The sequence below is a fragment of the Alnus glutinosa genome, chromosome 9 (genome assembly GCF_958979055.1).
Source record: "Alnus glutinosa chromosome 9, dhAlnGlut1.1, whole genome shotgun sequence".
In the NCBI taxonomy this organism is placed as follows: Eukaryota; Viridiplantae; Streptophyta; class Magnoliopsida; order Fagales; family Betulaceae; genus Alnus; species Alnus glutinosa.
The window spans coordinates 4,321,940-4,466,118 of NC_084894.1; the positions used below are offsets into that span (position 1 = coordinate 4,321,940).

At 34.8% G+C, this 144,179-nt stretch overlaps 11 protein-coding genes across 14 annotated transcripts; 8 read left to right on the plus strand and 3 right to left on the minus strand.

The window, feature by feature from the left end:
• Window positions 1–562: 562 nt before the first annotated feature.
• LOC133878014 (uncharacterized) lies at window positions 563–1,503 on the plus strand. Its single transcript, XM_062316493.1, has one exon. It carries the CDS (start codon window positions 693–695, stop codon window positions 1,296–1,298), a length of 606 nt encoding a protein of 201 aa, XP_062172477.1. The 5' UTR covers window positions 563–692; the 3' UTR covers window positions 1,299–1,503.
• A 41,547-nt stretch (window positions 1,504–43,050) lies between these two features.
• On the plus strand, window positions 43,051–45,471 carry LOC133877813 (protein LATERAL ROOT PRIMORDIUM 1). 2 transcript variants are annotated; one of them, XM_062316233.1, is made up of 3 exons: window positions 43,051–43,360; window positions 43,494–44,805; window positions 44,939–45,471. In XM_062316233.1, exons 2-3 carry the CDS (start codon window positions 44,007–44,009, stop codon window positions 45,289–45,291), a joined length of 1,152 nt encoding a protein of 383 aa, XP_062172217.1. In that variant the 5' UTR covers window positions 43,051–43,360; window positions 43,494–44,006; the 3' UTR covers window positions 45,292–45,471. The 2 variants fall into 2 exon arrangements, with proteins under 2 accessions (XP_062172217.1, XP_062172216.1); XM_062316232.1 differs by having other exon boundaries at window positions 43,051–44,805.
• Window positions 45,472–53,752: 8,281 nt separating this feature from the next.
• LOC133878046 (V-type proton ATPase subunit e1) lies at window positions 53,753–56,159 on the plus strand. The gene is made up of 4 exons (XM_062316531.1): window positions 53,753–53,849; window positions 53,938–54,073; window positions 55,506–55,553; window positions 55,892–56,159. The coding sequence occupies exons 2-4, from the start codon at window positions 53,976–53,978 to the stop codon at window positions 55,953–55,955; spliced, it is 210 nt and encodes a 69-aa protein (XP_062172515.1). The 5' UTR covers window positions 53,753–53,849; window positions 53,938–53,975; the 3' UTR covers window positions 55,956–56,159.
• A 4,073-nt stretch (window positions 56,160–60,232) lies between these two features.
• LOC133878128 (ankyrin repeat-containing protein P16F5.05c) lies at window positions 60,233–66,014 on the minus strand. Its single transcript, XM_062316636.1, has 6 exons — window positions 65,836–66,014; window positions 65,664–65,751; window positions 62,019–62,083; window positions 60,828–60,896; window positions 60,703–60,752; window positions 60,233–60,578 (listed from the first exon to the last, which is right to left on the minus strand). The coding sequence occupies exons 1-6, from the start codon at window positions 65,908–65,910 to the stop codon at window positions 60,467–60,469; spliced, it is 459 nt and encodes a 152-aa protein (XP_062172620.1). The 5' UTR covers window positions 65,911–66,014; the 3' UTR covers window positions 60,233–60,466.
• A 4,075-nt stretch (window positions 66,015–70,089) lies between these two features.
• LOC133878358 (2-oxoglutarate-dependent dioxygenase DAO-like) lies at window positions 70,090–74,852 on the minus strand. The gene is made up of 4 exons (XM_062316881.1): window positions 74,692–74,852; window positions 71,910–72,270; window positions 70,588–70,903; window positions 70,090–70,492 (listed from the first exon to the last, which is right to left on the minus strand). Exons 2-4 carry the CDS (start codon window positions 72,257–72,259, stop codon window positions 70,241–70,243), a joined length of 918 nt encoding a protein of 305 aa, XP_062172865.1. The 5' UTR covers window positions 72,260–72,270; window positions 74,692–74,852; the 3' UTR covers window positions 70,090–70,240.
• A 1,725-nt stretch (window positions 74,853–76,577) lies between these two features.
• LOC133877727 (uncharacterized) lies at window positions 76,578–77,189 on the plus strand. The gene has a single exon (XM_062316109.1). The coding sequence runs from the start codon at window positions 76,578–76,580 to the stop codon at window positions 77,187–77,189; it is 612 nt and encodes a 203-aa protein (XP_062172093.1).
• A 1,812-nt stretch (window positions 77,190–79,001) lies between these two features.
• LOC133877728 (uncharacterized) lies at window positions 79,002–80,179 on the plus strand. Its single transcript, XM_062316110.1, has 3 exons — window positions 79,002–79,291; window positions 79,342–79,540; window positions 79,970–80,179. The coding sequence occupies exons 1-3, from the start codon at window positions 79,002–79,004 to the stop codon at window positions 80,177–80,179; spliced, it is 699 nt and encodes a 232-aa protein (XP_062172094.1).
• Window positions 80,180–83,870: 3,691 nt separating this feature from the next.
• On the plus strand, window positions 83,871–90,115 carry LOC133877957 (uncharacterized). Its single transcript, XM_062316422.1, has 4 exons — window positions 83,871–84,236; window positions 84,748–84,878; window positions 88,860–88,964; window positions 89,454–90,115. Exons 1-4 carry the CDS (start codon window positions 84,162–84,164, stop codon window positions 89,863–89,865), a joined length of 723 nt encoding a protein of 240 aa, XP_062172406.1. The 5' UTR covers window positions 83,871–84,161; the 3' UTR covers window positions 89,866–90,115.
• Window positions 90,116–92,481: 2,366 nt separating this feature from the next.
• Window positions 92,482–95,400, plus strand: LOC133877624 (uncharacterized). 3 transcript variants are annotated; one of them, XM_062316013.1, is made up of 3 exons: window positions 92,482–93,038; window positions 93,117–93,180; window positions 93,391–95,400. In XM_062316013.1, the coding sequence occupies exon 3, from the start codon at window positions 93,464–93,466 to the stop codon at window positions 94,826–94,828; it is 1,365 nt and encodes a 454-aa protein (XP_062171997.1). In that variant the 5' UTR covers window positions 92,482–93,038; window positions 93,117–93,180; window positions 93,391–93,463; the 3' UTR covers window positions 94,829–95,400. The 3 variants fall into 3 exon arrangements, with proteins under 3 accessions (XP_062171997.1, XP_062171995.1, XP_062171994.1); XM_062316011.1 differs by having other exon boundaries at window positions 93,117–93,177; XM_062316010.1 differs by lacking the exon at window positions 93,117–93,180.
• Window positions 95,401–99,737: 4,337 nt separating this feature from the next.
• Window positions 99,738–100,779, plus strand: LOC133877035 (AT-hook motif nuclear-localized protein 28-like). Its single transcript, XM_062315265.1, has one exon. The coding sequence runs from the start codon at window positions 99,772–99,774 to the stop codon at window positions 100,633–100,635; it is 864 nt and encodes a 287-aa protein (XP_062171249.1). The 5' UTR covers window positions 99,738–99,771; the 3' UTR covers window positions 100,636–100,779.
• A 1,952-nt stretch (window positions 100,780–102,731) lies between these two features.
• On the minus strand, window positions 102,732–105,177 carry LOC133877730 (secreted RxLR effector protein 161-like). Its single transcript, XM_062316111.1, has 3 exons — window positions 104,947–105,177; window positions 103,656–103,974; window positions 102,732–102,742 (listed from the first exon to the last, which is right to left on the minus strand). Exons 1-3 carry the CDS (start codon window positions 105,175–105,177, stop codon window positions 102,732–102,734), a joined length of 561 nt encoding a protein of 186 aa, XP_062172095.1.
• Between the last annotated feature and the right edge of the window lie 39,002 nt (window positions 105,178–144,179).

Consider the following 144,179-nt stretch of genomic DNA (forward strand, 5'->3'; position numbering starts at 1 on the left):
AGGATCAAATAGATGATTTTTATTGCCACATCATCCAACTGCATGCCTATTCTTAAAATATATGAAAAATATATTATATTTTATGTAGGGTACATAAAATATAATTTTCTATTTATTCTAACAATAATCATATTGTACGTAGTCTATAAAATAGGATTACTCCCGTGATGGAAAATAATGTTATTTGGTAGACTTATTGTCATATAATTAAAATAACTTGACAGTAACAATAAAAATCAGTCATTAATTTATTATTATTATTATTTTTAAAAGTATTGATCAAAAAAATAAATTTTTCTTTCAAATCATCAGTTGTACGACAATCGTATTGGGATACAGCATTACCCTGTGTAATACGCCGGCGTGTATATATATATATATACACAAAATAAGCAATGCAGGTTGGGTGAAGATGACTTTCCATTAATTGTAGTTTAAAAAGGTAATACCGACTAAAGCCGGCATGGCTGACCAGACCACCGACCAGTAAAACCTACTAAAAGAAACAAAACGTACCTAGACTTTCTCAAAGTCAATCCCTTCCCCTTTTATATATAAAAACCCCCACTTTTCTTCCATCTTCCCTACCCAACACCCAACGATAATCCCATCGATCTCTGCTCTGAACACCCAACGATAATCCCATCGATCTCTGCACTGATATATCTTCCTCGATCTCCCTCCTCTCTCTAATGGGAAACGCAGTTTCTCCATGTTTCCATCGAAACCCTAACTCGTCCGTGAAGCTAATCTTCTGGGAAGGAACCACAAGAACCCTCACCGGAAAACATATTGCCGGGGAGATCATGTTCGAGTGCCCGGACAAAATGGTCTGCCATGCCGACTCCTTCTTCATCGGCCACCCGGTCCCCGCCTTAGGCATCGACGATCGGCTCTTGGGGGGCCAAACCTACTTTGTTCTTCCCATTGATCGCTTTGCATGCCACGTCCTCTCCACCTCTTCTCTTGCCGCCTTGGGGTCGAGCCCCAAAAATGCACCCATCAGTTTTGGCGACTGCCCGTTTCAGTACATAAAGGGTTCGAACGGAAGAGTTTTAATTAAGGTTGTCCCGGAGTTCATCACAAGGCTTGTGACAAAAGGTAAGGAAAATATTGGATCTACTAGCCCGACCAGTAGTATTCTTTGCAGCACGCCGGAGTTGCAAAAACACTATGAACAGCTTGTCGGATCTAAAGAGCAAGTATGGTCGCCTAAGCTTGAAACCATTTCGGAGTATAAGGTCAGGTTCTCACCTTGCAGATTTGTAGGGTTAGAGTGGAAACAGAAAGAGAAGTAACGGTAATTTTATATGTTATGCCGTTATGGTGTCTTTAGAGAGACGAAGAAGATATATAGATTTGTATAAAACATAGTGACAGATTTAATTTCTTAATTGCTTTGCTAAAGAAATTGTACAATTTTTTTTCATGGTTATTGTTGAGATGTTAATTCCTTTGGTCAGCATGTTTTCTGAAATGAATTTTGATTTCTTTACCATATAACATGAATCTTGAATCACTTGGTATATAACAATGAAGTTTTTCTGTGGATGCATAATTTTGCTGTCCCCGTAGAACAGTATATTATCATATATATATTTTTAGAGTATATATATATATATATATATATATATATATATATATATATACTGTTGATTAGGGTTTTTTACTGAGCTTCATCTAAGGATATTCAAGATATGATAAACACAAACGTACCTTGCAGCTAGACGTTGTGGCCGGGTGGGACGGTTGGGTTGACCATGACACGGTTTGGGTCGGTGAGGAAGAGGGGGTGACTTTGATTTCATCCTCCTCCATTGCCTTTGCCTTAATGATACTGTCTCACTCGATCTGCAATGCATCTGCTTTTCCAACGTTTCTTTTCATGATTTGATGGCTCTGATACCAATTGATAGAGTATTAGAGCTGAGTTGTGACGGACAAGGCATGAGATTCGAGTAGCTTCTTTTAGGTAGAAAGAACCACAAATTAAAACTCTAGTTAGGGTGGGAGAATACCACAATTCATCGATATCTTTCTAATCCAATCCTAACTTCATGACCCCTATCAGTACAAAGTAAAGATGCACAAATTCCCGTCATTTTTTTTTCCTTATTTTTTTTCTTTATTTTTTATAATTTGCCAAACCGAAGCCTGGAGAACAATCTCTCTCTCTCTCTCTCTCTCTCTCTCTCTCTCTCTCTCTCTCTCTCTCTCTCTCTCTAATTTTTTTGTGTTTTTTTAGTGCCTTAAAAGGGATGAAATGGAAAAATTAAATAAAAAAGATTTGTCCTGATAAATCCGTTCAACGAATTGCTAATTATTATTATGACTATTTTTTTTGGCTTGATTAATCTCACCCATGATATGTCTCTCTCTTACACCTTTAGTAAGAGAGACGCCTCATCATCTATTATGGCAGGGGGCCGGCCGGGCTCTAGAGCCTTTGAATTGAACCGCGCCTCTCTTCTGACTAAGGACAAATGCAATTAAAAATATTCTCTATTAAAGGTCGATCAAAGTTTTTCCAATATATTTATATCTATATATACATATTTCCACGAATATATAATGGGTATAACTTCCAATTAAATTCAATGAATTGCTTCATATTTTCTTATATTTTCATGGATATGGTATATATCTGGGTTCATAGTAACTAAAGTAATATTGTGAAGTTCACAGATTCTTGCAATAACCAACAAAGTACAAGCCTCACTCTTGGTTTATATTTTCAATTTTCTTCCTTATATATAAATATCTATATCTATATGTATATCTCCCATCTTGCCGGGTGTGCCGGTGAGACCTTACTTCGATGCCTAAGTCAGATTCTTGTAAAATAAATACAAGGAATGTAAAAAGCATAAATTCAGAGTCTTGGCAAGAAGTCATGTTTAGCCTGGACTATCCCTATTGGAATTCAAGTAGAATTCTTATCCCAAATCATGAGGGATAAAAGCTTAATTATCCCGAAAAGAGTCATGTTCAGCCAGGACTATTCCCTAGTTGAATTCAAGTAGAACTCTTCACCCAAATCGTGTGGAATAAGAGCTTGAGTAATGTTTCTTACACACTTTGTAAAGTGTGTAGCAGAATTTATCTATTTATTTTTTTTAGAAAAAAAAAAATGAAAACTAACACACTTTGTGTACAAATAAAAAGTGTGCAAGAAACATTTCCCTAAGAGTTTATTCCGGAGGGAATACTGTTCAGTTAGGATTGTTTCCTAGTTGAATTCAGATAGATCACTTATCCCAAATTGTGTGGGATAAAAGTTTATCCTAGAGAATTCGGGATTGAGACCTCGTTGCACCCTTCCCGGAGATTACGTTATAGATTCTTCCCGCAAATCCTTCCTAGAATATCGAGATAAGGATCCCGCATATCCTTTGTCTCGGTCACCTCATGGCAATCCCAGGAAACTCCGATTACGAGACCATTTTGATTGGGGCGTACTGTATGAGTTATTTTCGTTGTCTCGAGGTGTTGCTATCCCGAGACTGGCTTGCCATATACTCACAGGTCATGCATGGTCTCCTGGGGCGTATCTACCTTTGGGTTACCTAATACAAGTATTCTTTGTGGTGTTCCCGAGATACGGTAATCCCGAGACATCTTCTATCCAAGGTTGGTCAGGACCGAGCCAAAAATGTTCGTGAATAACCGTGTCTTCATGAGCTTCAAGTGAGGAAGAAGTATTCTTCGGCCTATGTAGACCTGACCAACCCACAATTTCGAAATGGGCTGGTCTCGGTAAGATTATTTTCCAACAAACATCATGATAATTTTATAAACTGAATTATGTTGGACGAACAAAAGAAATCTCTATAATTTCCTTCCAAAAGAATCACAAATTAGGTTAAGATTTTGCAATTTAGCAAATGATATCATATATGTAACGACTCAGGGTAAAAGTGTTTATCACATCTGGGCTATCACCTCAAAAAGACTAGTCAATTTAGAATTTTCCGACAATTCCTTATAAAACTCAGTTTCATTTAATAACTAGGTAATGTGGGACTTAGCATTCATAATTATCTATATAAACCACCCACTCTATGTGGATTACTCATCTTTCCAATATGGGACTAGGGTGTTACAATATAAGCTATTAAGATACACATCATGATTACACTACACCTGTCTCTTTCTAAAGATGGCTAGATTATACATGCCATTTCGTATAATTAATCTTTTATCATCGTTAACATGCAGACAAGCAGGAAAAATACACTTGATTACGTGTATATTAATTTATAAAGAGTAATGTTTCTTACACAATAAATGGTCACACTTCGTACAACAACGCTGACATGGTAATAATTTTCAATTTTTTTTTTGTGCAAGAAACATTACTCATTTTTATTTTATTATGTGAAAATCATTTCAACGTCGGCGTTGTTGTACAAAGTGTGTACATTTGTTGTGCAGGAAACATTTCTCAATTTAATATATAGCTTACCTCTCTTTAGCAAATATCTATATACATGTATATATATGAATACAATACATTCACATAAATCTATTAATGCAAATATATGTTCTCAGAACAAGGAGAAATACACCTTAGCCTCTTAAACTATCATCACTTTTCCACTTATTCCATAAAACTTTAAAAAGTGACATATGGCCCTTCAAACTATCCACTTGTGTCAAATAAGACACTCATTTAGCAATTGCCATCAAAATGGACAGAAAAGAGGTCACATGCGTCATATGTGAACTCTTTTGCATTTTGCTTCCTAAATTACCAACTGATTGTAAGGTTGAGAGCGATTGTAGCAAAACACTCACTATAGTAATTAATTGAGAAAACTTCACTTAACACTCTTAATCTTTTATCACTTTTGCAATCATACTCTTAAACTTTAAAAAATGTCAATTTAGTATATCCATCTTTTAATTTTTTTTTCAATTTCACAATTCTGTTAAGATTTTCTGTTAAATCATTTCAAAAGTCCCAAAATACCAATGCCTAAATCCTTGCAATTTTTTTTCTTTTTTTCCAAATTTTTTTTCCTACAAAAAATTAGAATGGTTATTTAATGAGTTTTGACAACCCTCTGTTAGGATTTAATGGAAAATTCTAATAGAGTGGTGAAAATTTGAAAGAAAAAAAAAAAATTGAAGATAGATACACAAACTTGACTCAATCTTTTTAAAGTTTATGAGTATGATTGTAAAAATAATGAAATATGAGATATTGTAAATGAAGCTTTTCCTAATTACTTTCATTTTGGTTGGATCCCACAAACTACCATTCGATGGAAGAGCTCTAGATTGAGCCATATTAGCTAGGTTGCTTGCTCTGTGCAAAACCATAAATCATGGTGCTCCGTGAAAAAAAAATCCCCTTTCGGCATCTCATTGACTCCTTAGCATGCCTCAAGAATCATCTCATTTTGTATATATATATATATATATATGCAATGACGGCATTCCAAGATGCAAGATGATATTCTTTGATGCCCACTTCAAACTGCAACTGAGAAAGATTCTGTTAAAATATATAGATTAAATGATTAATTTTATCTATTCTTATTAACTTAAGCTTTTAAGATAAATGATTGACTTCCTAAGTTTAACTACCCTACATTACAGTGTCTTACTTTTGATTTTTGAAGAGTTATTCAAAAGGTTTGACAATTCGTCAACAAATTCTTGTGTTTCTATTGGTGATTGATTAATTCATTTTAATTATTATTTGTGTGGTTGTTAATTGTTAAATTAATTGTGAGCTTATTTTTTTAATTAATGAAAACTTGTGTCAAACACCTATTTACCCCTTCTAGGTGTTGTTTGGGGTTTATTAATTATTATTCTGCATTTTTCAAACATAACTACATGGAATGAAAAAAAAAAATTACTCATTATCATTGCCAATTAACTCGAAGCCTTTCACTAAAGAGTACAATGCTACATGCATTTTAAGTGTACACTTTTTAACGTGGGATTGAAAATCACCATTTAATTTTAGATAAATTACCATTGAATTTTGGTTCTAGTGGTGATTTTCACTACTGAGAGAGAGAGAGAGAGAGAGAGAGAGCTGGGTGAGGAACTTACCCAATGCATATGGAGCTCACAAAATAAGTTACATGCAGAAAAACAAACCACGATCGAGTTTTAGTCCATGTAATGGGCATACAGCATTGCATCCAATCATATTAACAGAATGAAGAAAGTTGCAGAGTGCAAATGCTCGAGACAGATAGAAAGAGGAAAAATAGAGAATTGTGGGAGAACTTTTAAAATGCTTTCATTGAATAATGAGATAAACAAAGGTTCAATATATATATACAGCTCAAATGCAAGGGAAAGAAAAACAATTAACTAACAGTTGTAAACAGGAAACTTGATACACAAGAAATCGAATTGTTACATAAGAAACACGTGTTTAAATCTTCTAACAGAAAGTGTCAACTCATTTAGACACATGTTAAACATTAGAGTTAACTTGGCTTGCAACTTAGATTGTGAAACCCCCCCTCAAGATGGACTGTAGATGTTCAGGAGGTTCATCTTGGAAGTGATAGCAGAAAAATAGGCAAAGCCAAGGGGCTTAGTGAAGATACCTGCTAATTGATGGTCAGATTTGATGTGAAGTGTCCGAACAACACCCTTTTGAATTTGTTCACGAACAAGATGACAATCTATCTCGATGTGCTTAGGTTTGTCATGGAAAACGGGATTAGCAGTAATGTGGAGGGCAACCTGGGAATCACAAAATAACAAGGCAGAATTTGAAATAGAAACATGGAGATCTCTATGCAAAGAAAAGATCCACATAATTTCACAGCAAGCTGCAACCATTGTTCGATACTCAGCCTCAGCCTCAGCAGATGAACAAGACACCGTTTGCTATTTCTTGGATTTCCAAGATATAAGAGAATCACCAAGGAATAAGCAGCAAAATCCAGTAACTGATTTTATAGTATCAGGGCAACCGGCCCAATCAGCATCACAAAAAGACTTCAACTTGAAATCATAAGCAGTACGGAAAAAGAGACCTTGACTTGGAGCTGCCTTGAGATATCTCAAAACCCGAAAAGCTGCATCTAGACGAGGTTTTCTAGGAGTAGACATGAATTGACTAAGGACTTGAACAGAGTAAGCCAAATTAGGTCTAGTGATGGTGAGATACAATAATCTACCAATTAATCGTCTATAAGCCGTAGGATCAGCTAATAAATCACCCTCATACTAAGAAAGCTTAAGATTACTTTCCATAAGAAAGCTGACTGGTTTGGAAGCTAATGAGCCTGCATCTTCCAAAATTTCAAGGGTATACTTCCGCTGGCAAATTGAGAGACCAGTAGACTTAGGAGCAACTTCCAACGCCAAAAAATATTTGAGATCACCCAAATCTTTAAGCTTAAACTGTTGGTTAAGCAATTTGATGAAAGATGATAATTTTGCAGAATCATTTCCAGCCAAAACAATGTCATCTACATAGACAAGCAAAGTGAGGAATGAAAAACTATTCAAGCGAGTAAATAAACTGTAATCAACCTTTGATTGTGTGAAGCCAAGACTGATCAAAGTGGTGGAGAATTTTGAGAACCATTGCCTAGAAGCCTGTTGTAAACCATATAGAGATTTTGTGAGTTGACATACTTGAGAGCACTTATGAAATGAAAAATCGGGTGGTAACTCTATGAACACTTCTTCATGCAAATCCCCGTGAAGGAAAGCATTATTAACATCTAATTTGTGTAAATACCAATTCTTAGCCACAACTATAGCCAACAAGCATCTCACAGTAGTCAATTTAGCCACAGGGTAGAAGGTCTCATAGTAATCTAAACCTTCACTTTGATTATACCTTTCTGCAACCAATCGGGCCTTGTACCTCTCAAGAGACCCATCAGCCTTAAACTTAACTTTGTAAACTCACTTACAACCAATAGCCCGTTTGCCCGGAGGAAGAGCAACCAATTTCCAAGTATTATTGGCTTCAAGAGCATCAATTTCAGCTTTCATGGCATCACACCAATGAGGGATCTTGGCAGCTTGATGATAAAATCGGGGCTCAAAGTGTGAAGAAACAGACAAGCTAAAAGATTTTTGAGGTGAAGAAAGATGATCATAAGAAAGATAAGAGGATAAACTAAAAACAGGATTACCTGAGGAATGATGATCATCAAGAGGTTTGGATGAAGATGGAGCCAGGGAAGTGCCAGTAGCAAAATAACAAAGATAATCCTGTAGATAACTAGGTTGGCATTTAGATCTGGTGGATTTACGAAGAGGAGTAGGAGAAATATGAGTAGAAGAATAGCTGTCATTAGAAGAAGAATGAGCATGCATAGAAGATTCTGGCAAAACAAAATCAGAAAATTGAGAATTAAATGCAGATTCTGGTGAAACGGAATCTGCAGAATGAAAGTTATGAGAAGAAGAAGTATGGTAATGAGATGATGGTAAATCTGAGGTGTCTGTATGAATAACATGTGGAATGGGACAAGATAATGAAGTAGATGAAAAAAAAATGAAAAGAGTAAGGAAAAATATTTTCATGAAAGATAACATCATGAGATATGAAAAACTGTTTCAAATTGAAATCATATAGACGATATCCTTTGACATCAAGAGGATATCCAACAAAGATACAAGCAGGAGCTCTAGGATCAAATTTAGTATGATTCCGAGCAAGTGTAGATGCATAACATAAACAACCAAACACTTTTAGATGAGAATAAGAAGGAAGAGTGGAATACAGTCGTTCAAAATGTGTTTGATTATGAAGAAATGGAGTTGAAATTCGGTTGATGAGATAAGTTGTTGTTAGAACACATTCACCCTAAAAAGTAAAAGGTAAATGTGCTTGAAATCGAAGAGCATGAGCAACATTTAGAAGGTGTTGGTGTTTCTCGGCTACTACATTTTGCTAAGGGGTTTCCACACATGTGAGATGATGAAGAACCCCTTTAGATGAGAAGAAATCAGGCATATTAAATTCACTGCCATTGTCAGATCTCAAGAATTTGATTTGAGATTAAACTGAGTTTCGACCAAAGAGAAGAAAAAATGAATGAGGGGACGTGTTTGAGATTTGTTTTGCATCAAAAACACACAAGTAAAGCGGCTGAAATCATCAACTATAGTGAGGAAGAAAGTTGAATTATTCAAAGATGGAATTGAGAAGGGGCCCATATATCACAATGAACAATATCAAATATATGAGTTGAACGAGTATTGCTAATAAGAAAAGAAATTCTGTGTTGCTTAGCTAAAGGGCAAACAGAACATGTTTTATTTGAAATGGAAGCCAAACTAGGAATTACAGATTGAAGTAAATGCAGTCTTGAGTCAGACAAATGACCCAATCTAGCATGCCACACATGGGCAGAAATATGTACATATTTATTTACAATTGAAACAGAATTCAAATTGCAGACAGTTCATGATACTGATTTTATTGGAACGGAAAGCAAATTGCAGCTAGTAGGTGGTATTGGTTTTATTGAAACAGAAGCTAAAGGAGGCACACATGAAGTAGGAAGACCTTCCAAGTTATTCAGGACAAGATGATATAAGCCACCAACTTTCTTACCTAGCCCAATCCTCTTCCAGCCCGACACTTGCTGAATGAAGCAAAATTCAAACAAAAAGATGAAGCAACTTTTAACATTTTTCGACCGTATGACCGAGTAGGCCACAGTGAGTGCAAAGAGGTTGTTCCTTGCGAGGATATTGAGTCCTTAGTCCTTGTGGTTGTGATGAATACTTTGCTGGATTATATCTTGTCGTCATTGCAGCTGGAGTAGTATTTAGAGGAGCAAAGAAAGTAGAAATGATCTCTCTTTGCCGCTCTTCTTGAACAACCATTAAGAAGACTTTATTTATGGATGATAGATGATCCATAAGTAAAATCTGACCTCGAATGTGAGAGAAAGATTCGTTGAGTACCATAAAAAACTGAAAAACATACTCTCGATGTTGATATTCTTGGACAGTTTGAGAGGTACCACAAGAACATAAAGGCATGGGACGGTAATTGTTCAATTCATCCCAAAATCCTTTGAGAGTTGTATAATAGGAATTGAAAAAGTTATTATTTTGAGAAAGAGCCGAAATGGCCTTCTGTAATTGGAAAATTCGTGGACCATTGGACTGTGAGAATTGCTCTTTGATGTCATTCCACATCTCTTGAGCATATTCAATGTATATGATGCTAGCGGATATTTCTTGAGAAACGGAATTAAGAATCCATGATAGCACCATATTGTTACATCTATCCCAAGCAAAATACTCAGGAGCATCAATAGTTGGTTTCTCTAAAGAATCGTCAATGAAACCAAGCTTGTTTTTGGCAGAAAGTGTCATTACCATAGACCTCTTCTAGGTATGGTAATTGTTTCCAACCAAAGGTTGAGAAACGAGCAAAGTTCCTGGACTGTCTCCATGGCGGAGATAGTAGGGACTAGAAAATTCTACAGCCGAAGGCGTAGAATTTAGCAGAGAATTTGGTAAAGTACTATCCATAGCATCGATCACCACCATCATTGGAGGTATTAGCTAGAATGAATCGAAGACATTGTTGAATGACAATCAGATTGTTTGAAAAAAAAAATATAGATTTGACGAAAGGAAAATAAAAGCAGAGAATTATCGAAGAACGATTGAGAACTGAATGGAAAACAAGAACAATGAGGATTGAATCAGATAAGAACAGTGATGAGAAATACCTACTCTGATACCATAACAGAATGAAGAAAGTTGCAGAGTGCAAATGCTCGAGACAGAGAGAAAGAGGAAAAACAAAGAATTGTAGGAGAATTTTTAGAATGCTTTCATTGAATAATGAGATAAACAAAGGTTCAGTATATGTATATTGCTCAAATACAAGGGAAAGAAAAACAACTAACTAACAGCTGTAAACAGGAAACTTGATACACAAGAAATCGAATTGTTACATAAGAAAGAAAGTGCCAACTCATTTATCACGTGTTAAACATTGAAGTTAACTTGGCTTGCAGCTTAGATTGTGAAACATATCATGCAACTTCCATGCATGCTTTTAAAACAAAGTTTGTTTTCTTTTCAGCCAGAGAGGATTTTGGATCTAGGGATTTTAGCGACTTCAAGGAACGTACGGATTCTAGAGAACAAATTATGTCAATTTGATGTAGAAGAGAGAGGTTCAGTAGAAAGGGGAGACGACGGGAGAGAGGGAGAAATTAATGGTTGGATATCATGATTAGTCTGATCATCGGCTTGCACTAATTAAACCTACGTCAGACATATTATAAATCCCATGCATTATCATTATATATGTAGTACCATTGCAAGCCTCCTCATACCATTTCCTTCCATAACACCCCCTTAATTCTTAGTCTCTTGAAGTATTTTCGTGTCTTAATTAATTTAATTGCATGTTTCAATGAATCAATGGAGATAAGAAAGGCTTCTTTTTCCTTTTTTTCTAATCAGATAAGAAAGGCTTATTTGTAGAGTCTAAGCCCTTTAATTATTGTGTATGTATGCATGAATTGTTGGACAGTTTCCAAATATAGTACTTTAATTTAAATAAGGGTTGATTGTTACAAAAATAATTTTCAAAAAAATATACATAACTCCCTCAAACTATTACTTTATTGTCAATATCCCTCATTCCCTCCTCCCAAATTACCAATTGTACGTGTCAATGTCCTTCAAAACTACCAAAAACTGTCAATGTCCCCCCTAATGACAAAAATATCATTCATAAAATTATTAAAAAACTTAAATAACAAAAATTTATACAAAATAAAAAATAATTTATTTATTTATTTTTTTTTTAATTTTTTTCTTAATTTGTTTTTATTTTTTTTTTAAAAAAAAATGGTCTTTTTATTTTTTTTAAAAAAATTGGTCTTTTTATTTTTTTTAAAAAAATGTTTTTTAAGTTTTTATTTTTAGTTTTTTTTAGAATTTATAAGGACATTTTTTTTCTTATTGAAAAAAAAAAAAAATTAGAGTCATTTTTGAGGGGGACATTGACAATAATTAATTTGCATGAATTGGAAAGAAAATGATCAATAATTAACCAGGATATATATATATATATATATATATATCCTTTCAAAACAGTGTATTTAAGTATAGAAGTTAGTATCAAAGGAGTCAAATTAAAAAGTAGATCGAGAAAACTACACTTATCCTTTTAAACTATATATAACCCAATTTTCAATGTCTTCTTCAAACTTTAAAAAATTGCAATCGAGCCCCCAAACTACCTAGCCCTTTCATTTAGCTAGCCCCCTGGGTCTCAACCTTTCTAGTTACCTTTGTTTACTCTTGAGATATCTCGATCAGGTCCTCAAACACCATCGTCGTCAAGTTGCCTCCTCCGATGACTACAACGACAATTAATGTCCACATGAGAAATGGGACCTTCCCGGTTTGAAGGTCCACAACCATGCTATGGCTATTCTTCGAATAAAAAGGTTTTAATTTGGACATTAAGACTAGATTATAATGTTTATATATGGACAAATAATAATTTTGAGAAATTTTAGGAGACGTAGATACTGTGTACGTAATTGAATTGAGGTTGATGAATTAAATATAGTTTACAGGCTTTGGTTTTATTTTAAGGAATTTATTTCAGGCTCTTATTTTTATTTTTCCATGAATAAAATCTTTCATTGAACAACAAACAACACTCCAATAAAGATGGGAACACAATCCCAAACTATAAATATAACTAACAAAGCCTAAATCAAGCCTACACAACCACCAACAACCCCTGCTGCCTCCCCATGCACAAACAGCAAAGCAACTGGCCAAAAAAACACCAACAAGCTGCCTAAATTCTGCAGAAACCCAAAACAGACAAAATAAACACACAATAAACTAACAACAATTCAACCCACTTAATAGAGAACTACAGCAAGGCAGCAGGACCTCCCAAAATCTGCAGGAACAGAAACAAACAAATCAAACAGCAACTCTACTACTCAATCCTCTGCAATAGAGAACTACATCAACACATGCAAGTTCCAACTCTGTACAATGGACATGCTTCGTTTGAGATTCTTGAAATGCCCTTTGGCCAACTCTTATTTTTATTAGGAGTAATTTATAATATCAAATGATTTTATTTGGTGCTAAGGGAGTTATTTTAGGTTGTACGTGATAAAAGTAACCATGCTAATAGTAAAAAATAATATAAAATGATATTGTGGATGGCGAAAATAAAATGAAAGAAAAATTGGAGCAATTTTATAATTAGAAGAAATAATATTGGACTTTTAAGTAATGTGTAAAAAAAAGTAATATATATATATATATATATATATAAAAAAAACCGAAGATTTAAAGTGAAAAGGTACAGTGAATTCAAGTTGGGCTTCACTATAGCTTTTGTAAGAAAGAAGTCAAGGTTCAAAGTAAGCCACATTAATAAATAATCAGATTAATTTGCCTTATAGAATTAGGGGCCAAATCTTTTAGGTTTAATGGGTAGGGCCAAACAGGCTAACAATCAGATTATACTTATTCGGAGAGAGACCTCGGCCTATACCAGCCCAACTTGAAGGGAGTAAGACTTGGTAAAACACAAAAGAAATATCCAAAAATGAAGTCTGAACTCTTTTTTTTTTTGACAAAAAATGAAGTCTGAACTCATATCAAATACTTAGCTCCCGTAAAAATAAATAAATAAATAATTTAGAAAATACTTTCAGCTGAAATTATTTTTAAAGAAAATGATTTTAGCTAAAAAAAAAAAATTTGTAAGGGATTCAACGCTGAATTTTGATGGGGTTCAAATGGCTGGGAAGCTGTGTGGAAAAGAGAGAGACAATGAAGAGGAGTTGCAAAAGAAGGGAGTGTGTAAAAATAGAAGACTTTTCGAGCAAGTGAGATTGAGATTTAGCGTAATTACCTACTCATATTGGTTGCAATTTGGGCATGTAATTGTAAGAGGGCCCTTGTGGGGGGCCCACTTACCTGGGTAGGTGTTCGGATAGCCTGAGACTTGCTCGGGCAAGCTCGCCCGGAGGTGTGGGAGAATAGGCGGAAATAGTTTATATAGATTAGAAGCGTAAACCATTTTATGACTTATGAAAGTTATTTTCTTTGGTCAACTGAAAACATTTTCAAGTTCACTAATATCTTACGCCGCGTCTAACACTTAAAAATAAGGAAAAATCTTTTGCGTAAAAAAATTTACGTCGAAACAAACCGGGCCTTGAATAACAAAGTGTTTTTCCAAACTGAGTTTGATGAATTTTTTCTAACTTAATTCATTAAATTGATATATATCCAAAGAATAACATATTCTATTCAAAATGCATGTGAAAAGTACATGTATTTTAAATACATGTTAATTTAAAACTCTGTTAGGTATAATGATTTTAAATACATGTTAATTTAATAGACTTAATTAAAAAGGAAAATTATCTAGTAGGAGAAAAACTTTATCCATACTTAAAAAAAATCATTATACCTTATCTATATAAAAAAAAAAAAAAAAAAAAAAAAAAAAAAAAAAAAAAAAAAAAAAAAAAAAAAAATCATTATACCTAGTGTCAATTACTCAGCTGGGGCTTGGGCTGGGGTTATTTTCTTTTTCAATTTTTCGTTTGGGTTATAGGCTATTTTTTTCTTCTTCAGAAGGTACTTGTGTTAGGGTTATCCGATTATGGGCCACTAAGATTGGAAACCCTGCAATTTCTTGGGCTAGAATTGTAGCACCTTAATTTTAATGGGCCGAGCCCAATTCGTGCATGTGCTTTTTTACTTCTGGGCTTGTTAAAGACACTTTAATTACAAAATAAGCAACACCTAGAAAGTTTTAAGGTTGGGCCACATCAAGCTTCTGAGAGACTGATCATGTGGTCTTGAGCTCATCTTAACGATCTCTAATTCGGATCCTAGGGAGCCAATTTCCTTAAACGGGTGAATTTAATAATTTAATAATTTAATATTTCAAATTTATGTAGAATTTACACGTATGAAAACAAACATTGAAACATGCCAACGTTGTATCCACATAGAGGGAACAAGTTTGATTGCATTGAGGCGAAACGAATACAGTTGACCTGCTGGGTTGTGGGAAACAAACAAGCGGCTACACGTTATGTCAATAATTGTAAAAGCTTAGGGGTGTGCAGGCTAGGCAACATAGGCAGGGCCCCAACCCTGGAAGCAGCCTGGTTTGAGGCTTTGAGCTTCTTTGGCTTTGGCTGGTGCACTGCAAAGAATCCGTGATCCTTTTTTTGCTCCTTTTTCCCAACCTCGATCTCCACCAATCGCTATCAGCTATAGGAGAGGCAGGTTGCATAGGTACAGCAACAGGGGAGCCGACCTAATGGTTTAGAGTTAAGAGGGGGGGGGGGGGGGAGGGACCATTCTATAAGCAAGCAAACAAAGGGCTCTGTGTTCGCCCAAGTACACTCCAACCTGATCCCCTGCCTCACCTCAGCCTCAAGCCACATTATATCTTAGTACCTTCTTCAGAATTTGGGGGTTTTGGAATTTTTTTTATTTTTTATTTTTTTTAAGGTTAAAAATAGTTTTGGTTTGCTATAAATGTGAAAATTGTTTTGTAATTTTAAGATTGTTTTATGTTTTTGAAACGGGGTTTTCAGTAATTTTTTGATTTACATATTATGAGAGAGATCGTATAGGATTATTTGCCCAGAAAATTTTTGGGCGATCCAAGTACTTAGATAGATTTAATGTGAATTCTCTCGCATGTGTTGTTCGAATTGTTAGTAAGTTAGATAGAAAATTGCTAAAAATCTTTTATCTTGTTTTGGGTGAGAAATTTTTATTTTTATTTTTTATTTTTAAAAAAAAAACATATTTTATTTAGTGAGGTCCTAAGAAAGAATGTTGAGAATGGGAAAAATAAGACATGGAAAAAAGCCAATCTGGATCACATAGCCAAAGCCCAAAAGTTGATGTTGGCTGGGGAGTAGTGTGGCCCCCTGCCATTCCTTAGCCATAGGAAGTGTCCGGAACCGACCCTAATGGGCTTCCTTAAACCCGGTCAGTTCCCGAATTTCACATCATAGGACTATAGGAGGCTCCAAAATACTAAATTACTTTTTATCAAATTACACGTGGCAAGCCCCAATCCGCGTATTTTTACTGACTAAAAAGAAAAAATATGGAGGGAAAAACAAAAATAATCCAAGTGTGACTGTGTGAGGACTTTAAGGAGAATGTAGTGGCACTATTCCTAAAAGTGAAAAAAAAAATTCCCAGATCTGGAACGACCGTCCGTGACAAAACTCTGTTAGGAAATAACCCGTAGCGATCACGACACGTGTACATCTCTCACCCCTCCCCAAAACCTTTCCTAGCGTAATAGGCCTTTTTGTCTAGGGCCTCTCTTTTCCCAGTGTTTTAATTCCGGGTCCGAACCCCAACACCACTCCTCTCCCATCCAATGTCACTTTTCAAGCGTCGAATCATCCACGCGCCTTATATTCCGACCCTTTAATGGGTCCCCACGCGGAAGACGACACCACGCGTGGCGTTCACGAGCGCGAAGAGGACGGTGAGGCAACAAAAGAGAGTGCTGGGGAAGTGAAAAAATCGCGGGTTTTTATTATTTGAGGGCTGGGGTGGTCACGACTCACGTTTGTAGGGCTCGAGGCAGCCTCGGCATGTGCGTCACCTAGAGAGAGAGAGAGAGAGAGTAAACTATAGATCTGCGCTGTAATACAATAGCTGGTAAAAGACAAAAAAAGAAGGGAGGGTGGGAAAAAAACATCCCCACGCTTCAACTGCAGCGCGTGAAACAATATTGATATAACTGCTTTGTGCCGTGTGTCGTACGTCGTGGATAAGAAAGAGTGATAGACAGTAGGGGTTTCTGAGAGAGCGCCGCTTTTCTTTTTTGAAAAAATGAGGAGGTGGGGTTCTGTGTTGTGTTGGGTTTTGGAGGGACTGTAGTTTGTGTATCCTCTGTCTGTCTCCACTTTCTCACTCCGTTTACCTTTTACTGTTTTCTTGCCTTCTTTCCATGCCTCGGTAAAGTCATCCTCCCATCATCAATAATGCTCTGGCATTGCAGTTGCAACATGCATGTGTGCCTCTCTCACACTCGCCCTATATATGTAGGGCTGTAGCTTCTATGGTATAGGGTAGGGGGATGATAGTGAGGTCAGTTAAGTTATATATATGCAGAAAATACGTATTGTTGATGTGGGTCGAATTGGGTTCGGATCCAAAAAGCCCGTCCAGGAAACTGAATTTGAATCAAATACCATCTATCTATTTGGGCCAACCCGTCCTACTCAACGACAGGCTTCCGCCGGGTAAGCCAATCCAAACCAAAACGAAAATTATCCTTTCCATTCCATGGATACTATTCATGCTTTGACATTCAAAGTACATAATTTGATGCCTAAGTGAAGGATATTGAGATAGGAGAAAGCTCAAATCGAAGGCGTGCAGATGGAAGGTAAGAACCATACCTGAAAATGGATGTCCATGCCCCAAACACACACACAAAGAGACGAAGGGCTTCCCGCCTTGCATGGCTTAAGTTGTGTGTCGCTCAGTCACCGATTAGGACCCCGTTTTGGCATGACATTTAGTTAGCGTTCTTTAGTGGTGTACGTTCGTGGCAAGGTAGTGGTATTGCGTCCATGCTTTCTACGCTTATTATTGGGTGTCAATAATTGTTGTGAACCCCTTGGCTGCATGATGGCGGTTACCTTATTTATCGCCGGCAATTGAACATAATCATAATAGTACTTGCTCGTTAAGAACTGCACTGAAGGAGATTAGACAGTTGGAACTGCATTCAGTCTCTCAAATCTAACTGAGTTATAGCTTGACTAGTTAGCTCCATCATGGCATCAATAATAATCGAATTCTCACCCTATTATATGCTCAAACACCTAATAATAATATATATCTTAGCTTGCCATTGAATGAATTTGTGATAATGCAGACCACAAGACCCAAACAATTGCAAATTAAAACCTAATATCTTATAAACATCACTTCATGCTTTCTTATTGTTTCTACCATCCACTCCGGGAAAATCGAATTATATAAGAGCATCCACAATAACCTAAGCATTTTTTATTTCTACAAATTAAAAATAGTTAACCAAACTCCTTAAAAAACATCTCAATCCGGCTCTATAAATCAAATGTATTTTACATTTTATCCACAATGCTTAATCAAATGTAGGTATAAGCACTATGGATGAATGTATAAATTTGTTTACCATGTTTTCTATTACTCTTTCTCTTTCTCTCTCTTTCATCAAAGAGCAAGTGTGTGTTTGAAAAATAAAATAAAAGATAAAATATTTACATGATATAAAAATAGAATAAATAATAAGACGTAAGATGCATTTAAAAAGTAATTAATATGATAACAAAAAGTATTGGGTTGTTTATGGGAAGAAAACAAAAATATTGCGACGAGGAGAAGCTATCTAGCTACATTTTTTTTTTCTTATTTTTTTATTTTTTATAGATGCTACCTAGCTACATTATCATAGACTCGAAAGTGTTCGAATTAATTATGCAATGGAATAATAAATAAAATATATAGCTTCATAAGAATAAAAAATACACCTTTTTCTCGTAATATTATTCTCTTTTTTTCTTTTCCTTTCCTTCCCCCTAAAATGAAAGACTATAGTCTAGGGTCCTAGCTAGGAGAATCTAATCCACCAATCCCTAGTAAATAAGAAAATACATATTAAAGTCTTAAAATTATATTCCAGAATAACATGTAAATAATTGAGATTATAATACTTTCATCTACGTGTTGTCGTTATTATTATTTATAATAAAATGTTAATGATCATATAGTAATTGACTCCACGATCTATTTTGGCCTGTATTATGTTAATTAAGGATCCTAATCCCTATTCTGGCAGGCTTCAAAGCTATAAATTGCAGTTCTACGATCAATCTAAACATAGAATAGAGGATAACTGTAAACAAAGAGTTGAAAATGCTTTTCTTGCATGAGTTTTGTATAGAGAAGCAATTGAAAATTACATGTTTTTGATCACCTTCCATATGAATTAACACCAGTAATTTTTGACACGATAAGAACTTAGCTGGTTACGGTTCAGTGTTGCTAAGTTAATTAGCAATTCTGAATATGTCAGATAGGAAATTGTGCTAATTGGTCATACCGCAATTTTGGGTCAATTTAATCCATTTATATTAAATAGTCGAAATAGGTTATACATTCAAGTCAACCTAATACGATATATTTATTAAATAGATTATGCGTGTTAACTATTGAGTCGGTCAATTCAGATCACTTATTTATTTAAACGTGTTAGATAAAAATTAAAAAATTTATCAAATTTAATTAAATAGATGAAATGATAATTGATCGTATATATATAACTTGGAAGTTGGAACACACGAATCCAATTAACAAATCCTCCACTTTGGCCGACTTCCGACAATGGTTTGGCCTTCTTCGATGGTGTATTTTCATGGGTTATGTTTTCGTTTTTTGTGTTTGTTTGTTTATGGGTTTTTCTGCTATGTCATTTCCTTGATTTTTCCTTTTTTTTTATTATTTTATTTTATTTTGGGTCCTTGTGGCTAAAAGCAACTGTCATACCACCTTCACTAGTGGCCATAATTCTTAGCATTCGTGTCTCAAATCATTTGACCCGCATTTTCGAAAGCATTGCTATCGTAGACTTTTTTTCTTTAGTTTAATTTATGATGCCCAAATCCTATTTTGTTGTTTATCTTTTTTGTAATTCTATTGATGTATCTAAAAGAAATAAAAAGAATAAAAAAATTAATTTGTTTTTATCAAGTTAACTTTTAAGACAAACAATTAATTAAGAAATTCTCATCCACAAATGTTGTAGACAGCTCAATCAAACAAGCACGTGGAAACCAGTCATGTCAATAAAGTGATTAGGGATAAAACAGTGTATTGAAAATGTGTTTTCAACGTCGGATTTGGTTTTATTCAACTCAACCATGTGATGTCAGTCTTGCTATTAAAGCATGCTGAGGGGTTTTCTTAACAACTTTTTTTTTTTTTTAATATTCTGTTAATTTTAATAAAACTTTGCTCCATTATTGCAGATTTATTCTGAAAATATTAAATTATTTTTATTCTCTAAAAATCCCCAACAAAATATATATATGTAAACAATATCATTATGATATACATATCTGCTTAATAAGAAATAAACAATGAAGTGATGAGCTAAAGTCTATCTAATAAAAATTCAATCGATTAGAGAAAATAAAGTAAGGCCTTTATTTTCTACCTAGTCTTGGCAAAATCGTTATGCGTTTTGGGGCTGCTGTGTACCACCTTTGGAAGCAGCAAAATGATCTTTTCTTTGGTAACATTCCTCGGTCTGAAGAAGCCATTATTGCTCAGATCAAGTGGCAAGTGAGGGCTAGACTCTTGGCTAAAGGGAAAGTGAAAATTGTGGGGAGCAATATTTGGATTGTTCATTCATGGAATCTGCAGAATTTAATTCGGTTGTTGTGCTGATTGATGCAGTTGTGTCTTGTAAGGTTCTGATGTTGCTGTAGTTTTCAAGTGAGGTTCTGTTGTTGATGCAGAATTTCTAGTTGTGTTTCTGCAGATATGCAGTTTGTTCTTGTGTATGCAGCATGTTCCTACTGTGGTTTTGCAGTTGTATTTTATTTTGGTGTTCTTGTGTATGCAGTATGTTCCTACTGTGGTTTTGCAGTTGTATTTTATTTTGGTGTTTTCTTCTTGGGGGGTTTGTCCCTGGCTAGAAACTTGTATCCAGATTTTCTAGAGTGTTTTTGACTCTTTGTTTGGGTTATGAAAGTTTTAATTCATCCGAATAATAAATAAAAAAAATTCCTCAAACTTTTTTCTTGCATTTTATACTTGGCAATACTATAGTTGCATTGCAAATCTAAGCAGTAGAAATATTCAGTTTATCCTTGCAATTGGATTCAAACTGAGTTTTTTAATCATTTTAAAATTTTCTTTTATATGATAAAAAATGTGACATATTTTTCTCGCATTAATTTACTCAGTTTGAAATACAAAAGGCAAACTGAATCAGTTTAGGTTAAAATTTATGATGGTAATAACAATTTTTTTTCTTTTTTCTTTTTAAATGGAATCGAGCACATCTATTTTAAAACTAACAAATTAAGCACAACAATCAACAACGATAATATCAAAAATACAATGGAGAAGTTCCTCAATAAAACTTTCTTTACGAGCCGATAAGCTGTATCATTTAGATTTCGCCTAACATGACGAACCTTTCAATTCTACAGACCGTGCAATATTTCTCGTGTATCCTCAATTAGATTGCCATCCCTCCTCTAATTAATCATAAATATGTTGATAATTTTTTGAAAAAGAAGATGGTTTTTTAATAACTAAACATATGATGGCACAACACTAGCTTTATCAGCAACACTCTATAGACTGGATTTGAAAGGAATCTCTCAACCAAATTTGAAGGAAAATTTATTCTTTTCACATAAACAAAATTTTTCTCCTAATTTTCTTATATCCAATTTATTAAGTTGGCATATATTCAAAAAATGTATGTGATAATACTAATAACAAAAAAATGCATGTGAAAATTACATAAATTTTGAACATATAACAATTTATTATATTAAACTAAAACAAAAATTATTTTAATTCAATTTAAAAATAAAAATTTATTCTTTACGCACAAAATAGTACTTATACATTGGATTTTTTGGTACATATCATTAGTTATAAACATTTTTAAATGAAAAAATCACTAATTTTTTTTTAAAAAATAACTTTTATTTTTAGTGGATTCCCTCTCATAACATGGACCCACTACAAATTTTACAATAAGCATTAAACCGAAAGGGTGGCAGACGAAGACTTTATAATATAAAATAAATGATGTGGATATATTATAATAATAATTAAAAAAAAAACAAGATTATGGGTGCAAAAAGGTAGCCGTGGATTGATTGGGCCATTGGAGTGGAGAAATTATTGGAGGGTTGAGATAACAGCCCTACTGAACTGTACGGCTGTTTTGAGACAACACGCCACCTCCGTTTTTTTTTTTTTTTTTTTATATAGGTACGTTAAGAAGAAATTACATTAAACTAGGGCTGGGCAACCCATAACGTTAAGAAAAAAAACATTAAAACCTATGAATGAAAGTACGCGGAGGCAATGCTTCCGAAGATGCGGGCCTATTGGACCTTGACACGGATGCCAAGAACCTGGGCCACCATTAAAGGTGGTAAATGGTGGTTGCAGAATCACAAGGATCCAAACACCACTGGGGTAACCATTACAGAGATTACAGTAGAATATACAACAGAAAATTCTACATAACAAAGAAATACAAAAAACACACCTAAACAAAACTGCCCAGAAATACAAAAAGAAAAAAAACACAACAACACAGCAGCAACCGGTCAGCAGAGGGGCGTGGGCTGGGAGTCCCCTGAGACAGCGCGTGGAGTCCACGCGCCTACACCAGAGGACCTCTCGCCATCGGCTAACACCACGCACGGCGCGAGACCACCAACAGAGGCGGGGGAAGGGGGAAAACCGGTTTAGTCCCTGGCGGCGCGTGCAAATCACGCTCCGGTTCGCGGGAGGCCGGTGGAACCGCTTCTGATGTCGATGGAGTCGGATGGTGGCGGCGAAGCTGATGGAGAGGCGCGTGCCCGGTAGATGAGGAGTTGAGGAGCAGAGAAGCAAGAGCCACAACACGCCACCTCCGTTAATTTAGGTTTGGTTGTCCCTCTATTATTATGGCCTCCTTGAGCTCCGTGCCCTGTCCGTGCCGTGGTCCTTACACTCTCGCCCTTTTGTTCTCTAAATCAACATTATTTTATCATTCCACTTTTTAATTCGTCGTTTCTTTTTCTTTTTTTCTCTGGGCACTTTTTAGATTGCATTTTTTTTTTTTTTTAGTAATTTATTTTGTTCCTTCACAACAGAAAGTTCCATCTCTCCCCCTGTGTCACGTGCAAAGAGGTTCTTTATATCTTTTCCCATTAAATTATCACCGACCATTGGGATTGTCTCAGCAGATTTTTTTTTCCCCCCTGGGCACTGTCTCGACAGGTCACCTTCAGGGGAAATCAGGTCACTTGCAAATTTTGCTGTCTAACTTTACTCTTCAACAATGAGATGTGTTAAATGTTTGTTTGTTTTGGAGTTGCAAATATGATATGAACTTTGCATAGAACTAACGAATTAGGGTTAAAAGAGTTTGTTCTTTATAATTAAATGAGTCGCATAGTCTCATATACATATATCGATACATACGAACGCGATATACGAATATGAATTGCTACCCCTAATTTTCATTCATCAAATTATCTTAATAATACAAGAAAAACAAATAAGTATAATGTAATTTAGTTGTTTGAAACTTTGAACGGTATATAATTTAGGAAGTTTATAGAGGAGTTGAATGCAAGGGCGGAACTAGACATATAAGGGTGGGGGACAAAAATATAAAAATAATGGGGGTAAAAATTAATTTTGGAGGAAATATTTCATAAAAGAACATAAACTTTAGGGACAATTTTAAAATTTTGGGGAAGACATTAGTTCTCCCAAAGCTATACCTAGATCCACCTCTAGTTGTAAGACTTACTTGTTTCATATAGTTTAAAGTGTAGGGCTTGCCTACATGGAACAAGTAGATTTCATGACTCATTTCTTAATTATAAGGTTGCTCGAATTACATGCAATTTAATAAGATAATCATAAAGAATCTTAATTAAAAAGAAATAACTATGCATTATTTACTTTTTTTTTTCTTTGTACATGGTTGATATGGTTTTTTTTGGAAAAATTACAATTTTAATAACTATTTTGAAAATGCAAAACAGTTTTCAAATTAGAGAAACACAATTTGTACAAAAATTTATAGCGCTTTGTGAAGTGTGTAATTTAAAAATGATTTATAAAACAAAATGCTTTTCTAACTATTTAAAAAATTATGAGTAATTTTATAAGTTCATCATGTGTTATTTTTGCGTCTTTTTGAAAATGAAGTAATTTTTAAAATCACAATTTAATAGTGATCAATCACAAGCTAATGGTAATTTGAAAAATCACCTCATTTTTAGAGGAATACAAGAGAGATTTTTAACCTTACTAAACAAAAATTATAGGCTCTATTTGGCAAAGTATTTTAGGGGTATTTTTATTTTTAAATTTTTTTAAAAAAAACTGACATGACATAAATATACAAATTGTATTTATATTTTTAAATTATATAAAAAAATTTATTATTTTTAACAAACATGCCATATATATGCCAATGAGATACGATTTCGTGTACCCAAGTCATGTCTTTAATTAAGCGAAATGATAAACAGGATTTAATGCTTTAATCTTTGGCGAGCAAGACATGACATGACATGCATGGTTGAATAAAAACAAATGCGATGTTGAAAACACATTTTCAATACACGGTTTTATCCCTAATCACTTTCTTGACATGACTTAATGACTAACCATTCCACCATGCTTTCGACATGTTTTTTAAGAATATATATATATATATATATGATGGCTTTTTTTTTCTTTTTCTTCAGATATTAAATATGCAATAATGGCGCAGCGTTTTATCAAAATTAATAGAATATTACTAATTTTCCTAAGCATGACTTTGTTTGTTAAATTATTATTATTATTTTTTTATTTTCTATTTTCAAAACAAAAATACAAAATCATTTACAAATTGATTTGACATAACAAACAAGTACTTCAAATTCACGCCAATTGCTTGCTACTTCATAGTAAGACGACAAAAAAAATCAGATTGAAAACATCATATCATACTTCATGCTTGTTATAATGCTTGCAATATATCTCTCTCTCTCTCTCTCACTATTCAATGAAATGGGCACCATTTTATATCATTGAATTAATCCATTGTCTAGATCTAAAGCTTGTAAGAGTTTTCAAATGGGTCGTGACTTTCTTTTGCTGTACGTATTTATAAGTGACTTTTGCTTTTGTAGTTTCTTTCCGGTGTGTTAAGGTACCGGTAATCTGTCTAGATTGATTTTCTCAATTGTTAAGGTTGTATTTGTGTTTGTTTTTTACCTTTTTGTTTTTTTTATAAATTCCTTGCAATGAGAGGACTTCAATTTCTCTCTTACCTAACGACTGATGCCGACAGCATGGGACCTAATATCTTTTGCATTGCATGCCACAAATCATGTATAAACTACTTGAGCCCTTGCCCTAATTCCTCCTAAAAGGCCATAAAAAGGACAGAAACAGCATCATGAGCCCTAACACCAATATATGAATTGAATATATATCCTGTTTGAATCAAAACCGGCAGCTTTCAAATGCCAAAAGACCCTCATGAATGTTACACGTGCTGTACAAAAAATATATATATATATATCTCAAGGATGTTTCACATCTTCCATTGGCCACTAATAAAGCCCCTCTTATCACATGCCTCTTGCATTCAGCATGTTGGGGGATGAGCGAATACTATGATGCATTCAACCCCCATTCAAGGCCATTCACGAGCCAAATCCTACGATTAAATATTAGGGTTAAATATCATTTTTGATACATGTGATTTATAGTTTTATCAAATAACTAATCGAGTTTTCAAAAGCGTTAATTATGTATATACTACTTGGGTTTTTTCATATTTTTTGATTTACTAACTCCGATAATGCCTTGTAAAAAATACTAACGATTACTTTGTCTTTTATAAAATTAATAACGTCAGTTATCAATTACGTCATCGCCTATAAAATCATGAGACTGATATGACTGACCGTGGGTAATGCGGAGAATTTGACCTAGTTATTTGTACACGTGGCAAAATAGCCATTAGTGTTTTTGACCAAACATTAACAAGGGTAGAAAATCCAAAAATGTGCAAAATTCAGGTAATATATATAATTGACACTATATCTTGTTGAATTTTAATTTTTAGAATTTTGTTTGTGTCGGTAAGATACTGACGTTAGAATTTTCTCTAGGTTTAGAGAGAATGAAATCCCGTAAATGTAGCCCATATGTCTAGCTGGATAGCTTTCCATAAAAGAAAAGGGGGGAGGGGGGATGAATGCAAGGTCGCAAAAAGTCTCTAAAGACTTTGGTGATTCCTGAATCAGCGACAAGCTCCATCCCCCCAAATCTGCATCATGTGTAACGAGTTTCAGGTCTGAAAAGAAAGTACTATGTACCTATAATTGTCAGGTTATCCCTAACCCATTGCTTTGTTACTGTTCAAATATATATTTATCACCAAGATTTAGAACAATTTTATATAAATTTTTAGCCACTCTCATCTAGCAAGTCGGTTTTTAATGGAGTTATATTCCGGATTAATTTGTATCATTTTGTATTATAACTAACCACACCGTCAAGTATGAATAAAATGAGTTACGGTTTTGTGGTGAATTTACGAAGGAAGTACCTTTAGGTTGAATTTAAATGTTTTGGTAAAAAAAAATGACTATCATCATGTCAGTGTTGATAGAGTGAGACGTTGTGAACGTTGACTGCGAAGCGTGATGATATTTTACAATCTCAAACAATCTTAATCATATGTATAAAAACTCTTAAGCACCTTCTCTTTATAAGCCGATTTTTAAGAATATGTTCTACTTAACTAAGCATGTGTAAACCGCATAAGATTTTTTTTTCTTTTACTCAAATTGATATACATTTTTAATGCAAATTTTCATTACTTAGTTAGATCATTGCATTTTAGTCTTCTCAATTGAAGCATTATCCAATGATAGTACATTTTCTCACTAATAATTCGTTTGGAATCAAATTTTAGGTTTTTCATTTCAGACAGCTAATTAGTGGATTTGGTTTCCAAAAAAAATTAGCAATTCTTTTAGTCATTCCTTTATTATTCAATGTTTAATTTGTTTTTTCTTTGTTTTTACATTGGATTATATTGGCCAATAATGGAGTAATTAATTAACCTTTGCTGTAGGCTGTTGTCCTTGTAAACGTGCAACAATCTTATCACCATGACACCATCCACCCTAAACAAGTTTAGCACAATAATCACCGGCTTGACTTTCTCACTTTTGCCCTCATAATTTGACCTCTAACCAAACACGCCCGCATCTTTGTAATCATGCGCGCGCTAATTAACATGATATATATTATCGAATTACTGATGTTGAATTTATTTTCCAACCTTTTTAGCTGACAGACTAGCTAATCCAAGCTGTTCTTTCAGATAATAATAATAGCATAATAGTTGTATAATTAAAGAAAATAGGAAGTATTAATAGAAAAAAAAAAAAAAGAAAAAAAAAAGAAAAAGAAAAAAAAGAAGAAGTCAGATGAACCCTAAAGCTTAAAGTCACAGAGAGAGAGAGAGAGAGAGAGAGAGAGAGAGAAAGAGAGAGAGAGAGAGAGAGAGAGAGAGAGAGTATTTGCCTATTGTTAGGGCTTAAACAAATCAAAATTTTCATAGATGATATGGACACCGTTTAGAGACTTATGTTTTTCTTTATTTAAAATTCAAATCAAGCTCGAGGGGATCTTTGAGATTTAATTGATAAGGAGGCTCAAGAACATGAAGATTGGCTTGCATATACAATTATAGAGTTAATATCCATTTATTTAAATCCACAAATAAGATTATAACATGTGTTGGGCTTGCGGACCCGATACCCAGTCCATTAATTTATTGACCCAAGAGTAGCTGTGCAGTACAACATTGGTCCTCTCTTTTGGCACGTTAATAATTGTCTCTGTAATCCTAGCATGATGCGATCGCATACAAGAGTCATAAGATCTAGAGACGTTGAAACAGATGAGTACCCAATAAGAGCGGAACACATAGCAGATGGTTACAACAAAATCAATAATAAAATGCAACAACCATCAGGTAAAATAAAACTTTCACTTATTTTCTCTGCACTACTTTTGCTTTCCTTTGAATTATTCACTTTCAAATCATGTTGACCTAAACATAGAGTAATTTCAAACTCTTTTGTTAATGTCTTATTTCTTTGTATGTACTTTTGATTGTCACCTCGGCAGGTGGTTAACTGTTCTAAGAACATATAGTTTTATTTTTATTTTTAAAAAAATAACATATGTAAAAACTTATAGAAGTAACTTATGCACTTGGTCATATATATATATATATATATATATATATATATATATATATATATATATATATATATATCATCTAATTCATGATTAAAAGTAAATATATATACAGTTGTGACTAAAATGTTGATAAATTTTATTCGTATATATAGGTTAATGAATGAAAAAAAATCAGTATACATATCAAGGAACTAAAATGTTGATAAATTTGATACCATGTTAAAGTCCATGGGCTCAATTCACTCTAAAAAAACACCTTCAGAGAGGAGAAGACACCATGACTTATAAAGAAGCTAGGTGAATGTAAACTAAACCCTAAACCCTAAATCAATATGGGACACTTTAAGACTCCCCCTCACGTGTGGCATTATTGGTCAAATACACGTGGACAGAACAGGGGGAAAGCCCAACAATTAGAAGGAACTGCTCTGATATCATGTTGAGAGAAAAGTATTATATAGAATCACACGTAAGCTGTACATGAGAGGCCTATATATATAGGCTAGTAATGAAAGAAATATACATAACAATAACCAATGTGGGACAATATATATATATAATCTAACCGTATAGAATATTAATTATGATATTTATTTAATGCAAAAGTAAATTAATCAAACTACCAAGAAGTCAATCAATTAAATTTTAATATGTTATCAAACTTGATGATAATTAAGCTCAAGTTCCACCTGTTTAATTTAAAAACGTAATCAAACAAAACAATCTTAAACTTTTAATATAGATCATGATTACATTCGGCTTAGCTCATATTGAGCAGCTCCTTATTACTGGCTTCTTTGTGGCAGGATGCCCATAAATCATCAATTTCACTTTCTATCAATTCTTTCTTTCCCCAATTTTGACATATTCCCAATCAATTTGACAATGTGATTTAATTTTGATTAAAAATACAAAACTCGGAGTAAGATATATATACTATAGGATTAGACTAATAAAGGAATATTTACACTTACTTTTAGGCCTAAAAAATAAAAATTAGGGAAAACTTTTTCTGTGTTTTTGTCCTTACCTTTTCAAATTAAGCACATCATCACTATTACAGAATTTTATGTTCGTTAATGTGTATTTGGGGTGGTTTTTGTTTTTCGTTTTAAAAAATAAATAAATAAATAAATAAATTCTGATATCATATAAAGGTAAAATTGTTTTTAAACTGGTTTTTTTTTTTTTTGGTAGGGTACACATTTGAAACAAAGTTTATATAAAGGAAAATTGCTTAATTTGAGAAACTCAAACATATATAAAGTCCTACGGGCAAAAAAATTAAGAAAAATAAAATAAAAAAAGCTCAAACAGGGTTGCCGTGTTCACATTAATTAGAGTGGCTGCGCGGCCATCCCGACAAGCATAGGGTCCTCGCGTGACCACCCCTTCTCTACTTCAGGTGGCCGTGCGGCTGTCTTAATTTTTTTAAAATAATAATAAATCAACTATTACCTCTCCAAAATTTAAGCATATGTTTTCTTGAAGAATAATGGTATATATTATATTTTTGCTTAACATCTATCCTACAATATTGACGAAGCATTTAAATCAATCATTGAATTTTTTTAAAAAAAATGATTTATCCAAAGATTAGTCAAAACTCGCACTTCAATCTTAATTATTAAATATTTGTGACATGAAAATATGATTTATAGCATTAATCTTTCTTAAAATATTCATACAACAAGGAAAAAATATAATTTATAAAAAGTATTTTATGTTTTGAATTATTTGTTAGTGTATTTGTCTTGAAAAATAAAAATAAAAAATAAACGACAAAGACAATTAACAAATCTTTATTTTATTTACACTTACTTTGTTCCAATTACTTCCATGAAATGAATTAAGTGCATCCAATTACAGCCTAAGCTAGAGAAATATATAGAGGCATCCCTTACAGCCAAGGAAAAAATGTGCACCCAATACTTGTGATCCTTTCCTTTTTAGGCCATGAAAGGTATATAGCATCGATCCTAATTTAATTTCCACTGTATATGTTTGATCAGATATTTGAGAGGAACGAGGAAAAGAGGGGAAATGTCAATCTCTTTCTCACTCTTTTTCTTTTTTCTAAGCAAATGGTTTTCATTTAACTACAAAAAAGAGTAGGGACTACAAACAAAATGAAGGATATCGAGCAAAATAGGGCGAAAAGTCGAATGATCAGAAAGACGGGAGATCGAATGGATCAAATCAACCATTCTGCATGGCGTTTGTGAGTCACCCTTTATCATGATATGATGTGATCGAATCCCTCTGAACATGAGCCTCTGAAATATATAGATCGATAGCATGGGGGGCTTCAGTTTCACCCACCATGGGATGGGATCCACAAGAGGAGGAGGAGGTTTGGCTGTAATGGTGATCACGACAAATATACGAAGTGACGTGATCAAAGTGTTGTGTTTCTGATGGGAAGCCAGTTTTTGGAGCTTCCTGGAGTACTCGACCAAACTTAGATTAATTGGCACCAAGTATAATTAGTTAGGTGGATCGAGTTTGTTTTGTTTTTTACCATGCAGCTGGGGAGTTTTAGTCTTGCAGATGCTTATGCCTGCAAAAAGAAGGAAGGAGTTGTTAGGATGAAATGAAGGGATGGGCCCAGGGTTGACAAGGAAACCCATCCTGGCCATCCAATCTCACTGATTGAATGGTGAGATAAAATTTTGAGAACTATTTTAGGTTTTGGGTTTTGAAAATGCATGAAAATTAATTTGGTAAGGCTACATTTGAAAAGAAGTACAAGTATGCAGAGTATGCATAAATGTTTGGTATGCGAATTAATTATTTTGTTAGGAAAAATAAATAGTTTTTATTAAAAATTGAAGAAGGTAGAATATAATAATTTTGTAAGAGAATATAGCAATTCTTAAAAATAAACTCTTATCGAATAAAATAATAGTTATTTCTACAATTTTGGAGCTACCTATTTCGCGAACCATACGGCCCTTAATCTCTCATTGATTAGCAAATTAGGGAAGGAAGAGTTTGGAAGGAGGAGCTAGATTGTTAAAACACATTTATTAAAATAAGTTTGCTAAAACTAAGTTTTGTATTTAGATAGGTTAAAAGTAATTGTATATAGCAATGTCTCTATTCCTTTATTGCTTCCCTTCTACCAAACAAGGGAACAAAATATTCCCTCCATTTTTTTCCCACCCTTTCTCCCTCTTCCTTCTTTTCCTGTATTTTAGACCGAACTATCAATCTCATTCAACTTCTTGACTATGATAATAGTTAGGCATATATGCAAATCTTATAATAATTTGAAAGCAAATAGTGGGTAGTTTTATGGTGACTTGATAAGTAAATATCCTTAATTATTATTAATCAGTAAAACTAAAAGATTGAATAAACATCCTTGTTTATCAATAATAATTGTTGTTATTGAATTGTCTCCTATTTTAATAAAGTATTCCATAGAATAACTTTACTTAATATTAAGTAAAAAGATAGGAAGTCATGTTAACTTGAATAAACCTCAGTTTAATGGATCTTTCTCCAAGGTGCTTAATTTCAAATCCTAGACAGAAAAAGAGAGATTTGCAAATTCTAAACATAAGAGGAGAGAGAACCGAAGGATCAGTATTCCCTATAATTGCAATTTGATTCGGACAAAGTCGTGAAAAAAAAATTCACAATAATAAAGCTAATGTTATTGTAATTGAACTTCCAAAGATTGAAAATAAATCATAAACATTAACGTACAGTTTTTTTCCATATAGTTATTTTGTGAAATCATACGAAATCCACTTGAAGATAAGAGATAAGAGATTATTTCTAAGAAAAAAAAAATTATAAGAAGGTGAGCGTAGATAATTTGAAATCACAAGTAAAAATAAATGATTATATTTTAATTAGGTTTAAACACAGGCAAAAAGTAATCATATAACCTCAAGGGGTTGGCCTAGTGGTCAGGTTTACAACTTTGAGGAAATATCACCCCTCGATGTCTTTGGTTCAAATTTACTTATGTGCTACCCTCTTCTTGGGGCCGACCACTCGAACATATCTTGCGATTTAAAACTCATGAAGTGACGTAGGACATTAAGCCAGAGATTAGCTTATGGCTTTTGGCATAAGGCCTATGTACTCGTGCTACACTACCATTATATGTGGGTCAGTGCTGGACTGGACATGTCTCGCTGTATGACTGTAGATATCCTGTGTAAAAAATGAAAATAAAAAAAATGTAATCATATAATTAGGTTCAAGTTTTTAGTTGCTTTCACTTGCTGCATTATTGTCTATTGGCATGTGAAATGAATTAATTATTGTACATGAGATTAACGGCAGTGCACATAAAATAAAAATTTTTATTCAAAATAAAATAAAATTTTCAACACTCAACTGACGCGACCAAATGATTACAAGATTTAAACACAATTAAGAATATATATACATATAATTTATTTATTTTTTAAAAAAAAAATAATAATAAGGAAGGAAAATAGGAGTGGAAATATAATTTTTGTAACTTGGAGGAGGAAATATCTATCACGTATCTCGATGAAGTTAGGGATAATTATTGTGCGAGGGCACTGTGTGATGGTCAACGATGGGTAGCCACTGGGACGGTGATGAGAATTTTGTTGACATAATGGGAGTTAACGTGTGATGTGACGAGGATGAATGTGATGGGCAAGCTGGCCTCCTTTTCCAGGTGTCAACATCTATGGCTGTTTTCGTTTTAGTGGCAGCCCCACCCCCAAAGTAAAAAGAGTTTTGCTTTTCTCATTTTCTTCTTACCACTTTGCTTCTAATTCGGACTACCTCCCTATATGCATGTGCTTAACCAATTTCTCTTGGTTAATGTGTTTTTAGAAGAGAGCTAGGCTTGTTGAGTTGTTGTTAATGGGAATTTTTTTTAGGGTTTTTTCTTCTTTAAAAAGTGTAATGTAAAAGTTAAAATAATTTGGAGTGTTTTATTTTTAGTTTAAAATTTTTGTTAATGTTTTTGTTTTGAAAAAGAAAAACACAACAAAAAAAAAAAACAAGAAAATACTTTAATAAACTAAGTCGAATCAGATCGCCTCGAAACCCTTTTTCGGTTAAAACACAAAATTATTTTTATATTTATGTTATATTAAAATACCTTTTTATATAAAAAGTATATTTAAAATACATTAACAAATGCATACTTAAGATTCTAGCCTATGGATGGGCAAAAATTTGTGAACAATAAAATTATATGAGTAATGTTAAAAATTATATTTTTATCTTACAATCATCTCGTAATATTTATTAGGTGAACCAAAACAATCATTGAATTAGTCATTGTTACAAAAAAATAAAAAAAAATTAAGGGTAGGTTGAGACGGTCATATTAATATTGTAAGATAGTTATATAGGATAAAAAAGTGGTATATAAAATTTCTCAAAGGACATTTCACCTGTGATGATCACTATAGGAATTAAAGCAACTAAAAACAAATGATCGCCCAGTTTAATGCTAGGGACCATATTTTTATTCTCGTAATATTAATATAGCTTTTAAAATCACAATTTAATTTATTATAATGACTTTAAAAGCCACATTAACATTTAGAGGATAAAAAGATGGTCCATGTCATTACTCTTATTTCTTTTATTCTCTCCTTCTCTTTCTTTTTGTTTAGAGAATAAACCATGCATCCAAGATGTATTTCACTTATTTTAAACAAATAGTAGAAAAACTCTTAATTGTTAATTTCACAAACGTCATATATATTATTATGCTCGAAATCTAAAGTCTTTTTTTATTATTATTTTAAAAAAAAAAAAGAAGAAAAAAAGAAAAAGAAAAAGAAAGATACCATTAAACTACAACATCATTAATTACTATCTTTATTCTCTAAATTAATGTTAATTTAATGAAATGATTATTAAGCAAATAGTAAATATGTAAATAAGGTTGGTTCATACTTTAATTAAAAGAAAACATTGGCATGAAATGATGAGCTTTAAAAGAAAATATTGGCCCTGTCTCCTCCTAAACCAAACCTGAGAATTAAATAATCCCTATCACAGAAATAATATACTCATGACTTGCATTGAGCCCAACTCCTTTGAAAAATATTATTACTACTATGCAAGAACGCCTATAAATATATAATTTATTAACTGTATGTAAAAGTATAATTAAATCTGTAACTTATATGGGGAAAAAAATACTTTAAATCAGTAATCAAATTATATATATATATATACACTTTTTCAGTTTTCTCAACTGAGCGCCTGCTAGTTGTGTGTGATCCTTGGCTAAGTACTGAAGTTGAGATAATTAATTTGTATGTTGAAATTTCACCAAATAGAAAAGAAAGTAGAAAATAAAAGTAACAAAAAACCGCATTGTTTTTAAATAGTTAACATGACAATGTTTAAGTTAAAAAAAAAAGAAGAAAAGAAGAAGAAGAAGAAGATGGATTTAAACATTTAATTAATATTTTAATACCCTTCTTAATGTGTGATTATGTGTAGGAATTTGTGTTCGCATGTCGGATTCATAACGTGTCAAGGCACGGTTATAAGACTATATATGTTAATCCTAACCCGACCCATTTAATTAAACAGATCATACCCATAAATTTTAACCGGTAAGTTTGCGGGTTATGTCAAAAATTGCCAGCCTTATATATGAGCTCAAACTTTTAATACGTGAAATATTTAATTAAAACATAATATAAATTCTAGCGGCAAATATGATAAACTTAAACTTATAAAATAAATAATTTAATTATTTTATTAATGTTCTAGCTAGCATAGCCATCCACCACCGACTTAAACACAGAAAAAGGCATGAAAGTCAATATAATGCACTACAATTGGCTGTAAAATTCTAACATAATCTTCGGTGTCCATGATGTTCGAAGTGCGACCTGTCTATTTGGTGATGATGATATGATACCTTGGTTTAATATTCTATTTCTTTTTATTTTCTTGCTTAATTAACCACGCAATTAGTCTTTCCAAACTGCTTTACTTATACGTAGTCGTACGTGAATGAAGTTTTGATCTTCAGTCCAGACGGGCACGCACGTACGTTATGATCAGACAAGTTTATGCTTAATTAGGTTAATAAAGTTGACATATCTGTCAAAATTGGACAAGTTTAGTGTCTAAATTCTTTCCAGAGATCCAGTAATCACTGTGGTAGACGAAAAGCTTTTAGGAAACTCCAACAAATAGAAGCTTAAAGACAGGTTTATGATCATTAAATTTACATTCATGCTCATGATATGCAAGGTTGTGTCGAGGAGCAACCGACCAATAGATAGCATTCCACCAATCTTAGCGAGGAACTTAGCTTGTTGGCCGGTTGGCAATTGGCAATTGGCATATATGTCTATCTAGCTCCTACCACAAAAAAGGAAGAAATTAACAAATCTATCTATAGGTCAGATATATAGGCTAAGTTTTATAGACACAGGCATCTAGTGTGGCATAGAACGTACAGCTTAATCCTGTCACTGTAGTGGCCGGCCTCATCTTCAATTTGAAACGAAACTAGCTAGATAACATGCTAAAAAGGGAATATGCATGATTGCTTCTGTTTATGATCTTCTACTTCTTACTTGTTCTTTTAAATGATTAATCATTGCAAGCTTAGGAAAAAAAAAAGGTATTAATCATTACAAATCATATATATATGCTTTATCTCCTTCTAAAAGGGCTACCCTATGTAATAACCTACCGCGTGATGATCATTTGATGGAAATTAAAAAGAAACTTGGGGGGACTGGGGGAGGGGGGAAAGAGTTTCAAGGATAGGAATGAACATGATCGAGGGCATGCAGCATGGCATATTGGCATATATATATATATATATGCTTGGTGGAAGCCTCTCCTACTAGAGCTTCAGATCGACATTTATCGAAAAATATATTTATGTATATGGGTGGTAAATGTATGCTATAATATGAATCAATATACATGGAAAATAATTATGAAATAAAGTTGTTTATTTTTAACCGAAAATGACAGCACTGTGTCCTAATTAGAGTCTAGCTAGGATTCTTGTCTCTTTAGACATGGCATGAATATATACAAAAAGAAAAAGAAATTGGAAGCAGGTAGCTAGCTAACGATAAAGAAGGAAGTGGTGGGCACAGATATAATTGTACGTAGAAAACAGTGGTGGGTTTGGAAATGGCAGGGTCGTATACTATGAGAACCAGAACCCAAAACCAGCGGCTGTTTTTGTTCCTGAAAAGGCAGTTAATAATAAAAATGATTCGTAATGGGAGGGTGGAACAATAATACATGTAATTAATTAAAGAATATCTACTTGACGCTTACCAAACAGCAACAGCAACTTTAATTAGCATGTTAAGGGAATAAGGTGGGTGAGTGCTTTCCATATCCAGACACACTTAAAGAAGCTAGTGCTTTTCCAAATCCACCAATGCAAACACTTTGAGAGATGTGGGCGTGCTTTGAAAAAGAGAGATCGAACTTCCACACACGCTTACGAGGTTGCTTTCTCTTTAGGAAGAGAGGAAGGCCAGGCCAGGGAGGAATTGAAGTAAGGGAATGAACCCACCGACCAATTATAAGGAGGAGACTTGTGGCCCCGAAGGCCACGCAAAAGGACCAAAGTGATCACATTAATCCATGCCAAGACCTTTTCTTTTGCTCTCTTTCATCTTCTAAACTTCATATTTTTCCCCGAAGTTTCTAACAAAGCTATCACTTGCTGAACCCACCTTAATTAAGGACACAATTAGTCAATCACAGATCCACAGGAAGCGAAAATGATTCTACTCTTTCATCTTTTTGTTTCTGTTTTTTGTTTTTGTTTTTTTCCAAAGGCAATATTTGAATTATGTATGACATGTTGCAAACCAATATTTAGCCAGCTTTTTCGCTGCCTAAGTCAAAGGCAAAACGCAACAGGGATTTAAGATTTTTAGAGTTTGTTTGAGTGTGCGATTTTTTTTTTTTAAAAAAAAATATTCAAAGTTACGAATATTGAGAGAATTTATTTTTTAAAATTATGTTTTAGTGGTTTAGAAAACTTGAGTTAAAATTTAAAAAAAAATGGATAAAACAATTAATCTTAGTAGAATTTAAATTATAAAAAACAGTATTTAAAAAATAATTTTTACCCAAACATGCCCTTAATTATACGACACCAAAACATTAAACTAAGCATTAATTTCCATATATAACTTGATGAAACCTGTGGTTAATTTCAACTTTGCATGCATCATTTTGTAATAAACGTTCGTAAAAAGGTCGATGCATGTCACACCTTTCTCCTTTCACAAGTTAAACAATTTCTTGTGTCTCACAATATTTCATGCCGATAAATTTTATATAAAAATAGTGCCTGCATATAAACGGTCACAAGTCAATTTCATAACATGCTACCACAATATAACTTGCTTATTACCTCAAGCGGTAACAGTTTTTTTTTAACACCCTGCCAAATATAAATGCATTATTAAGCATTATGCACATGGCGGTAGGGGTGTACGTATGCGAGCCGATCCTGAGCAGTTATTGGTTTTCAAGAATCAGCTCGGTTGTTTTTGTATCAAGCTCAAGCCCAATACGAGCCTGAATTTGGTGTTCGAGCTTGGCTCGCTATGGAAGGATTACTGATTGAGTTCGAGTACTGGCTCGAGCTCGATATGAGCCTGAAGTTGGTGTTTTAGCTTGGCTCACTATGGAAGGATTACTGATTGAGCTCGAGTACTCGGCTCGAGCTCGGCCCGAGTCAAATAATTTAAATTCTTTATTTTAGCATTAAAAGAAACAAATTAAACCAATTTTATTAATACTATTTCCAAAAATAATTACAAAGAAATTTTATAACTATAATGAACTAGATATTACAAATCATATTTAAACAAATACAAATACAATAAATCACTATTTTTTTGATCAACCAGCAACTCCATTCAACACTACATCAACTCAACAACTTCTTCAATAAAACAACCTTGTTTAACTTTAAAACAAGGTTAAACCAACAACTTCAATAATCATGATCAAATGTTTGCCTTAATTAGCAACTTTAAATAATTTGAAATAAAAACCTGTAAACACTAAAAAAAAATGAAGTTAATTTTTTCTCCCTTACATTATTCACACAAATTTCTTGGTAAAAATGTTAAGGGAGGTTTGATAATAACACAATTTAATGTGTCTAAATCATTAATAACATTATCAAATCCTTAGTATATTGTTTATTAATATATTATATTATAAAAATAAGTTATATATTAACAAATTAATATATAACTTATTTTTCTTACATATATATATATATATATATATATATATATATATATATATATATATATATATATATATATACGAATCGAGCCTTAATAAACGAGTCGATCCTTATACAAGCGGGTTTCCGAGCATTAATCGAGACGAGCCGAGTTTGTATCATTTAATAATCGGGCCTAATTTCGTGTTCACGAGTAGCTCATTTAATAATCAATTCGAGCACGAGTTGAGGTTATTTGAGTAAGCTCACGAGTAGCTCAGCTCGTTTACATCCCTACGTATTGGTGTTACTATTATTTGTACATTAACGCAACGAAAAATTACCTTGCATCTTTTTTGTTTATTTTTATGTTTTATGAAATGACAAACTCATACTATAAACACCATAGCACTAAGTTCAGTAAGTAAATATTTTCAACAAATATTGTGTGTGTGACATGAGCCTCTGTGTAGTACTTCAAAGTGTTCACTCTCTAATGTGGCAGTCAAAATGACAATTGAATGAAATAATAAATTAAAGTATATGTAGCATCCGATAATGATTTTTACTGTTAGTCAAAGAGTGAGCACTTGTGAGTAAGCACTTTGGAGTATGCGTAACATTTCTTTACTTTAAAATTTATCTTTTTTTTTTTTTTTTTTATAAAGCCATTTAAAATAAAAGCTTGTTTTCTAAATCAAGATAAACTTTTCTATTGTAATAAATGCATTATTTATTTTAGAAAATCATCGCAACAACACGCATTCGTGTAAACGTCGGTGTAAAACCTTTTTTTAAAATATCGAAATGAGAGAAAGACCTTTCTTTCATATTAGATTATAAAACTAGAAATTCCTTAACATTATATTTTTCAATATTATATCGAAGCATAATATGTACATACATCTCAAATCATTTGCTAGTAAATAATGACGAGAAACATTTATTGAAATCAAAACATGGTAATGGTATGTACAATACTTATTTGAAATCTGTAATTTTGAAACATATCTTTAACTAAACTTTTGCTTTACTTTATTTCACTTTTTTTTTTCTTCAATTTATTATTTTGTTAAGTGTACTCTCTTACTTTATACTAGCTCGTTAAGCGTACCCCCCATCTAAAATTACGTCGTCAAGAGTACTTCCCCCTTGACATTGGGACGTTAAATGTACTTTCTCAATTAACATTGGGTTGTTAAACGTAGTCCACCACCTAACACTTGGTCGTTAAACGTACTCTCCCACTTAAAATTGGATTATTAGGCATACTCTATCACCTAACACCGAGTCTTTACTTAAACTTTAAAAAAAATAAAAAATAAAACTTACCCTTTGAAACTCGTCTTTTCATTTCATTTTTAATGCTTATACTTTTCTTTAAATTCCTTTTTCTTCTCAAAACATGTGATCACAATATAATCTTGGCGTACATAAAATACTTAAAATGCATGGCTCATAATCATAAGCAAGATTATGCATATACATGGTAAAAACAGTTTATGATATAATCAGATATGTTATTGGTGCCAATGGCAACAAAATTGTATTTTCAAGATCAATAGTTCTCTTGCAATGATCTACTTATTTATAAAAGATGTCAACCTTACTCATAAGTTTTTGAACAAAATAATTAAGCATAAAGAAATAACAGATTTAACTATAAATGCATGCTTGAAATTGAATTATTGAATATGAAAGTTAAGATAATAAGATTATTACCCAAATTGTAGAACTTTCCAAGCTTGGGAAGTGAAACCCTTCAAGAAAAACCTGTCTCTCTCTCTCTCTACGTTTTTAGAAGTTAGGGACAACCAAAATAAAGGTTCTTGACGAAAGATTGAATATATAATCATCTAATATATGTACGAACAAAAGGACAAAGATGTCTAATTTTATTTTCATGTAACTACTTATCGAACGTTTGTTCCTTGAGTAGAACATTCGTCACCTTGGAGTTTTCATTGAATGATCCACGGTAGCATCAAACATTCGATGCTTGAAGAACCCTACACAAAATTGAAGTCTTTTAATACTTTTTATGAATATATGAGTATTAGTGAAAAATATGTTTATATTTTTAAAAAATTCACACTTAATATCCTTAAAATGTTTAAAAATTCCCGTGAGTTATAAGTCGACAATTATTTTAAAATATTTGCCATATAATTATGCGGAGTGTTACAATAAATCACCCTAAACCTATTTGCATGCTTTACAATTGAACCAAAGTCCTATTTTTCTCCAAGAAGTCCAACACGCATGGCATTAAAATTCAAGAACATACAAGGTTTCTAGATTTGTACTTGCATGCATTCTTAATCAACTAATAAAACAAATCTTTTTCAAAGAACTTGAACTTGCAACCTAAGAAAATTTCGAAATCCAAATTGAAACTCCTATGCATATTCATGAAATACCCAAATCAATCTTCACTCTAAACCATATTTTATCCTTGCTACCACAACCAACAATTCACATTCCTTCGCTTCACATCTACTGATTATCAATCTTCACTCTAAATCATATTTTCTTTGCTACCACCACCAACAATTCACATTCCTTTGCTTCACATCTACTGATCATCTCCTCCAATACTTGTAAGAAATCTGAACCCTCGCAATAGCTTTTCTGAAACTTTTTATGACATACTCCCCAAACATTCGAGCTGATGGATAACCCCACAAAACATGTTTTACATTCTCCTCTTCTAGACCACAAATGAGGATTGAGAATCTGAAATAACTCTTCTACTAAATATGTCATTTTTGGAAAGTAGTAAATTATTCCATGCTCTCCATAAGAACATCTTATCTGCATCTGATACATTCAATTTTCAATGCATGTTGCATACTCTATTATACCCCAATTGTCTTGAACCTTCCAAATTATTCACACATTGTCTTTTCTTTTCTAAATGATAACTAGCTAACACTCGTAAAACACTCACCACTAGTGGTTTCCCTTCAAATTAACTGGGCCTCTAGATTATAAAGACTTAATGGCAATTAACATATAACCGAAGCCTCATCCTCGTGACAATATCATTTATCAATATTGTATTCCACCATCTCGTGTCATTATCAATAAGTTCATTCACTTTTGCATCTTCCGCTAATATCCTTACAGGTGATTGGACAACAAGGGTGCTGGGAATATGCAATTATCTATCTTTCCAAATTTTAACTGATTATCCTTCACCTATCCGCCAAATAAGCCTTTGATCTTTGAGGAGGTCACGTGTCGACCAAATACTTGTCTATGCAAAAGAAGGTCGTCCATCCAACCTTGCACCAACAATAATACCCATGGGAAAATACTATGTCTTAAATTATTTTAAAAATCATTTAAAATAGGCTCTAATAGAAATCTAAATAAGGTAAAAAAGGCTTATTACTTAATATGCGAATAGCGGTTAGTAAAAACATAATGCAGATATAGATGTGGACATCTAAAAGTAATTTATGCATTTTGTGGATGCAACTGCGGATATTACAAATACTTGCATCTACATCCACATTTACGCCCTTGCCCGTTATTACTCTCAAACTCTGCATGGTGAAGGAGAAAAATAAGAGCCTCAACACATAAACGTCTTAAATTATTTTAAAAATAATTTAAAATAAGCTCTAATAGAAACCCAAAGAAGGTAAAAAATGCCTATTACTTAATATACGAATAACGGTTAGTAAAAATATGATGCAGATATAGATGTGAATATCTAAAAGTGATATCTGCATTTTACGGATGCGACTGCAAATATTACAGATACCCGCATCTACATCCGTATTTACGCCCTTACCTATTATTACTCTCAGGTTCTCTGCATGGTGAAGGAGAAAAATAAGAGCCTTAGCATAGAGAAATGTGGATGAAAAGATAAGGAAACAACAAGTCCCTTTGTCTTATACCTTTAGATGGCATTTTATTCCTCGTTGGTTGGCTATCGATAATGATGGAATAGAAAACAGAGCTGATACAATCTGTAATCAACCTTATGCACCACTTTCAAAGCTCGTTTTTCTCATCACTTCGAAAAATCTTACTCTATCATGTCATATACTTTACTCATATGCAATTTAAGAGTCTTATAACCAACTCCTCACAAAAATGCATTGTATACAAAGTCTCCTCAGCAGCCAAGATATTATGAGAAAGAGACATGCTATTCCTCAATCCCACGTTCATCTATTTTGCAAAATTTATCATTAATTATGTGCTACAAATTCAATAATGAAAGAAAATAGCATTTCTAATTTATCAAAATAAGCTTGTCCAAATAAAAACACTTTGGTGGTGGGAAAATTGACCAATTTATAAGTCTTCTGTATATGTTATTTTAATTTGATTGGGCTTCAAAGATCTCTATACTAGTTATAACAGATCAACGAGATCATACCATTTACGTATACAAATCGTATAGAACAAAAGATTGTCTGACAATGTTCACCCATTTCCTCGCATGACAAATCCAATCTCCAATCGACAAAACAGATAGATATGGCGACTGTAGACTGTAGACTGTAGACTGTAGAACGAGGTCTACTTGGACTCCACGTTTAATTAGTGAAAAATATAAAATAAATAGTGCGCGTAGTCTACACGCGCATGACTCAAGCAAATCATGGGATGGGGTCTTAAAATGCAAGGTCCCACCCTAATTGAAGGTTTGATTTTTTTGGGGCACCTCCACGCGCTGTCTAAAAGGTCGGGAATACAAACACCCACAGTGAAAGATGTTCTGCTTAAATGAATGAGAAATGTCATGCGACTTTGGAGGGTCCGTAGATTTACAAAGACTAGCCAACAAAATTCTTTATTACACACACTCTCTCTACTCTACTATAGTTAGCGTTATTATTGGAGAGAGAGAGATAGAGGGAGAGGTCGAGAGGAACCCACCTCAGTTTTCGCTTTCTAGGAAACCATATATTAGAGAGAGAGAGAGAGAGAGAGAGAGCGTATGTGTGGGTTTATGTTTTAGAGAGAGATAGAGAGAAAGAAGCTCAGAGAAGAAGGGAATTGGAGAAGATGATGAAGGTGATGATGAAGAGAGAGAAAGGTCGGCAACAATAACAAAGAGCAGGAAATACAGAAGAGAGAAAGGTCGTTATTGCATTTTTTCTCTCTCACACTCACTCTTTTCACTGCTCACACTCTGCTCTTTTCTGGCCCCCCCACCTCCCAGAAACTCTGATCAGTCATCGCTCTCTCTAATAAACCAACTTTTTTTCCTCAGAAAAGCCAAAGGGACAGTGGTAGTAGTCTTACCAACAGAAGAAGCAGAAGTAGGAGCAGAAGAAGATGCTGCAGTACTCTTCTTTAAGACCAAGAAGATAGAAAGCAACCCAACAAACAAGATCTCCATCTCTCTCTCTCTCTCTCTCAAAATTAACTCTTTTTTCTGTCTCCCCATCTTAAAATCTCTCTGCGAGAATTTCAGTGACCCCACTTACATAGCACCTACATAGATATATCCATAGATTGAGTCCAAGATCACAAATTTCTCTCCCTCTCTCTCTCTCTTTCTCTCTTTGTCGCGGTATATTTAATACACAATCCAGATTGGATATTTTTAACCACAGCATCAGTTGTGGCTACTACAAGGAGGTTACCTTCAGATTCTGGAGCTTTCGCAGACTGGGTGGCTACGTCCTCCTCCGCCGCGGGCCGAGCCGCGCCGGATGAGCTCTCCCTCGGCTTCAATGCCGGACCGGCCGCAGCAGGAACCAGCACCGGACCCACCTCCGGAATGTGGTCCGCTACGCCCTCCAGGCCGGTGAACTACGGCCTCGCTCCCGCCGAGATGGGCATGGTAGGCCTGCGCGACCTCTTTGTCGTCGCGCCCGCTTCTTCCTTCCACCACAACCACAACCACAACCACCACCACCACCACCACCAGCACGACCCCATCCTCTCCGATCCTCATTCCATGAACGGCTCCAACCCCGCCACTGCACTCGGCGTCGGGGTCGGCGTTGGCGTCTTCCCTCTCCTCACCGCCGCTCCGTGTCTCGCTTCCGCCTCGAACGTCGGAGTCGAGGATGACAACAATATGCTGGGCAATAGGAGTAGGAGCGGCGGAGGAATTCAGCTCTGGCAGAACAGTAATCAGCAAACGCCCCAGCATGGCCATTATTTCAAAAAACCAGCAATTCTCGATCACGGCGCTTCGGGGAATTTGGTCCAGAGCGGCGGCGTTGGGGGTGGGATTGGCGGGTCGCCTACGACGACGTCGTCCACGGGGACGGCCACGTGTCAAGACTGTGGCAACCAGGCCAAGAAAGATTGCAGCCACAGGAGGTGTAGGACTTGTTGCAAGAGCCGCGGTTTTGATTGCGCCACTCATGTGAAGAGCACGTGGGTGCCGGCGGCTCGTCGGAGGGAACGTCAGCTCATGGGCGCGTCTGGCTCTGCAGCCGCCGGCTCTTCTGGGGCTACCTCCGGCGCCAAGAAACCTAGACTCATCGGCTCGCAAACAACAACGTCTCATACTTCCACTTCCAATACCACTCCCCCAAGAAGCTTTGACACCAGCTCTAGTCATCAAGGTTCGAACACATACACGCGCTAACGTTTTTTTTTTTTTTGTTCATATTTTTGAAGTGTAGGAGAGTTTAGGGTTGTTGATGTGTGAATTTTGAATAGGGTTTTGTTTTTTTTTGGTTTATGAATCATGGACAGATGCGAGCTTCAAAGATGGTTTGCCCGGGCAAGTACGTGCACCGGCGGTATTCAAGTGCGTGCGAGTGACAGCGGTGGAAGACGGCGAGGACGAGTATGCATATCAGGCAGTTGTAAAGATCGGTGGCCATGTCTTCAAAGGGTTTCTATATGATCAAGGGGTTGAAAATAGAGAAGGGTATCCTAATATATCTGAATTGCATTTAGGTGGTGGTGGTGGTAGTGGCAGCGGCGGTGGCGGTGCTGCCGGGAGGAATGGGGCATCGTCTTCGTCCCCAATCCTCGACCACTCCGATGTTTACGCCGGTGGAGCATTGCTTGGAGGTTCAAGCTATGGTAATCCAATAAATTGACACATCCTAATTTCCGGGTATAAGATAGTTGATCGATGGAGTACTCGGAAGGATCGGGAACGACATTGTAGGATAATTCTTCTTCTGTTTACTAAGTACGGATAAGATTATGGTAAAATTGTTCAATATTCTTGTATCTTATTATCATATGTTAAATGTCATGATCTCAACTTTCTGCTTCTTGGTTTTGAATTTTCTGTTCCTCGCCTATTTCCTGTTCTTCTTACAATGAGAGGACCATTATATGCTAATGACACAACATTTTCTAACTACTAGAGTCATTTCTGTACCAAATTACTAAAAATGGAAAATTTCACTAGTTTATTTATTATTATTATTATTATTATTTTTTACTTAGGATAATATTTACTGTTTGCTTTTTCGTAGTTGCTGCCTGTTCATTTTTTTTTTTTTTAATCTTTGAGTTATATTTTCCAAAGGTGAAATCTACAGTGTAAAGGATTACATTGTGGTGTCAACCTTACCTTTATGTCTTCCATTTTGTCTTGGTTGTATACCTTGCGAGTAAATTTTCCTGGTAATCTTGAATTTCTCCATAGATGAAGTATATTTTATGTTTCCTTTTTCCTTATATATATATACACATTATTGCAATCATATCTATTTTCATGGTTGGGAACGAACATTATATTGAACTAGTTCTTCTAATTAGTACTGTCTGGTGAGTTTGGTTCATTTCCAACTTGAAGTAAATGTGGATATGATAACTTTAGTTATGCTTTAGACTTTAGCATGAGAAGTAGTTGTAATGTCGCCATCATTTGCTGCCAAAGAAATAGCATTACATGAATGTCCTTTTCAATCCTTTATGTACTGCTTATTACATTTCTACAGCTAGTGTTTGGACAAAGTGGCAATTGCATGTATTCATGAACACAAGATGTACTTGCTTCTGCTGTTATCCTTGTATGGGTTATGTTTTCAGATTTAAATTTCATTAAAGCATTACAATTTAATCTTACAGGTTGGTGTGGATTGTTTGTATGCATTGCCTGCACTAGTTAAGTGTTTGTAATAGAGTATTTATTATTGAACTTGCTGATCGTAGGATTCATTTTGCTTTATGTTTTGAGTGGTTTTTTTTCTTTATAGTTCTTCCCCATAGCCTATGTCTTACTGTGAGAAAGAACGATAAAATTTATTGATTATTTTTACAATTGTTTAATAGTAATGTTTGATCTTTTTATTCTTTTACTCTTTTTTTTTTTCTTTTTTTTTTTTCTTGTTATTTGGCCATTATATGTCATTTTGTGCTTAACAGGAGGCGGGGATGGTTACTTGGCTTTTATTAATACTTTATTCCCTGAGATGCTGCAGGTGTCTGTGACTCTAGCCTTTTGGCATTGATCTGGCATGCAAATGTTGACTAATCTGATTAGACAAATTAGAGGTGTCTGTATTCAATGCTTGCTTGGTTTTCTTTTTGCCTCACATGCTGTCCCCCTTTAGATGTCTTCAAATTAATTATAAATAGTTGGATTTTGTCATGTGAGTTACATTATCATTCACTTCTTTTGTAATGCTTATATAATGTTATTGGAAAAGATATGCTGCAATATTCAACGTTTCTATGTTTCTGTTTTAAGGACAGGCCTATTGTTTTGCTTCTTGCTTTATTGAACGCATTGCCCACCTGTGTCTTTACATCTCTTTCGTTTTACCCTATTGGATAATTGCATTTAGGAAAATTCTCCTGTCAAGCACCGAAAAACACTGATGTGGCCTTCCTACAGAAATATATATTACTTTGCAAAAAGTTGGAAGATTAATACTAGTCATGTTATTTCTTCTGTAGTCCAGCATTATAATGGTTGTTTTTTCTTCCTTTATTATTATCTTGTTAGAGTTCATGCTGGTGGTAGGTTATAGAAACAAAACAATCCTTTTTTTTTTTTTTTCTTTTTGTATTTATTTTTAAGAAGATGAGGGAGCTGAAGATTTATCTACTTTGGTTCTCTCATTGTCTGTATTACTGTTTTATTGCTTGTTTTCATAGTTCTCCTGAGTTTTGAGGCCTTAGCAGCATGGCATGCTGTTAATCTGTGTGTTGCAAAAGGATTCCACAAAATCGTTACTTATCAAAAAAAGGTGTGATACCTATTTATAGATCTTAAGCTGAAAGTTGGTTTACTTCATGCATCTTCATGAACTCTTTGGCCTGTTATATTATCAGTTTTATTCTGAACTCAAGTTAATGAGTGAGCTGTTGCATTAACATAACTTTAGTTTATCGAGTCAATTATACAGTATTAATCTGTATGAGTAAATGATTTGCTTTTTCATAGAGAGAGAGATTCATCTAGGAAGACTCAATTATACAGTATTGATCTGTTGAAGAAAATAATTTGCTTTTTCATCTCCTTTTTCTGATACTTGAGAAGGATATGAAAAATAATTTGCTTTTTCATCTCCTTTTTCTGATACTTGAGAAGGAATATCGTGTTATAGATAGTTATCTGCAGATTTAAGTTTTTCTGCTGGGTTCTCCTCATGGTTATTTTATATCAAAAGTACAAAGCAAAATAACTGTACAAACAGAAGCTAAACTTTAGATTCAGTAAAGTATAGCTATCTTGACTTGAAGACATAGAAATGACCATAGAGATTATTTCATGGTTTGATATGCTATGCTATGATTCATCATTGAAGTTGTTTCTAAGAGCCACTACCCAGCGAAAAAGTAAATAGGTTTTCTTACACAAGTTTGCAGCATGATCTTTGCAACATTTTGCCGATGATCATAGCGTGCCTTTTCTTGTTTGCACTATAGGCAGAAACTGAGTTAGTGACTGCATGCACTTTAACCCTTCGCCTGTGTAATGCTTTGTTGTCCTCTATACATACATGAATTTGTGCAATTGGTTGTAGCTCATTTGATGTTACGAAGATGTGACTAATAAGCTAACCGTCAAAGATGGATGACCTAATTAGTTTCAGTTTACTGGTCCTGTCTTAATTATAATCTACTGAAAAGAATCTTGTGCTTCATTGACTAGAATCATTGGTTTTGATACAAGTTCTATCATGTCGGCATATCAAAGTTTTGTGAGTTTTCTGTGTCACACTTAAATTTGGCATATAACAACACAAGGTTCTTAGTCTCTGCTGGGTTGATCTATTGGGTTTTTGATCTATTGGGTTTTTGTCTTTGCTTCTTTTTTTTTTTTTTTTTTAGAATTATCAACCATGTTAGACTTGCATAAAAGAAAAGATACTGTCGTGATAGTGTTGAAGATGATAATTAGTTTTTGCATTCCTGCTTTGAGCTTATTTCATTCACTGCTCTTAGGCTCTTTGGTAATGAGATTATTCTTTCATTTATCACTATTTGAGCTCAAATTCATTTGTGGAGTGGTAATATAGGCTTTTTAGAAACAGTGTAAATAGACTTACCAATCAAAAGGAGAAAAACTAAGTACACAGTAGCAAAGGCATGTAATTAGTTTTAAATTATCCATCCTTAATTCATGTTCGAAGGTTAAATTCCCTTGCTATGTTTCCTATAGATATAAAAATTTTGCTTGTCGATCACGAAATGTGGATATGTAATTTCTTGTACAAGTACCTTGTACAAATGATTTTGAAAGCAAATGAATATATTCTTCTATGTATTTTTTTTTTTCAAATCTTTGGTGAAAGATTGCCTAGGGTCAATACAATTGCTTGATTTTGTCAACAACTTGTTTCTTCCTTGCAAAAAGTCAATAAACTTGTTTTTGTCAATATGGTGGAAATTCGGTGCATAGATTATTCAAACTTGTCAAATTAAAATTCAATGCAGTTCATGATTATATATACCTAGGATAATGAAATTGTGTAAAAATATGCAACATTTTTTTTTTTTTAATCTCTAGATATGATTCATATTGTATGTGGCATCTTGTTGGTGATGGCTTCTAATTAACTGTCTTGAATGCTATGGAAATGGAGGTACAAATGCTCCCTTAGGAAAATGTTATATAAAGCTATGGTGGATTAAAGAGGCTATGAAATGGGAGGTACAAATGCTATGAAATTGTTCTCTATAGCTCCATGGTCCATGGTTGTGTGAAGCATTCAAGAGCCAAAGACCGTTAATTGTAGATTCTGGGCTTAGTGCAGCATTTTATTTCTTTACTATTTATTTTTTGGGTTAGTGGTAAGTGAATAGCCCTTGTTCAGCCCTAAATAAATAAATGCAAAAAAAAAAAAGGGTGCACCGAGATGCAATCAACAATGTTACTCAAAATATATGATCATTTAATTTATTGACAGTTTTCTCCATTTTGGGTTGTAGGAAATCTCCAACCCTATCCATTAATCTCGGCCCTTAATTTCGAGTAACGTTAGAAGAGACTTAATCTCGTCCCTTAATTTTGAGTAACGTTAGAAGTCTTTTCCGTATCTTTTAATTAATCTCGAGCTTGAGTAATACTAGAAATTTTTTTGTATTTTTTTAAAAATTATGTAAATTTTAAAATTACCATTGTTAAATGTTATTTCATTTATTGTAGGGACACAAAGCAAATTTTTAGAATTACTCATCATTAATCCCATATTATGTGAGAATATAAAATGTATGTTATTCTATGGACGCATATTAATATAATAGTATTTATTAAAAAAAGAAAATTCTAACCTAATTTTTAATATCCCAGAAAAGCCTTGGGTCTCTAGCTAGCCCTTTTTTTCAAAAGAATTCCTTAAGGTCTTCTGAAAGCTAGCTTCTAGGGGAAGCTAAGAGGTTTGGAACCTAGCAGCATAAGGGCATACCTGCCTAATAAGTAATTAAACAGTAGCTTTATTCTCTATACTTATTCTATGAGTGCGACGTATTTGAAATGATTTTTTTTTTTTTAATTTTTTTTAAATAATTAATATAAAAAGCCATTTAAAATATTTCATGTGCAAAATGAACGAAAAACTAACAGCATTACTCATTAAGTAAACAGTAATAAAACTTGCTAAGAATATCCTCAGATTAGCAATATCCTCTCTCTCTCTCTCTCTCTCATACACACACAGAGCTGGGCTAGAATCTGCCACCTTTGTACTTGCAGTGTCCAGTTGAGGAGCTAGGCAAGGGGTTGTGGTGAGAAGCGTTTGATTGGATTGGATTTCATCATCAGCCTTTCAGGAAATTGTTCAGCTGTGACGACACTGATGGTTTCAGTCACGTTGATTGGTTAACTACTTAATCTCACATTTTCATATATAGTGACAGTTTCTATAAATGGTTTGGGAGCTTCTTTTCCCTTCCTTTTAACACGCTGCTAGCTAGCTTGTAAAAATAAAAGTCTTTGCACAGCGGGTTTCAGACCAGTACGTACCAGAAAATCCCACCATTTCCGAAGGAAAGTTTCTGTAAATGGTTAATAAGAATCTGCTTTTGTACATGCACGGAGTTCTTCACTTCCACTTCCACTTCCACTTCCACCCTAATGCTAAAATGGAATCTCATATTATTATCCTCACATATATATATAGCTAAATGAGCAGCTAAATTAGAACAAGGTTGTTGTCACTGAAATTGACCAATTTTGAGAGAAGTGGTGGAGATCAGATATACTTCATATATATATACATAAAAAAATCTGGAAAATTTTAGCTTTTGAAGATGATAATCATATATATTGTAATTTGTGAGATGGAGGCTGGAGATTTTTAGTTTGAAGTTTTATATATGCAGCATGCATGTGGATCGAGAGGTTGGAATAGGCTCGGTTTATTAAATTGCAAACGTCTGTCATTTTTACATGTGATTTTTACATGTATTTTTTATAGGATTAATTGTGCATGTAATTCTAACATGTATTCTTTTTTAAATAAAATAGGAGTAACAGATCAAGCATGTGAGAAGAATTGTGTTTTCTAATGACAAATGTGAATTTCATAAACTCAATTGGAACATTTTCCTTCTAGCCAATTGGGAGGACTGCTTTGTTCTTTGGCATTTGTGTTTTGTAATGAACATTGTGAAGTGTGCTTGATTTCCTCTACACATTCTGGACTTTCATTTTTGAGATAAGAAACACTATCAAACCATTAGAATAAAGTCTCACCTGATCTTTTAAGATTGAAAGTAATTCCGGTAAAGCTTTTGTATTAGAATTTGTACTATGAGAGAACAAGTGGCAACAATATTTGCAGTCACTCATTGACACCATTGTGATGCCAATGAACATTAATGAAGTAAAAATTTAATTTACCAATCAAAAGGTAAATGGCACTTTCCTCCCGAACTATCATCCCATTTGTACTCACTCATCTAAACTTTGACTTACTGTAATTCACTCTTATGGACTACCATTTTGTTTCGAGTGGCACACCGAGTCAGATTGAGCCGTTAAATGTGAATGAAAAACACGTCACGTGATAAAACAAGTTGCATTGAATCAAAGTTTAGGTTTGAGTGCAAATGGGGTGGTAATTTTTTTTTTTTGGGAGGGGGGGAGGGGGGGAGATAAAGTGTAATTTTGCCCTATAATATTATATGTATTGTGTATATATATATGACTATGTCACACTAGACTCACATGTGATGGATTCTATTAACTTTGACGGCCCAATTTGACCTAAGATGCATCTTGAAACAAAATAATAGTTCGTAGGAGCGAGTTGTAGTGAGTTAAAATTTGGATGTATGAGTACAAACTAGGTGCATTATTTTTGGTGGGGGGAGGGAGTGTAATTTACCTAATATTATATATCTTTCATTAGGCTTTGAATTGAATATAGTTGCTGCATGCCCAGTTTTGTTTTGGGGCTGCCCTAACAAGTTGGAGGTTTAAACCCATAATTCCAAGTGTTTAGCCCTATATGTGCGTGTTAGTAGCTATATTCTATTCTTGTTGTTTGCATTATTTTGCTTTAGCGGAGATTAGTTTAGTTGTGGCACCTATCATGATAGATTTGTTCATCTCTTGGTAGGATCTAGTTGAATTCGTTGACACACTACTTAAAGGAAGTTCTTGGGTTTTGCATGCTAGCAAGTAGCAAGGTAAATGAAATTAGTTAATTTAAGCCTTTTTTTAAAACAAATATATATAAAAAATAAAATAAAATAAAAAATCAAAGCTTTCCCAAGTTTATCGTTTTGCAAAGAAAATAATTTTTTTAGAGATTGTTATAATATTAATCAAATGAATAAGTTCATCGTCCTAAACTTTTAGGACAAGTAATTATTTAACATGGTATTAAAGTATAGGTTTTGAGTTCAAGCTATGTTTTCGTAATTTACCTCTTTGAATCCAAACATGAGAAGGGATGTGTTATATCTTTTAGGACAAGTAGTGATTTAATAAAGATATTTTATGCAATAATATGGTCTTAGAATTTAATTTGTTAAATTAATTTTAATATCTGAAAATATATATTATTTTTTTTATTCAAGGATTTGGTTGCTTTGCATTGTGTAGCCCTCACTCTTCGTATTTAATTAGGCCTATAAAGAACTCTCTCTCTCCCCACCACGTCTAAACAAAAAAAAAAAAAAAAGAAAGAAAAAGAAGTTAAAAACATCGATCATAAATAATAATGCTAGAAGTTTGTATAAAATAGAGAGGTTTGTGTTAAAATAGTAATTAAATGATTAAATTTATCAATTCCTATCGCCTAAAGCTTTTGACATAATTGTCAATTTAATGTGGTATTAGAGTTCATAAGTTCAAACTCTGAATGTTAAAAATATTAATTACATAAATAAATTCACTCATTTCAACCTAAATTTTGAAGATAATTAGTGATTTAGCAGTTTGGCATTAATTTTTTTGCTAAATTTTAAATGAATAGTGCTCGAATTTTGGGTCATAAGTTTCGGCCTAACATTAACGTGTGGAATTATCAAACTAGGCCCAACTTGACATAAAAATCTATGAGTTGTGTGGGGCTTGGGCCGGGCAAGTTTGAGCTAGGCTTAAAACATCTTCAATGGACTTCCTACGTCAAAAATTTCGCCAAATTTTGGTGAAAGTTGTTAAAACACCCCATGCATCAAACTCTTTAAAGTTTCTCTAAAATGGTGAATGGCAAAAACTCTCTCTATATTTAACTCCCCCAAATCCTTTCTTTATTCATTTTTTAATTTTTAATTTTTTTTAGTTTTCCACCAAATCCTTGCAAAAGGAATTGATCCCCTTCAATTTTTTTTATGTTTAAATAGTTAAAGTAGTTGCTCCAAAACCAATAAAAAATAATATTTAGTTAAAATAGAGAAATATTTAGAGAATTTGATGTAGGAAACTTTTTAAAAGTAATAATTAAATACAAAAAAAGTGGATTCTTACACTAAAATTTAGTGAAATTTTAAAGAGTTCATTAAAGATGGACTAAGCTAAGCTAAAGCACTTGGGCCCAATCCAATTTGGGCTTTCTGGACCCAAAAGAGTTCGGGCCAATCATTGGCCCGGCCCGATCTGTTTCCCAACTTAACGTCTATATGCTTGAGAATCTGAATAGATCGGCCAACAACGTCCCAAAAAAAAAAAAATCTTGCTTTTCTTTTTTTCTATTCCCACATTTTCTCCGCAACCAAGCAGGGTCTTAGTGTTTCCATCACGGTGAGATCTCGTATTCGGTTCGTTTCTGAGTTTAACTTTGGCTTTGATAAACCCTAAATTCAATTCAAATTCCCACTTTTCCTTGTAGGAACTGGTTTTCTCTCTCAGATCGAAGAGAAAATTGATATGGGGTTCTTGGTAACAACCCTAATTTTCGTAGTGATTGGGATCATTGCGTCTCTGTGCACTAGAATTTGCTGCAACAGAGGACCCTCTACTAATTTGTACGTTTCTCACAATCCAATTCATTTTTGTGTTATTTTGTTTTATATTAATCTTTTTTTCTTTTTTCTTTTTCTATTTATATGTCTTCAAATGTTTAGGGTTATCTGTTTGTGAAAGTTGTATTAAATTGCCGATTTTGTCAATTCACGGTGTAATATAGCATTATTGGAGCTTATTAGAATTTCCCTTTTCTCCTTTGTTGTATGATTTGTGCCCAAACTGCTTGGGGTTTTGTTTGTTTGTCCCATGAATGTGATGATTGAGTTCATAGTTTGATGGGAAGTAACAAACAACTTCATTATCTTAAATGAGAGCATTTTACTAAGTATGGGGTTCTCACTGTGACAGATGCTGTTGAGTCATTTCTTGGAGGGTTCATGAAATGCCCACTGGCGTCTATTATTTTTGAATTCCACCAGTTATAGTTGTAGAGTCGTTTATCAAGTGACATATAGAACAAAATGCCATTTGAATTTAAGGAATGTCTGTCGATCTCAATTTTGTCGGTGCTGGTCTTTTAGAAGGATCTGGGCTTGCAAAATGTCTGTGGTTTAGTTTCAATTACTGATTCAGTCTTTTGTAAGGTTTCTATGCTAAAATAGACCATCCATTTTACTGATTTCATCGGTATTTAATCAATTCAAAGAAACTGTATCCCTTGAGCTTTCTGGCGGATGATGTCCTTTTTAGATCCACTCCACCTGGGGCCATCTTTAGTTTCAATTCATTGATCATGACATTCTCTTCCAAATGAAACCATAAAGATCCTTTTGGTTGCGTGCTCCTTGTAGCTTCTTTACTTAAATCAATTTGTTTCTTTGCCATGCAGTAATTTTTCTTTGAATATATAGCCAAATATTTTTTTTCTAGATTTGTGTGATCCAGGCGTATTTGATTAGTAACTCTTTTTGAGGTCATATTTGATCGAGTAATACTACATACTACATACTACACAAGCATCCCATAAATATCCCACAAAGCTGACATGACTAGGTCAGGTCTAGTAGCCATTGAATAAATATATATTTAACAATGGCTACTAGACCTTGCTACATCAGCTTTGTTGGATATTTGTGGGATGTAGCATTACTCATTTGTATCTATTCTCTACTTTTTGTGTTTGGCTGTGTATATTATATTGCTTATTGATAGTATCTAGGTATCTCAAATTATCTGCACTAGTCAGAACTAATGAATAGCAGGTTTGCTAATGAAATACCATGGTTCATCATCTGATGGTGGTTTGAGTAAATATGCTAATGAGGTATTTAAATTTATTTGAAATGCTCAACCATCTAACGAAGACAATACATGTTAGTTAAATATAATAAAAGACAGTAGCTTGTATTATTCTTTATTTCTTCTCAAACACTTGTGTGTCTGTTCTTCTGGTAATGCACAAAATGGCCTAATCTGCTCTTCTCATTGCAGGTTCCACCTAACATTGGTTATTACAGCAACAGTCTGCTGTTGGATGATGTAAGTGCATGTTTAATTTACATTTTATTCATTTCACCAGCTATCACTAGGTATTATAACATTGAAGTCCATCTAATTTGATTTTATGTGTAAAAGTCATTTAATATGCGCGCCTTTTTAGGCCAAGACATATATTCTCTTGTATGTAGATAGTACTTCATGCATTCATAATTTTTTAGGATAAAAAAAGGGTAATTTGATCGAGTTAAATATATATCATCCTGTTAGATTCATCTTGTGATTTTTTTTTCTCAGCATACAACCAATTATGTCAAATGTTAAACACTGCTGAAGACGCTAATGTATTCATAATAATGTATTCCTCTTTTGCATGTTAGGTGGGCGATTGTATATCTTGCGCAGTCGAAACCGCTCATAGTCCCAATTCTGAGTGGAGAATGAAGTTGTGTTGAACACCATACGGTGTGCATTATTGGTAAAACAACAGTATGAGTTATGGATTGGCTAGCAAAGGATCTAATTTTGGTTTCTTGCGTCATTCGGTATCTTCTTGTGTGTAATTCTTGTCGGAGCATGAATCTTGAACTGGTTTTGCATTGTTGCTCAACATTTCATGCAATAAAATTGTTATATATTTACCCTTCATTCACTCTCAGGAATCGCATTCTATCAGATTCTGAAAGTATAATTTAGATGAAAGAGGGTAAATATGGTGTTGTCTGTGTGTGTATGTGTGGTGGGGCCACGAGGGAGACATAGGAAAGAGGGGGGGGGGGGGGGGGGGGGGGGGGAGGAAAGATACTAGACAAGAAGACAGTAGGATGTGAAAGTGGAGGCATACACCTTTCAATGGCACTCTCTGATTGGCCAAGTGATCTGTTAGGCTATTGCGTCAAGAATGAGATTTTTTGTTAACTTGATTGAATTTTTAAAAATTTGCGAATAGTTTTCGATGAGTTAGGCTTGCCTCAAGAGATTAAATCCTGTGAAAAGATAAACGATGGAGATGACCCCAATCATTTCATCTCCACCGTTTATCTTTGCGGAATTTTTTCACAAGAGATTTTAGAACTCAATTTCCCAGTATAATTTCTATCACAAGGCTTTGAACTTCACGATTCATTGCTAATGTTGTCTAAATAGGATGTATAAACGTCCTTTGTTGAAAAAACAAAGCCCTTAATTAACAAAACCATTCCATTTTGTTAATTGCACTCTTAATCTCATTATTTTCTTATACAAAATAAAGCATGCTAACTACAGCTACGGCTAGTCGGCTACACAATATAACTATATATATATATAATCATTTACAAGAATACTTTTAGCTTGGGATACTTGTAGAATTTATTGTATAATTTGTATGATAAAGGTGTTATCGTCAGTTTGTTTTCTCATTGATGGGTAGGATTGTAGTTGTTTATTGGGTTGATTATGAGTTTGGTCTTAGCTCATAGAATGGGGATATAAACTTGGAGGTCTTTAAAGAGGGAAAATGGGAGAGATGATATATCAAGATGACTAAATTAATGGACTGTAAATAACTTGGAAATTGAACTAATCCATAAAGTTTAATTAAAAAATAAAAAAAATAAAAAAATTATTTACATGTGTTTTTGTGATATGAAATTATTTTCCATGACATTCTAATGTGTTTAATGGAAAGGAATTTTAAAGGAAAATGAATTTCAAAAGGGATGAGGTTTGGATGGAAAATGTGATTCTATGGAAAAGCATGAAGTTGCAAAAATGTTTGTAAAATTGTATGTTAAACCCCTCGAATGGTTAAGTGTGGGAGATACGCTTAACAATACATACCCTTTGATGGTTAAGTAGGAGGCCAGGGACAATACGCTTAACAAAAAAAATTCTCCAATACTTATGTGCGGGCAAAACCCATAACAGCAAAAACCCTATGATGCATAAGTGTGGGCAATACACTTAATAATAAAAACTCTCTAATAGTTAATACGTATAACAACAAAAACGTGGGGATAATACGGATAACAAAACCCTTAGATGAAAACCCTCTGATAGTGATGTGGGGGCAATACGTATAACAAAATTTGTTAAATAATTTGATAGTGTATGTATTAATGCGAATTATGCATGAGCTTTATGATATGCATTGTTGACCGTTAAATGATACTTTTTATGTTTTACATTATCATAATATAAAATGTTTTACTGCTCCAAATTACGGGTTGTGGAGTATAAGCATGTATAATAAACCTCTAGACTTAGTTTATGAAACGGTTATGACTTTTGAAACAAACATTTTTGTGAAAACCCTGATTAGAAATAGTTGTTAGTAAATACAAGATAGATAAATTTTCAAAGGAAAAGAAAAAGAAAAAGGAAAGTTCACATCACACACAACATAGTCGGAATGTTTATACTTAATGAGTCCTAGACTCACACATCCACTAGTAAAATTGTGCTAATTTTACAAATGTCGCTATGGAGGCTATAGACGAGACCCGTATGTATGTTTGGACCATTGCCCACGAGGCTAACATGAGGCCTCCCTTTTGAAGGGCCGACTTACTATGAGTCAGTTGTAGTTGGTTTGTGTGCCGCTTAGTGCAACTTTTGATTTGTATAATGACAAAGGTTGGTAAGATGTAACAACGTTATATGTTTATAAAGATGTGCTTTCAACAGTAAGCTTTGGTATGTTGTGGCATTAAGTGAGTTTGTGGCTACAAAAATTAAAAGAACAAAAAAAAAAAAAAAACCCTTATTCTTGATAATTTTCCGCCGTGTGAGTTTAGTAAGCAGTAATGTCCCGCAAAAATCAAATATTTTTCACTTGTGGCTTGTTTTAAAAGCCGGGGAGTTACACCGACATTGGTCATTTGCCCCTTTTGATAGATCCTATTCTCATTTGTGTTTAGTAGGATTAAATCACACATTGTGTACATTGTGCTTGTCTTATGCATGAGGATTGGTTTTTATGATGGATTGTGTTTATGTGCATAAATAGCGTTGAATATTTACCCTGTGCTTGCAATTTGTGCACATTATAATTTCCACAAGTTGAGTTTGGTTGCTTGTGTGAGTGCTCAGTAGGCAATCATTTGTGGGTCTAATACATTTTTTAGGAGCAAATTGACCTTAAAACTAGTTGAACCTAGGGCATGTATTTCATTTCAAATCTCACCTTAATTTCTATGGCACACGTGCACTATAGAAAAAACCCATGTTCCTAGATATACCAAAAGGTGAACATTGCATGGTCACAATTGGAATTCTTATGTCCTTACAGAAAGAGCTATTGTTCACTAATTGGGGAAAAATGTGAACTTTAAAAATGGACTCGGGTGACATTTTAGTGCTTGGAGTTAGGGGGGAGAGACTGGTTGAAGTGTTCCTAGGTCCTAGTAGTTGGGTTTAACTTTAGGTCTCTAAAATGTTTTATCTTTGGATCATAATTCTCTCAAATTATCTGCCCGAATTTTCTCAAATTCGGGCAGGTGATTGTGAGAGACCACTTATAGGACCTATATGACTAAATAAAAATTGGGCTGCCCAACCACTTATCTGGTCAAATGGGTCTCATAAGTGGTCTCTCACAATCACTTACCCGAATTTGAGAATTTGGGCAGATAATTTGAAAGGGTCCTAATCTTTTTATCTTCTGCCTATGGTTTCATGTTTAAGCTCACCAAGTGTAAATGAATTTTGGTGTCTTCCATGGTGTGAAATCTTTTCAGTATATCGTTAAGGGGGAGAAAAGTGCATTATGAACTTGAATTTTCTAGAGTTTTTGGGCTACCGCGTTCGAACAGTCAAAAGGCGCGTTCAATGGGATTCAACTGAAACGTTTTTAAAAAGAACCCCACCCCCCGTGCACGATTGTACCACCTCTTTTTTACCATTCACATTCCCCAAGCTAGGGCTCCTCAAAAACTTTGCCAATCTCATTTTTTTTCTTCAATTTTCATTTACAATTCACTTCATTCGTCGAGTTTTTCATTCCCCACATAAAAAAAAAAAAAAAAAAAAAAAAAAAAAAAAAAAAAAGGACAGCATCTCTCGAATTTTTTGTCAAAATTCTTCATGTTTTTCATTCGTGTGATGGGAATTTTGGCAATTTATTGCCTTCCTTCTTTTGGTTTGATTTTACTAGGGTGGTGTTGGAAAGCATGTAGTTAGGCTTGATTTTCAATTTACACATCATTAAAAAAAAAAAAAAGATTTACAATGCATGCGTGTTTGATGATATGCCCTAATGAAAGCTTCCTTTTTCTTGCATTTTTATGCATTGGTTTGTTTCTATGTAGTCTCTTAGTATACCTTTGGCAGAAAGCTTATGCATTCCATTCATTGTTTGCATTGGTTTTCAATAAGGGCACTTTCATTTGGATCGTATTGCTGGCTGTGTGGACCTGATAAGGTTTTAGGCATCTCATGCTTGGTTCAGTAAAGGCATATGCATATTGTTTCCATAGCATGCTATCACTAAAACATAGCTTGATTCACTCAGTGTCTAAAATGCAAAGGAAAAAGGATTCGTTTGCTTTATTCCTCCATTAATGCCATCCCTTTTGTGCTTGCATAAAATGAGATGCTTTTTTTGGGTTAACAACAGAAGTTCTACACCCTTAAATCTATTAGGAAAAGGCTAGATACCTCATTGTTTTTTCTTCTTTTCTTTTTTACTATAAAAAAAAAAAAAAAAAAAAAAAAAAAAAAAAAAAAAGGAAGAAGAAGAAGAAGAAACAATATTAGGTTTTCAACTTCCTAGGTATCGAAGCACAAGTAATGAGTTTGGATGTATGAAAGTTGGAAAGACTACTAAATCAGTAATATGCAAAGAGCCAGGAGAGACTCAACAGCTTTGAACAAAAATTTCACATTACAAGCTTGTAATTTATAAGAGAAAAACATAATAAAATCTTTTAACAAAAATCTTTCGGAACTCTGACTTCAATTAGGAAAGTCGAACATTAGGAAACCCTCATACCAGTAAGTTCTACTTGTGCCACCGCTGCATTAATCGCATCAATGACATCCACCTTATCCCGACTAACTGCTTCATCCATTGGTGTCCTCTCATAGCTGAACATAACCCGGTACCACGATGGTTTATGATTTAGAAAAAAATAAAAAAGAAAGAGAAGAAGAAGATATGTTCATATTAAAAAGGCTTTCTGACTTAAGTAAGAGGTTAGAAACAACAGACCTGTTTAATACACTCACATTTGCTCCTGCCAAGATCAGTTTCTTAACCGCCTGAAAAGGCAAACATTTGTCAAAGAACTTCAATATTGCATTACATTTGCCAGACATAGGGAATGTGATAATTACCTCAATATGCCCATTGAGGCAAGCCCAATGAAGAGCTGTATTCTTCTCCTCATTGAAAGCATTAAGGTCCTGCTCAGACAGAAGTCCCAAAAACTCTCTTAACATTTTTGCAAGTAATTTAACAATCATAACCCACAGTAAGAGCAGCAACTCTAAGTAACCAGTCCTTTGTAAGATTTTAGAAAATTGGAAAACAATGACTAACAATATATTAAGCTCCATGGTAAACATGGAGTTTTCTTTATTGGAAATTTTACAAACTTGCCTAATGGATTATGAACCCATGATACCCTCCATCCCATTCTCATGGGGAGCTAAAATTCATTTGCACAAAAGGGTAAGGAATTACCAAAAATATGCTAGTCAAGGCTGGAATGGAGTTATAAATCTCAAAAATTTAACACAAAGGAATCCACACAGTACTTGGAAAGATTTTGGTCATCAAAAGAGGAAGAAAATTAGAAGTATGATAACCATTACACTCTGCAAATACTTGGAAATTTTGTCTTTTTGGCTATCTTATTTATCATTAAGAAATTTACAAGTGCTTAATTAAAAGAATTTCCTTACATCAATTCAAGTAAACACAATAATCACCCTAGCACTAGTGAGAGGAATGTTTTAGCTATAGAATGGAGCCATTAAGTGAGATCTTTGAAAGACTGTTTTGGGTTTCGAATTTTTTATGTCTTTCAAGAGATTTGTACTAGGTTTGATGTCTTTATAAGTCAATGGGGTCATGAACTAAGTCTTTACGATCACCAAAATACTAGCCTAGCCATCGTAACATAAAATCCTGTCGCCTTAATTTGTACTACCTAGCCAACCAAGCACCATATGTTTTTCTTTTCTATATTTTATATCAAAGCAGCAACTCAGGAATCAAAGGTTGAGAACATAGGGTAATATAACACAGATAATTCTGCGAAACAATATGTTAACAAATTGCTAAAACAAACAAAGTTAAAACAATTTCTTTTTGAGCTAAAAAATGTAGAGTTTTTGTATGATACGGCAGCCAAGAATTAGCTTGTAGATAAAGGGTTGAACCAAAGACGGTGCCAAAAAGTTAGACAAAATAAACACATCAAAAGACAAAACTTGTAATTTACCAACTAATTTTTAAAAAAAAAATTAAAGTATGGAAATGATAAACAAAAGAAAAAATAGTTTGTAAGATAGCATACTTACCACTCCTCTGTTGATAAGATATTCTATGATGTCAAGATGCCCATTAGCTGCAGCCATATGAAGGGCTGCAATCAAATATCAGCAGGACTTGGGTCAACACAGAGAAAGATCCATGATTGGCAGAATAGAACGGCTTCATCGGTAACAAAGGATACAGTAAACTATTATGGCAAACAAAGCATTGAAATTCAACTTAGAATAAAAGGGCAATTTTACCAAAATCTAAATGAAAATAGAGAAAACCTTAACAAGAAAAAATATTTCTTAAACTTAAGCATTAACATAACAATGTTAAGTAAGGGAAGTTTCATTTGAATAACATCCAATTAGGCCAAAGCATACATGAAATTTACACTTAATCAAAGTACATTTTTTACTCATATGCTGTTTAGGTCAGTATGCTACCATACAATCATTATAGACATGTTATTTTCTAGCACAAGTATTAATCAAATCAAGGAACATTACCATTTCGTAATGGCTATCATAATTGAATAGTATTTTCTATTTAAATTTAAAGCTAAGCTAGAAGCATGGAAAGACATTTTGGAATCCAGTTATATCCATAATAAAAAATTAAAAAAATTAAAAATTAAAAATAAATAAATAAATAAAAGAAAGAAAGAATCTAGACATCCTTACATAAGCAAGACTAAGGAATGTATTTTTGGCTACTTTACAAATAGAAAGAAGAAAATGGGCAAGGTTAGTGGTAAAAGAGAAAGAGTTATCATTATCAGACATAACATGAGAATGGGAAAATTGAAGAAAAGACACTGCTCGCTGAATGATGACGTGGATGGAAGAAGTGAAGAACTGCTCAATTTAGGGCTGATAGGAATCACAACGCTAGCAACACTTCATGGTATTAAACACTCAAAAAACATGCACAGAACAAGTATTGCGCACAAGGATGTAGGGATAAATGAATGTTCCAGATAAAGATACAGAAGGTTAAGATTTATAGTTGCTCCACTTGAGGATAATGTGAAGTCAGTTGAAATGGCTTGCCACTTATGCGACTATGTAAAACAATCCCAAGTAATGATATGGCTTCAAACTGAAAACTGAAACTTAAATGGGGTAGAAGTTGCAAGTTGCAGGTGTGATGTGAATAGATAGTTTATGATTCAACAGAAAGCCTAACCCAACTTCAATAATATTACAAAGATGGTTTTCTGTTCCCAACACCGAATATTAGCGATAAGGTTTTCCAAGAATGATTTGAGACATTTCAGACATCTACTAAAGGAGTAGAGGGAAATTCAGGCATTTAAAAAACAAATGAAATATTTATTGAAATGCTAGATACTATAATTTATCCAACATTCATCCAACAAGGCTGACGTGGCACTCCCAACTAATCTTTGGATTAATCCTTGTTAAAAAAATTAAAGAAGAAAAAAAATTCAATGGTTGATTTGGAGTACCACGCCAACATTGTTGGACAATTGTAGGATCAAAATATAGCATCTAGCATTAATCATATTTATTTGAGAATATCAATATTTCAAGTCCTACATAGGGGTTCAGGGGCAACCAATTCCAGCCAAAGTCAAGTTTCACCAACTTTATTTTGTATCAGATTCAGCCCATTTGGACATTTGAGGATCTAAACAGGCTTCTGGTATGTTAGAAAGATTGCTCCAGACACCAGCTAAAATACCATAGAACAAAATAAAGAATATTACCACGTGCCACACAAGTAAACTACAAGGCTATTGCATCTCAAAACTATAAATTTCGCTTGCTAATTACCATAGCATCCGACAGTTCTACTTCACCTACCACCTTCTTTCTCTGCAATTTACAGATCTCCAAAGATCGCAACAGTCTTTTTCTCCAACACTATTATTTCTCAATCTCTTGGCAAATAAAGGACAATCTCCTATGTCTCAAGAACCCATAGCAATAGAATCCCAAAAATATCATTTATCATGCTCACTGTTAAGTGTCAGCCTTTAAAGTTTGGGCTACTGGCACCAGAAAGAGGAGGATGAAGAGAAAAGGAGGAGGGGGAAGGTGGCTCACTTGCTCTATCAGATCTTGTCATATTTCCTATACCAAATTTTCATCACAAAAGGTAAAATGCATCTAGGTGTTTCCAAGACCAGTGATGTCAATCAAAGTAAATATTGCACGGATCCAATCCATTAGACTTCTTTATGCTAGTATTTTGGCCATCATAAAGACTTAGTTCATGACCCTATTGACTTATAAAGACTTCAAACCTATTACAAATCTCTCGAAAGACGTAAAAAAATCGAAACCCAAAGCAACCTTTCAAAGATCACACTTATGGCCCCATTCTATAGCTAAATCAGAAGAAATGCAATCCCGGCAAATGTTTCAAAGTTAACAACCAATATTCCTGAATCAAAACTTGAACCCTTTTCAGAATGAATACGATTCTGAAAATCATGCACCTATTAAGTGCCAAACTTTACTAGAAATCACTTGTAAAGGATTTTTACTTTTAGAATGACCACATAAAAAAGAACGGGACCAATGACACCAAACTTAGTCTAGGTGACGAAAAATAAAATTGTTGACCCAAAATACACTTTAGCACAGAACGTTTTGTTGTTTTCTTAAGATTCAGTACTAAAATATATAGACGAAGAAAAAATAATAATTTCTGAAATTTGCTTAAGTTTTCACTCTTTTTCTCAAACAATATGGTAGTGGACATAGTTTTATTTCTTCAAACTCTATCTAAATATGTCATACATATATGTGTGTGTGTGTGTGTCTTGCATCTGAAATACAAAAGTGTGCAATGTGAAATTTATTCCCCTCCAATTGCACATCGGTACGTTAAGAACAAATTTACCTAATCCACATATCTCGTTTCATGAGGGCATGAATCAGCTTAAACTATGCAGTCTAGATTTCTAGGGTATGGATTTGCCTTCACTTGGAAGGAGAATATGCGTTTATCATCTTCATTCTCCTAACTATCCATACGAGATTGCGAAGGCACTCACAATTGCCTATTTCCTGAAGCAAATTTGGGGAATAAAACTAAAATCTAGTAACTGGCAACACCAAGTGTAATTTCATAGATTTTAACAGAACGTTCAAAGGTTGAATCTAGATCTTTAAGGAACTCATTGCTGACAATTTGGAAGCTTGTTAACACATGTCAGCCGCCAACAAACTCACTGACACGCTGCAAGTACCGAAATAAGTTTCTTCAGCTCACTAAAAGATGATTGAAGTTTAGAATTCAAAGCACCAAGCCTCAAAATGTTAGAACATTAATTTAATAATTAAGCCCACCATTTTTTAACCGCTTAACCTTTTGGAATAAGTGAGAGCGAAGGTTACCACAATTTACCCCATTTCAGTTAAATATTTCATGTCGAGTTTGAGTTTACACAGAAGAAAAATGTTAAAATATTAATGTAAATGATGAAGTCCGACCCTTTCCCATCGGTTTAAACTTGTGGAGAATTATAAGGAAAACAAGCTAAGAATGAAATCCTTCAACCTGAGTAAAACGATCATCAAAATTCTTTCTTTCTTGCAAAATTTTTTCTCTATTTTTACACAACAAATCACAGGTTTCTTCTCTCCAAAGACATTGTTGTCTGTTGAACCACAACAACGAGAAACAGAGGAGCAAAAGCTTAAGGTTATAACCTGTTCGGCCAAGTGAGTCCTTGGAATCAAGAGGAACACCGGCGGCGGCTAAGCTAACGACGTCGTCGAGATCATCGTATCTAGCAGCCTGTGAAAGGGATAGAGAAACGAGAAGTGCAATTTTATGTAGCTCAAATAAATTGAACCAGAAGTAATGGAATTGGTGTTGTACCTCAAGCAAGGCGTCCACATGCTCCGGCGTCGTTTCAGTTGACGTCTGCTCTGCTGTGTTTGCCTCCGTCCCCATCTATCCCTAGTTCCTGAAGTACAGGACTGGGCAATCTAACAAAGAAAATCTAAGAAGAAGTACGCGGAGACGATGCTGATGACGGGCTATTGATTTTTGGTATGGTAGATACCAAAAAAGGTTGAGTTTTTTTTTTTTTTTAATTATTATTATTATTATTTTTTTTTTTTTTTATAGATTAAAAAAGGTTGAGTTTTTAGTATAGGCTAAATGTATCGTAAATTCCTAAGTCGAAATGCGATCTGAAAATTGTCTACTATTTTTTAAAAATCAATTTTAACTCATTCAATTTTTCGCGAATTTGAAACGAGTCATTTCGTCACTTTTCTATCTATTTTCGCAACTTCTATTAGTGGCACGTTAGCCTTTTTGCCACATCACCTTAAAATAATATATATTTTTAATAATTTTATTTAAAAAAAAAAAAAATGAAAGTTTGGGGTCGCCTGCGCTACCTCTGGGTTGGCCACGCGGCCACCCTAACTCTAGGCGGTGGCCACGGGGCATGCCCTAACTCCTGGGAGTGGTTTGAAGGCCACCCCTAGATCCATTTCGAAGAAGCCACGCCCCACCCCTAGATCCATTTGGGCCACCCCCTCTAGTGGCAGCCACCCTCAAACCCCCAAAGGGGATGGTGCCCGATCCTTTCTTTTCTTTTCTTTTTCTTTTTTATTTTTAAATAAAATTATTAAAAATAATAATATTTTAAGGTGATGTGGCAAAAAGGTTGATATGACACTAATGGAAGTTGCGAAAATTGACAAAAAAGTGATGGAATGACTGATTTCAAATTCGCAAAAAATTGAAAGAGTTGACATTAATTTTTAGAAAGCAATGGACCATTTTCAAATCGTACTTCGACTTAGAGAGTTATGATACATTTACCATTTATTTTATTTGTTTGTTATAATGAATTACTTAGTTAAAAAAGTTGATTAATTTATGTTTTTAGGGTTTTTATTGCACCAACCAAATAAAAGGCTTTTTTTTTTCTTCTTTTTTAGTGAAAATTTCTAGCTTTCCGGATTCTTCCATTCCTATTTGTTTAGAAGATTGTTAGATTGACACATTCGCCAAATGATGGGTTGCCATATTGAGTGGAACACCACTGACTTCTATAGAACCAACAATGGGGAGGGGGAGAGACCACCAAACACCACCAATATACAACCCATTCTTTGGCAACTTCCAGGGATTATCAAAATCAATTGGAATGCTGGTTTGAACAAAGTGAATGGGCGAGTAGCTCTTCAGATGATTGCACATGACTACAAGGGGCTTGTGGTGGCTGCCCATTGTATTACTCTTCAGCATGTTATGAAACCTATAGCCGCAGAGACAATGGCTGCTTTATATGCCACTATATTTAGAGGGGAGACTGGTTTTTTTGATGTTATATTGAAAGAGAATGCATTACAGATCGTGAAGGAAGTCAATTCTGCTATACCATGCTTAAGTAGTTTTGGCCATTTTTTGGAAGATATCAAACTAGGTTTAGGCTCTCTGAGGACTTTCAGTTTTGTACATGTCAAATGGAAAGCCAATCTAGCTACACATGGTTTAGCCTAGGAAGCTACCACTCATGTTGTAGATTTTATATGGATGGAAGAGATTCATGATGTAATCTACGATATTGTTTGTAAGGATGTCAGTATTTCTACTTCTTAGTTTCAGTTTTTCTGAGAATTATATAGACGAGATTTTGTTCCAAAAAAAAAAAAAAATAGATCCTTAGTATTCGATATATATATATAAGATAACCTATTTCTCAATTTGGTTCTTGACTCGTGCATAATTGATACCACCAAATAATAATAAGATAAAAGTATGATTTTTAGCGCGTTACTCATATCTTATTTGTTACATCCAAAGAATGAAATGTGATTTTTGTTATAATCAAATGCTGGTATTTACATACATATAATCAAAAAAAAAAATTTATTAACTCAAGTATATGTTTATTATTAATAGCTAAATTGTAACATAAAGACAATAGTTAGGCAAAATAGTTATTAACTCAAGTCCAATTATTTTATACTTTAGGGTGTAAGTGAAGTTTTCCCTTAAATGTATAGCCTTTTTTTCTTTACCATTTGAAGGTCAAAGATTATGATTTCAAAACCGCTAATATTTCGGGAGTGTAAGTGAAAATTTCCCTTAAATTTATAACCTTTTTTTAACTATTTGAAGGTCATATTTTTTTTCCCTGGTAAAATAAAAATTTGGCTCATTTTTCCGGTGTAAAAATATTTAGAATACATCAAGTTAGACTACGTGGATGAGTTGTTATTCTATAAACTATTGTCAATTGAATAACTTGGACTAAAGACTTATTATATCATTGAATCTCAATCCTTAGAGGAATGTTAATTCAAATGTGAAGTGTATGTCACTTTGATACATATTGGAGTGACATATTTGCTTTTTTATCAAAATATCGGTACATTGGATGATCGTATGTAGCATTGTAAGAACACTACTCCTCAAGAAGAAATCCATAATCTCTTTAATAGAAATTATAGAAATAGTAAATATCTCCTTAATATAAATTTAACGGAAATTGATTATTCTGAGTTTCGACCCTTAGCATTTTAGTAAGGAGCCACAAAAATAAAATATACTCAATGAAATGTGATTTCAAGTGTATAAGAATAATTAAAAGATTAAATTGGGGACTCAATGAATAAAGAAATAGTGAAAATAAAGGGACATTAAATTTAATGTGACTTGTTTCACTATGAATATTTTCATGGAGTGATCAAATGTAATTATAAGAAGTCAAATAAACTCTTGTATAGTTAAATAAACATTATAGTCCTATTATAACCTTTTAGTGGAATGAGTTATAATTAATGGTAACCTATGACAAGTCATGAGATGACACGTGTTTTAGGCCCATCGGGGCTATTTCTCCTTCTTCTTCTTTTTCTTTTTTTAATTTTATTTATTTATTTATTTTATTATTATTATTATTTATCTTAAGTCCCTCCTTAAGCTATTATTTTCATTTTGGGATAGGCTGAATTGCAGTAGTCAAAATAGCTAAAGATTTGTTGAAGTGCTAGAATGCTCCACAAATTTGTTGAGCACCGTAGCCTAACAATGCAAATCGATACTAATAATAATAATAAATATTGTTATCTCTCTTCTTTAGAAATAGTTAAAAGAGATAAACAAATAATATTTTAAATTGAATAATGAAAATGAATAGCTATTGGTCTATTTGGTTCGAATATTATTCAATATTCGAACCGGGTTTTATTCGAAAACTCACGGCCCGCAACCAAGCTGAATAAAACCCACCAGCTGTTTAAATAAAATGTGAATGTAGTTTGAATTTCGAGGTGAAATGATAGAGGCTTGAATTTTGTTCTTTCTATGCTATCAGTTAACAGAAGGCATGACTTATGAGTTGTAGCATTAAATGCTAGTCTGAAACCGACTGTTCAGTAGCATATTTTGAGTTTTGTAGCATATTTTTTTTTTAAAAAAAAAAAAAAAAAAAAAAAAACTAAAAACTAAAAATAAAATTAAAAAAAGTAAACTAAAAAAAAAATAATTTGAAAAAGTTGGTAGCTAAAATAACAAAAATGTTTTTTTTTCTTTTTTTCTTTTTTCTTTTATATATATATATATATATATATATATATATATATTAGCAACCCATTTTTCCAACCAAAGCACTTACATCTTGCTCAACATTTTAGCTATCTATTTTCACTATGTCATTTAAAATATTAATCTTTCTTTATCTACTTTCACTATTCCAAAAGAAGATAGAAATAATTTTGATTTTTTATTGATATAAATTACGCATCGTTGAGTTACACAAATTATATATGCATTGTACCAACTCAACAAATCCTTAGATATTTTGGTTTAGCTCATTGAGCTCAATGTAAATGCTCTAAGAGCCCACACTCTTAGCCAAACGATAGTCAATGAGGAGAAGACTTGTGGTGTTTAAGAGTAACATAATCAATTTTTGAATTTGCTAACAACAAGGTACATGATTTATAAATTGCTCTTCAAGTTATGTTGATAATTTGTTAAAATCATAAATCATGTTCAACTATAAATCGTGTTCTCGGTTTCTTTCGCTAGATATAATGTGCATGAGTTGCATATCGGGTTCTAACAAAAGGAAAAACTAAACACAAAATTAGTAAACTAGTTAACTTTGAGAAGTCTAACATGTTTAAATTGATTTATAATTAACGGATATAATCTTATAGTCATACATCAACTCGACCCACGAACACTAATTTTTTATTTTTTATTTTTAAAGTAAATAAGGAAAAGTGTTCGATGATAGATGCATGCCAGTTGATCAGCAGGAGTGGGTGCGAACATGTTCGAGGGCTTCACCAGCTTGCAATTTTGTGGAAAATCTGAGTTTTCTATAATCTTCGTACGTAAAAGGAACGTACAGACGCGGGTGTTGAGAGTCCACGAGTTGAGGTGGGGCTTCAACTGCTGCCTCCTTCGGTCCCAAGAGAAATGAAGCGATTGACACTCGGATGGTTGCCTCCTTGCACTGCACTCGATGCTTCACGTTACAGAACCTTCCATTGCTCCATGCCTTGAAGAACATACCAACAAACACGCACATCATAATTTTGACATTTTCCATGAATAAGGGCCAATAAATGGAAGACAGCCTCTATATATACGTACCTTAGCAACGTCCCCAAGGTTGACAAGGAGGGTGCCTGGGCAGGGATCGACTGATACAAATACACCAGACTTGTCCATGACTTCAAGACCACCAACGTTTTCATCATCTTGGAGTATGGTTAGGAATCCGGAATCTGTGTGTATTTGTACACCAGAGGATCCTACAGTTTCAGGGGTGAAGTTGTATTTGTTTATCCTAAACTGGCAAGGCCATCCCTTGAACAGGTCACTGACCAACCCCACACTTTTGGCCAGCTTTCGCCCTAAATCAATGGCCAGCTCATGTATTGCTTGAGCGTACGTCTCTATTATCTCCCTGCCAAGTAGAATCAAGTAATGGGTATTGGATTAATCAGCTTCAAGAAAAACACATTCATTTTCACTAATGGGATTTTCTTTTTTGGCCCCAATGTGAGGGCCGGGGGAGGAAAATCGTTGACAATTGAAGTCAGGGATAGTTGCTCTAACCTTCAAATCTCTACCCACCTTGGCCTTGCAACAAGTTTTAAAAAGATTATAATATCGTTCCCTTAAAATGTGCAATTTCTTTTTTTTGAAGTGATTAAGGTGCAATTAAGGTGCACATCTCCTTATTGTTTCTCTACGGATCAAGCTTTCTTATCGACACATTAGCATTACGAAATTGACAATCTCCCAGTAATAGGAACATGCAAATAAATAATACTTCTGTAGATTTCAATGAAATTTGTACAAACTATAACCATCCCTTGAGAACTCCTATGCTTTGAAACAAGGTAGCAAACTTCATCTTCAAAATGTCAATTTTTTTTTTTTTAACAATAATTGAAGACCAATTTCTACAATTTCCCCTATTTTGCTATGCATGTATTCAATCACTATGAAAATTTCTAACCCAAGCTGAAGCGGAGGTCTGTTTTGATATGATGTGGGCCAAGTCAGGTCAGGTTGGTTAAAGAGATAACGGGGTGTGCGTGCGTGCATGCGCTGCATCCGTATCTGTGTGTATGATACAGGAAAAATGATTATTGCACTACTCTTGACACAACTCTTGTACAACTCCAACAACTTTTTTTCAAACTAACCATTGGATCTGTTTTCCTACATGTGGGTCCTAAACATCTAATGGTTGATCTTAAAAAAAAGTTGTTACAGTTGTAAAGGTATCATATCTCAGGATACAATGGAAAGGAAGTCGAATATTTTAATATGCTAGAACCAATTATCATAAACCAATAAAAAAGGAGAGAAGAAGAATATTAGTAAAGGAGGAACCAAAACCATACAAGAAAGAAAATTGAAGATAGTAGATGGGAAGAAAGATGAGGAGCAAAGAAAGAAACCTCTGTTGAGGAGAGGCATCCAACTGAGAGCAAAAGGCTTGCACGGCCTCAGGCGAGCCCAAATCATAGAGCCCCAAGGCCTCGTAAAGAGGATTGGCAATGCTCGGTGCCATGTAGCCACTGCCAGTTATCACATCGGTGTTGCGCTTTTTGATTTCCATGGGAAGGTCAAGCAGATCTTTCACCACTTTCTTCATCTCTAGCATCAGACTTGCGGGGATCTTGTGGTTGACGATTCTGAAACAACCCCATTCTTCGGATGCTTCTCTCAGTTTCTTATAATGCTCTGGATCGTCGATTTCTTGCATATCGAGCACTGGGATACACTTCAAATTGCTGTCCTCCGCCATGTTTGCTCGCTCTTTGTAATGCCAAAGAAAATATATTAGGAGTTAGCACAAATAAATTATATTTACCAAATAAAATGAAATTAATATTAGATTCTAAGTGATGATATTTATATTATTGAAATAAAATGGGTTTAAGGTAAAGTAATGGAATTAGAATGATAAATACAATAATGAGTCTTTGGGTAATAAATAGAATGATTAAATTTAAAGCTAAGCTAGAAGCATGGAAAGACATTTTAGAATCTAGACATTCATATATTCATAAATTAAAAAAAGAATCTAGACATTCTTACATAAGAAAGACTAAGGAATGTATTTTTGGCTACTTTACAAATAGAAAGAAGAAAAATGGGCAAGGTTAGAAAGAGTTATCATTATCAGACATAACATGAGAATGGGAAAATTGAAGAAAAGACACTGCTCGCTGAATGAATGACGCGGATGGAAGAAGTGAAGAACTGCTCAATTTAGGGCTAATAGGAATCACAGGGCTAGCAACACTTCATGGTATTAAACACTCAAAAAACATGCACAGAACTATGGTGTACAAGGATGTAGGGATAAATGAATGTTCCAGATAAAGATACAGAAGGTTAAGATTTATAGTTGCTCCACTTGAGGATAATGTGAAGTCAGTTGAAATGGTTTGCCACTTATGCGACTATGTAAAACAATCCCAAGTAATGATATGCTCCAAATTGAAAACTGAAAGTTAAATGGGGTAGAAGTTGCAGGTGTGAATAGATAGTTTACGATTCAACAAAAAGCCTAACCCAACTTCAAAAATATTACAAAGATGGTTTTCTGTTCCCAACACCAAATACTAGTGATAAGGTTTTCCAAGAATGATTTGAGACATTTCAGACAACTACTAAAGGAGTAGAGGGAAATTCAGGCATTTAAAAAACAAATGAAATATTTATTGAAATGCTAGATACAATAATTTTATCCAACAAGGCTGACGTGGCACTCCCAACTAACCCTTGGATTAATCATCGTTAAATAAAAAATAAAAAATAAAAAAAATCTAATCATTGATTTGGAGTACCACGTCAACATTGTTAGACATTTGTAGGATCGAAATATAGCATCTAGCATTACTCATATTTATTTGAGAATATCAGTATTTCAAGGCCTACATAGGGGTTCAGGGGCAACCAATTCCATCCAAAGTCAAGTTTCACCAACGTTACTTTGTATCAGATTCTGCCCATTTGGACATTTGAGGATCTAAACAACCTTCTGGTATGTTAGAAAGATTGCTCCAGACACCAGCTAAAATACCATAGAACAAAACAACGAATACTACCACGTGCCACACAAGTAAACTACAAGGCTATTGCATCTCAAAACTATAAATTTTGCTTGCTAATTACCATAGCATCCGACAGTTCTACTTCACCTACCACCTTCATTCTCTGCAATTTACAGATCTCCAAAGATCACAACAGTCTTTTTCTCCAAAACTATTATTTCTCAATCTCTTGGCCAAAAAAGGACAATCTCCTATGTCTCAAGAACCCATGGCAATAGAATCCCAAAAATATCATTTATCATGCTCACTGTTAAATGTCAGCCTTTAAAGTTTGGGCTACTGGCACCAGAAAGAGGAGGAAGAAGAGAAAAGGAGGAGGGGGAAGGGGGCTCACTTGCTCTTTCAGATCTTGTCATATTTCCTATACCAAATTTTCATCACAAAAGGTAAAATGCCACTAGGTGTCTCCAAGATCAGTGATGTCAATCAAAGTAAATATTGCACGGATCCAATCCATTAGACTTCTTTATGCTAGTATTTTGGCCATCATAAAGACTTAGTTCATGACCCCATTGACTTATAAAGACTTCAAACCTATTACAAATCTCTCGAAAGACATAAAAAATTCGAAACCCAAAACAGCCTTTCAAAGATCACACTTATGGCCCCATTGTATAGCTAAATCAGAAGAAATGCAATCACTGCAAATCTTTCAAAGTTAACAACCAATATTCCTGAATCAAAACTTGAACCCTTTTCAGAATGAATACGATTCCGAAAATCATGAACCTATTAAATGCCAAACTTTACAAGAAATCACCTTTCACCCGGATGGATCAGAAAACCTTTCAAAAAAAAAAAGGATTTTTACTTTTAGAATGACCACATAAAAAAGAGCTGGACCAATGACACCAAACTTAGTCCAGGTGACGAATAATAAAATTGTAGTCCGACCCTTTTCCATCGGTTTAAACTTGTGGAGATTTATAGAAAGGAAAACAAGCTAAGAATGAAATCCTTCAACCTGAGTAAAACGATCATCAAAAGTCTTTCTTTCTTGCAAAAAGTTTCTCTATTTTTACACAATAAAAATCACAGGTTTCTTCTTTCCAAAGACATTGTTGTCTGTTGAACCACAACAGCTAGAAACATAGAAGCAAAAGCTTAAGGTTATAACCTGTTCGGCCAAGTGAGTCCTTGGAATCAAGAGGAACACCGGCGGTGGCTAAGCTAACGACGTTGTCGAGATCATTGTATCTAGCAGCCTGTGAAAGGGATAGAGAAACGAGAAGTGCAACACTTTAAGTAGTCCAAATAAGTTGAACCAGAAGTAATGGAAGAGGGGTTGTCCCTCAAGCAAGGCGTCCGCATGTGGACAATTTAGCTTTGTTTTCCTTGGTCAACGAAAATATTTTTTAAAAAAGGCTTAACGCAGGAACAAAATGGGGCCTTCATTAATAAAAGCAAAAATTACGAAAGGTGTTGGGGTTAGAGATATAAAACTCAATTTGTTTAGTAAAACATTATGGCATCAATAAAATAGTTTATTTTTTGAGATGAACAAGAATATTGGGCATTGCACATAAGTCTATAATTCATATGGTATGTAGTTCACGTTTATTAATAAAAGTAAAACATAAAAGATATAAATCTTAGTTCGTCATCAGTGATGAAATTAGGCATTTCATCTAATAAAAGTATGACACATCAATCATAATGTGTTTATCTTGAATATGAAAATAGTTACTTCTCATTAATATGTTCGTGTGTTTAGAATACACTGAATTAGACTACGTGAATGAGTTGTTATTCTATAAAGTATTGTCAATTGAATAATTTGAACTCATGACTTATTATATCATTGAATCTCGATCCTTAAAGAAATGTTAACTTAAATGTGAAGTGTATGTCACTTTGATCAATGACGGAGAGAGGGGGCCTGGAGGGGGCCATGGCCCCCCTTCAACTCTTAAGAAAAAATTAATAATTAAGGTAAAATAAAAAATAAAAATAAAATTAAAGGTTTTTCGCCTATTGGCTTCAAGCAATATTTTTTTTGGCCCCTTGACCCCCTCTCTTTTATCATCTCTTCAACTCGTTTCATCTCATTTGGAACGATAGCTTTATTGTTAAAACTTTTTCCTTTAATATTTCACGAGTAGCAACGGACATGCCTAAGAAGGTAACAATGGAAGAAACTTTACAAAGTTGTAGAAGCTTTGTTCAAAGTAAATGAAAAGGGTTTAGTAAAGCAATACATTGGAAGAAGACAGGTGTGGATTTGAGGAGTCACATGCTTGACGAAGCTCGATTTTCTAAGGATGTGTGGCAAAAATAATTGAGACCTTTTTTATTTTTCATTTTCTGAATCTTTGGTCAGCGGTTTTCTTTACTTTTTTTCAAAAACTCTTTTCACTTTTGCTTATTGATTTTTAATTTGAAGGGAATAATAAAAATATCAAAACTGGTTATGTTTAATTTACTTAAAATTTGTCTTTATATATATACTTTGACCCTTACATACTTAAGAAAAAAAATTATTTGGCCCCCTCCCATTAAAATGTCTAATTCCGTCCCTGACTTTGATACATATTGAAGTGAGATATTTGCTTTGCTTTTTCTTTTTTTCTTTTTTAGAAATTATAGAAATAATAAATATCTCCTTAATATAAATTTATTGGGATTGATTATTCTAAGTCTTGAACCTGAGCATTTTAGTAAGGAGCTACTAAAATAAATATACTCAATGAAATGTGATTTCAAGAGTATAAGAATAATTAAAAGATTAAATTGGGGCCTTAATGAATAAAGAAATAGCGAAAATAAAGTGATACTAAATTTAATTTGACTTTATTTCACTATGAATATTTTCATGGAAACTTACGGGATTTTATGGTCATCCAGACCAAGCTCGTCGTGAAGACTCATGGAAGTTACTGTCGTATTTACATAAGGTTTCCCTGCAGCTTTGGCTTTGCATCGGAGATTTTAACGAAGTGATGGACAACTCTGAAAAAGTTGGTGGCAATCCCAGAATTGAACAATACCTGGGTAGATTTCGGAATGCGGTTCAAGAGTGTAATTTTGGGGGATTTGGGTTTCATAGGATTGAAGTACACTTGGAGCAATAAAAGGGAGAGGGGGATGTTTGTGAAGGAACGTTTGGATAAAGGATTGGCTTCGCCAGAATGGGGTGCTCTATTCCCGAATGTTGTGATTGAGGTCGAGGCTTCCACTTGTTATGACCATCATCCTCTGTGGATTTGCTTGAACCAGTTATTCCGTCCAGCCCAGAAGATCTTTAGATTTGAAGCCAGCTGGAATGTCACAAAGGACTGTGAAGAAGTCATTAAACAGGCGTGGCACAAAGAGGCTTTGGATTCGAACCCTCTGGTGGCTGCTAGAAGGAAGCTTCTATCTTGTCAGGAAGCTTTGACCCTCTGGAGTCGGAATCGCAGGGGGATGGAGCAACGTTCCTTAAAGGGGTTGCAAAAAAGGCTTGCTCTGCTACAACAATTTGAGAACCCGGACAATCTGGAGGCAATATCTCAGATTAAAGGGGAGATTAATAAATTGTTGGAAATAGAGGATATTCGTTGGAGACAGAGGGCGAAGAGGAATTGGTATAAACAGGGGGATCGGAACACTCAATTCTTCCATGCCTGGGCGAATTAAAGAAGACGGCGAAACCACATTGGATCTATCCTTGATTTGGATGGAAATGTTTGGAATGATCAATAAGACATTAGGAGAGTGTTTACCTGTTTCTATCAGAACCTTTTCACCTCTTCAGATGCCTCTAAGATGGAGGCTTGCACTTCAACAATACAGTCTCGTGTTCCTTCGAGTATGAATGATATGCTTATGATGCCTTTCCTCCTGGAAGAAGTGGATCAAGCATTATCACAAATGCATCATTTGAAGTCTCTTGGACTTGATGGATTTGGTGTGTGCTTCTATCAAAAACATTGGCCTATAGTGGGGCCCGAGGTTAGGAAATCTATCTTAGATTTTTTGAATTTTGATTGTTTTGATGCTGGAATTAACGTTACATATATTACTTTGATACCTAAACTGGCTTCAACTTCGTCAATGAGTGAGTTCAGACCAAGTAGTTTATGTAACGTTATTTACAAGTTAATTGCGAAGGTCCTTGCCAACAGATTAAAACGTGTGCTACCTGCTTTTATATCACCATTCCAGAGTGCCTTTGTTCATGGTCGCCTAATCATTGATAATTAGGGCTGGCAAAACGGGTACCCGACACGACTCGTGAAGACCCGCGACCCGTTTAAGTTAGACCCAAACACGACTCGTTTACGTTAACGGGTCGGAGCTCCGGACATGACACGACACGACCCGTGCAACCTGTTTAGCATAATGGGTCGTTTCCAAGCCCTCAAATCGCAACCCTCTGTCCTCCCTAATCTCCACCGTAAAACTCTCAGAAATCAACCACATCTAGTGTGAACGAAGATGAGCTCTCTGCTAGATTTGTTGCTCTTAAGGGTTCTCACGAAATTCCTGCAAATCCCAAGTTATCTTCCTCCGGTGATGATGATGATGCTGCAGGGGATGAAGAAAATGAGTGGAGAAGTTGATTCAGTGGGCCAAGGATGCCGCTCGTCTCAAGCGCTCTCCTTTGTCTGACGACGACGATGACAGAGCGACATTGGCAGTGATGTTGGCAACGAGCGGAGACCAGAGAGAGAGCATCGAGCGGGAGGAAGAAGAAGAAGAAGAGGGGGCGGCGCTGAAGTTAGGGTTTTTTTTTTGTTTTTTTTTTTTTTTTTCGGTGTTTTCTCTTCTCTACAGACTCTACCTAGGGCCGTTTGGCCTGTTTCCACGTAGCACACACCACACATCGCACGCTGTTCAAAGAAAAAAAAAAAAGATTTGGACGTGCGATCTTATAGCAGGATTGACTATGGAGTGAAGAGTGATGCCTTTCCTCTTGTCTTGTCATTTCTACTTTTCAGAATGCTTTTTCATTTCCTTGAGCGCAGTGGCATTCATTGAATCATTAATGCGTCATAGGCTAAATGGCTAACCTCATTTTCTTTTGTTTGGAAAAAAAAAAAAAAAAAAAGAATGTCTTTATATGAGTTTGAATCTTTTTCATTTTCTTGAGCCAAGTGGTGTTCTTTAATGCTTCTTACATCTTAGGCTAATCACATTTTCTTTTTTTTCTTTTTTTTAAATAATAAAAAAAAAATCATAATTGTGTTTGGCGGGTCACCCGTGGGTGACCCATGACACGACTCGCCAAGCCTAAATAAACAGGTCATAACGGGTCGACCCGTTTATGACCTAAACCCGTTTAAGGCAAACCCAAACCCGCTAATTTTGTGTCGTGTTCGTGTCAGATTGTCAAGTCGTGTCAAAATTGCCAGCCCTACTAATAATGTGCTAGTCGCTTACGAAGCCCTTCACACTATGGCTACTCGGATGAAAGGGAAAAAATGATTTATAGCAATTAAGCTAGATATGAGCAAGGCATATGATAGAAGTTCGTGGAAGTTCGTGGAAGTAATAATGAGGACTACGAGTTTTACAGAGTGGTGGATTCGCCTTATCATGACTTGTGTTAACACTGTTTCATATTCGGTTTTGGTGAATGGAGTTCCTTATGGCCTAATTCATCCTTCTAGGGAGCTGCGTCAGGGGGATCCTTTATCTCCATACTTGTTCCTTTTGGTGGCTAAGGGTCTGAGTTCGTTGATTGTAAGGGAGGAGCAAGGAGGAAAACTTACAGGTGTTCCTGTTTCTGCTGGGGTGTACGCTTAACTCATTTATTTTTTGTAGATGATAGTCTCTTTTTCTGCAGAGCCAACTTGGAGGAGTGGAGTAATCTCCAAAATCTCTTGAAGGTGTATGAGAGCTCATCGGAACAAAAGTTAAATGCTGAGAAGACCTCAATCTTTTTTAGCAACGATACTGGTGATGATTTTAAGGCTCTTATACGATCCTTTGCTGGTATTGGAGTTTCTTCTTGTTTTGAAAAGTATTTGGGTCTCCCTGCATTGGTGGGAAGATAAAAAATGAAGACTTTTGAGGGGATCCAAAACAGGGTGCGGAAAAAGTTAGAAGGAGAAATTTCTGTCTCAGACGGGAAAGGAAATCTTGATTAAAGCAATGGTTCAAGCTATACCCACGTATAGTATGAGCATGTTTCAACTGCCGAAGAAGCTGTGCTCCAATCTCAACTCGATGATGAGTAGATTATAGTGGGGAAAATCAGTGGATACCAAAAGCGTGGCATGGATGAGTTGGAGTCAACTGGGGGCTCCAAAGAAGGAAGGCGGTATGGGTTTTCGGGACTTGGAGATTTTCAACCAAGCTTTGTTAGCCAAGCAAGGTTGGAGAATTTTAAAGTTTCCGGAATCTCTTGTTGCTCGGGTTATGAAAGGAAAATACTTTACCAATGGGGATTTCCTGTCGACTAAATTGGGTAGTCGTCCTTCGTATGCTTGGAGGAGTATTTTCCAAGCAAGAGGGGTAGTGGAAGATGGGGTTCTGTGGTGAGTGGGGAATGGGGCGAATGTACGAATGTGGAGGATAAGTGGCTCCCGCCTCCTTATTCAACTCCTATTTACTCCCCTCACCAAAGGTTGGATGTGGATGCTAAGGTGGGTGCTTTAATGGATCCGGCCACAGGGGAGTGAAATATCCCTTTAAGCTCACGGCTTGGCAAAATTGGCCATTTCCCAAAGACTTGATATTGTTTGGAAGGAGGCTTGTCCTTCTTTTATTCGTGATGTAATTCTTGCTTAGCAAGTTATTGATGGTCTTTATGAAATGAATTCACTTTCTCAAAAAAGTGAATATTTTCATGGAGGGATCAAATCTAATTACAAGAAGTCAAATGAACTCTTCAAGTTATGTTGATTATTTGTTAAAATTGTAAATAATGTTTAACTAGAAATTGTGTTCTCGGCTTCTTTCGCTCCATATAATGTGCATGAGTTGCATATCGGGTTCTAACAAAAGGAAAAACAAAAAATTGATCTATAAAAAATAAATATGACTATTTTCTTCCACTTCTAGTTAAATCTTTGTCCATGCAGCAAAATCATTTACTTCCATTTTCGTCAAATATGTCAATTTTTAAAGAGAGGCCTATTTCTTTTGATCTCTCTTCTCATCCTATTTGACATGAGAAATGATAACAAATTTTCTAACCTCACTTCTTTTCCTTCCATTTCGCTTTATTCAAACAAAGTACAAATTTTATTACTTGATTTATTCCGTCCACGTCTAAGGGTTTGGTTCCTTTCCAATTCCAAAAGTCAAAAAAGACATATTGGCATACTTGCTTTAAGAATTAGGATCAATCTTGCTTTAAGGAATTCCAAAGCTCTTACAATTTGGACGTTAATTTGATTGATAATTCGGTGGCGATTAGAAGGTCAAAAGTTAATTCTAAAATCATCTTTGTAATTTTTCAGCTACTTTTGAATCCCGTACTATAATTAGAATTAACAATTTTTGACACGACATGCAGATTCGACACGAATTACACATGAAATTAGTAAGCTAGTTAGGTTTAAAGAATCTGACCTATTTAATCAAATAAATCAAATTAAAATTATCGTATACAATTTTAGGGTGCGTTTGGGATTGCGATTTCATAGAAAAAAGTGCGATTTTAAACCAAATCGCAGAAATTGAACCGTTTGGAAACTGCGTTTTTAAAAAATTGCGATTTGAAAATGCAGAAAAGTGCTTATTCAAATCGCAAGCAATGTGGTGCTTTTTTGAAAACGCAATATTTTCAAAAGTTAACCTGCGATTTTAAAGGCTAAACTGTAATTTTACCAAACGTTTAACTGCGTTTTTAAAAATTATTTTTTTCAAATCGTATATTTTAAAATCACTATTTTAAAATCGTACGTTTTTAAATTACAAATTCAGACATTACCAGTACTTCGTCACGAATCTCACGATGGATCACTAATTTGTAGGTATAGTTTGTTTTGGTGGCCGGGTCCATGTCGCCAACTTTTTTTTTTTTTTATTTATTATTTTTTTTATAGATCATGTCGCCAACTTTGGCAACAATGGGACACGCGCTTGTCGTTACGTAGACGTCACTGTAACACTGTATACCAATTCAACCAAGTTTGGAACCAAGCAAAAAGTAAAAACAAGGATGTCGAGCCACAACCCACGTGTCAAACACAAAGCAAATCTAATCTGTCATTCCCATTAAATAATAGAATAACGTGTTTGCATAGAGCTGGGTTTGTAGTCTTTCACACGATCACGATCAATTTTTTTTTTTTTTTTTTTTTTAATTTATTTATTTTTTAAAGTAATTGAAGCAAAGTTAAGAGACACAAAAATTGACAACAACCGTTCACGATCACTTAAAATGTGATGAAATACGATATAAAACTCATTATTTTCATAATTTTAATAATAAAAAAATATAATTTGAATGGCACATGTAAAAGAGGTGTTTGACTCACAGTATTAATGAATTATTAATTTTGACGGTAAAATGATAGAGAAATTTATTTAAAAATTGCTGTCGGATTAAAGTGATAGAGTAATGCTGAAAGAAATTGAAGACTTATGTCTTTCTTGTATCATTTCATAATTGAAGGAGCTTTTAAAATTGTCATAAATCAAAATTAAATAGTAATTTATCACAAATTTAATTATAATTTTAAAAGTTACATAAATTTTAAAAATACACAACAAAAAAAAAAATATGAGTTTTCATTTTAATATACTTTTAGATATATAATTTGTAAAGGTTTTAAGTCGGCGCCATCTATCAACATATTTTTTTTTTGGGAGTCGTCAATCAACATGAATTAAAGGGATAAAGATCCTCTTCAATTCAAATGGAAGGGATCCGGTTAGTATTATTTGAGGGATAAAATTGTCCATAAAATGTTAGTTGCTCCGATAAATATAACAACAGCAACGTTTAAACTTGTTAAAAAAAAAAAATAGTGTTTAAACAGACCGTGTTAGCCTTTTTAATTTCACCTTCTTCTTTTTTTGTTTGTTTGCTAAAATGCTCAAAATGTCTCCATTTTTTTTTTTAAAAAAAAAAAAATCAAAGTAAAATCCAAAAGAAAAATAAAAATAAAAATAAAAATTCTGGTGGTGAGTCCATCCAAACCCACAGCCAAACCAAGGATGAGTCCAAGACATTTTTGATATATATTTTTTTAAAATAAAAAAGGAGTATTTTAACATTAAAAAAAAGGGTGAAATTTAGAAGGGTTAAAACATGAAATACCGATATTACACTTCTAAATTATGATTATAAAACTGTTTATATTTTGAAATTGTGTCCGTAAAATTTCCCCTATTTAAAAGTCAAATACGACTTAAAAAAAAAAAAAAACAATTTAGTCCCCTAAATTACCACCCGTTTTGCGTATAGTACTCCGAATTACCAACGCTTGGACTTTGGCCCCCAAAATTATCAAAACGTTTGAAAAATGCCTATTTTGACAAAATATGCTCATAATACCCAAACCACGTGTTATTTTTCAATTTAAAAATAATAAAATTAATTTTTTTTTTAAAAACTTTTTTTTTTTAAAGAAACAAAAAGAAAGGAAGTGTTTAGGGGTGGCTGCCACCTTGAGGAGGGGGTGGCCCGAAAGCCACCCCTAGGGGCTTCCAGAAATTGAACTACCAAATGAAGCTTTACTCAGTGCCGCACGTCAGCAAATTGTCGTGCTCGTTAGAGAAGGTGAGTCCCAACTAGATAAGCTTGAGCACGACCACGGTGCCCTTTAGGGTTTGGTAGTGGTACTCGTGGCTGAATTTGAAGTTTCCAATGGGTCATAGGATGATCCTCGGGAACTCTGTGTCCATCGCCACGTAAGGGAAGTCGTTGATGATGTCTCAGATCAACGCGAACTTTGATTCTAGATTCTCGGCCCACACCTCTCGGATATGGATCATGTCTTCTTTTGATAGCAGCGACATTCCTCTTCAGATGAAAACCTAAAATTCTTTGATTGAACCTACCGACACCCTGCGGTGGCCACCCCTAACACCCATTTTGACATGTGGCACAGATATTATGAGCATACTTTGTTAAAATTGGCATTTTTTTAAAAGTAATGGTAGTTTGGGGGCAATAATCTAAGCGTTGGTAGAGTTTAGAGGCAATCCGTAAAATAACTTGTAGTTTGAAGGTTAAATTGATATATATATATATATATATTTTTTTAAAAAAAAAGAAAGTCAAATACATAAATAGGACGGAGGAAGAAGTGAAAAGCAAACAACGTGCTAATCCCACGGGGTGACATGTCACCACACGGCAAATCGGCAAAAAGGACCATACAAACTGATAAAATTCAATTTTTTTGATGTAGAGAAAAATAGGTCTTTCTGTAAGAACATCAACATCCCTTCCTATACCTCTTGGTAGGGTCCCTTCGATCCCTCAAAAGAGGGCCTCCCTCCTCTCCACCCAACCAGTCCTTCCTCTCCTCTTTGGAATCAGAATATTTCTCTCATATTCTTCTGGCATCTCTTTCCCTCCACAACTCTCTCTCTTCTTCTTTTTCTTTTCTTTTCTTTTTTTTTTTTTTTTTTTTTGCTCCCCCTATAAGAAGTCTCTTTCTCTCTTTTCGTCCGGGGTTAGCTTAAACGAAGTCAATTCGCACCATGAGTTCTTCAGTTGTCGAGATCAACGGTGAGCAGCTAGTCAACGGTCTTCATGGGTTATCCATCCAAGACGAGGTACGGTTCTTTTCGTTATGCTTGGTTCTTTCAACCGGTGTTTGAGATTCGGCGATTTTCAGAAGCGGATCTAGTTTAATGATGTTTTCTTGAGAGAGTTTCTTTTAATCTCCCGTTCGTTTTATGGGTTGGTGTTTGGTTGCGGGGAAAGCTTAGGAAAAGAAATTGAAAGAAATGAGGGAATTCTGAATGGTGGGGTGTTTTTTTTGGTTTGGTGCGAATGTGAGGAGAACATTCTTTGACTGTGTCTAATGCTTGCATTTGTTTGAGTTAGAAATTTCAAAATATTTTCTTGGGCTTAATTGAGTGGTTTCTCGAGGCTAAAATGATAGACAGTCGAAGATTGAAAGTTTTTAGTTGCGTCCTTTGTTTTTCCTGTATTTTCTCAGTAACCGAACAGTAGTTTAGCTGCACATTCTAGACATTGAAGAAACTTGGAATGCAAACAAAATATTCAATTATGATCTGTAGATGGAACTTTGAGTGATTGTTGTGGGTTTGGGAATTACAGGATGACATGCGAAGTAAATCAGAGATTGAGGAGAAGGGGTGTGGGAATCATGGTGGGATCTGTGCGATATGCTTGGATAAGATAGCTCTTCTGGAGACTGCTCTTGTAAAAGGTTGCGAGCATGCTTACTGGTATATCTAATCATTCTTTGTATCCATCTATCTTCACTATTCTGGAAATAATGTCTCATTGGTGATGCTACTTTTTGTGTGCCTTTGAAGTTATGATTATAGTTGTTTGCATGCACCTTGGAATTCTTTACTGGAATTGTAATTCTGCTTTAGTCATTTGGTTTTAGGTTTATTCTTTTTCATTTTGGTTAATTCTGGATTGGTTTGATCTAAAAGGCTAATGCCATGAGTGCGGTTACTTATCTCAATTGAACAAACTATGTGCTCACAAAATTTAATGTATAAATTAGTGATGTTCATTTGTGTTTTTGAGGGCAGTAATGGATAAGAATTTTGGTCTTCCATTCACTGAAAGCTCAAGTCCGGTTAAATTTGATTGCTTCAAATTAAAGCATGTGATTTGTGAATGCTGGATTAGGAGTGTCGGCATGGCCACAGATTCTGAGGATGTTTGCAGGTAGATGGTTGTCATAGTGTTACGCTTACCATCATTTGTGCATTATCTATGCGTTAGATTTGTGTTTGTATGTTAAAAGTTAAACTGATGAAGAAATTATCAACTCTATACCTTATTTAACCAAAAGAAGAGAGAGAGAGAGAGAGAGAGAGTGAGAGTGTGTTTGTCGGCATGGCCACAGATTCTGAGGATGTTTGCAGGTAGATGGTTGTCATAGTGTTACGCTTACCATCATTTGTGCATTATCTATGCGTTAGATTTGTGTTTGTATGTTAAAAGTTAAACTGATGAAGAAATGATCAACTCTATACCTTATTTAACCAAAAGAAGAGAGAGAGAGAGAGAGAGAGAGAGAGAGAGAGAGAGAGAGGGTAAAAGGTAGAGCAACATTACAATTGGTTTTGGGAAGCATTGTAGTCAACAATGTTGTAATAATCCTTAAGCACTCATATAAAACAGTGCTTTTGTTATATTAGGAGTATTTATTAAGTTAGTGAAGAAATATAAGGTTTTGTGAGGATACAGTTGATAGCCTATCATTAGTAACATATTTTTTTATATAAGTAATCGAGATATTATTAAAAGCGTAAGACGCTCCTAGATATACAAGAAAAGTCATCTAGCTAGTAGGGGCAAAAAACAAGAAAATCATGATAACTTATCACCAAAGGAGAAACAAAAGTAGCTGTCCAAATATACAATGTGTGAAAAATAAAGACTTAATCTTCTTCAAAATCCTCTCACTGTTCTCAAAACTTCTATCATTCCAAAGACATTACAAAAGGCACGAAGGCACCATTTTTCACACATTAGCACTCTGAGTGTTGCCAGCAGTCGACCAACAAGCATACGAATTGACTACTCGTCTAGACATAACTCAAGACAACCCAAACTTATGTATTTGCGTATATGTCAAACTTATGTGTTTTTCCGCATGTTGGATGACTATTATGGTTAATTTTTTATTTTTTTGATAAGTAATAAAACCAATCTCCACCCCTGAGTACACAAGAAGTATACAAAAAGAACAACCTAGCTAGAAAGGGCAAAGCGAAAAATAAAACCACTAAAACTAATTGACATAGGAGACACATACACCGCCGTCCAAAGATACAAAGTTATATTAGCCTTTGAACCTGATAAATACCTGTGTCTGTGTACGGCATGGAAAGCTTGATGGCGTTTTTTTGATTAGTGATGACTGTTGCAGTTAAAGGTGCTATGTAGAAATGGCAATAAAGAGGTGATGTTGGTTTTACAGTTAATTATTTGCACTCTAATGACATATTATATTAATGTCTTTTTGGTTAATCAAGTTATAAAAATCATGCAACAAAGATTTTTATACGTGTTTGCTTCAAACCTAGACCATATTTATGCATATTCTTCTAAATATTCTTTACATTGTTTTTTGAATATGTTTTCTCATTTTATTTTTTTTATTTTCTTTTTGTTTTAAGAATTTGTGATGCTTGCATCTATGCTATGAGGCCTACAGTATTCCTTAAGTTGGAGAGTAAATTAAAAACATCATTGCTTTCGTATCGCCTATTGAGAGACATGGTTTAAAAATTGTACCAACCAGGTTGCTGGAATGTAATAAGAGGTATGTTAATTTTGATCTGTACTATGTGAGCTACTGAGCTAGTATTAAATGAACATCTTGATCACTTGGTGCATTGTTATTCCATTATTTCCTACACTCTCTCTTTCACTAAGATGTTTGGAAATTGTTTTTACCTGCATTATAGGGTCTATGATGTGGAAGAACTCAAATTTATCAACTGTGTAAACAGTTCATGTTAGGAATATATTTAATCATCATTACATGCTATTGAATGTGAAAATTTCATGCCTTCTTGTTTGTTGCTTGTAATCTCTAGTAAGTACTCTTGCATATATGAGATTCACAGCATATATACTGTGTTAGTGGTCAATTTAATCTCACCCTAATTGGCAAGCTTTTTTTACTACTGTTCTAATTATTATGCTCCTCCCCCCCCCCCCCCTCCCCCTTGTGACACAATCAAATGTGCACGCACTCCTATATGCGCTAACACACAAGCTCCCGTTGTTCTTTGGAGGATTTTAACTACCTCCTTTCCTAGATATCTTAAATGGTAAAATGAAATTACTTGGGAATTATTCCGTATTGCTCTTTGTAAATTGATCCCTGAACATTACTGAATTCCAGTTGGGTTGGTTTTGTGAAAATATTGAGTTTTAGTACTTATCCACACACACACACACACACACACACACACACACACAAAAGGGGGGAAAAAGCAAAAGAAAGAAAGAATGAAAGAGTTCTAGTTTGTGAGAAAATTTAATCATCGGCATGATCTAATAAAAAATATCTCTCAATTTTGTCTTTTGTTGATTATATATAATAATCTCTTTTTTTTTTTTTTTGTTATTGTTACCATATTCTGTTGGGAACTCATGTCCAAGGCATAAGCTTTAGGTGTAAGCATGAGTAGTGAGAGTTTTTGGATTTAGGCAAAATAGAAATGGGAAGAAAAGAGAAAACATGTAGAATAGGAGGATTGTAAGAGAAAGTCTATTGCTTACCTTTCATTAAGGTTTTTTTTAGCTTCAACCACTTTTTTTTTTTTAAAAAAAAAAATAATAATAATTTGCTAACTTTTGACCTTCTACAGATCATTGCTGTTTGACATGTTATTTTTGTTATGAATTTCTCATGGTTCTATATGAATCATACATCAATTCTAAACATGCTGTTGGAAAAAAGTGGTTGATAACCCTTGTTTTAGGTCAGTGGTTCTTGATTCATAGAGGGTTATCATGACCCTTAATGCCAAAATATGACCAGAAGAACTCTTAAAAACTGTCTGGCTTAAATACATGAAAAAAGATTTTGTGATTAAAGCTTCTTATGTTCAGTCAGTATTCAAGACAGACATATCAGTCTGTTGTCTGTAGGTGAGCCTATGCAGTAACCTTCTTTTTGTTTCTCCTTTTGGTAAGTAACTTAGAATTCTAAGTTTGCAGTCTTCAATGTTCTGTGTAAGTATATGGTATGCTGTATTGTTTTGCTAGTTTCTTGTTTTGTTTACACGTCTCTTTGGTTGCTGTCTATAATAACCTCTCCTTACATGCAGAATAAACTGTGATTTATTGCAATCTCCAGTCTATATGTGGTATGTGCCGTGTGTCATGTGGCTGGGAGGCTGTATCTTAGTTTGACTTTTGTCCAAACTTAGTGTTGGATATAATTTCTTGGATGACTAGAGTTCGGATAAATTGAAAGGTGTGATTTCTAGAGTTTGGAGAAATTGAGAGGTGGATATGGATTTCAAGATCCATTGATTGGCTTTTTTCCTTTATATTAATCAGGCTTTTTGTGGTGATGGAAATAATTTTGGTTGTTATATGCTTATTTCATGAAGAACAAAATAGGACAGAAGCTTTGCAAATTACGTTGTTCTGTTGTCTTCAAGGAGTGGGATGCCATTCTAGTATTAATGGTGTTCTTTTGTTGATTATTTGTTTCTTTGTAGCGTGACTTGCATCCTTCGATGGTCCACATATAGTCAGCAACCAACCTGCCCTCAGTGTAAAAATCCATTTGAGTTCCTCAACGTCCATCGCTCACTCGATGGCAGGTAGAGTTTTCAGACCCTTCTCTCTCTCTCTCTCTCTCCCCCCTGTATTATTAAGGAGAAAGAGACATGGTCATGGAAGAACATTTAGGGCCTGTTTTTGAGATTGCAAAACAAAAATGGGTCTCTTTGGTAAAAAAACTCTGTGAAGTACTTTTGACTTTTTTGCTCAAAAAAATGCCAACAAAAATGGGTCTCTTTGGTAAAAAAACTCTGAAGTACTTTGCCTTTTTTGCTCTAAAAATTGCCAAAATGCACTTTTGGGAAAAACATGAAAATGGAGCTTTTTCTCAAAGGTCATACTTCTCAACACAAACCTAAACAGGCTCTTACTGGGAGATGAGGGAGTTCTGTTTTCAGGAATGACACCTTGGAGAATTATAGTGGGCAAAAATGTAATAAAAAATATGGGTGGTTTACTTTTCTTTTGGATTAGTCTGGGATTGAATTAGTAAATTTCAGATACTATTAGTGACATATCTTTATGAACAGTATCAATGATTACATGTTTGAGGAGAGTGTCTGCCTACTTCTTAGAGCCACTTGGTTTAAACCTTTGATTGTGGAGGAACGGGAAGACTTTTACGATGATCCTGAAGATTATTATCCATATGAGGATGACGAAGATGATTTAGATGAAGTTTACTTCAGTAGCTCAGCGACTCTTCGTATTGGTAATCGAAGGTGGGGAGACAATGGATATGTCAGGGCAGGGCGCCAGGAAGCGAGGCCAGTTTCCCGATCAACTTTCCAGGACTCTGGTGCTGGTTCATCCCGAGAACCTAAGGAGGCTGCGAAAGCTACAACAGGACGACGGGCAAAGAGGGCCCTTAAACGTGAAGCAGCTGATAAGGCGGCTGCAGCAAAGCATCAGCAGCGTCTGGTTAGGTTGGGCAGGACATAGAGGCCTTCTCTGTAATTACATAGGCTGGGCCTTAAGCTTGATGTGTCCTTGTACAGCATTTCCTTGCTTTTAACTTTATGAAATAATGTACCATCACCTGAAAAAGAAAAAAAGAAAAAAAGAAAAAAAAAGGGCTTTGTAAGATAATGACATGGTAGTAGGTTTGGTATTCTGGTTGCAATTATTGGTTTATGTATCCATTCATGATTTAGATTTTTAATCATATAACGTCTTAACAGTTAACAGTGCAGTTGTGACTATAATCTTCTTCTCCTGTGTTGGTATCCCTTTCTTCTTCACATCTTTCTCATACCGGTGCCTGCGAAATGATAGACTGATTAAACCTTTTTCTTTTTTCTTTTTTTTTGTTCCTTTTTTTCTTTTGCCTTTAACATCTAATTGGAGTTTGCACATTAAGATATAAGCTACTTGATGTAATATACCAGGTATTATCTTCATCCTTATTGTCAAATCTGAATTTGAATTTAGTTTTGGCTCATAGTGAATTTGCTTTTGCCCTTTCTTTTTTTTTTTGTTATCGTAGACCCGTGGCAACCCCTTCCCTTTTCTTATTTTCACTTTTTTTTTTGAAAAACATTAATTTTAAAACATTCTAACTTTTTATCATATTTTATATCATATCAATAATTTTTTTATTACTATTTAAATAAAAAAAACCAGTACAATACTTTTTTTTTTTTTTTTTTAATTATTATTTCATATAAATTTTTTATACTTTATATCCCATCAATTAATTTTTACCCCTACTCAAAAAGAAAAAAGAAAAAAAAAAAAAAAAGAAAAGAAAAGGGAGGTTCACCTGAAATATGAGAGGAAGGGTTTACCCAAGGGGTTCATTTGTTTGTATCATCACAGGTAAAAGTAAAAAGGACCTACTAAGTTGAAAAACGTGGTGATTTCACTGTCTGGGTCCATGTTGCTACCTAATCTCCTTACCTAACCTATGTTTAGAAAAATGGTGATGCTAATTATTGCTAATAGTAGGATGTTAATAATGCCAAACTTGCTCATAAGGACCAAGATTTCTTCTACTTTGGAGGTAGTCACTCCCAAACAGTTGAGCCGGCCACTTGAATTGAAATACTTTAAGAGTGGCCGGCCACCCTCTCTTCTCACTTTTGAATTTTTATTTTTACTTTGAATTTTATTTTATTTTAAAAAAAAACAATTTGGATAACGTGGTATTATCCTGGCCGTTTATTATAAATGAACGGCCACACAGCCAAATATGAGGTACTGTATGAATCTTGAATTCCTAATTTCTAATCCCCTACTCACAACCTGAATTTGTTGATCATCCACTACTAGAGTACTAGGCGTTACTTTTGATTTTCCAAATAGTCAGTATTATAAATTTCAAATGGATTTGGTCTTGCTGTTTGCTAAAGAAGAGACTTTTAACCATTTTGCATTGGTGAGAAATCCATTAAGATGTGAGCATTCATACTAATAAAGTTTTTAACCCCAAACCCTAATGGGAGAAAAAAGATCGGAAAAAAATTGAAAGCTTGATACACTAAATCGAAAGTTTTTAAACTTTAAAAAAAATAATTACAAAAGTAATAAAAATTCATGGAGTTAAAAGTGAAAGTTTTTCTTAAATCTTTAAAACGAAATAGGGGAAAGGACTCTTGGTTTTCAAGGACATTTTTTTTTTTTTTTTCAAAAAGATTTCTGGCTTCTTTGCTGATAATCACCAACAAAAAAAATACAAGGGTACAGAAATTTATCCCACCCTTCCCATGTTAAAATTTATTTTATTTATTAAAAAAATTAAAACACATATAAGAATGGGACAAGGAGTGTACAGAATATGTACACCCCCAGCCTTTTTCTTATCACCATAACTGCATGTTCCTCTATTGGGTATTGCTTCTTAAACTTCCTTTTCGGGACAAAAGAAAGAAAAATAGAAGTATATACACTTGAAAGAGGACAGGGATCCCATAAATCATGGGATTACAATGATTACATGATATTTTAGGCATGGACATTGCCTTGTGTAGTTGGTTGCTTGTTAATTATTATGAGTGAATTGCTCCTTTCTTGTGGATGTGGTCAAATGTGAGCTGGATCTTGACTTTATGTATGGTGAACAATTGGTGGGCAAATTGGTAGGAGTAGAACCACCTCTGGAATTTATGTGATATGCATATAATCATCTATCTCCACTGAAGGAGATAATTCTATTTCCATAAAAATAAAAAAATAAAAAAATAATGCCTGAAGAAATTCATGATTTTACCCAAACCATTAACTAAAATAAGAGCATGGAAAAGGTTCACTGGAGAATATATTATTGATTATGAGGGACCCATGGCCCATGCCCCATTACTCATCTTTCTTCTGTCAGGTCCTTCTTGCTTCCAATTGCAGCTGTTCCCCATTGAGACTGTCCTCCTTTTTTCTTTTTTTAAAAAAAAAAAATTATACATGAACAGTTAAGAATACCATTTTAAATATTGAGCTTCCAAGTAAGTCTAAACACAATCTCCACTGGGATCTAACAGACGGGTCCCATGTGCTTGGTATTACTTGGTCTATCGAGGGCAAAGGATAGTTCCTCATATTTTCTCACTCCCTTCCAATATAAACCTAAGAGAGAGAGAGAGTGTTTTAGGTCAAGGGCAAAGAATAGGTTCCTCGTATTTTTCTCACTTCCTTCCAATATGAACTTGTTTCTTTCCCACATGGTGTTTTGGAAATGCTGAGGCACTTTCTTGCCTTGAAGCCTGAGAGAGAGAGAGAGAGAGGATATATTGTCTTAAAGGTTTTGGGAGCATCTGAGAGAGAGGAAAGAGAGAGAGAGAGAGAGAGAGAGGGGTGAGGAGAGGAGAGTGATAATGAAGATGGGGTCTAATCACAAGTGGGACCTCCAATACCCTCAGTGGAGCAAATAAGTCATTAGAAGTGGAAGCTGCAATGTCAAGCAAAGCAAGCCCCGAAAATCTCTATCCCTCACCCACCCCGCCTTCCAAACAAAGAAGCAACAAAAAGGTGACATAAAGACAACAAATACATCATCATCCTCCATAACATCATCATCATCATCATCATCATTACCTTGATTTTCTTCACTCTCTCCCTTCACTCCCACCAACTACCATACCCACCTCTTCAAATTGCACAAAAGCAAGCTCCTTCCTTCCACCGTAAGTCTCTCTCTCTCTCAGTTCTTTCCATGATTTTGCTTGAATTTTCATAGACTTATTTTGTCAAACTTCTTCAAGAACCTACGAGTTTGGAGGATACTGGAGCAGGGCTTCCAATGTCTTACTGTCAATCACTTTGGTAGTAAGATACTCTGGTCTTGTTCTGTTTTGCTTCATCTCTCTCTCTCTGTCTCTCTCTCTCAAGATCTCCAAATTTGCCTGTGTGTTCAATATTTCCCTTGAATCCATGTATTGAAACTTTGATTCTCACAGAATTAGAAACAAACTGTATCAATGTGTTTGTATTGATTAATCAGTTTCTACATCAACTCTGTTTCTGTTCTGTTTTCAGTTTCTGGGATCTTTCTCGCAAATCAAACAGAAGATAGCAAAATTATAATCCACCCATTGGATGCTATATTTCGATGGATTCATTCAATCAAACCACTGGTTTCCGCTATAATCCAAGTTCAAACGTAATGAGTCATCACGCAGATGATGATTCCGAGTTTTCCGGGATTCTTGACATATATGTTCATCATGCTAGGAACATTCACAATATATGTATTTATGAAAACCAAGATGTCTATGCAAAGTTTTCTCTTACATATAATCCAGACGACACTCTCTCAACTAGAATCATCAATGGAGGTGGCAAAAACCCGGAATTCAACGAGAACTTGAGGATGAAAATCACCCAAGTTGATGCAGTCCTAAAATGTGAGATTTGGATGCTCAGCAGAGTTAGAAACTACATGGAAGATCAACTTCTGGGATTCGCTCTGGTTCCAATTTCACAAGTTGCTGGCAAAGGAAAGGTGACACAAGACTATAGCCTCTCTTCCACTGATCTTATACACTCCCCTGCTGGAACTGTCAAATTGTCTCTTTCTTTAGACACTTCCCTGCCTGTCAATCCCTCTCCCAATTCGTTACCCGAATCGGCTTCCAATTCATCAATATCTTCAGAACTTGTGTTGCTTGACCGAAAAATCTCAGAAGTTATCTTAGACCCAGTAGAGTACTCGAGAATCGAATTCCCTGACATCAATGTTGTTAAAGAGACTCAACAAATGGTGTCCGACTATTTCGACTTGGCAGGGGAAGGTTCTGCTTCTGGGGCTAATTCCGGGGGATTCGTTTCATTTCTCCATCTAGGTGCTTCTCCTCAGTTCGTTGATGACCATGAAATGACCGGGAATTCGTCCTCGGACAATCGTGGCGGATCGGATTCTCCCAGTGGAAGCATACACAATTCTGGCTTCTTAAGCTCGACCACAACAAGCTTAAGCGATGACAGAAACTCTGCTGATTCAATGGAGAAAAAGAGTCGTGTATGCGGTGAGCAATCGAATTCTGTCAATATCTCAATCACTACTGAGGTTAACCAGAGCTCCTGTACTTGTCCAGACACTCCAACTTCAAAGAAGGTGACTGAAATCTGCAGAGATGAAAAGGAGTCAAATTTCACAGGCAACGAGGAGGAGAACAAGAAGGATAGGAATATGGGTGGTTCTGCTAAATTTGGTCAAGTCTTTTCAGCTCCACTCGGGAACTTCAACCTTGAGGCTGAGCAGTCTGCGATGCAGCAGCAAATAGTGGACATGTACATGAGAAGCATGCATCAGTTTACCGAGTCTTTGGCAAAGATGAAGCTTCCAATGGATCTTGATAAACCGGAAAGTGAAGATCGTGGAAATGTGATTCAAAACCACACCAACAAGTTAGAAGTTGACAACAAGAAAAAGGAAGGGTCTCGGGTGTTCTATGGCAGCCGGGCATTCTTCTGATCTGACAGGGAGTTTGTTTGTTCTAGCTGGATATGGAGTTTAATTTATGGTAACCTTTGGCTTCCTCTCGGCTTTCTTATGTGGTATTAATGACAGATATCAGTTTTTTCTTAGTCTTATTTAACCTCTTTCCCATCTTAATGAGGGTATTTTCTTGCAATTTTGTGGGCATATATTCCATTAACTTGAATAACTCGACATTAGTCGCATGCCATATGGAAATATGATTATCATTGTGGTCTACTTTCTTTGCATGGTTAGAATTCCTTGCTTTTAAAGCACTCAGGAATTAAGCTATCTATCAGGATCCAGTGAAGCTGTCCTGTTGCAGGACAGCCCCATGTGAGAGCATGAGCCGGATTTCACCTGTTCAGACAGCTTGAGCAGGTAAGTGCTGCCCCTATGAGATTTTGGAGATCTGTTTTAGGTTTGCATACCTAAACAGGATATTGTATTGCCGTATGTATAAGAGTACAATGAATGACATACGTACATGTTTTGTAACTTACACTTCAAACTTTACATGATAAATTCCTAATATGTACAAGTACCACCATCTTGAATTGATCGAATGGCATGATTTTTGGAACAATCCGATAGTTTGCTATCCACCGCCAATAGAATAATTCAAAATAGTAATACTGCTTTTTACACCCATTTTCACACTTATATTATACTGGTTGATGTGACATGTTTTAAGTAGTTGACATGAGAAATCACTTAAAACATGTCACATAATCTGGTGTGAAATGGGTGTGATATGAGTGTCAAGATTAGCATTGCTCAATTCAAAATATTATAATTACTCTATTTGCAGTTACTCTTTTAAGCGGATGAGACTCTTTCATCTCCCTTACGCTTCGAATTGCACACGGCTTTATCTTTATCTTCATCTTCATCTTCATCTTCATCTTCACTTGCGGTAAAGTATTAATTAAATTTACCTCTTTCTATTACCTTAAATATTTAGGGTAAGTGGTGATTTAACATGATATTAAAATATAGCTCATGAATTCTTCTAACCCTTTAAATACCTAGTCAACTACCATGTTATAAACCACAAACAGAATGTCATTGGAACCACATTCGGGAATAAGAGTACGAGAAACATTATAAATGCTATTCATGATTGTCGCCTACCGAGCAGCAGCAACCATTGGATCTCTCTCAATTTGCTTAACATACAATTATGACTGCCATCGATTTTTGAAAGCACTTTTTCTATTTCTTCTTCGTCAAAGTCTTTCCCGAAATACTAGTCGCTTCTTTGTCCGTGTCCGATAAAAGAATCCAATGTTTAGAAAAATATATACTGAATTGATATATATATATATATATATATATATATATATATATATATATATATATATATATAGCTTCTCTTCATCCAAGAGAAGCTACTGTCGTCTTCTACTTCTTCATCTGGTTCCAAGCTCCTACGAAGTAAGATCACAGACAGAAGACAACAGTAGCTGTACGGAAGGTCACAACTTTGTCGGTGACTGTCAAATATATATATATATATGTCTTGGGAGCTTATGCTGAATTTATCAACTTAGTTTCTCAAACTCTTCTTTGTTACTACTCTTAAGAGTATCCAAATTCTTTTAGTTATCAACTTTTCTCAAGAAAGAAGTGGAACCTTGTTGCCATTATAAGATACGTTTGGAGTCTCTATGCTAAAGCTGGTTCCTTGTGGGTTGCTTGGGTGAATATTAATTTGTTAATGGGCCGTAGCTTTTGGCAGCAACATTCACCTTTGGACTGATTGGTGGCATCCTAATGGTGTTTTGTTGGATAAGTAAGGGTTTTGTGCCATTTATGATGCTAAATTGCTAATAGCCATCTGAACTCTAGGCTTTCATCAGTAATCAAGGATGGTAATTGGTGTTGGAAACCTACCAGATAACCAAACTTTGTTTGGTGGATTTAGGTGTTATGGATGAGGCTAGATGGATTATTTCTTCCACTGGTACCTATAATTGTTCTGATACGTGGGAAGCATTAAGAGATAAGTGCTCCGTTGTGGATTGGTGGCAAGTGATCATTTGGCATCCCTTTACTATTCCAAAGCATGGGTTCATCCTTTGGCTAGCTATGAAGGATGCTCTCACTACTGGAGACAAACTGCTAATATGGGGTTTTCATTTCTTGAGATTTAATACTAATCTAACTCTACCAAACACACTTGAGTATAAATTAAGGTGTCCTTAACTCTAGTTTAGTGCAGGGCGCTACATTTATTTCCTAAATCTGGTCAATTTCTAATCCTACTTAGAAGTTTCTAGATTATTAAAACATTTATAATTTAAAATATATATATATATATATATATATATTATTTTTTAAAAAAAATAATTTATATTTTGAAGTTTCTAGATTTTTAAAACATTTTTATTTAGAAAATCACTTGTTAGCCTATTTTCACTTTAGAAATTTTCAGAAATTTCCAAATTTTCTAAAATCATTCTCTGAGTTTCTAAATTGGGGAATTACTAATTTGGATCTCTCCTAACTAGTTTCTTAATTCCAAAGCCCAAAAACACTTGAGCAGGCTTAAAAATTCAATTAACTAGTTTGAGCCCAATTAGCTAAAAAATAGCCTCTTGGGACCGCATAACCCAATTAAATACAAAGAAATGTTTTTCATTAACTTTCTGGAGCTCAATCAAATCGGTAGCTTGATTTGAATTTTTCTTGAAAAATCAATGTAATATGGACCCAACTTTCAGCTAGTTGTTTATTTGAGGACTTTTGGATTAAAATTTCGGCCCCTGGAGCTTCTGTCCACTGTTAAATAAACTCGGGATCCATTTATTGCACCCCTCTTTGAGTTGCGGGCTTCTCTCAAAGAGCTGCTCTCAAGCCTCAAGAGGCAGTTTGCACTCAATGAATTTTGAACCTAAAACTACGAGGAGCACTCAAAATTAATTTCAGGCTTCCGGCCACCAACTGAGCCAACCCCTAGTAATTATATATATGTGATGTTGCATGCATATGAGAAGTTGTATAAACAATATTGGCGAGAATTGGGCCGGCTAAGCTTGATGGACATAGAGAAAAGTCCAAATACTGCCCAGCAGTATAAAAGTCCAAAGAAACTAAGAACTCGTGTACACGTAAGTCTCGGGGAGTCCCGATACTTCAGGGATCATCTCTGTTCAATCGAGAGTCCTCCACCACCAAATCAGCAAATCCTAGATACCCTAGGATAAGAAATAGCTCGCGTAAACAACCCAATCCCGAAAGGTGAAAGGGGTCAAATCCAGGATGGGATCTGGCCGCTTCGGCCAGTATCTCGGCCAAACAGCCGGATCCATCCAGGATCTCGGCCAGATGGCCGGTGATCCAGCCGCTCCGGCCAGTCTGGCCGGAATCTGGCATTGGTATCCTCGGAATCCGGCGACATCTGCCGGACGTCGCCGGATTCCAGCTTAATTTGTCGGATTCTGGCATCGACCGGAGTCGGAATCTGGCTTGTCGAAATTCGGCAATAGTCAACTGCTTGAACGTAAAGGTCAACTGCATTGTTTAAAAGAGAGTCGACTGTATCTACCATTAACGAAAACTGATTTACGTTTTTAAAAAGCGTAAATCATTTTTCGAAATTTATTAAGCATTTTTTGTCAAACGGAAATCATTTTTCGGTTGACCATTATTTTTTCCCCTACCAAACAGCAAAAAATACAAAAATTATTTTTCAAAAATCATTTTACGCCGAAACAAACGGAGCATAAGAAGAAAAAAAAAATGATATCATCATACATACATAATTCAGAAAGTGTTTCTTCAATTTTTGCAGTCTTTATTTCCTTATGATTTAAATGCTCAAATTTTGTTCTAAAAAAAAAAAATGACGTTAGATTCACTGACATCTGAAATGAAATTATTTAGATAATTTCAATTATCAAGTGTTTTTTGCAATAATAAGAACATTGGGAAATTTTGCCACCTCCATCGCCATTCCTATGCCTTTCTGCCGATGTTGAGATGTGACCCTATATAACAGGAACTTTTGGGCCCCACTTCTGGACAGTCCGAGTCTGAAGTGGATAGTATAAAGAAAATCTTTGACGGTTAGCATATGAAAATGTTGTATACTAATATGATAATTTGTGTAGCGTATCTCATTAATTACTTAATAATAAGAAAGAAAGTGACATCATTAACTCACACTACCGCTACCACCTTAGTTTTCAAGAAAATGTTTGTGGTAGAATAAATTTTGTCATATATTTTTTTAAACATAAATATCATGTGATCGGCTATATTTTAATAATTGATATAATAATTATCACCACATCAGTTTGTAAACGTAATAAATGTCATGTAAATTACTACTATAACCGTCTACATTTCAATAGCTACACAGAATAAAAATCACGTGAATTGATACATTTATTTATAATAAAAGTTATAATAAAAGTAAATATTATTTTTGGCTAGTCAAAATGTAAATTTGGCAAAAATATAGTTGCATCTGGTTAGCTATTTTAACTCAAAAATTGGTGAGTCATCAAATTTGGCCAGCAGTGTAGCTCACCAAACATAATATATATTTATAAATGAATAGTAAATAACTAAATAGATACTTTAAAAATGTGGTTAACTAAAATAAAAAAGGTAATTTTTAATTAAAATAGAAAAAATATATATATTTTTGCTGAGCGAAATCTCAATGCTGTCGCCAAACTAAACAAACCAATCAAACTAAGCGCTCTCTCTCTCTCTCTCTCTCTCTCTGGCTCCAAATATGGAATCAATTTTCTCTCACTGAATCGCTTCTGCTTTTGAACCCTCCCCAGTGGACCCCACACCTCAAACCCTGACCATAAGCCCCCTAAAACGACGCAATGCTCAAACAGTTCTCAGCCCTCTCTCTCTTTCTCTCTCTCTCTCTCTCTCTCTCTCTCTCTCTCTAGGCAAGCTGTAGCGTCCCAACAATGGCGGACTATGGCAGTGCGATCTCTCTCTCCCAGGGTCGAGACCTTTCCCACACCTCCGAAGACGACGACTCTGAGCACAGCGCCCGTAGCGTGCCCAATCTCTCTGCAGCACCACCTGGCCCAGCTGGCTCATCACCAACGTCCAAGCACAAGAAAACTACCGCCATCATCGAGTTTGGATCGACCCCTGAGGTTTCAAAGAAACCCAGAGGCCGACCACCCGGCTCCAAGAACAAGCCCAAGCCGCCTATCATCATCACCAAAGACAGCGACTCCGCCATGAAGCCAGTGGTCCTCGAGATCTCCGCCGGCTCCGATGTGGTCGAGACGGTCATGCAGTTTGCGCGCAGGCGACACGTGGGCATCATTGTTCTCAGCGGGTCAGGCTCCGTGTCCAACGTGACTCTCCGACACCCCATGTCGCACGCGCCGAGCCTTGCCCTGCATGGACCCTTTAGCCTCCTCTCTCTATCTGGATCATCTCCTCCTCCTCCTCCTCCTCCTCCTGCTGCTGTTTCTTTTGCTTCTTCTTCTTCTTCTTCTTTTGGGATATGTCTTGCAGGGGCACAAGGGCAAGTGTTTGGAGGGATTGTTGGGGGGAAGGTTGTGGCGGCGAGTCTAGTGGTGGTGGTAGCTGCCACGTATACCAGCCCGGCGTTTCATAGACTTCCCAGTGAAGCTGACGAAGCTGTCGAAGAGGCTAAGCCTAACATTGGTGGAAATGCAAGTGAGTCCAATTGCAGTACTAGCAGTAATGCCATGTGCATGCCTGTTTACAGCGTTGCTAGCCCTACCCCACTCAACTGCCAGATTTCTCCTGATGTCATGCCCTGGGGTCCCACCTCTCGCTCTCCTTACTGATTTTACAAGTTGAAGAAGGAATTAATATAGAGTTTGAGGATTTTTCTGTTGAATAGAAAACCATTCCGCTTTTGAAATGGTTTTCGCTTTGTAATTTTGTCTGAGACAATAGACATAGCCTTATCTAGATGTTTCTTAAACTTTGCTTGCAATTCATTGTTCCAAAGCTCTATGTTTTTGTTTGTGGACGGGTTTTGTTGTTACTTTCTTGTTCGTAAAGTTTGTCCCTTGTAGTAGTGCTTTTTTGAGTTTATCCTTCCTCCACAGAGAGACAGGCTTGGACGGTGGTGGAGGGGTCTGTTCAAGGCTTGAAGTTCAAGCTACTGTTACTGTTACTGTTGGTTTTTCCTGCCACTGAATGTCAGTTTTCCTCACCCTCGGGAAGGGCCCATTTACCATCTCCAAAGCAAAGCATAATTTTTTTTTTTTTTTAATTTTAAAAAAAGAAATGTGGGTGATAGAGAAGGGTTACTGTTTACATACATATGATGATATGGAAATTAAAGCGTGAACTCAGATGACTAGACTACACTATCTGGTAGCTTTTTATCCTGAGTTCTCTCTTATTTTCAAATCTTTAATGATACAGACCCTTTCATCATTTTTGTTTGAACATGAAGGGTCCTTGACTCTTATTTTTTTCTTCTTCTCTCATACAAGAGATCCCTTAGCTAAGAAGGTTCTTTAGAATCTCATTAGTTTATTAGTTCCTGTCAATATTGTTGTATTCAGTCTATGTGGAAGATCACAAGTACAAAATAACATCCATTCATATGATATGATATTTAATATTAATCCGTTTCCTCTAGGCATGCATGCATATTATCTCATGTGCTTTGTACTTTGTAATGGGGTTTGCTTCCTTTTTTTTATGACCATGAGTTTTGTTTCTACCAATGAAGAAGGGGTCCAAGGGGCCGGGATTGAATACAGAGCGGAAATTAAGTTTCATTAAGAAGGCATGAAGGCAGTAGTCCAAATTCCAGTCAAAACATTCAGAGCATACTTTGCTGTAAGACGTGACATTCACAGCAGTCGAACCTCTGCTCTCTTATTTATTGGCTTTTTTGTCCTTTTTTAGAGAGAGAGAGAGAGAGGTAACTTTCGGTGAGGAGGAAAATGATGAAAGATACAGTACTACTGTGGTGAAAACCTGGGCGTGAACATATGGAGGTGACTGGAGAAAGACTGCGATGGGGTTTAGCCCGCCCAAGTGGGCGCACGCGAGGTCTGATAAAATACAGAATGGGCAGGGCTTGGAGTGCTCAGTTGTCAACGTTCCATTGGCTTAAATCATTTTCACGGGGCTATGCATGAGATCGAGAAGAGAGAAGCTAATAAAAGCTGCTTTGACTTCCTTTTTACCCTCCCGTTACTATTGCAATTGCCCCGGCTGGTCAAAGTTCGGACATGCTTTTCCTGGATTTCTATTTCCACGGCAGATTTTGCCCCTTAAAAGGGCTTGTTTTGACGTAACAAGGGTGGAAAAAGCAATAAATGTGTTGGGAATTCGTGGCCTTCAGGCCTTGCTCTTGTTGAGAGTGGGCGAAGCCATTGTAGGCTTTTCTTTTGTTGCTTCAGCAACGTACGGGGGGCTAAAACTGGCCCAACTAGGGGTTTTATGGTCTTTATCATTCTTTGTTTTTCAGAATTTCCCACCAATTCTGTTTTCAACCCCCAAAGTAAACTCCAATGTTAAATGAGAAATGTTAGGTAAGAACATCTCCCTTGGGCTCTTCGCTTCAAAACCAAATTTTGGTGAAAGTGCTCAAAAAATTCCATGCAACAAGCTCTTCAAAATTTCTCTAAAATGGTGAAGGTAAGACATGTAAACATAATATATATAATATATAAATAAAATGCTATAAAATAATAAGCAGCGGAATTATAAATACCTCTAGCCATATTTTGTTCAAGCTTGATGAAGAACGAAGAACAAAGAACAAAGAAACGAATGAATTTTCTGCAATGCAAAGTATTCCAACAAAAATTTAGAGAGTTCTTTTGGCCTATGCCTATGAGTGTGCCAATAGATGGATACACAAGGCTCTTTATATAGGTAGGCTAGGGACCCTTGTTATTAATTAGATGGCTGATTATTCTTCTCCTATCAAGAAGAATAAATCAGAAAATTAATATAAAAAACTGTTTTAAACCGTTATGATTTCATATAACTTAATGTGGAATAAATCATATTTAATCTTTATATTAAATAATTACCGTTATGATAATTATTTAAATTCCAACCGTTACAATGAATTAAATGTGTCTAAGGGACATATATGTAATTTCTTACATTCTCCCACTTGGCCCTTATGACACATATAATTCCCTAGATGTCCGGTTCTTCAATATGATTATCACTTTATTTATTCCAGCCATTCATGAAATCCTCCCACTCACATAAGGAATATTACACATGAATCATGGCAGTAAAACTTTATGTAATAAGTCGTCCATTCCATGTATTACATATAAAATATTTCTTAAATGAGTACTATATGGACAATCAAACTTTATGAATAAACTTCCTATAAGTTATTCGGGTCCAACTTTAATTTTATCCCCATGGATAATATAACAAATGTGCACAAACTTTATTAAAAAATAACTTGACGTCTATAGACAAGTTAGAAAGAACTAGGTACAAAATGAATCAATGAGTCCCATATGCTCCACATGACTTTTAAACAGCTTTACCGGTAAACCTTTAGTCATAGGATCCGCAATCATCAATTCAGTACTGATATGCTCAACGAGCACTTCATTTCTTTTGATGTTCTCTCACACACGAAGATACTTGATGTCGATATGCTTACTTCTGCTTCCACTTTTATTATTCTTAGAAAAGAATATGGCAGCACGATTATCGCAGAAGATTTTGATTGGTCTCGCTATAGAATCGACAATTTTGAGACCACCAACAAAATTTTTTAACCATAGCGCCTGTGTAGTGGCTTCATAGCACGCAATAAATTCTGCTTCCATTGTAGATGTAGCAACTATAGTTTGCTTGTTACTTCTCCAGGATATAGCCCCTCCAGCCAATTGAAAGATATACCCTGAAGTAGATTTTCTACTATTTGCACATCCAGCAAAATCTGAATTTGAATACCCAACCACCTCCAAATGGTCAGTGTGTCTGAATGTCAAACCGTAGTCCTTTGTTCCTTGCAAATACCGCATGACTTTCTTTGCAGCTTTCCAATGTTCCATTCCTGGGTTACTTTGATATCGACCCAACATTTCAACTGCCATCGCAATGTCAAGTCTAGTGCAAACTTGTGCATACAATAGACTGCCAATTGCAGATGCATATGGAATATTCTTCATCTGCTCCTGTTCCAATGCATTTCGGGGACATTGATCATTACTGAATTTGTCTCCTTTAATGATAGGTGCTACAGAAGCTGAACAGTTCTTCATTCTGAATCTTTCCAAAACTTTTTCAATGTAGGCCTTTTGAGACAGTTTTAATATTTTCTGTTTTCTGTCTCTGTGAATCTCTATGCCAATGACATAAGAGGCTTCACCCAAATCTTTCATTTCAAAATTTTGAGAAAGAAACTGTTTGGTTTCATGCAGTAAACCTAAATCATTACTTGCAAGTAAAATATCATCTACATATAGGACTAAAAATATGACTTTACTCCCACTGACCTTAAGGTATATACATTGATCAACAAAGTTCTCAATAAAACCAAATGAGGTAATAACTTTGTGAAATTTAATATACCATTGACAGGAGGCTTGTTTTAGTCCATAAATAGATTTATTTAGTTTGCAAGCTTTCTGAGTGTTATTATCAAAACCTTCAGGTTGTTTCATGTAAACCTCTTCTTCAAGATCCCCATTCAAAAATGCTGTTTTCACATCCATTTGATGTAGCTCTAGATCAAAATGAGCTACTAATGCCATGATTATCCTAAATGAATCCTTCTTGGATACTGGAGAGAAGGTTTCATAATAATCAATACCTTCCTTTTATGTGAAACCTTTGGCCACAAGTCTAGCTTTATATCGTTCAACATTACCAGAAGCATCCCTTTTGGTTTTGTAAACCCATTTGCAGCCTATGGCTACAGCTTTCTCTGGTAAGTCAACAAGATCCCAGACTTGATTTTTAGCCATGGATTCCATTTCTTCCTTCATGGCATTTAACCATAATGTGGAGTGTTCCCCACTCATGGCTTGTGAAAATGAATTTAGATCATCCTTAGGCGCAACATCGAAATCGGACTCTTGGAGGTATACAATATAATCACTAGAGATTGCTGGTCTAATTATTCTAGAAGATCTTCTTAATCCTACCTCCTCCTCATTTTGAGGGGGTTGAGTAGGTTCAATATGAACTTGTTCCTCATGAGCTGACTGTTCTGAAATTGATTGTGGTTCAAGGCAATCTGTTTGGCTTTCCTTAAACATAATCAAACGTCCTTTAGATAAAGGAGCATCAGTCAACTCTTGTGCTTCCTCTAATTCAATCCTTTGAGGATAAGCACTCCCACTATGTTTAAGATCCTCTAAGAATTTTGCATTCATAGATTCAACAATTCTAGTATTATTAGAAGGACAATAAAACCTAAATCCTTTGGAGTTGACTGCATAGCCGATAAAATGACCGCTGGTTGTCCTTGGGTCTAACTTCTTTATATTTGGATTATAAATCCTCACTTCAGCAGGACAACCCCATATGTGTAAGTGATTTAAACTTGGTTTCCATCCATTCCATAATTCAAAAGGTGTCTTAGGGACAGCCTTGGATGGTACCCGGTTTAATACATACACAGCAGTTTTTAAGGTTTCACTTCATAAAAATAAAGGTAACTCAGAATTACTGAGCATGCTCCTTACCATGTCCATAAGTGTGCGATTTCTCCTTTCTGCAACACCATTTTGTTGTGGTGTGCCAGACATTGTGTATTGAGCAACAATGCCTTCTTCTTCAAGAAATTGCGCAAATGGACCTATCATTTGTCCTTTTTCTGTGTACCTTCCATAGTACTCTCCGCCTCTATCAGATCTTACGATCTTGATTTTCTTTTCCTTTTGTTTCTCTACTTCTACCTTATAGGTCTTAAAAGCATTGAGTGCTTCAGCCTTATCATTTAGAAAGTAGAGATACATATACCGTGTATGGTCATCAATAAAAGATATAAAATATCTTTGACCATTTAGGCAGGGAGTAGGAAAAGGTCCACAAATATCTGTATGTATGATTTCAAGAATCTCAGAACTCCTTCTGGCACCTTTAGTGGTTTTGTTGGTTTGCTTTCCCTTTATGCAATCCACACAAGTACCAAAATCAGTAAAATCAAGAGTTTTTAAGACTCCATCATTTACTAATCTTTTGATTCTCTCTATGGAGATATGTCCCAATCTCCTGTGCCATAACAAAGCGGAGTTTTCATTCACAAGGCTCCTCTTTATGCCAACACTAGAATGCAATGATAAATGATTGTTTTCAAAGTCGGGATCTAGATCAATTTTGAATAAACCATCAATTTTGGTTTCACCACCAATAAAATTTTCACCTTTAAAAATACTAAAAGTAGAGTTTATAAACCAAAAACTAAAACCAATAACATCCAGTTTAGAAACTGAAATTAAGTTTCTAGAGAAACATGGAATAAAAAATACATTTTCCAAATCTAAAATATAACCAGTTTTCAAAATCAATCTAAAGGTCCCAACCGCTTCCACATGTGAAAACAACTTATTTCCGGAATAGACCCGTTGCTCATTGCTTGCCGGTTTCCTTGTGTTGAGAAAACCCTGCATTGTATTAACAATATGGATTGTAGAACAGAATCAATCCACCATGTATTACAAGGAGCCTCAACAAAAAAAGATTCATGACATACTAGAGATATGATATTACCTTTCTTTTCAAGCCATCTTTTGTACTTTTGGCAATCCTTCTTCATATGCCCCCCTTTCTTGCAGAAGAAACGAGTATCCTTATTGTCATTTTTCTTGATTGACAACTTGTTATCTTTCTTGAGATGCGGGGCACTTTTGTCTCTTTTACTCTTTCCCTTATCATGAGTAGCCACAAAGTGAACACTCTGTGGTTTCTTCTGCTTTAGCCTTTCCTCCTCCTGAACACATATGGTCAGAAGTTCATTTACTGACCGTTTATCCTTATGTGTGTTATAGGATATCTTAAAAGGAGAGTACTCAGTCGGGAGTGAGTTCAAGATGAAATGAACTAAGAAGGAATCAGAAATATCAACCTCTAGGGACTTCAGTTGAGCTACCATGTCCCTCATTTCCATAATGTGCTCTCGCACACTTCTGGATCTGTCAAAGGTTTGTTTGAGAGTTTCTTCATTAGGGTGCTTGCCAATGCCTTATCGGAACTTACAAATTGTTCATCAACAGCCCGCATGAACTCTGTTGCCTTTTTGCATTCAGGGATAGAATCCCTAATGCCCTTAGTTACTTGAGACTTCATAAACATGAGACTTAGGCGATTAGATCGCTCCCACCTCTCATGCTTCGTAACTTCTAATGGCGTACTAGTATCCGTGAGGACAGGTGGTTCGTCCTCACGGAGCGCCAAATCAAGTTCTAAGCACCCCAAATAGAAAAGTAAATTTTCTTTCCACTCAGAAAAATTGTTCCCATTAAGCATTGGAACAGTACTTTCTAGAATAGCAGTAGTAGAAATAGTTGCAATAATCAAGGAAAAAATTTTAATGCTATGAAACTTTATTTTAAATTAACCAATGCTAATTTAATAGTAAATAGTAAATTTCAACCTACCTGTGGGCAAAGGTTGCATCACGCTTGAAATTTACCCTTTATTAATAAGACTAATAAATTTAAATATTAATAAATAAAATTCTCCGTACCTGTGGGCCTAAGAGAAATTTTATTTTTAACATTAAATTTATTATCTTATTCTAATTAAGTTATAAAAATAAAAACTTCCCTGTAGGGATTAGCAATTAAATTTATGAATTAATTACATAATCGATGTTAATTTTTTCTATATGAAGTTCATGTGTATAACCTTGATGTAATTATTATTCTAAAATTGGGATGCTGTGGCTCTCCCAAAAATATTATAATAATTACTACTTCATTAACATCTATTAACTGTATAGATGCTCACAAAAGTCACAAGAATATAACAAACCAATACCTAAATGGGGTAAACAGTAATTTTCCAAGGTGCAACCAGGTGAGTTCTCAGGAAAGTGAGGGGGGTCGCAACGGACACACTTAAATCCCAAGACTTTCCTTAGCCAAAACTTTTCTAGACATTGCATTCTTGGATATTACTGTAAACACTCCAACATGTATGGTTTTATTCTTAGGTTTAGGCATCAAACCAATTATATTTAAACAATATAATTAAAAATTAATTCTATTCCTAAGTTCAAGTATTAAAGAAACAATAATTTTAATATTGAACATATAAAACATAACAAAAATAAATTGATGACATGAAAGCATAATAAATATTATGGCCTAATGGTTTAGTAAGTGGCCTTAGGCCCTTTACACTTGAAAACCCAAGTTCTAAACCCCACAATAACCCAAATTTATTTTATTTTATTTTTTTTTTTTTAAATTCTGGATGAGCTACTATAAATGGGTTAGCCCACTTTATAACCCAAAAACTGCATGGGTTTTAAACCCTACCTAAATACCCACATGTTAGTGTAGCAAGTTTCTCAATGGCAAAACTGTAAATAAAAATATCCATATCTATGCTTTCATGCTTTAAAGTGTTCATGTTTTACGATGTGCAATTATTGAGAGATTTTCACACATATGTAAAACTCCAAAAACAATACGTGAAATTATCAATAAACAGATACACGGAAATTTGCACATTTCAACCAATAAAGAATTACCAAAACAAAAAACTGAACAAATTGGCATAGAGGCTGGCTCTGATACCACATGTAAACATAATATATAAATAAAATGCTATAAAATAATAAGCAGCGGAATTATAAATACCTCCAGCAATATTTTGTTCAAGCTTGATGAAGAACGAAGAACAAAGAACAAAGAAACGAATGAATTTTCTGCAATACAAAGTATTCTAACAAAAATTTAGAGAGTTCTTCTGGCCTATGCCTATGAGTGTGCCAATAGATGGATACACAGGGCTCTTTATATAGGTAGGCTAGGGACCCTCGTTATTAATTAGATGGCTGATTATTCTCCTCCCATCAAGAAGAATAAATCAGAAAATTAATATAAAAAACCGTTTTAAACCGTTATGATTTCATATAACTTAATGTGGAATAAATCATATTTAATATTTATATTAAATAATTACCGTTATGATAATTATTTAAAATTCCAACCGTTACAAATTAAATAATTACTTATGATAATTATTTAAATTTCAACCGTTACAATGAATTAAATGTGTCTAAGGGACACATATGTAATTTCTTACAAGAAACCCTCTCTATATTTAACCCCCAAAATTTTAATCATTTTCTTTTATTTTCCCGCCTCTTCCATCTCTTCCTTGTACCCCTTTTTCTTTCCTTTTCTTTTTCATTTTCCTTTTCCTCTCTAAACGCTTGCCTCCATCTTCAATGGCATCATTAAGACGAACTACATCTGCAAATAAGGAAGACGTTCCAGGTGAATCGATTTCTGGTGGTCTGGTCTAGTGGGTTCTGGTGGTCTTGTCTGGTGGTTTTCGGTGATCCGGTCTGGTGGGTGTCATCGATTTTCGGTCTGGTGATTTCAGGTGGTCCGAAGATTCACTACAAAAATCACTTCAATTTGCCACGTGCAGTTTGACACGTGTACAGTGTCGTACACGTGTCAAACAGTTTGACACGTGTATAGTGTCGTACACGTGTCAAACAGTTTGACACGTTCATTTTGACACGCGTGAGACGCGTGTCAGATGTGCAAGTCATTAACTGCACATTTTGACACGTGTATTGAAATACAGGTGTCAGATTTGACACGCGTATGAAAATACACGTGTCAAACCGTTTTGACACGTGTATTGAGGTACACGTGTCAAACGGTTTGACACGTGTATTCAAATACTCGTGTCAAAACGGTTTGACACGTGTATCTAATACTCGTGTCAAAATGGTTTGACACGTATCTCAATACACGTGTCAAACCGATTTTTTTTTTTTAAAAAAAATCCAAATCGAATTTTTTATTTAATTAAAATTAAAATTTAATTATTTAATTAAATAAAAAACTCAATTTGGAATTTTTTTTCAATTTAATTTTGTTATTGTTTTTTAAAATTTATTTGGGTTAATAATTTTTTTTTTCAAGTTTTATTATTTCCGACCACAAATAACGCAATATTTATTTTACCCAAAACAGCACAAAATCATATTACACAAACCAATAGTTAATAACATATTCGTTAACTACGCAAATATTTACGAACAAAAAATAATTACACAAAATATCTACAAATCTGAAGGGCGTCCCTGCGAATCACGAGGTACCGTCCCAGGCGTGTTCTCGCCAACCGGCGATTGCTGCGCAAGGAATGGTGTAGCGGGCGAAGGTGTAGAGATAGTGGAGTGCTGGCTCAGCTATCGTCCAACAGGCGACAACGTACCAACCGTTGTCGAATTACCTGCAAATAATATAGACAATTAAAGTATATAATATTACTTGCAAAATTAAAGGGGTAATGAAAACAAATTGAAATTAATTTTGTCCTATACACAATATAAATCATACCTGCAGATGCACTACTAACAGACGACGTACTACCTACGTGTGCAGGTGAAGACTGAGTACCAAGACATGGTGTTGATACTCCCATGAAGGACATGAAGACCTCAAATTGTCGCATGCGCTGCTCCATGGCGTCGAACTGTTGCACACGCTGCTCCAACCGGTCATTCCTCACTCGCTCAGCCTGTAGCTCCGCTTGGATCTCTTCCATCTTCTGAGCGTGTTCGGCCCAATCCCGAGACGTGCCCTGAGATGGTCCCCCCTGTGACCGAGGCCTATATGAGAAACATGTCCCCCGAACAGGTGTAACGTTCGGCCCAACCTGCCAAACCCTCCCTGTATACACAGGCCTCCCAACCGCCTGTTCGTAAGCGTCGTTCGGTGCCCAACGCACTGTGTCTGCGGAGACGCTTTGCGTGGCGGCTGGATCACTGGATAAACTCTGCGTCATCCTCTCCTGTACGTCGTCAACATGAAAAACTCATATATTGAATAATGACATATCACACATAATTTAAAAATATTAGTAAATTAAATCAGTAGCATACGCATAGGACCCGTGTACGTTCGTTCACGTAAGTGCCGTCCTTCTTTGTGTGGGTCTTCACAAACGACGCGGCGCGAGTGGGGGGCGTGCCAGATGTACATGTCTGTCGTCATGCATTTGACATATATAACAAACAGATAGCGATAAAAATAGTATAAAGAAAAAGAAAAACAATTAGCAACAAATATTAAAAACATAAACATATATTTTTTCATACCTCCTCGTGATTAAATCTGGCATAACTTTTAGATCCCGTACAATGGGGAAGGTCATTCTGCTCCCGCAGCCTCTTCATCCGTTCAGAGGTTGCTTACGCATTGAACATGAAAATAAAAATGTAAGCATTGACACACTTAAATTAAAACTAAAATTAAATGAACTGTTATTAAAAAACCACAACATTTTTTTGCCCTACATACCATTTTATGCTCAGTGCACCAATCGCTCAGCAGGAACTCTACATCTGCTGTGTCATACTGCGCAAAAAAATTGTCCGGCATTCTCGCACGGATACTTTCGGGCGTGTCACCGTCTCCAATACATAGTTTGGTTTTGAACCTCGACTTCCACGAGCGGTGCTTACGGCCAATATCATTCCACGCCTCTTGTTGTGCCTTGCGCTCGTCTACTGATACAGGTAGATAGAACTCCTCCTGCACATTCAATCAAAGCATTATAGGTTTAAAAACTTCAAGAAAAACATTAATCTCAAGTTTAATTCAAATAAATAATTAAATTATATTTATAAACATACCATCAGCGCGTCCCACATTGCCTGCTTAATCTGCTTATTTACCCTCGCCCATTCGTCACCTATGTGTATGTAAGACCCACTCCTGATCAGCTTGCCCTCAGCCCGCCGAAAATGATTGCAGGCTCGTCCTACAGGTTGTATAGCAGCATTGTACTGCAATACAACCTTCTTCCCCCTCGGGAGCACCCAGTTTCTCTCTGGGTCCTTAATCACCTCATAATATATGGTTCCGTCTGAGTTGTACCCTAATGAAAAAAATATTCAACATTTAATTGGTTAACACTAAAAAACATATATATGTAAACAAATTGTAATCAAATAGTTATTTTTTTTCCAAACAAAAAATAAAATTTTTGGTAACAAAATATGAGTTTTAAGTATGTTTAAATATGTACTTACCCATCAACTGAATATGACCAATCTCTATGTGCTAGGTCGCCTGCAACCTCCTCGCCAACCCCTCCGGTTGGTGGAGGCTGTTGATCGTCATCTAAATCCATATCTTGGGGGCTACCGGAGGCCAACTGATCGGTACCCAACATCGCAACGTCCTCCTCATGGGTACTCTGGCTCCCCCCCAGATCTGGCATCTGACTCTCACCGGAAAGTGGCACCTGGCTCTCATCATATAAAGGCATCTGGCTCTCTACATGCCTCGGGCCCTGACTCGCCCTCGATGCTGGCATCTGTCTCGCTCCCAAAATTTGGCCCTGCATCGCCGCCTGTGCCGGTATCTGTCCCAACCCCACAGCCGGTATCTGCATCTCCCCGGTCTGTGACAGTGGAAATCTACCATCCTGCATCTCACTATCAGGGTTACACGTCGACGGTACACTATATGTATACGGAAAGTACGACGCATAACCCTGTGGCCCCATTCCCTCTCGCACCTACCATTGATAGGCGTTACCCGGTTGGGTGAACCCTATCTGAGATAATGTCGGCAGCTCCGACATTGGAGAGCTGCAAGGTCCAGCTGTGCTGGTCTGCCTGTGATCTGACGTGGGCACGGCCACCGTACCCGGCAACAATGGTCTATAAGCCCCGTCTGGGTGGTGTGGCCACGCCGCAGTATATAATGTCGTCGAATCAGTGGGCGTGGTCATGGGGGGCACGGGTGGGCGAGGTACCCGATATGTATAAGGAGGGGGTCTCTGGTCCATCAATACCTGTGAACAAATGTAGTCAAATTAATTAGAATTTGTATTTTTTTATAAGGGTTTAGAGTTTAGGGTTAGGGTTTAGGGTTTATCAGGGTTTAGGGTTTAGGGTTTTAGTTTTTTTTTTTGAAAGTGTAGGAATTTTTTGGTTTCTTAAGGGTTTAGGGTTAGGGTTTTAGTTGTTTTTTTTTTTTTTTTTTTAAAGGGTTTAGGGTGACAGGGTTTGTTAGGGTTTAGGGTTTAGGGTTAGGGTTTGTTAGGGTTTAGGGTTAAGATTTTATTTAAGAAAGTGTAGGACTTTTTTTTTTTGGGTAAAGTGTTTAGGGTTAGGGTTTAAGGTTTTAGTTTTTTTTTAGAAAGTGTAGGATTTTTTTATAAGGGTTTAGGATTAGGGTTTAGGGTTTTGGTTTTTTTTTTTTTTTTTTTAGGGTTTAGGGTTTAGGGTTTTTTTTTTTAAAAGTGTAGGATTTTTTTTTTTAAGGGTTTAGGGTTTAGGGTTTAGGGTTTGTTAGGGTTTAGGGTTTAGGGTTTAGGGTTTGTTAGGGTTTAGGGTTTAGGGTTTAGGGTTTTAGTTTTTTAGGGTTTAGGGTTTAGGGTTTAGGCTTTGTAAGGGTTTAGGGTTTAGGGTTTGTTAGGGTTTAGGATTTAAGGTTTAGGGTTAGGGTTTTTTTTTTAGAAAGTGTAGGATTTTTTTTTTAGGGTTTAGGGTTTAGGGTTTAGGGTAAGGGTTTTTTTTTTAGAAAGTGTAGGATTCAGAGTTTATTTAAGGGTTTATTATTGTGTTGGTTTTATGGTTATGATTTTAGGATATAAAGTTTAGGGTTGGAGTTTACGTATTTCTTAAAAAGTAGACGTTAAATTTTAATTTTTTCCTTTTTTATTCAAACCCATTTTATTTATTTTTTTTCATTTATTATTTTTAAAAGTATCATCGTTGGTTTATAACGCTAAACTAATATCGTACATTGTTTGATTTTGTTTCACTAACAAAAAAACTTCGTAATCCATAATAACGCATTCAAATATATATATATAAAACCTCTCAAATAAAAAATTAGGACAAAAAAAATTAAAAACAATAAAAACACAACATGGTAAAAAAGTACATGGCTTCCAAAAAAATAAAAATACATATAACCCTAAATGACACAAAAATACAAACGCCTACACAAAAAAATTATCAAATGTGTACTAACACAAAAATACATGCAGGATTGTTAAAAACAAAAACACAAAATATAGCAAAACTGAAATACTTAGTCCCTAAACCCCCCCCCCCCCCCCCCCAAAAAAAAAAAAAAAAAAAAAAAGAATTATAAGCATACAAATTACACTAATTCAGCAACATTGCAATAAAAAAATAGAATACAGTCCAAAAATTATTACAATTATCAATCAAGAACAAATAAAAATTATTACAATATATATATAGTTAGTACAAATTTACATGTGGAAGAAAAAATGAAATACAACAAATAAGGGGCAAAATACTCACTGCCAAGCTGCCGGTTTGTGGATTTAGGGTTCCTTATATATATACCTGCATATTCGGACCAATTTGCGAAGAAAAAATAAGTTAGCAAATGTATATATATATGTTATCAATCGGCCACTGAACAAATCGAGAGAGATAAACACTGACCGGAGCAAATCAAGCTGACGGCCGTGCCAAGCTGCCGGAAAGATGTCCCAGTAGAGAGAGAAAGAGAGAGAGAGAGAGAGAGAGAGATCCGGTGTACATACACGTGAGAGAGAGGGAGAGCGAGAGAGAGGGAGGGTCGGTTGAGAGAGAGACAGTCGGTGAGAGAGAGAGGTCACCACGCCAGAGACAAGGCCGAGAGGCACCGGAACGGGCTGTCGCCGACAGGCTGAGCTCGACGGAGAGAGAGAGAGAGAGAGAGAGAGAGAGAGAGAGAGAGAGAGATAGAAATGGGTAGCTTCCAGAGGAAGTTACCCATTTCTTTTATATAAATATATATTTAATTTAAATAATCTATTTTCTTTAAAAATTATTATATTTTTTAAAAAAAAATCTGTCTCCGTTTGGCCAGGTGGCGCGCGGGAGAACTCCCGCGCAGTACCTGGCCAAACAATTGGACACGTGTACGTAGTACACGTGCCCAATTGGAGACATGTATGGAAATACACGTCTCCAAATGTTATTTTTTTAATATTATAATTATATATAAAATATATATATATATATATATATATATATATATATATTTTATATAAACCCATGCAACCCTAAGTGTATGTACTGCATGTACACATTGCTAAACCATAAGCCCTAAAACTAAAACATAAACTATAAATTAAAACTAAATATAAACCCTAAATTTAAACCATGACACTAAGTATAAGTATATATACTATACTACTCCTAACCCTATGTGTATATACTATATATAGCCATAAACCCTAATCTTAAGTGTATGTTATATATATATATAGCTAAAAACCCTAACCCTAAATGTATATACTATATATATCTATAAACCCTAATCCCCTATACAATATATAGCTATAAACCCTAACTCTACGTGTATATATTATATATTATGTATAACCATAAACCATAACTCTACGTGTATATACTATATATAGTTATAAACCATAACTCTATGTGTATATATTATATACTATGTATAGCCATAAACCCACGTGTATATATTATATACTATGTATAGCCATAAACCCTAATTCTACGTATATATACTATATATAGCTATAAACCCTAACTTAAACTCATGTTGCAATTTTTTTTTTTGGGTCTACATATATATAGCAGAAATTTGGTTTAATTATGCATATAGTACAATATGTCAATTTAGTTAGGGTTTACGTACTTATGAGTATACCATATATATATATATAGAACTCATCATATAAACCCTAATCATAAGTGTATGTATTTTATATAGCAAAAAACCATAACCCTAAGTGTATGTACTATATATAACAAAAAACCCTAACTCTAAGTGTATGTACTATATATAGCAAAAAACCCTAACCCTAACCCTAACCCTAAGTGTATATGGCTATATATATATCGTTACAATTTAATTATAATCAATCTACGATTTAATGTTATATTTAAAAGTGTACAATAATGACACGTGAAAATATATTGACATTATTATTCATAAAATGTAAAATGAATTAAATTATAACCCATAGCCCTAAGTGTATACATTATATATACCTATAAACCCTAAAATCCCTAACCATAAGTGTGTATACTATATATAGCGATAAACCCTAATCATAAGTATGTATGTTATATATAGCTATAAACTCTAACCCTAAGTATATATATTATATATCTATATAGCTATAAATCATAACCCTAAGTGTATATACTATATATAGCCATAAACTCTAACCCTAAGTGTATGTACTATATATAGCCATAAACCCTAAATGTATATACTATATAAGGGACTAAACTATAAGTATTTAATTCATTATGTAGCGCGGAACCCTTAAAATAATTGCATATACTATATATAGCCATAAATAGCAAGGTTACTGTATATAGTTTCTAAACCGTTTACATGCATGCATATCTATATATATAGTATTAATTATAGGTTTTTTAACTTTGTTATATTTTAATTTTTTTTTTGTTTCTAAACGTAGATGGGGTACAAAACTAAACCCTAATTTGAACTATTTGGTTTAATTATATATATAGCACCAAATTTGTTTAATTATGCATATAGTACAATATGTAAATTAGGTTAGGGTTTACGTACTTATTAGTATACTATATATATATAAATAAGGAACCTAAAAAGTATAAATTTCAAGTATATAATTTACATATACCATATAGCATATAGCTTTCAAACCTAATTTTATGTGTATAAGCTATGTACACCGTATTTTCACATATTTGTATGGTTAATAAGATAAGGAGTTTTTTTTTTTCTTTTTCAAAAAATTAACACAACACAATTTTTTTTTTAATATATATTTGGGAAAAAATAACAGTTTGACACGTGTAATAATACACGTGTCCAATTGGACACGCTTATTAAATACACGCGTCCAATTGGAAACGATTTGCCTTATTGGAAAGATCAATTACTACGCCATAACATTGATGTGATGCATACAGAAAAAAATGTCGTTGATAACATACTTGGCACGCTATTGAACATGAATGGTAAAACCAAAGACAACCTCGAAGCACGTCAAGACTTGCGTAAGATGAATTTGAGACTAGAGCTTCATCCATTTACTGCGGAAAACGGCAAAACACTTTTACACGCCGCTTGTTTCACAATGACAAAAAAAAAAAGAAGACTGACTTCCTGCAAGTGTTACATGATGTTAGAGTTCCAAATGGATATTCTTCAAATGTGTCACGTTGTGTCAAGCTCAGGAAATGTACTATTGGGGGTTTGAAAAGTCATGACAATCACATAATCATGCAACAACTCATGCCAATTGCACTTCGAGGAACCTTATCAGATGATGTTATGGGTAGGGACATTTGTTCAAAAACACTACGGGTGGAAGATCTGGATCGTCTAGAGAATTAGATACCCATAATTTTGTGCAAATTGTAATGAATATTCCATCCATGTTTTTTTACATCCATGGTGCACGTAATCATACATTTAGTACGTGAATGCAAACTGAGCGGACCGGTACACTACAGGTGGATGTATCCCATTGAGAGGTAATGTTAAAATTATGTTCACTCATTATATATTCAATCGAATGACCTATTACTATATATCAAATCTATGTTACGGTCTCACGATTTAGCTTTAATGTAGGTGCCTTGGTAGATATAAACGTACCGTTCGTAATAAGGCTGCACCGGAAGGGTCTATTGCAGAGAGTTACTTTGCGAACGAGTTGTTGACGTTTTGCTCGCACTATTTAGTAAACGCACCAACGGTCCACAATAAGGCTCCAAGACACCAAGATGAATCGAGAGGGGCGAGCAGTTGAATAAAACTTGATAAGATCATGTTTGAGCAAGCACATCGATATATTTTATTCAACTCTGACGATTTCCTCCGATTTCGCACGTGAGTTACATTATTAAATTAAGTATTGTACGCATCTAAATACATTCAAAAGTAACCGAATACATGTTCTGTTTACGTATAGGATGCACATGGAGTTGCTAATGGAATCAAACAATAGGGAACATACATCGCATCAACAATTGGTGAAGCAACACAGGGACCAATTCTGTAGCTGGTACAAGTTACATGTAAGAAAAATGTTGGTTTGAATTTTTATTTGCCTATAAAAGACACATGGAATTATTTTTTAAAATAAGGTGTCCAAATCATAGGTTGATAAGTTGGACAAGGCGGATAGAATGGAATTGGGAGAGAAACTTGTAAGTCATGCCAAAGGCCCAATGTTCGATGCTATAGAATATAAGCGGTATGTGGTTAATGGCGTTTTATACCGCACCTTGGATGTCGACGAAGAAAAAAAAAGTCAAAACAGTGGAATGTGTGTAACCACTGAAGATGGTCCCACCTACTACGGTAAGCTAACTCGAATAATCGAGGTTACATACTACGACTTGACGCGGTATGTACTTTTCAAGTGCGATTGGTCTAACATTCAACTGAACAAGGGATACAGAAAGGACGAAAATGGTTCGATCTTGTAAATTTCAAGAACCTAATACACATGGGTGCGCGAATCACCGATGATCCGTTCATACTACCAAATCAAGTATCGCAGGTGTATTATGTCAAGGATCCCCAAAATCCAAATTGAGTTGTTGCCGTAAGAACAAAACCAAGAAATGTGTACGATGTTGGCAGTGGTGAAAGTGAGGATTATGCCGACGCTGACAGTTATCATGAGCACGAGCCTTTCAACATCAACGTGACGGGAGACGTCGGTTTTGATGACATTGATTGTGCACGTACTAATGTACCGGCCACCATAACAATATAATAATTGTATGTAGAAACATGGTTAAATTATTAAAGAGTATCCAAATATATGGTGTTTAGAATGATTTACTTATAGTCGTACCACTTTTTAATTTTTAAAAATGTCGTTTCTGTAAATGCATCTGGTATATTTAATTTACAATTAAATCTGACCAATTTCAATGTGTTTGCAGTTTCACATGGCCCCTAAACGAAAAACGTCGCAACTGGTAAAGGATTTTTGGACGCCTGTAGACCGCACAACGGTTGAGTGACTGGTTGTAAGGTCAGACGATACGACACAGGACTAAGGCTGAGCATGGGGCGGGGTTGCGGGGCGGGGATCCTCGCGGGTTTTGACCCATTAACCCTTGTGTTCAATTTTTTTTTTTTTTTTTGATAAGTATCCCTATGTTCAAAATTTACTAATTCAAATTAATAATCCATTATTTGTACTCCCTGTCACCCTTGCAAATTGCAAGTTGCAATTGAACCCTAATTAAAATCCCAACATCTATTAAAATGTAAGGGGAAAAAAACTTAAAAAGAAGAAAGAAAGCATTTTTGCTTGCAATGTTTTCAATCACTTAGTGCAAAAAAAATTGAAAAAAAAAAAAAAAATAGATTACAAAGCAAAAACATAATATTACAAATATTACACATAACTGCTAATTACGAATAGAAATTCAATCCCATAAATGAACAAATTACTGACAAAGCAAAGAACATAATATTACAAGATGAAGAAAACCCAAATATTAAATGTTCCAAAGCATCAAGCATCTCCCAATCAGATTGAATCTTCACTTCACTAATCCTCCTCAAGCAAAAGATTGATGTTCTTCAAATTGATTTCTACAAAGATTGGAACCGATAATTAGAAATTTAGAATATTTAAATAGCAAAATAAATTAAGAAGTGAATAATAGAAAGCTAAAGGCCTAAAAGCTTACCTGACTTTCAGGATCTTCAACCATCTCTGTGTCATAACCATTGATGGGTTTTGATCTCAACCAGTTTTGTGTACACACCAATGCTTCAACCGTTATTGGGGCCAATGAACTTCGAAAAGGATCCAACACACGCCCTTCAATGCTAAATGCCGACTCTGAAGCAACTGTAGTAATGGGAATGGCCAACACAATACGTGCTATGTGGGATAGTACTGGGAATTTGGTTGAATTCACCTTCCACCAATTTAAAATATCGAAGTTCTCATTCGGTTTTTCAATCTCCTCCATCAAATACCGATCTAACTCCGATTTATATTGAACATCACTATTAGGAATCATGAGGTTTTTGAACCTATTCATCAATGTATAGGTACGTTTCCCAGTTTCTCTCGAGGAACCTTGAGGAAGTGCACCACTATGTTCACCTTGAGAGTTTTCTACAGTGTTGAAGTGATCAAACAATTTCTTAAGGTAGTTCTTCAATTTTAATATCATATCATTGCCTTGCTCAGCACCAAGAATATCATTGAACCAACATTCCAATGATCCCAACTTGGTCCGTGGATCGAGAATAATAGCAACAAACAACAACACATTAACCTTATCAAGATCCCCCCAATACTTTTTATACTTCAACATCATTTTCTCCGCCATAGAACTCAATATATAATCATCACTGTCACAATATTCTTGTAAATGCAGTTGAATGGCAGAAACTTCTTCAATGTACATATTACATGTCACATACAAAGACCCCGAAAGTCGCATTGTGGCTTCATAAAAAATTTCAAGGAACTTGAGAAAAACCCTAATACGAGCCCAATCATCACAATTAGGAGGTCCTAAACCGTTTTTGCTATCCAACAACGTAGGACAATAATATCCATCCAACTCTTCCATAAGTTCAAAAGCACTTTGACATTTTTCTGCACCTTCCAACATCTTAAATGTAGAGTTCCATCTAGTTGGAACATCCAAACACAACAACCCCTTGAAATTAATGATTTCTCTTTCCAAACAAATCTTAAAACTCTCAAATCTTGCAGGAGAAGACTTTACATATTTAACCGCACTTCTAACCCTTATAATGGATTCATCAACCTCTTTCAACCCCTCAGTCACAATAAGATTTAAGATGTGTGCACAACACCTCACATGCATAAACCAATTTTCTAATACGGCACTAGGCTTACGAGCACTTCTCTTCTTCAAGTACTCCAAAGTAGCATCATTGGAAGAAGCATTATCAACCATGATAGTGAAAATGCTACTAATGCCCCATTCATGCATACACGACTCAATCTTTCCCCCAATGGTCTCACCTTTGTGATTAGGAATTAAACAAAAGTTTAAAATTCTTTTGTGTAAGTTCCATTCATTATCAATAAAATGACCAGTAATACACATGTAATTAAGGTTCTGTATTGAAGTCCAACAATCAGTGGTAAGACAAACCCGAACACCAGATGTCAAGAACATTCCCCTCAACTTTTCTTTCTCAGACATAAAGAACTTAAAACAATCCCTCATCATAGTAAAACGGGAAGGAATTGAAAACCTAAGTTCAACTGTTTTCATAAAGTCCTTAAACCCTTCACCTTCCACAAATCTAAATGGCAACTCATCCACTATGATCATCCTAGAAAGTGCTGCCCTTATTTTTGAAGCATTAAACTTAGCAAGCACAAGGTTACCACTAGATCCTTCACCCATTGCCGCTTGTCCTTCCCTCTTAGCCTCAAAGCTCAACTTCAATTGTGTCTTATCAAACCTATCAGGAAATATTTTACAACTTTTCCTGATATGTTGTAGCATAGATGAAGTACCATGGCTTCTAGGGTGACAATTAAACTCCCTCTTACAATAATTGCACTGTGATTTATGATCATTGGAGTCAGTCGACTCTAACTTGGTAAAATGTTCCCAAACCGATGATGTTTGCTCATTTTTTTTAGGTTTTGGTGGGAGAGCTGCACTAGGATTTTGAGGGCCCATAGTTGAAGAACTAGAACCCATATTGGTATCCAAAAGACTAGGCCTAGATGAAGCAGAACTAGAACCAATAGGTCCAATAGTAGCACTAGTTGAATCGTCCATGACTTGATTCTACAATTTAAGTGGAAAAAAAAAAAAACATAAAAATTAAATCTCTTATTAAATCATTGTGTCAAAAACAACTACAATCAATTTAAAAATCAGCTAAATTTTAGTTAAGAATCAATTAAGCATAAATTAAATCCAAAACATTCTTTCTTTTTCATGAATACAAGTTTATTTCGCATGCCCCTCATTTATAAAAAGACAAATGTATATATATATATATATATATATATATATATATATATATATATATATATATATATATATATATAGTGGATACAAAAGACTTAATTAAAAAGTTTCCATCAGTTAAATCTCCAATTTTTATTCTCATACACCACAAACAGTTAAAAAAAAATTCCAATTTTGATTAAAAAAATACTGATTGTTGTGTCAATCATGGTGCAGAATTTTAAAAAAGAATTACCAATGCCTAAAATCCAATATACCTCAATATAAACAACCAACCAATAAAAACAGAGCACCAGTAAGAAATTTCCATGTAATCCAATAGTGAAAACAGTCCAATCATTCAAATTTCCAAATGAAAAAAAAAAGAACCACCGAAACCTCAGATATTGAATACTACTCCCTATCGACGACCAAAAAGACATAATTAGATCAGCAACAAGGTACCCCCCAGGAAAAACAGCAGATCCTTGGAAGACTATTTTCATTATCATTAAATTTCCTAAGCTATTTACATGATTTTTGGCCTTCAGCATAAGAGAACACCAAGTTAGTTACAAGGGCTGCAATACACACAAGGGCTATATATTCAACTAGAGCAGGACGCAAAATAAAACATCAAGATCTACCTATGTAGAACATCAAAACTTTCAGTAGCTACAAAATTAGGTCCATGAGGTTCAGACTTCAGATCAAATATTTAAACCTGAAAGAAACATTATACTTTAACAAAACACTAGACTACTCACTTAAAATCAATCAACAGAATATCTGGTTCGCGATTTGTAGTCAAATATCCCTCAAGAAACAACTCTTACACATTTTGGCAATGAACTGGGTTAAATTAAGGAAGAGGAAAAAGAGAAGTCAAAGCAAAGGGAATAAAAATTACTTTCTCATTACCCAGAAACTAAAAATCATAATAAACAAAAATTAATTCACATCATTAAACAAAAAGATTGTTCTTGTTTACCTGAACAAAAAGATGGAAGTTGTTAACACAGCTTCTCTCTAACTCTCAGTCTCGATTTCCCCTTCCTCTGCTGTGGCCTGCAGCTGCGGGTGTGTCTGTGCCGGACCGTGCGTGCGGGGAGGTGAGGGCGGGTGACTGGTGAGCCGGTGACAAGCAAGGCGACTGGCGGAGCCACGGAGTGATGTGGGCTTACTGGGCAGTGGGCAGTCTGGGGGGGCTGCGGCGCAAGTAAGGTCAGGGAGTTAGAGAAGAGAGGTTAGAAGTTAGGGACTTAGGGTTAGGTTAGTAAGAAACGTTTGTTTCTGCCGCTTTCTTCCTTTTTTTTTTTTTTTTTTAAATATGCGGGGCGGGGAGGGGACCCAAGAAAATTCAAGGGTCCCCCTCGCAACCCGCCCCGCACCGCGCGGGGGGGCCAAAAACAGCCCCAAAACCTGCACCATGGGTGCGGGTTTTGGGCTCAACAGGGAGGGTTGGGGCGGTTTCTGCGGGGTGGGGCGGGTTTTGCGGGGATTTGCTCACTCCTACACAGGACCCTAACGAGACACAAGGGGGCGTTGATTCTCAGCATGTACTACATGAGCCACCGGTTGCAGGGTCAAACGATACGACACAGGACCCTAACAAAACACAAATGGGCGTAGATCCTCAGCATGTACCACATGAGCCACCAATTGTAGGGTCAGACGATACGACACAAGACCCTAACGAGACACAAGATGGTGTAGATTCTCAACAATGTGTAGGCCTTAATATGGAATTTGGATCATCAGCACAATCAGGGCCTGAGACTTCACATAAAAGCGGTACTTCTCGGGTGCCGCGTATGTTACGAGGTGGAAAAGTTCACACAATAGGTATGAATTATTTTATGTTTGATGATAGTCAGTTACTTTGCTAATCTTCTACTAATTTAGTAACAATCAAGTGTAACGTAATCCATTCTATGAGATGCAGATGAGCAGGGTAGAAGAAATGTTAGGACCGTTGGTAGTCCTAAGGACATATGGCACATACCTGATGGGGAAAGGATAGTGATCCAATTCAATGCCTCATACCAACCAACCGGCCCGGGTAGCGAGAAATTTTGAAGAATCTGTGGGGAAAGGATAGTTATCCAGTTGCATGGTAACTAGAGGAAGTTACCACCAGAAGGGAAGGAAGAGATGTGGCTCGTCCTAACGATATGAAGAAATTCTATGAGATTTAATTTTGTATTGCGAAAAAATTCTATATGGAACTCTAACCTATGCATACCAAAACAATATTTCTGTCATCATCAACCATATTTATTACAATTCAAAATTAGCAAATGTAATTATAGTTTTGTAGTCTTACATTTCCAATTAAGTTATACCCTCTCATTTTGTATTTAGAAAAAATTCTATATGGAGCCTGTTCACGACATTGCGAACATAAAAAGGCTAACGTTGATGGACCTCACAACAAAAAGAAGGCAGTTCAAGCACGAGGTCAAGAAAAGTATGAATTTGCAAGAAACATATACCGTAGAATTTGTGGTCAGTAGGGCGGTGACAACGCAAATTTTTGATTCAGAAGACTTTGAAATGCAAGTTGATAGGTGGTTGTCTTCGGCTGATAAGGTATTTTTATATATTGCCTTATTTATTTTGTCAAGAATCCACATATTAACATTACAATTTTTATAGGCGAATTCATTGAAGGCCAAGATGAGCTGTAGCTGCAATGCATTTCTTCACACTCCAGGATTGAAGAGCATCGCACGAGAAATGGTACTTACAAATTTAAAACGCTCACGGCTTGTAAACACTATAGTAAGATAATAAGCTTATAATTGAGTATGTTAATGATATTGCAGGAGGAAGACATAGGTGAAACCCCGAACCGAGACGATATGTTCATTGTCTTGCATACCAAGAAAGATGGGAACCCTGTGAATGCGACGGCTGGGGAAGCTATGGTAAGTACGTGATAAATACGTATACATTATTCTCTGGTTCAAGGTTTTTTCTTTTTTTTCTTTAGGGATAATTGCACCGTTGGTCCCTGTGGTATGCCATAATTATTTTTTACTCCCTATGGTTTAAAAAGTTCATGGGAAGTTTCTGTGGTAAGCAATAATTACAAATCGATCCCTAACGTCAAATTCTGTTAAATTTTTTAACAGATTCCGTCAAATGTCACGTCAGCGCCACGTGTCGCCAATAAGATGGCGACACGTGTCCATCTTAATAAAAAAAATATAAATCTATTAAAAAATAAATAAATAAACTTATTTTTTTAAAAAAAAATTAAAATTCAAAAAAAAAAAGAAAACAAAAAAAAAAAAGCAGCAAAGGGTGGCTAGGCCACCCCTTTGCCAATGGGGGTGGCTGCGCGCCACCCCTGGCCACTGGGGGTGGCCGCAGGCCACCCATGCCACCCCTGGATCTCAAAGGGGTGGCCTTCGGGCCACCTCCAAGCAACTGGGGGTAGCCGCGCGCCACCCCTTGCTTCCCGTTTTTCTTTTCTTTTTTTTTTCTTTTTCTTTTTTAAAATAAGTATTTTTATTTATTTTTTAATAAATTTTTATTTTTTTATTAAGATGGACACGTGTCGCCATCTTATTGGCGACACGTGGCGCTGACGTGTAGAGCTAACATATTCCGTCAAAATGTTGGATAGAAAATCGACCCAGGGAGTAAAATGTAATTATTGCATAGCACAGGGACCTCCCATGAACTTTTTAAACGATAGGGAATGAAAAATTATTATGGCATATATCCGTTTTCTTTATATATATATATATATATATATATATATATATATATATATATATATATATATATATATATATATATATATATATATATATATATATATATATATAGTTTTAACCTTTTGTCAACTTGAGAAAAGACTGAAAATGTTTTTATTTGTATGTTTTGTGCAGGCGAAGATGAGGGCAATTATCAAATATCAGTCGCCTTCAGAACGATCAAGTTCACAGGGGTTGGTATATTGGTCGCACAACAATGCGTTCGCACAAGTGCTAGGACGGGAACATGCCGGACGTGTACGCGGGGTGGGGTTAGGGCCGACTCCCGGTAAATCCACCTCTTATTCCTTCGAAAAATGATCAATATCTAGTGCGCCTACTCCCAGGGAAATAGAGATGGCTGCTGAGGTGGAACGCTTGAGGAATTTGTGCGAAGAGCAAAACACCAAATATGCAACGCAACAGGAAGAGTTGGAAAGTGTCAAACGTATGGTAGCCATGATTATGGCGGGAAAAGTACCATCAACGGAAAATAACCAAGAAGGTGATGTCTAGTTGTCATTGCCAGATTTTAGGTATCAAATTTTTTGGGTTTTAATTAGGTATTTGGACTTGAATTTTGTTGTCGTTGTAATTGAATTGAATTTATGATATGTAAGCTAGTACGTAGACTGTTGTGAAAATTTGAATTTGGATTTGCACGATTTGTTGTTGGTACCATTTAATTTGGATTTGGATGTTGGATTTGGATATGGATGATGTTGGATTTTTGTTTTGGATGATGTTGGATGTTGGATTTAGATTTGGAAATGAATTTGGATTTAGAAGATGTTGTAGGATTTTGTATTAAGAAATTTTCTATTAATTAAATTCATATTTAAAATAAAAAATAAAAAATTCTAGATGGTTTGGGCCCAAACCGTCTAGAAAATTTTATTTTATTTTTTTAGATAAGTTATAGACGATTTGGGCCCAAACCGTCTACAATAAATTGCAGACAGTTTGGGCTCAAACCATCCAGAACCAGTTGAGGACGGTCTGGGTCCAAACCGTCTAGAAACGATTTTGGACGGTTTGGACAAAACTGTCTGCAATTCCGGCCAGTTTTGCCCAAACCGTCCCGAACCCTAATTAGCGACGCATTTTCCTGGACGGTTTTAAACCGTCTGGAATTGATTCCAGACGGTTTTTTTGAATTTAAACCGTCCAGAATTTGCGTTTTTTTTTTTTTTGTAGTGTGTATATTGTTTCTTTCCATGATGATGAGGATGGGGAAGGTAGGGAAGATGATGAAAATGAAGATGTTCGAGGTAGGGTTGCTCTTAATGATCCATGGTGGGATGATAAAATTAGCGATGATGATGATGATGTTTTTGAAGTTAATTATAATGTGAATAGGGCTGGCCCCTCAACTTATGAGTGTGTGGAGGGTGATGGGGAGAATGGGGATGAGAATGGGAATGGGAATGAGGATGGGGATGGGGATGGGGATGGAAGTGGGGATGAGGATGAGGATGGGTTTGAGGGTAGGAGTGGGACATCTACATCTCAGGGTAGAAGTGGGCCATCTACATCTGACCACGACATGCAGTCATTTGAAGATGTTGAGATGGTTAACAATGATTCCGAAAATGGGTAGAAGTGACATCCTGTTGTCACCACCTATTAGTGATGATGATTCTGGTGAGATTTCATCTAATCTTGGTTTGGAGTTCCATGTGATGGCGTATGCTCCCATTTTATATCCAGTTCCTAGCGAGGAACAGTGGATTCGGACCCACCACGGTGTTTTGAAACCACCTAGATTACGAGTGACCCCAGGCAGACCTCGAAAGGTTAGGACAAGAGCTCCTGATGAGTCAAGAGGTCCCAAGAATCCTCATAGGATGAGGAAGTTTGGATAGAGGGGTAAATGTGGTTATTGCAAAATGTTGGGCCACAATAGCAGGACTTGTCCAAGGAAGAAGCAGTTGGCATCAAATTGTATGCAGCCCGCGACAAAGGTTGAGTTCCCTACTCCACCCCCAGCCAGTGTGAGTTTACTACCCAATCGTATTACTGTTGTTGTTGATGCTTACATGGTTTGGATTGCTTACCTTTGGCATTTTTTTCTTCTTCTTCGTCATGGTGGGGTTCAGACACAGAGTGAAGGATGCAGCAGTAGTATCAGGAGGGGCACAAATCCATCAAAGAACAGAAGAAGGGGAGGTGCACAACCACATAACAAAAGAGTAAGCATACAGTCACACTTTTGAATAATATATTGCATGCTTGCATGATATTGATTAATCCTATTTGTTTGTGTTTATTAGACAAGTGCAAGGAAAATTGTAAGTACATGTGTTTCAACACTTGGTTGTAGTAGGAATACACAGCAACCCACTGCACCACCTTCTACATCTGTGCAAAAAGATGTGGTATTTATTTGCTACTTTACTTTGTTTCAGTGTTTTTATAAATTAACATGTAGCTGTACATTTGAGTATTTAACATTTTAACTGGCACTAAACCTATGGCAGGGAAATGCAATGGAATTGACACAGCAACCCACTACACCACATTCTACATCTGTGCAAAGAGATGTGGTATTTACCGAAAGAACTTTACGTTATTTTTGTTTTTTTATAACTTCACATGTAATATCCTTTTGAGTATTTATCATTCCAACTGACACTAAACCGATAGCAGGGAAATATTATGAAATTAACACTGCCAAGCTGGAACAAGAAACCTCCTGCACCTGTACCTAGACCACCTCCACCACCCAGGAGGATCTCAGGCAAACTGAAAGTTCCAATATATCCCAAACCACCAGTTTGGATTGACCTTACCGAAAGAACAACAGATGGATGCGGAGGGAGAGTTTATGGTAAAAGCCCAGCAACCCCAGCTGTGAAATCGTCAACGGTTGCCAAGGAGAAAGGGAACTGTAAAATAATAGTGCATTCAATTGAGAAAGGGATACAGATCATGGACTCAAAGATGAAGAAGAAAAGGCCAGAGTGGAAGCATTGATTAGCTCTATTTATTTTTCTTTTTTTGGTGTAATGTTTTATTTTGGACAATGAAATATGTAGGGTTGCATGGTAAAAACTGCAGGGTTTTTTGGACAATGAAATGTGCAATGTAATTATGTGTTTGGAGGTAAGGTTGCATGGTAAAAATTGCAGGGTTTTTTGGACAATAAAATGTGCAATGTAACTATGTGTTTGGAGGTAGGGTTGTATGGTAAAAACAAGATTTTTTAAGCCTTTTCTATGTGTTTTGCTTTCGAATCTTCTCCCTTGTATATGATAAAAATGTCATGGTAATCGCAACTGGGCATGAGACTAAGCCTGGCATATGTCCTGAGAATGGGAAAGTATGATAAGTTGATAACAAACCATAGCTAATAAACTTTGTCATTTGGTAAGTGATGTGTAAGATAGTAACAAGTGAAGCCCATTTTTTAAAGCTTTTCAAGTCCAATCTATCTATCTATTTCCATTAAGAATTTAGGTGCAAATTTACCAAACTATAACTCATATCTCATATTAGGTTGGATTACCCTTCAAGCTATCCAAAATTTTAAGTTGAAAATAACCAAAAGATCAACAATTCTAGGACACATACAAAAAATAACCAACTACCAAATCACATACATCCCTTCGTGTTTATGTTACAAACTTGTGTCCAAAAGATCAACCCTATACAAATACAAAAAATGACCTACATTACAACATAACATGGCCTACATTACATCAAAAATGTCTACATTACAAAACAAAAGGCCATTGTCTTTAAGGTAACAACATACGACCACGTCCAACTTCAAATGCACCCTTTGAAGTTGATCCAGCCATAAAAAGGTACGCCACGATCAACATTCATGTACATAGAATTATTGTCCTATAATTATTTTTCATTGCTTAATAATTGATCTGCCCAATCTCAATTTCTTTACGAAGGACGGTATTTTCAATCTCCATCTTCGCCATCGCCTTTGTAATTTCAGTTTCAACCATTATATGACATTGTTCAGCTGCTTCACTCTCCATCTTCTCTTCAACTTTGCAACTTCGGTTTCAACCATTGTACGACAACGGTTGGCTTCTTGAATCAAACTTACATGCCATTCCCACAAACGGCCTACTACCCTCTCTCCATATTGACACATTTTAGGATCAATCCATTCTCAAAAATCACATGCCCGATTTATCTACAAAACCACCCATAAAAAAAAAATAGTAAATAAAATAAGAACAACATTCCCTCAACCCTAAAAACAAACCACCACACCAAATGTACCTATAAATTAGAATAAAACTACACTTAAAATGTCAGGACCATTTTAATAAACTACATTTTAAACAACTACAACTACTAAGAAACTACATTTTCAATTATCTTTATTCTTATGCATTAACGATCACAATTTCATGCAAAAACTCATACCTACATTAACAAAACACTGAGGAATATGTATTAACAACTCAATATTTCCTAAGAATCTCCATCAAGCCTCTCATAATTCGGCAGATTGATTGAGGCATTTCATCATACACCTTGTGTGCGTATTTGAATTTTTGTTTCCTTTAGACAAAAACTCATGAAAGTATTGCTTTACATTGTTCCAAAATCAAGCAAACCCATAAATGCAAATTAATTTTCCAAATCCAAAAGTCATGAACACTGCCCACTTTAACAATGGGTACAACATAAACCCTATTTTTCAAAATAATGAAAATCTGCCACATCCCCATCATATAAATTTACAATTAATGGAAGTTTTAGACTTATACCTTGTAATTCGCATTTTCGAAACCTACTACTGAAATTTGTTTCAGTGTACGAGGTTAACACACAAGCCGGACGCTCGCAATAACAGAGTGGCTTCACTACAGATGTTGTCCAACTCGTTGAAGAATCCAACTCTGAGGTAGCAGTCCTCGATAGTCCAGATGGTTGCATTATCGGCAATAGCAGACTTCGAAACCTAATTTCTACCGCTCCTACGGTTTGTTTCGGTGTGGGAGAAGACAAGAAATAAGCCCCATAATGGTCAACAATATAAGTGGAGTGGGTTAGATGATGTCGGGGGTAATTTGGGGATGTAAACCGTGTTAAACGTGACTGTGCGCTACACGTGACATGATTTCCGTCTAAAATAATGGGCGTATGTACAAAAGGTCCACGGTGGCACACGGATACAACTTCAGGGGGGTCATCTACCAAAAATTAAACATTGGGCGTCAAATTGCCAATGAGTGAATACATCAGCGGGGTAAAATGTACTTTTCCCAAACTTTTTTCTATTATTATATTCTTAAATAATCTTCAATTTTTTTTTTTTTTCACATAATTTTTTTTCTTCTTAGTTTTGACTTTCTGTCTCATCTGTATTTTAATTGGAAATGGACTTCAACGTGCCTGCATTATTATGTAGTCATTTTCTTATATTTATATCCTTCTTGTTTGTTGGGTAGTTATCATTAATTACTAATTTAATATCATTGGTGGTGAAACTGAAAAGGGTGTAAATATTATTGGAAAACAACTACAATCACCAATCAATGGCTTGTGGGTGTGAGTTAATGGTTTTAATACACAATTTGTACATTAAAAATGCTTAAAATAATTAGTAATTCCAATTTACTATCGCTGTCCATTTTACTGGGCCCTGATTTTATTTTATTTTTATAATAAAAAGGGTAATGTTAGAAATTATATTTTTATTTTATTACTATTTTATTTTGTTGATGTCGCAATACCGATCTATCTTTTGATCAGCCCTTGCTAATAAAAAAAATAAAAATTTAAGAATTAATTGGTACTATCGCGTCAACAAAATGAACTAATAATAAAATAGAAATGTATTTTTTTAACATTATTCTTTATTGAGATTCTCAATGACAAGCCTAATCCCCTCGAAGTACAAAGCCATGGATGCTTGTTGTACGGGCTGAACTAATGGGAACCATTCTTGTGGTTGAATGTGGCCTTACTATTAATAGAATAAGAACAGATAAATACCCTAATGAAGGATCATTCTCAAGAATTTAAGACACATTTGGCACGTAAGAGCATTTGTAATGAAGTCGTCAAATAGACGAAATCACTAAAATTAGACGATTTTACTCAAAATCTCGTCTCTAACGAGCTTGTCGCCTCTACAGTAAAATTGACGATTGTCAGAAACACTCATCTCATCAGACGAGGGCAAAGTCGATCGTCTGTTGTTATTTTGCATTTGCTTATTCCATTTTCGCGGGAAAGGTCGTTGATGAGCAGAAGATCAACACCAAAAATATCACAGGGAAGGCACACAACCGGAAATCTCAGGGGAGACACAACCAGAAATATCACAGCAAACACACAAGAAACACGATCGGCCGGAACAGGGAGATCAACACCAAAAATACACACGATTCATTAAAACTCATTAATCAATAATAGCCCAAATTAATCAATAATAATCCAAATAAAAAAACACAAGAAATTACATCAAGAATTTTCTGTTTAATTGCAAAAAAATTCACCAAAGTTATCTCTCAACTCACCGGAAAACACCCATCGGAAACCCACTGAAATTGCCACGATTTTCATCGAAAAATCACCTTACTTCCACCGGAGATGGGTTCTGGCTGACGACCCATGGACGTGGGTCTCTGGGTTCGTCAGATTACTATAGGTCCTCCACGATCGGGCTGGGTCTCTCAAGTCTTAGGTCTCCTAGAAAATTGGCTCCAATTGGTCACGGGTTGCAGAGCGATTTCGCCGGAAATCACTCCATAGGCCACCGATCGTCATGGCTCTTGCTCTTCCGGCGACAATCCATGGAACCCACTAGAAATCGGAACCTCTGGAAGATCGGATCTTCTCCGGTTCTATCTCCCGATCTCTCGGGTCTGATCTCTCCCGGTGTGGTCTCTCCCTTGATCTCAATCTCTCTCTCTCGTTCACTATCACACTGTCTCTCGGTGTGGAGAGCGAAGAAGGAAGAGGAATCGGATTAGAGAAAGAAGGAAAGAAGAGAAAGAAGAAGAAAATAATAGAAGTGTGCGTGAGAGAAGAGGAGAAGAGAAGAGAAGAAAAAGGAAATGGAGGTATGAATTCTGGAACAATCCAGAAAAAGTAGGTTGGTTGAAAAAGTAATAAAAAATAGTATTTATTTTGAAGTAGAGAATATTTGGAGAGTTTGATATTTAGAGCTCTTAAAAATTAAGTAGCTAAAATAACAAAAGTAGCATTTTTCGTCATAATTTGCTGAAATTTTGACGAGCTCACTACAAGTGCTATAAGAATAATCTCAAGAATGGAATAGCTATTCCTTTTTCTTTGTTCTTTTTCCTTTTTTGTGTTTTATTTTTTTCATGTGATTATAGAGGCTGCTGCATTCTTAATTATTAGAAGGTGTACGTTGGGTGATGTGGGGAGTGCTCTTTCTTTTAATATACACAAACTTTAAGGCCTTGATATCAAACTTGTTGAGCTTGATTCAGCAGTGGGAGGTTTGTATAGTTTCTACTGTGGCTTCGAGTTCTGCTGCTGATACAGAGTGTTTCATGCAGCACCCTATTACTATATATGAAGGAGGTCTTTATATATGACTTTTAATCAGAATATATGTTTAATTAATGCTTCTTGTGTATGCGTGTACGATTCATTTTGAAATCAAGAAGCAGAATTTTCTTGAGGCAGTTTGAATGGTTTGCCTACCTTCCCTGCAGTGATAATATTTTATTCTCACCCGCATTCCTTTTTACAAATAAAATAAACGTGACCACTCTTTAATGTGAGAGGTACCTAAGAACATTGATGACATGCCAACCAAATGTGAGTTCAAATCTCCAAATTAGGACTTGTTTCTTCTGGCTAAACAAAAAAAAAAAAGAAGAAGATCTGGCTAGTAACTTAAAAACATTTCTTCTGAGTTGCTGGCCGGGCAGATTTGAATTAATTGCCCATGAATTAAATGATGTAGGGTGACCCTCAAGAAAGTGGATTAGGATGGATGAGGATTTTCTCTATTCCAAGTGAAAGGGCCGGAGATGGTTATTTTATGATCAAGAATTTGTTTTTTTTTTGTTTTATTATTATTATTATTATTATTATTATTATTATTATTATTATTATTATATATATATATATAGTCTAAATATATGGTGTCATGTTTATTATTTCAAATTTTTAAATGATACAGCAACATATTCAATATATACATTATTAGATATGTAAAATCTAATATTGATCATGAAAGTACGCATATGTCATTATAATCTTAGGGAAAAAAAATATAAGTCGCAATATATAAGATTTTCTTGAAAATGTCATTTTACCAAATTCGAATCTCCGGCAATTTTGTTGTCTGAATTTCTAACAATCCGAGCAGCATAATTGCTGAAGATCTCTATCCTATTTTACCATGAGTTGGATTTATGTACAGACGTACCATATCTTGATTCAATGGAAGCTAGGTTGCTTCTATTTGTATATCCCTAATATAGAGCTCCATCTGCTTATATCGTTTATTGTTAAGTTAATTCAAAGATTAAGGTATAAATGAAATACTTAGAAAGAGATGGTATGTAAAATTACATTTTTTTTATTTGTATTTTTTATTCATTAGTGCATATCTTATCTAAATGGTACAAGCTATTTATTACTGAAACATCAGAACTCTCACTAACTTGAGACATTTGGTCCTTTTATACTATCATTTCATTACGATTTACATTCTTAATTAGTTTTTATAATTAAAATAAACGAAAAGTTATGTAAGTTATTTACAGATATAATTTTTTTTCTTGATATAGCTAAATTACTCTTGTTATCTTCACTTTTTTTTTTTAACAAAAATATAATTTGAACATTTCAAGTCAAAAATTAATTTATATATAAGCTAAGCAACTTTCTATCTATTTTAATCTTAGAATACAAATTGAACTAAAGGTGTGGTGGAATTTTCCCACACCAACTTTTGCTTGTAGAGAAGATTCTTATCTGTAATTATGACTTGATGAAAAAGTAGTGGTGAAATGAGCTCCAGCTCGGTTCAAATGTCTTAACCACTCCTCTCATCTTTCCAAACTCCCAAATCTCACTGAGATCGACCTAATCTGACCTGAAATTCCCCAAGTCAACTGTATATCTAAGAAGAACCAAGGAAAAGTGACAGAAACGGAGGAAATTTAAAAGGTAAGGAAAACTAAGGAGAAGTTTAAATGCTCTGCTTGGTGCATATATAGCATAATCCAAGCCATTACTCCCATGAAGTTTCCTCAGTTACTTTCTCTCCTATTTTTCTCATTTTTTTTTTGGGAAGAGAGAGAGCGAGAGGAAATTCTACAGAGGCCACAAAGAGCCACCTTAGCTTAAACAACAACAACAACAACAACACTGAAAAAGCAATAGAAAACAAAACCAAGTTAACATTCAACAAGAAATTAAGAGTACTCAAAATGCAACTTCGTGGATGGATTCAGCAGTGATCTTCAGCTTTTTCAGGCAGCTTTCCCAGCGGGTGGCTTCTTTGCTGTATCCTGGCAATGGGTTACGGAGTCTTGTTGATTAGCTGTGTGAGGATCTGTGGACCTTTGATCAGTACTGACGCTGGCAGCTGCACCAGTGGCACCATGACCTGCAAGAACGCCTGCCGTGGTCTGGCCCATGTCAGAAGGCTTTGCTGGCTCGTTGCCGGCTATTAGCTCCGGCGGGAGCACTAGAGAGGCTTGCCGTCGATGACGGGACATGGGTTTGTGCTTGTGCTTGTTTTGGAAAGAGAGAGAGAGAGAGAGAGAGATGAAGGCTAGGCAGTGAAAGCTATGGGGTTCAGTGAATTTATGGTGAAGTGATGACCTTACGCGGAGGAGGAGATAGTGTTATTTGTCCATTATTATTATTTATTTATTTTTATTTTTTTTAACGTATATTTACATTTGGTGTGTGACTCGTGCATACATACATACATATATATATATATATATATATATATATATATATATATATATATATATATATATATATATATATATGAGATGAGTTACACATACATAAATTACATACCAAATATGAGTATATATATATAAGGACAGAAATTTCTTATAACCCACATATAAAATTGATATATGTTTCTTCACATGTGAGAAAATAGCATGTGCTTCTCGTGCATATATATATATATGAGATGAGTTACACATACATAAATTACATACCAAATATGAGTATATATATATAAGGACAGAAATTTCTTATAACCCACATATAAAATTGATATGTGTTTCTTCACATGTGAGAAAATAGCATGTGCTTCTTACATGTTTTTTTAATAGCATTAATAAAAAATATTTACTTTTCACATGTTTAAAGGACACATGTCCGTTTTATATGTTATTTGTAAGAAATTTCCTACAAATTAGTATATAAAAAATTTCTATCCTATATATAAACTGTGTAAAAAAAACGTATATAAATATCATTTAGTACTAAGAACTAATTAGTACACAACAGTTACACGAAGTCTTTTCTCTTTAATACTAGGGCGTAGTAAAAGAAGATACAGTAAATACAAGTGTATGGAAATTTTGTATTCTTACCAGAGAGCTGATACATGGGGGACATCTTACTGTCCCCCAGCAGCCTATTTTAACTAAAATAATGGTGTTTTAATGCAAAATGTCCTTTAATGTCATATCAAAAGACATTTTTGCATTAAAACATATTTTTTTAATACAAAAGGCCTGCTGGGCACGGTAAAGCAATCATTTCCCTTCTTACCATAAATGATTCAACACATCCTCCAAAATTTGAGGAAGTGTTTGTTAAGTAATTGTGTTGTGGAATATTTGTTTAAATGGTAGTAAGAAGTGATTGATGTGATATAAAATTTGATAATATTTTATAAAAAAGTGAAAAAATTTTATTTTGTAGTGAATTTTTTTATTTGAATAATAATAAAAAATTATTATGTGACATAAAAAGTGTAAAAAAAATTAGAATATATGTTTTTGATTTGATGTTTTTAAGAAAAGTGAAAAGAAAAAGAAAAAAAGTGGGAATTTTGTCAAACAAGCCCTCAGGGTGCAATACCAAAATCCGTTGCCACTTTGTCAATTAAATAGATGATAGCCCATCCAAAAGAATTGAAAAGGATTATAGGTATTAGGTAGGATCTTAGCAATAGTCCAAAGCATCCTCAAGCTTTTATATATATATATATATATATATAGACTGGATTTAGAAAGGGTGCAATATCTCTAATTGAGTGGGTCATTTTAAATAAATGACCTAAATTTTATCACGACAGCTAAAAGCTTAATAAAATTTCTATTTTCACCTGTCGTTGTCACATTTATTAGCATTAGGCATGTTATTAGGCATGTTACCATGGAATAAAATTTCTATTACTTCCACCATGACCACTATTAGGCATGTTACCATATTTTTGCAGTTTGGAGATGATTGAACCAATCCATGATTGGTGGAATGATTTGGCCACCCTCGATTGACCTTACGGGTGGCTGACTTGTGTGGCTAAGGGACTAATATTTCCAAATAATTGGTTCAACCAAATTAGTGATTTTGTTACTCTCAAACTGACCATTCGAATGCCAAACTATTCTCTTTGACCATGGGGTTGGTTTGTCAACTCTCAAATAGTTAGAAGAGTACTGGTCAGCCACTTCTAGTAACAGTGGTGGTGGGGGTAGTGGCATTGCGGGAGTAAAGGTGATGGTGAACCTGGGGGTGAAAATGATGACAATTGATAGAAATAGAGAAGATTTTAAGCTTTTTGGCTGATGTCTACATAGACATGCATTTACCAATTAATTTTCATGCTTATGCATGCGCGCGATATTGTTGTCAGCCACGTTGCTGGCCGGGGTTAGGCAACTCAGGCGACAAATGAGGGTTAGATGCGTGTTGAGCTACGGACCACATCTTTGTCTGTCCTGGGCACAGGCTTTGGTTACCTAACCAGTAACCAAATACTATTCAATCGAAGGCACGTGATTTTCTCTTAGCATTTGCATTTGCCTACTGCTCATTTATTTTTATTTTTTATTTTTTATTTTTTATTTTTAATGGAGTATTTTGAATCACCTATAGTCGAAATATGTCCCGTTCGCTATTATTTTACACACAGTAGTAGCCTTTCAAGCGCAGAGGCTCAGCCAAGATTTTTTAGACTAATCTCCGATCCAATATTCAACGCCACTTCAAGTATTAGACCTTAAATCGCGGATTATGTTCGGGTAACTGACTCCAAGAAAGAGGTATCACCTACCTGAGTTTCAAACTCGAAACCTCAAAGAATAATATCCCTAAAAGCCTCAAACCTCAACCATTGGGCCACCCTCTTGGGGTTAACTGCTCCTTCAATTTTATCACCAATTTTGCAAGTAGTTGTCCAAATTCTCTTGAAAGTGTCTGCCACTCACAGCATAATTATGAGCAACATCAAAATAAATTTTTAAATTTATTTTCACATTTTTTAAAAATAATCAACATCAAAATATTTTAACTTTTTTCACTTTTTATATTACATCAATAATTTTTTTTATTATTTAAATAAAAAAAAATCAACTATAATACAAATTTTTTTCACTTTTCTATATAAATTCATTTTATTTTATATCACATTTTACTAACTCAAATATTATTTTCTCATAAAAATAAATAAATAAAAAAATAATTCCCACCATTTTGTTTTGTTATTGACTTGTCAAACAAACCCCATGATCCTCCGCCTTGATTTGATTAGCTAGCAACTAGACTCTAACTTGACTCTAGCTACAAATTCTGAGGATCAAAAATTCATTATTCCGAATAAATCTTACAATCTAATCAATCATTGTTTCCCTTTAAGTTAAGGCTTCTTAGTCAAATTTAGTCCATATATGGTCCCTGAAATTCATTGATTCCATTGGCGCGGCAAAAGTTAGAAAAGAAAGGCCACATCAAAAGTTTTTCCATTAGCACATCATGATATGCTATATGTATGTCCCATAACTAGCTAGTATGACATAATACTAATGCTATTCTTTATAGATATTTATCACATTTATTTTATATAAATTGACTTGTAAGTAATTAAAATAAAAAATTATTTAAAATATGTCACTACAACTAATATAAAATGGATATAAAAAAAAAAAATCAACAAACAACTATAAATATAAAATACTTAAAACAATTTATACCTCACGACCAAAAAAAAAAAAAAGAAAAAAAAAAAGAAAGAAGAAGCAAAAAGCACCCTTGTTCTGGGGTTCTTTTACAACTAAATTCGCATTTTATTTTAGATTTGTAGGATGGCAGTCAGTGCACCTTGTCCGAAAACCAAGTGATAAGGAAGAAACAGCCACGTGTACAAGGAGCCCCTCGTCCTTGGAACGTAGCATCAATAATGTCTGTCAGTCTACGGGACATGCATGTACGGGGACATGAGGCAGACAGTGATACACCATAAAATAGATAAGACACGTGGTGAGTTCACAGCGATCAGAATCATTTATAATTATTTAAAAATAAAAGAATTTAAATAAATAATTATTTATAAAATTTATCTGATTGTATAAATAGTTGAACAACTTAATTTTATTTGATCAAATAAAATTTTTTACTTTTCTATAACATAATTTTAAATTTTTTTATACTTTATATCACATCAATCACTTTTTATTACTATTTAAATAAATATCTCATAATTACAACTATTTGCCAAACAAGTTCAAATAATTCTTCTTTTATTCTCAGACATGGAATATCTGTTTTTCTTTTTAATATTTATTTTCGAATATTTTTGCGAAGATATCTTAAAAAAAACAAGAAAGTACGTTGATGGTTCGAATTATTACGAGTGTCAGATTCTTACCACATACACGTGTAGTTCTATGTAAATTTTGCTCCACATGAATGGCACTTTTGGAAAACCACACCCTGGTGCATTTAATAGAGGATTTTGTCCGCATCCAATAATTCTCTGTGTTTTAATCAGTTGTGTTTTATTCAAGAAATTTCTATATATATATATATATATATATTAAATATAATATAATTTATTTTATTATATATTCAATTTCAAGAAAAAAAAAAAAAAGATCAAAATTGTACGTTTGTTTTCATATTTTATTTAAAAAAAATCAATTTTGTTGTATAAAACCCTGTAGAAAATGAATCTATTAAGTAGGTCGTTTCATCCATATTTTGACAAATTTTTTTAAAATTATTTGTGAATATCTATTATATAGAAAATTAAATAAGAAAACAAAATAAGAAAAGAATACAGAACAAAAAAGTAAAATAAAAAAAATAAAGCCAGAATGGTAAATTGCTTCCCCTCCTCAAGTGCATTTTCAAAAGCCATAGTTATTTTAGCTATTTAAAATACACATTTTTTTATTTTATTTTAGATACTAATTTTTCAATATAAACTCTAAAGATTATATATCTCACTCATTAATTTCTTTAATATTATTTGTCAAAATATTTTTTATTGTGAAAGCTTAAAGAGAGGGAGAGATGGAGGCCGGATAGAGGAAAGAAAAAATAATAAAATAAAATGTGTGCTACATTATATGAAATTTCACTGTAGTAAAATTGATGAAAACACTTTATTTTGAAGTATCTGTTTGAGGAGTAGAATGTCACATAATAGCTAAATAAAACTATTATAAACTATATAAAAGGTTTGTTGAAGATGTTCTTGAGAGTTGCAAAACTCACTCCTCTAGCCTCCACTTTTTCTTTTTCTTTTTTAATTATTTATTTATTTTTGGTGATTTGTTTTTATCGTCATACTATAACTGATATGTCACAAAAATTAAAAAAAAAAATTAATAGATTATAGACAAAAGTATCTATATTATAAATTCTTCAACCACGACCACATAGATCTATTAGATAAAATTGAAAACCCAAAGATATGGTATAATTTTGATATTTTATATGTTTAATTATAATCTTTTATGAAATGTGTCAAGTTGTATTAAAACTTATACAAATTATATACACTTATATATATTAAAAAAAAGTTAAGATTTCTTTTTTCTTCAAATTTAATCAATTGAGGTTCTCTAATACAAAGAATGATGAATGCTTTGAATTTCAAGATAATTTTACTATCAACACTGCACTCAAAACAAGTATGAAGTAGCTGGATGGTTTAAAAATAGATGGTCAAAGTATACCAAAGGCAAACAAAAGGTTTCAATTGAAGTGAATGAGGCACCATTTAGAAACTGATGATCATAAAATTTTCAGAGGCGAACCCAAGCTGGTTAGTACCTGCAAAACAAAAGGAGGTTAATTTCGATAGCTTGCCGATCGAGTTGAGTGTGTTGACGGAGAATATTTCTGATGCTTAAGTTAATAATTGCGATATGAAAAGAATTTGAGAGAAAAGAATAATAATTTAACCTCAAATTTGGCTCACAAATTCTATGAGCTATTTAATTTAATTTTTTTTTTTTTTTTAGAGAATTCCTCTCACCTTTTACTTCACTTTTCACCTTTTCTCTCTCCTTATTTGTTAGGAGTTGTTGCTTAAAACCAATAAAAATTAATATTTAGTTAAAATAGAGAAATATTTGAAGAGTTTGGTGTATGAAGTTTGTAGTTAAAAAATATTTGGAGATTAAAAGTAGTAGTTAAAATAATAAAAATAAATTTTTTAACTAAAATTTGGTTAAAGAAAGATCAAAAGATCAGCCATAATAGGCTGGGGCACATTCAAGCTGGACTTGATTAATTCAAGTCATATCTCGACATCATTCGAAATTAATAAAGGAACAAAACTGGTCCAATATGGAGTTACTGATGCTCCTAAACAGAAGGCAAGAAGCACATTGAATAACAAGAATATGATCGTTTGAAGTTTGTGACTTTAGAGCATGTGATGCAATTGATCAGAATCTCATACTTTATTAATTAAAAAGAAAAAAAATGCTTCAAAGGTCATGATCGATGTATCAGTTTTTCTCAAATCACTCCCTAAAATTTAAATTTATCAATTTATTTCTTAATATTATAACCTTTATCAGAAAGATCATTTCGTCCACCTTACATTAAATTTCCAACAATGTTGAGAATCTCATGCTATATTAAAGATCCATGATGTATCTGATTTTGTCAAATCGCTCTCTAAAATTTAATTTTTATCAATTCACTTCCTAATGTTATAACCTTTATCAAAAAGATCATTTCGTCCACCTTAAATTAAATTTCTAACAATGATGTCTTGTTATATCCAATCAGAATGGGAAACATGTCCTATTTAATAAAAAAAATTATTTTTAATTTATTATTCTTAAATTTTTTAAATATTATTTTAATTTAAGGGTTAAATACATTTTTGCCATCTGTTATTTAATAACTTTATTTTTTTTACTTATGTTTTATTTTATATTGTAGACGGTACCTTGCTTATGGCTAACAACAGATATGGTATCTCTTATTAACTTCCGCCAAAAAATTGACGAAAGTCTACGTCAATACACCTAAACAACAGACACGTGTCTCTATGTTTCATTAAAAAAAAAACTAAAAATATTTAAAACATGAAATATATATATATTATTTTCAAGCTCGTGTTGCATAGGATTATTTAGAATATTTTACTGTTATATATTTTAATTGAATGACATAAACATATTAAATTGAAAAAATTAAAAAAGAAATTCTATGGAAGGTGGGATGTTAACGTTAGGTTGGATTAGTTAAGTGGTGAGTGAGGTGGTAAAAGATGAGCCTTTAGGTGTATTTTGGCACATGTATTTCATGTACGGGTCTACAAACACTACAAAAATTTCTTGTAATTCGCCGCGTGTCTACAATAATTGCTACTGTAGACACGCGACCAAATAGCCACGTGTTTTCATGACAACGTGGCCATTGTACATGAAAAACGAGTGGCCACGTGTATTTATTACACGTGTCCATTTGACCACGTGTATTAATACACGCGTCCATTTTTCCACGTGTATAAAATACACGTGGCCAATTGTTTTTGGAAATTTGTACACTATAAGTTAAATATATATATATATAATAAAATATATTTAAAATATAGAATCGGGAATTTGGCCACGTGTATTAATACACATGGCCACTTGGACACGTATATGTATACACGCGTCCATTTGGACACATGTATTAATACACGTGTCCATTTGGCCACGTGTATTTCATACATGCGTCCAAGTGGCCACGTGTATTTCATACATGCGTCCATTTGGCCACGTGTATAAAATACACGTGACCAACTGTTTTTGGAAATTTGTACACTATAAGTTTTATATATATATATATATATATATATATATATATTTAAAATATAGAATCAGGAATTTGGCACGTGGCTTTAGGCCACGTGGCCAAAATTTGTGCAGGTAGGCGCGCGGGACAATTCCCGCGCACCCACCTGCCCATTACTTTGAAATATATAATATATATATATATAAATTATATTCGGTTTAGAAAGAGATGCATACGAGGCTTTTTCCTATTTCTCTCAGTGTTCTCTCTCTCTCTCTCTCTCTCTCTCTCTCTCTCCGTCACTGCACCACCGGCTAGCTCCCTGACCATCGCGTGGCCGGCCTTCTCTCTCTTAGTGTTCTCTCTCTCTCTCTCTCTCTCTCTCTCTATCTCTCCAAACTCCAGCCGGCCAGTAAGACAACAGTACCCTCTCACTCTCTCTCTCTAAATCTTTCTCTCTCTCTCCAAACTTCGGCCGGCCAGTACATCACCGGCCGGTCAGAGAACAGTACCCTCTCACTCTCTCTCTCTAATATCTCGCTCTCTCTCTCTCTCTTTGCATCTCTCTCTGTCTCTCTGTCTCTCTCTCTCCAAACTCCGGCCGGCCAGCAAGCAAGCACTGTGGTAGCACAGCAAGCACCAAAGATAAATGTCAATGTCCTTTGTCCAAATTAAAAAAGAATTTAACAAAAATAAGAAACAAGAAAAAAAAAATTAAATTAAAAAAGAATTGAACAAAAAAAAAATTAATTAAATTAAAAATAAATTAACAAAAAAAATAAAAATAAATTAATTAATTTAAAAAAATTAAATTTCTAAAATTTTGCCACGTGTACAGTAAAACACGTGGCCACAAAGCCACTTGTATTTATATACACGTAGCTAACTGTCAGCCACATGTGTTTACTGTACACGTGGCTGACAGTTGGCCACGTGTTTTACTGTACACGTGGCCAATTGCACAATTAGCTACACTCGGATCTAATACGCACCGAACACGTGGCCATTTACACATGTCTACCTGTTCGCCACGTGTACAGTGTTCGTACACGTGGCGAAATGCAAGTGGCAAATTGTAGAAATTTTTGTAGTGAAATTAGAGGAAATTGGTAGTTTTTAATTTAGATGATGCTAATTCATCTTGTAAATTAAACCAGCCAAAACATCTCATAATCTTGTAATAATATTGTTTATAAATAAAATCCATTAATTAGTAATGCTTTCAACAACAACATGATTCGTCAATTCAACACAAACATATTAGTATTAATGCTGC

Bases quoted from the DNA above. Each gene is read 5' to 3' on its own strand.
- LOC133878014 (XM_062316493.1), top strand. From the start codon at position 693: ATGGGAAACGCAGTTTCTCCATGTTTCCATCGAAACCCTAACTCGTCC.
- LOC133877813 (XM_062316232.1), top strand. From the start codon at position 44,007: ATGTGGTCCGCTACGCCCTCCAGGCCGGTGAACTACGGCCTCGCTCCC. The intron at 44,806-44,938 runs GTTCGAACACAT...AATCATGGACAG, and splicing joins CACCAGCTCTAGTCATCAAG to ATGCGAGCTTCAAAGATGGT.
- LOC133878046 (XM_062316531.1), top strand. From the start codon at position 53,976: ATGGGGTTCTTGGTAACAACCCTAATTTTCGTAGTGATTGGGATCATT. The intron at 54,074-55,505 runs GTACGTTTCTCA...TTCTCATTGCAG, and splicing joins AGAGGACCCTCTACTAATTT to GTTCCACCTAACATTGGTTA. The intron at 55,554-55,891 runs GTAAGTGCATGT...TTTGCATGTTAG, and splicing joins ACAGTCTGCTGTTGGATGAT to GTGGGCGATTGTATATCTTG.
- LOC133878128 (XM_062316636.1), bottom strand. From the start codon at position 65,910: ATGGGGACGGAGGCAAACACAGCAGAGCAGACGTCAACTGAAACGACG. The intron at 60,753-60,827 runs GTAATTATCACA...TTGCCTTTTCAG, and splicing joins GCCTCAATGGGCATATTGAG to GCGGTTAAGAAACTGATCTT. The intron at 60,579-60,702 runs GTCTGTTGTTTC...GGTTATGTTCAG, and splicing joins AATGTGAGTGTATTAAACAG to CTATGAGAGGACACCAATGG.
- LOC133878358 (XM_062316881.1), bottom strand. From the start codon at position 72,259: ATGGCGGAGGACAGCAATTTGAAGTGTATCCCAGTGCTCGATATGCAA. The intron at 70,904-71,909 runs GTTTCTTTCTTT...TCTACTTGGCAG, and splicing joins GATGCCTCTCCTCAACAGAG to GGAGATAATAGAGACGTACG. The intron at 70,493-70,587 runs GTACGTATATAT...ATGTTCTTCAAG, and splicing joins ACCTTGGGGACGTTGCTAAG to GCATGGAGCAATGGAAGGTT.
- LOC133877727 (XM_062316109.1), top strand. From the start codon at position 76,578: ATGCGGTTCAAGAGTGTAATTTTGGGGGATTTGGGTTTCATAGGATTG.
- LOC133877728 (XM_062316110.1), top strand. From the start codon at position 79,002: ATGAGCAAGGCATATGATAGAAGTTCGTGGAAGTTCGTGGAAGTAATA. The intron at 79,292-79,341 runs GTACGCTTAACT...CTTTTTCTGCAG, and splicing joins GTTCCTGTTTCTGCTGGGGT to AGCCAACTTGGAGGAGTGGA. The intron at 79,541-79,969 runs GTGGGAAGATAA...TAAATTGGGTAG, and splicing joins ATTTGGGTCTCCCTGCATTG to TCGTCCTTCGTATGCTTGGA.
- LOC133877957 (XM_062316422.1), top strand. From the start codon at position 84,162: ATGAGTTCTTCAGTTGTCGAGATCAACGGTGAGCAGCTAGTCAACGGT. The intron at 84,237-84,747 runs GTACGGTTCTTT...TGGGAATTACAG, and splicing joins GGTTATCCATCCAAGACGAG to GATGACATGCGAAGTAAATC. The intron at 88,965-89,453 runs GTAGAGTTTTCA...CTTTATGAACAG, and splicing joins CATCGCTCACTCGATGGCAG to TATCAATGATTACATGTTTG.
- LOC133877624 (XM_062316013.1), top strand. From the start codon at position 93,464: ATGGATTCATTCAATCAAACCACTGGTTTCCGCTATAATCCAAGTTCA.
- LOC133877035 (XM_062315265.1), top strand. From the start codon at position 99,772: ATGGCGGACTATGGCAGTGCGATCTCTCTCTCCCAGGGTCGAGACCTT.
- LOC133877730 (XM_062316111.1), bottom strand. From the start codon at position 105,177: ATGAATGCAAAATTCTTAGAGGATCTTAAACATAGTGGGAGTGCTTAT. The intron at 103,975-104,946 runs GTAGGATTAAGA...GCATTGGAACAG, and splicing joins CCCCTCAAAATGAGGAGGAG to GAGCAGATGAAGAATATTCC.